General features: G+C 30.8%; 11 protein-coding genes across 17 annotated transcripts; 7 read left to right on the top strand and 4 right to left on the bottom strand.

Moving 5' to 3' along the window:
• Positions 1 to 13,805: 13,805 nt before the first annotated feature.
• LOC110624776 (protein Dr1 homolog) lies at positions 13,806 to 20,558 on the top strand. Of its 3 annotated transcripts, none has more exons than XM_021770102.2 (6): positions 13,806 to 14,108; positions 14,241 to 14,311; positions 15,440 to 15,529; positions 18,791 to 18,885; positions 19,854 to 19,922; positions 20,190 to 20,558. In XM_021770102.2, the coding sequence occupies exons 2-6, from the start codon at positions 14,257 to 14,259 to the stop codon at positions 20,349 to 20,351; spliced, it is 471 nt and encodes a 156-aa protein (XP_021625794.1). In that variant the 5' UTR covers positions 13,806 to 14,108; positions 14,241 to 14,256; the 3' UTR covers positions 20,352 to 20,558. The 3 variants fall into 3 exon arrangements, with proteins under 3 accessions (XP_021625794.1, XP_021625785.1, XP_021625801.1); XM_021770093.2 differs by having other exon boundaries at positions 13,808 to 14,108; positions 20,193 to 20,558; XM_021770109.2 differs by lacking the exon at positions 13,806 to 14,108 and adding an exon at positions 14,995 to 15,069.
• Positions 20,559 to 20,809: 251 nt separating this feature from the next.
• Positions 20,810 to 22,639, top strand: LOC110624764 (protein MIZU-KUSSEI 1). Its single transcript, XM_021770072.2, has 2 exons — positions 20,810 to 21,267; positions 21,378 to 22,639. The coding sequence occupies exon 2, from the start codon at positions 21,553 to 21,555 to the stop codon at positions 22,306 to 22,308; it is 756 nt and encodes a 251-aa protein (XP_021625764.1). The 5' UTR covers positions 20,810 to 21,267; positions 21,378 to 21,552; the 3' UTR covers positions 22,309 to 22,639.
• A 3,344-nt stretch (positions 22,640 to 25,983) lies between these two features.
• On the bottom strand, positions 25,984 to 30,127 carry LOC110621471 (kinesin-like protein KIN-8A). Its single transcript, XM_021765757.2, has 7 exons — positions 28,935 to 30,127; positions 28,246 to 28,519; positions 28,027 to 28,077; positions 27,845 to 27,937; positions 27,376 to 27,741; positions 26,438 to 27,109; positions 25,984 to 26,291 (listed from the first exon to the last, which is right to left on the bottom strand). The coding sequence occupies exons 1-7, from the start codon at positions 29,786 to 29,788 to the stop codon at positions 26,253 to 26,255; spliced, it is 2,349 nt and encodes a 782-aa protein (XP_021621449.1). The 5' UTR covers positions 29,789 to 30,127; the 3' UTR covers positions 25,984 to 26,252.
• A 6,893-nt stretch (positions 30,128 to 37,020) lies between these two features.
• LOC110624756 lies at positions 37,021 to 44,390 on the top strand. Its single transcript, XM_021770051.2, has 7 exons — positions 37,021 to 37,258; positions 37,602 to 37,815; positions 38,461 to 38,584; positions 38,693 to 39,033; positions 39,260 to 40,370; positions 42,873 to 43,066; positions 43,701 to 44,390. The coding sequence occupies exons 1-7, from the start codon at positions 37,176 to 37,178 to the stop codon at positions 43,782 to 43,784; spliced, it is 2,151 nt and encodes a 716-aa protein (XP_021625743.1). The 5' UTR covers positions 37,021 to 37,175; the 3' UTR covers positions 43,785 to 44,390.
• A 1,695-nt stretch (positions 44,391 to 46,085) lies between these two features.
• LOC110622549 (single-stranded DNA-binding protein, mitochondrial) lies at positions 46,086 to 49,939 on the top strand. The gene is made up of 4 exons (XM_021767136.2): positions 46,086 to 46,485; positions 46,785 to 47,011; positions 48,482 to 48,582; positions 49,630 to 49,939. Exons 1-4 carry the CDS (start codon positions 46,195 to 46,197, stop codon positions 49,710 to 49,712), a joined length of 702 nt encoding a protein of 233 aa, XP_021622828.1. The 5' UTR covers positions 46,086 to 46,194; the 3' UTR covers positions 49,713 to 49,939.
• Positions 49,940 to 52,240: 2,301 nt separating this feature from the next.
• Positions 52,241 to 55,060, top strand: LOC110622580. The gene is made up of 4 exons (XM_021767143.2): positions 52,241 to 52,618; positions 52,756 to 52,877; positions 54,248 to 54,409; positions 54,737 to 55,060. Exons 1-4 carry the CDS (start codon positions 52,388 to 52,390, stop codon positions 54,837 to 54,839), a joined length of 618 nt encoding a protein of 205 aa, XP_021622835.1. The 5' UTR covers positions 52,241 to 52,387; the 3' UTR covers positions 54,840 to 55,060.
• A 928-nt stretch (positions 55,061 to 55,988) lies between these two features.
• Positions 55,989 to 60,472, bottom strand: LOC110620076 (zinc finger SWIM domain-containing protein 8 homolog). 4 transcript variants are annotated; one of them, XM_021763763.2, is made up of 5 exons: positions 60,287 to 60,472; positions 59,664 to 59,741; positions 57,983 to 58,194; positions 57,138 to 57,216; positions 55,989 to 56,354 (listed from the first exon to the last, which is right to left on the bottom strand). In XM_021763763.2, the coding sequence occupies exons 2-5, from the start codon at positions 59,713 to 59,715 to the stop codon at positions 56,158 to 56,160; spliced, it is 540 nt and encodes a 179-aa protein (XP_021619455.1). In that variant the 5' UTR covers positions 59,716 to 59,741; positions 60,287 to 60,472; the 3' UTR covers positions 55,989 to 56,157. The 4 variants fall into 4 exon arrangements, with proteins under 4 accessions (XP_021619455.1, XP_021619381.1, XP_021619616.1 ...); XM_021763689.2 differs by having other exon boundaries at positions 59,664 to 59,726; positions 60,287 to 60,448; XM_021763924.2 differs by having other exon boundaries at positions 57,983 to 58,185; positions 60,287 to 60,444.
• A 150-nt stretch (positions 60,473 to 60,622) lies between these two features.
• Positions 60,623 to 61,419, top strand: LOC110619309 (oleosin G). Its single transcript, XM_021762662.2, has one exon. It carries the CDS (start codon positions 60,623 to 60,625, stop codon positions 61,223 to 61,225), a length of 603 nt encoding a protein of 200 aa, XP_021618354.1. The 3' UTR covers positions 61,226 to 61,419.
• A 3,501-nt stretch (positions 61,420 to 64,920) lies between these two features.
• Positions 64,921 to 65,687, bottom strand: LOC110626680. Its single transcript, XM_021772726.2, has one exon. It carries the CDS (start codon positions 65,637 to 65,639, stop codon positions 65,124 to 65,126), a length of 516 nt encoding a protein of 171 aa, XP_021628418.1. The 5' UTR covers positions 65,640 to 65,687; the 3' UTR covers positions 64,921 to 65,123.
• A 16,603-nt stretch (positions 65,688 to 82,290) lies between these two features.
• On the top strand, positions 82,291 to 93,867 carry LOC110625771 (suppressor of mec-8 and unc-52 protein homolog 1). Its single transcript, XM_021771406.2, has 16 exons — positions 82,291 to 82,451; positions 82,604 to 82,814; positions 83,479 to 83,631; positions 85,071 to 85,119; positions 86,812 to 86,895; positions 87,059 to 87,162; positions 88,124 to 88,210; positions 88,292 to 88,345; positions 88,956 to 89,051; positions 89,597 to 89,724; positions 89,976 to 90,102; positions 90,197 to 90,256; positions 90,418 to 90,525; positions 91,315 to 91,415; positions 92,172 to 92,223; positions 93,537 to 93,867. The coding sequence occupies exons 1-16, from the start codon at positions 82,426 to 82,428 to the stop codon at positions 93,633 to 93,635; spliced, it is 1,539 nt and encodes a 512-aa protein (XP_021627098.1). The 5' UTR covers positions 82,291 to 82,425; the 3' UTR covers positions 93,636 to 93,867.
• Positions 93,868 to 99,715: 5,848 nt separating this feature from the next.
• On the bottom strand, positions 99,716 to 110,843 carry LOC110624745 (general transcription factor IIE subunit 1). Of its 2 annotated transcripts, XM_021770030.2 has the most exons (11): positions 110,577 to 110,843; positions 110,356 to 110,478; positions 109,697 to 109,817; positions 108,698 to 108,826; positions 108,463 to 108,572; positions 108,128 to 108,311; positions 105,906 to 106,109; positions 103,610 to 103,660; positions 101,137 to 101,367; positions 100,772 to 100,976; positions 99,716 to 100,081 (listed from the first exon to the last, which is right to left on the bottom strand). In XM_021770030.2, exons 1-11 carry the CDS (start codon positions 110,597 to 110,599, stop codon positions 99,987 to 99,989), a joined length of 1,476 nt encoding a protein of 491 aa, XP_021625722.1. In that variant the 5' UTR covers positions 110,600 to 110,843; the 3' UTR covers positions 99,716 to 99,986. The 2 variants fall into 2 exon arrangements, with proteins under 2 accessions (XP_021625722.1, XP_021625729.1); XM_021770037.2 differs by lacking the exon at positions 103,610 to 103,660 and having other exon boundaries at positions 110,577 to 110,840.
• Between the last annotated feature and the right edge of the window lie 11,017 nt (positions 110,844 to 121,860).

Here is a 121,860-nt window from a genome sequence, read left to right as displayed (position 1 = left end):
CAATTAGTAAAATGTTATTAATTGAAATTTGAATAGAAAACTTACTATACTTTTGACAAATATATTATTTATTTATTTTAAAAAAAAATAAAAAATAGTTATAAAATTTTATTGATAAAAGATCGACAATGGTATGTTAAATGATCGATAAATAATTGATAATATATGTTTTCAACTAATATTTTTAAAATTAAATGATAAATTTTGACGTTATTTTTATTATTTTTTTATAGTATTTATTAATTGGATGTATACATTGAATAAGTGTAAAAATTTTCCTAAAGTTTGATGTTTAATGTATATGAAAATTTCAAATTCTTACAAAAAGGTTAAATTCCCATTTCTTAATCATATGAGCTTTGTTTTTACTTTTCTATGTGCATTATATTTTCTTTCATGCAAGCACAAAAGTGATAGTAAATTTTGAATTATTATTTTTATTTAAGTGAATCATTTGTTATATTAAATTAAAATTAAGTATTTACTTCGAATTAGTGTTTGAGTTATTATTTTTAAATAATTATATAAGAATTTTTTTTTGAAAGCAAAACTATTGATTGTATTAATAAAATTCCATTAAACAAAGAGAGATATCATTCCAAATAAAGAGACGATCATACCTGATAGATTCTATAGTCAAAGTATGAGCGGTTAGAGTAGCATTACGACAAACCCATCTAACAGAAATATTAGTTCTAGAGTCTAACAAAAATTTACAATCATTCAAAATCAAATTCCTGTATAAGATAATTTAACAAAAATGCTTTTTAAGTGTCTGTCTAAGTCTCTGGAGCATAAATCATTAAAGTCTTCCGAACAAAGTCATGGAAGAAAGTTTCTACGAGATAAAGTTCGAATAAGGTTCCAAAATTGACGTCGTCGTTGAGATTCCGAAAACGCATAATAACTAGTAGACTTTCATTGAACATTACATTCTGAAACAACCAAATCAATAAAATTTGAAAAAAAGACAACCATAAAAACAAATTCATGACTCTTCCACATTAACGAAAAGTCTTCTCTCAATCCTTGTCTATTGACTGAGAAGCAACCATCAAAATGTAAAAAATTACGAAAAAATTCTATACGAGAACTAAGAGTTTTTATTTCTATCAAAAATAAAATTTCCGACTTATAACTAAGAATTAAATCTTTCGATACATTAACTGTCCGAGGATTGCCGTCATAAATCTATCAAAGAGATCTGCATATTCTGAAAATTGATTGGATTGTATATGAAAAATATCTCCACTATACAAAAATTATAAGTGATAATCGGAATATCTCTAGAGCTCTTAATAGGGACAACAACGTCTTCTTCTTCATCGATAATTGATGTAGATCGCCTTTCATGGGAAGGAAAAAGAATAAATTAAGTTTAAGAAAGAGAAAAAGACAGGAGTATTGAGGCACAAAGAAATCACAGAAGGAAACTTGCATAATCTTTCTTGAATTATATAATTACGTAAGAATATTAAAATTAAAATTAATAATTTTAATTATAAGAATTTTAATATGTGATCAGTTTTTCTTCGACTGCTATTTAATTAGAAGCGAGCATTTAGTCAATTTGATTTAAAACTAAACTGAACCGAATAAATTGAAAATTGAAATTTTAGTATTTATAAAAATCAAATTGATTTCGGATAAAACGTAAATCAAATCAAATTGGTTTGATTCGATTTGATTGGTTAAATTTTTTAATAGACTTTTTATCTTTTATACCCATTTTTAATATTCTAAAATTTAATTAAAATATTTCAATTTTAATTATAATCTAATCTCTATATTATCAAAAATAATATATTGTTATTACTAATCGATTTGGCTTGATTTTTTTTATTTTTTATCAAAATTGAACCAAACTGAAATAATTCAAATTTTTAAAATTAAAAATTAAACCAAAAATAAAAAAATAAATTAAAATTTTAAATTAATTGGATTTGATCAATTTTTTAATTTAAAATAAATACTGCTGACTCCTATGTCTAACAACATTAAAATATTTTTTTCAAAAATATTATTTTTTATTTTTTAAATTAAATTTAGCCATTTAGCATGTAGTCATTTATTAATAAACACTCAATCCATCCCTAAAAACGGGCTTATTTTTATTTTCATATAAGTTAAAAAATATTTAAAATAATAAAAATTAATTGTCTTTCTTTAATACATTTTCTACTTATATTACACCATTAAAAATTAATCAGTTTTCTAGTAAATATATTTTGGACTTATTTAAGTTTGTAAACTAAGGTTAGTCACTACTAATTTTGCATCAATAAAATAATAAATTTTATAAGATTACATAAAAAATACAATAATTCAATTTGTAAAATTAATTTATAAGTAAAGTGCTTATAAATGAGGGCATTATAAGTTTTTCTCCGTAGTATCTTTGTGGTTCGATACTCTCGCATTTGCCTCTTCCTTAAATCTAACTTCTTCTTTTCCCTTCTCCATAAAAGACGATCTGCGTCAATTGACTATCGATGAAGAAAATGTTGTTATTCCTATTAAGAGATCCAGAGATATTCCGATCTGTCGCTTATGATTTCTGTATGGTGAAAATGTTTCTCACATACAATTTAATTAATTTTCAGAATATGCATTTTTTGCAGACTTTTTGGTAGATTTATGGCATCCTTTAGAAATGTATCTATTATGTAATTAGAGGCAAAAAAATATCTGTTTCGGTTTTTTAATAATGTTGATTTTGAAAATATAGTGAATGGGGTCTTTGGTTGTACAATCGATTCTTTCTTGTTTCGAAAGAAATACAAGTCAATAGATAATTATTGGAATGAGACATTTCGTTAATATGGAAGAGTAATATGTTCCGTGATTAGCTTTTCTTTAAATTTTATTGATTCGATTGTTTCGAAAAGTAATATTCAATAGAGGTTTACTAGTTATTACTGGATTCCGGAATTGCCAGTTTTCGAGTCTTATTCAAGTTTTATCTCGTAGAAATTCTCTTTTGTGGTTTTGTTCGGAAGACTTTAATGATTTATACTCGAGAGATAAGAAAAAAGGAGGAGTATTTTTGCCAAATTATCTGAACTGCTCACCGTCTCTCTGTTTGGAATGATATCCTATTTGTTTGATGAAATTTTATTAATATAATATATATAGTTTTGCTTTAAAAAAGAAAATGAGGGCATTAGGACTGGAAGGTGACCTATTTGCAACCGGCAGGTTGTTCATATTCCCAGCATTGGCAATGACAGATTTTTTTTAGAAGCAGAAGTCCTTGTTTTGTCCGTCGAGTAGGAAATCTCAGGGGAAACCTCTAGCTCCAGTTCTTTTCCCAATGATTCTAATAAGTCACCTGCTACCAAAGGATTATTGACAGTAAAGGCTTCAACATCATCATCAGAGAAAATAGCCTGTAAAATATGACAAATAGCATGCTTGGGTAACAAGATTTGATTCCATCCAATCTGCAATACAAGATACATCATATTTGGAAATTTGTTTCATTTGTATTTTAAGTATTTAAATATAATTAAATATTATTATTAATTTAATTAAATGTTGGGTAAAGATAAAGTGAAATATAACAGTGAGATTTTTATGGTAAGTAATGTTCCCAAATGTTTGTTATTAATGTTATTATTATATTTAGACAATAATTAAATCCGTAAGAATTAATTAAAATATAATTAGAATTGTAAAACTTAATTAAATTTAATTGAAATTCAATACTAATATCAAAGCCAATTTAGACTAGTGTAATAGACAATTATATTTATTATTAAATTAATTTAATTAAATTTTATGTGCTAAATAAAATTAATGTTCTTGAAAATTACTTGATCTGAAATAAAAATTTGTTTGAGCTTTTTTATCAAGAGTAACTTTTGTTCGAAATTAAATTAATTAAAAATAAAATTAAAAAAAAAAAAGAAAGATGATCTGCATCTCCTGGAAACGTCCGGCTACAGCCTGAGTCCGACGACGGGCGTTGGAGCGATGCACGTGTGCCGTGCGCAGCTGCAGCATCTGTGGTGGCTGAAATCACCGTCGGGCATCCTCCAGATCGCGGGGAAGATGGAACCACCGATGGCTGATGAACTGCGCGGCGAGCATCATTCTGCAGATGAACGATGTTGCGCTGTGGAGATCGAAGGCTGAGATTGTCTCGGTTCAAGATCTCCTCGCGAGTCGACGGCCACCGTCGAGGCACGCTGCCTCCTCCCGCACTTGCTACGCGATGGTGGACAGCGAAGCCTCGCATGGAGGCCAGGCCGTCGCACATTTGTGGTCCCATTTTTCTTCTTCTCGCGAGTCTGTCGCGGGAGAAGGCCACCTCGACGGTCGTGAATCTGTCGCGGAAGATGGCCTTGCCGGAAGGAGCGCAAGCGTTGCCAGGCCTCCGGCGACCTGTGCTGACGGCTGGGACTCGGGCGGGCGTGCGTGCGACGTGAGAGGGGTGGAGGCTAGGGCTTCTTCCCTGGGAAGAAGATGACTCTAGTCAAATTTCGATTTGGTCCCTGCAATTTTAAAACGTTTTCAAAATAGTTTTTTTAGCAGAAAGTAAATTTAAAAATTATTTTCGGCCTTTAAATTAAATGAATATTTAATTTAAAACATGTTTTAATTAATTTAGGCCATTTAATTATTTTAATAATAATTAAAATTAATTTTAGTGTATTTTATAATTTGATTAGAAGCAATGAATAAAACTATTTTATTCATTAAATTAATTTTAAAAATTAATAACATTAAATTTAATTTTATAATTTGCCGTTAAAATCTATTTTCTAATCATAGGTCTGAGTAAAATTTATTTTATTCATGAATTATTTTTTATTGACACTAAAATTAAAATATTAAATAATTTAACATTTAATTTTAACACATAAATTAATAATAAATATAAAATAAATTAATGGTTAATTTATATGTATTTAATATAATTTATTTACATGATAAATAATTATGGATAAGTTTTGAAAATTTTAATATAATTAGATGAATGATTTTTTTTTGATAATTTTTAAATAGATTATGTGTGTCCAGCTTTTTCTTATTGTTTTAGATCGTAAAATTTTATTGTCTAATATTTTTTAATATAATTCAAAATTTTTTATTTAAATTACATAAAAATTATGTAATTAAAATATGTAAATAGAATTATTTTTATAAATTAAAAAAAAATACGTGCATTCGACGGTGCATTGAAAGAGTCTTTTAACTTATGAAAATCAAAGAAGTGTTACCTATGTTTTAAACTATCAAATTTCTTTTATGGTTCAAAGAAAATTACTTTTAAAATTGTCTATAATTATTAGGGATATAAATTGATAGAATATATACGACAATTAAAGTATCTGAATCCAATTAAAAATTAATCTAAATTATCCGAATCCGTCCCAAATCTGATTATTATTATTTGAATAAATCTAAATCTGTTTAGATTTATATATTTTAATTAATAATTTATATAAAAAATATTTTTTATTAATAATTTTCATTTAAAAAATTTAATATTTTTAAAAAATATTTAAAATTTAATTTTTAAATAAAAATATATAAAAAATTATAAATATTATTATAAAATATTTTTTATATTAAATTAATTATTTATATAAAGGGTTCAAGTAGTGGTACCTATATATATAAAATTCGAATCCGATCCGAACTCGCAATGGTTATTATTTTTTTAAATTCGAACACATCCCAAACCCGATTATAATTATCCAAATCCGTCTTATTAGAGTTCAGTTTGATCGAATGCCCGAAAATATCCGATCTGTTGCCATCCATTAATCATCCAATTAGAATGACATGTTAGAGGTGTATGTTTATGTATGTATTTCTAATTAAAATTTTAAGTACATGTTAAGAATTGTTATAGTATAAAAGTAGAGTTTGGTTTTTATTAACTTGTTGGACAAACCCAATGTTAATTTCATCCGAATATGTTTAGTGCTATGAAATATTTGATATTTCTTAACAATGATTCTAATTAACTAAATTAATTTAATGTTATTAATTCCTATACTTAGGTATTTGATAACGGACGTATTTTTCACATTTACAACAATATGCAGGAATTAAATAGTAGTAGAAAATTGAGGAAAGGAGAAAATGACCTACGAGTGGCAAATGGAGCAAAGGGTTGCTGCATTGGCCGTAGAAACTTATCATTTGCCTTTATCTTCAAATTTAGTGTTAGAATTAAATAAATTGCTATTTTGTTCTAGTATTTAGCAAAAACATTATTTCAGTTTCATACTTAGCTTTGAATAATGGATTCCAATTTATTATTGAGAATAATATTTGCTCTTTTTAATAAAGACATTTATTATGAAACTAAAGTTTATATAATATTTTTTCTAAAAGGTCTATTTTCAATATAAATAACAAGAAGCTCGTAATGAATAATCAAACTTTTATCTTATCTTTGGCATTATAGACTTGGTCACATAAATGAAACAACAATCAGCAAGTTACATAAAGATGGATATCTTGATCCATCTTATTATGAATCTTATGAAACTTGTGAAGTTTGCTTAAATGGGTAAAGTGACCTAAACACCTTTTTAAAGAAAAGGTAAATGGTTACGGTAATTATTATGCCTTGTGGACTAATAACCACCCTGACCAAAGGTGAGCACTTATATTTTATTATATTCACTAATTACTATATTAGATATGGCTATATATATTTAATAAAATACAAATCTGAATAATTTGAAAAGTTGAAAGAATTCAAATTTGAAGTTGAAAAAAAGACTGACAAAAGTATTAAATCACTTAGATCTGATCAAACTTGATGAATACTTAAGTCATGAATTTTGTGATTATCTAACAGAGAATGAATTCTCTTACAATGGACTCCATCTGGAACACCATAATGCAATGAAGTTTCAGAAAGGATAAACCGTATGTTATTATATATGGTACAGTCCATTATGAGTCTTGCAGACCTACCTTTATCCCTTTGGGATATGCCTTGCAAAGAACGATATACCTTCTTAATAACGTTTCATCCAAATCTATTGATAAGATCCAAATGAGATTTGGACTAACAAAAACTATTCATATCACATATTAAGATTTGGAGATGAGATGCTTATGTGAAACGTTTGATATCTGATAATCTTGGAGCTAAGTCAGATAAATGCGATTTTGTGATGTATTCCAAACTATTGGATATTACTTCTATCATTCTATTGAGAAAAAATGTTTGTCTCAAAACATACTATCTTTCTAGAAAATAATTTATTTTGAAAGAAGCAGTGGGAGTCGGATAGAACTTGAAGAAGTTCAAGAACCACAAACAAATATTCAAGTGGAACCGAAACTAGAGACTGTAATGTCTTCTATGGAAACACAAAGTTTCATGCAGATGGAACATATGTTTTAATAAAATGATCAAACTGTTTGATTTTATTAACAATATGGAAGAACCTTATGTACAAGAAGGTTAGTGGGAGTGGAGTTGTATTTCTTATTTTATATGTAGATGACATATTAATAGGAAATGATATTCCATTACTATAATATGTAAAGATTTGGTTGTCTAATAATTTCGTCAAGAAGGATTTGGGAAAAGCTATTTATATTCTATGAATTAAGATTATAGAGATAGATATAAAAGGTTGCATAGTTTATCTAAATCCACTTACATTGACAAAATGCTAAAACGGTATAGTATGGAAGAATTCAAGAAATGATTCCTGACTTCACTTGAAGGGAATTTCCAATCAGATTTTGATGATAACAAGTCTCAATATGGTTACAATTTCACTCTAAATGGTGGAGCAATGAATTAGAAAGGTTCCAAACTAGAGATCACTGCAGATTCTATGACAAAAGTCAAGTACACTTCTGTGTCCTAGACAGCAAAGGAGACAGTTTTGAATCAAAAGTTCATTTCTAAACTTGGTGTTGTTGCTAAACATTGTTGATCTAGATATATTAAACTGTAATAACAATGAAGTCATTGCATAAGTAAGGGAACTCAAGTCTCATTAAAAATCTAAATATATACTTAGGCGATTCCAAATTATTAGAGAGATCATTAAAAGGAAATATATGGAGATAAAGCGAGTTCCACTAATAAGAGTCTTAAAATTTTTTTTTTACTAAGGCATTATTCTAGTAGAAACATAATTACTATATTTATACTTATGGGATAAGTCGTATGGATGATTGGTTTTAGTGCAAGTGGGAGATTGTTAGTAATATGCCCTATAGCCAATTTGTTAGTTATAGTTGGATATTATTGTTCGTATATTTTAAGTATTTAAATACAATTAAATAAATGCAGTTATTTACCTCTAGTGTTAATTTAATTGAATATCGAGTAAAAATAAAATCCATGAGATTATATTATTATGCAAAAGAAATTATAATATGCTTATAATTGTGAGATTCCTATTGTATTAAAGTAATGTCTCCAAATGTTCCTGATCGATATTCTTATTATCATAAAACTATTGAAACTAGTACATATTATGTTCTTTTTTTTTAGAAAAGCAACTGATCTCATAAGTTGAAATATGTGAGATATGTAGAACTAATATATAAGTGCTTATTTTATGAATAAATACACTGAACTGATCTGTCTTAGAAATCCATATGGAAAATAACTTGTGTCTATGGAGGATTACTCAAGTAATGGTTGTGTAAGTGATCATTTAACTTGAAATCAATAAATAATCTTATACATGAATTTTTATATTTTAATTCATCTTACATGTTGTTGGTTCATGAGTAATAAATGGGGATAAATTAAATATATTAAGAACTATATGAAGATATTTATGTGATTGAGATAAAATTCACCAGTCTAGATTAAATTAGAAAATATTCCACTTGTTCTGCTAGCATTGATTATAAAATCTTTGTGTAAGGTGGAATAAAATTAGCAAATGAGATGTGAAATTTCATTCAATAGGTCAATAACTATTAAATGAGAACTAATATTTTAAAATTATAACTTACTTATTAAAATTATGGACCATAGTTATAATTTACTTATTTAATTAGTTAAATAAATAAATAAAACTATTATAGTGAAATCTTAAAATTTTAGTATAAAAAAACCCTTTTATAAAAATACGAGATAACACTTGATAAAATCTCAATAAAAGATCCCCTCGAAGAGGTCTGTTTTATTTTTTAGAGGAACTACGGATTGAGCTATTCCATCTAATTGATCAAAACTGTTTCAGCCTTTTTAATAATCCTTAATTCTAGATAATTTGTTTTATTAAAAAAATTTTTCGAAAAAATCGACCTTGTTGCAATAAAAATAAATTTAAAAAAGTAAAAAAAATAATGTTTTTGATGATCTGAGATCCAATAGAATAGGGTTTTACAAGGGTTTATGTATTACGGAATAAGGCTTAAGTTTCCTGAGGAGGGGACTCCTCTTTTATACATTGTCTTGCTTGCTGGTGACGTGTAAAGGCCTCTCCAGGATTGGGCCACGCGTCTCTGCCATGCGGATTCGGAGGTACTAGGGTATCAGCCGCCTGCTCCATGCGTAACGGCCTCTGATTCTCCTCGTGCGTACGTTTAAGCGGATCTGCCAGGCTGTCTGGTGAATATTATTCTGGATCCTAGGTTGGGCCGAGAGTCGGGCCGGACGCTAGGCCTGAGAGGAGAGAGCATGCTTCGTGTGGGCTGGGTCGTTATGAGTGAAGAAGCTGGGCCGAGCCCGGTCTTGAAGGTTGAATGAGCCAGGCTTGTTGGGTATATCAGATAAGTGGGCCTCTATGTTATGGGCCTTTAGCTGTGGTTAAGCCCCTGGTCCGGGGTGAAAAAATCCAGCGGTCATCAATTGCCCCTTCACCTTCTCGGGAGTTATTGCTCCAACTGCCGAGGGGGTGAATATCAAGAACCATTATGGCCGCGTCTGTTCGTGTCTAGGTGTCTTTATAATACCCTTTCCTCTTTTTATCGTTGCGCAGTTTCTGAATCCTATATGCTCTTTCCTCTTTCGGGCTTTTCTTTACTTTTCGCGTTCTCTGCTATCTTTGCTTTCTTGTCATTCATTATCTGGACATGTCCTTTCTTTCCTTTCCCATGAATACCTTTTAAGGACTCTGACGGCATTAGTTGAGAATTCGGCTCCCCTGTCCTGCAAAATACAAACTTTCGGATATATATTAACATCACCTCCTTACCAGTCCCAGGCATTCTGTGGGAGCAAAGGGATTTTTTTTTCGAATTTGTCTGTTTGTTTCCTTCTTCCGACGGGATTTTTGTATTGCCCCAGGAATTTGCTTTAATCTCGCTTTTATCATCTCGACGGAAGATTATCCTAACTTATCTCTGTTTTGGGACCCTTTTGCAGTACCTGAGATGAAGATGAGTCAATTCAAAATTTTTGAGGATTGAAGGTTACCTCTAAGGAGTTTGAACGTTGTTTCGGAGATCCTTCTGGTAGGGCGGTCGATGGGTGGGACCATTCGGCAAGTTGCTGAAACTACTTCGTCCAGGACTTCTGGTCGACCTCCCCCCCTGTTATCTTCTTTTGATATAAATGGAAGTGGCGCAAATGCTCAGCTTATTGTTCCTTTTGATGTGAAGTACCAGTATTATTGCTCCCTTCGATGTGAAGTACCAGTATTATGTGAGACTGAGATCTGCTGCACTCAGTCAAGTCTCCAGCGATTTCTTCGAATGTGTACTTCGCGATCTCTTTGGGGCCATAGCCCGAAGACTTATGTTTTTCATGTGTGGTGCACGGCCGGCCTACAATATCTGAGCTTGTTCGAATGTACCGCACATCACATTCGGGTAACCGAACGTTTGCCTAGGGGGACAGTGAGAAATGCTTATGGGAATCAACTTGTTCAGTTCCCCTATAATAGTGGGACAGATCTTGGCCTTTTCTGAAAAACTCACATTCCGAGCTGCGAGAAGTCCTCCGAACTGAAGACTAGAATAGTAGGGTAGGTGATAATCGTAGATGATGAAGTATCCGGATATGTAAATCCTTTAAGGGTGGTCTTCCATTCTGTAATGTAGGCCTTTGTAACGTGTTGTAATGTACTTTTCCTTTAATGAAATGCTTGTTTTTCATACTTGAGCTTGTTCTTTTCTCTGTCATGGATGAAGCACTGATACTGTTCTTCTTCGTAGCTTTAGCCAACTAACTTTTGTTCCGTTTTTTCCGAGCTGAATCGACCGTATTTCGCGAACTTCTTCTTTTGGTCGATGGGCCGAGCCTCAGGCCTACTTAACCAATTTGACGGGCGGTTTACTCTTCCGAGCTTGACTAACCGACCCGTGAGCTCGGTCTTTTCTTGATGGATTGAGCTTTGAGCCTCCTTTAGCCGACCGAGCTCTCAAGTTATGTTTTCCGAGCTGGACTAATCCGACCTGTGAGCTCGGCCTTTTAATCCTTGAGTTAATTTCTGAGCTCTCAGCTCTGTATGATCCCGAGGTGCTCTTGGCGCCTCTTTCCGATCTCACAGCCTTTGTTTAACGATAAATCAAATCTTATAACTTTTTAAGTGATGAGCAAGTCTGACCTTTATCATGCTCCCATTTGCTTGTACTTTTGAGTCTTTTCATGACTTGCCCCTCTGTTTCCTCGGCATTTACCATAGGGATGGTAAAGTAGTAGGCTAAGTTGCTCTGACTGATGAGTTGGGCTTGTATTATGTGGATGGCGAATGGGCTTTTAAATGATGGGCTGTCATCGTGTATTTGGCCCTTGATAGATGTAGATAAGCCCAGCGATCATCCTTTTGCCCCTTTACCTTCTCGCCGGGTATTACCTAACCGTTGAGAGGGTAAACTTCGAGAACAATTAATGATCGCGCCGCTCCAAGACAAAACTGTTCAGATCAACGCTCTGCCTCATAATTGCCTTTCTGTTCGAATTCCTTCGGTCTTTTGAAGAACTAGCTCTTGTCTGCTCTCTGTCTTCCTGCAACTCCTTCTACAGTTTTTCATCCCATCGTGTTCTCAGGTACGCTTCCTTGTTCTTCCATGGCAAGTTCAAAGCTTCCTGATGTTTTTGACCTTGAGTCGCATATTACACCTTCCAACATAACTAAGCATATTTCCCGGAGGCTCTTAGATACTCCATTGTATCTTATTCGAGCGCCTCTTCCCAATGAGAGGATAGTTCTTCCTTACCCTCCCCCTCCTGGTTTGATCGATCCCCAAGAGAATCGCCGTATAGTGTTCTTTCTAAAGCAAAGGGAATTCGGTCTGCCATTTCCTTTTTCCCCTTTCTTTACTGAGGTCTTCGAATACTTCGGGGCAACTCCTCGGATGTTATCCCCAAACTCTATTTTGTTCATGTCTTGTTTTGAGTGTATCTGTCTGGGTTGGGGTTTTACACCCACGGCCTGTCTGTTTGTCACCTTTTTCCGCCTGGTTAGGGCGAAGCAAAACTTCTATTACTTTTCCCCCCGTAATGGGTTATCTCTTCTCACGGGTTATAAGGATTCTATAAAGGGCTGGGTAGAGAATTTCCTTGTGGCGGAGCTGAAATTAGGGTCCTGCCGATCATGGGAAGTAGATCTAACGTGGGGAGAGATTTTACCGGGCTGTAACGATTTGCCCCAATTGAGTTTTATTGAGCAGGTGGGGCTGCTTCGACTGACTTCCGTTGAGAGGAAGTATGATGTCGAAAAGTGTATGTTTGCTTCCAACCTTAGGGATATCCGTGACACGGGTATAGTGCTTTGTCCAGTTATTCTGTTTCTTCTTTGCTCGTAATATCAGAAAATATGCTGACTCTTTGTAACTTCTTGTTTTTTGCAGCTTCTGAGGTGAAAATGGATGGCATCAATTTCTCCAAGAACTTTGACCTATCTCGGGAGAATATGCATGCAATTTTTGACGCCTTTGGGGATGGGCGTTCGGTAACTGAGATTGCTGCGGAGCTGGCTCAAACTGCTTCCTTCAAGAAGGTCAGCCGACCTCCCGTCAAAGCTTCTTCTCGAGCTTCCAAGCCGAGCTCTCGCAGCACCAAGTCAGCTCGGCCATCTAGCCGCGGTGGGTCGAGCTCAACTTTGTCGCTTGCTGAAGGGTCTCTCCAGGATTGGGCCACGCGTCTCTGCCATGCGGTTTCGGAGGTACTAGGGTATCAGCCGCCTGCTCCATGCGTAACGGCCTCTGATTCTCCTCGTGCGTACGTTTAAGCGGATCTGCCAGGCTGTCTGGTAAATATTATTTTGGATCCTGGGTTAGGCCGAGAGTCGGGTCGGACGCTAGGCCTGAGAGGAGAGAGCATGCTTCGTGTGGGCTGGGTCGTTATGAGTGAAGAAGCTGGGCCGAGCCCGGTCTTGAAGGTTGAATGAGCCAGGCTTGTTGGGTATATCAGATAAGTGAGCCTCTATGTTATGGGCCTTTAGCTGTGGTTAAGCCCCTGGTCCGGGGTGAAAAAATCCAGCGGTCATCAGTTTTAATGGTCGAATATTTAAATTTATTGTCTTTAATATAAAAATAATGTAGTATTAATATTTAATTTAAAACTTTCAATAAATAATTTTTTTTATTGAACGCAAATCAAAGTATTATTTTAATAAGGCTAAAAAATTAAATAATTAATTTTAATAAAATACGATAACTTAATAATAATTATCCAAAATGATAACTTAGTCTTGAAGGAACAAGAAAAGCAGTGACTGGGCCAGGCCCACTTTCTATCTCTTTTTTTAATGCATAAAGAACGAAACGACAAGCGAATGGATATCGCAATGTCATGTGATAACGATGAATGAAACATAAATATCTACAAATTATATATAGAAACTAAATATCTAATAACCCAGAGTTAGTTAACGCGCCAATGAGTTCGTGTATCATACCCACCAATTAGCTCTATTGGTCCTAGTCCCACTAACCCGACTGAGAGAGTGCCCCGTACGCGAAGGAACTGTTTTTGGTGAGGACTGTACTGTGCCCTAATCGTCTGGGAGCGAGACCTGGCTTTCTTATCGTGAAGAAGAGGACGACGAAAATCAAAATCATGCCCTTCTCCGATAGATCCATATATCAACGATGCCTCTCCTCCTCCTCCTATCGTGCTTGATCTCTTCCGCCACACCTCCGATAGTGAGTCGGTTGGCTCGTTTTCTGCATCCGTAGATTCCCGTTATTGCTCCTCACGTTTTGACGCGGTGAGTGAACTCTCTCGGTATCTTTTTTTTTTTTTTTTTTTTGTTTCGGATCTATTCACTTTGGTTCATTTCGATTCAGTTACATATATGGTTATATTCATTTTTTTCTTGTTGATCTTTTTTATTGATTAGGTTTTGAATTTTGAAGATGGAACCGATGGATATTGTGGGTAAATCGAAAGAGGATGCGTCGCTTCCTAAAGGTAAACTTGTGTGAGTAAGTAGGTCATTTTTGCTGATTTTTTCCCCTTCATTATCCTAGGTTGTCAGTTTTGTGATTTTTATGATTTCTTTTAGGGTTGAAAATTCGAAATTTGAACTGCTAGTTGAGTTGCAGTGGTCTAAAATTTTTCTTTTTTTCTTTTTGCTTTGTATAATTGTAAATATTAATTATATTATGCTGATTGAATATAAGATATTTAATTTTAGAATGGTTTTTACTATGTATAAAGATGTTATAAACGTGCTTTCTCATTTATGGTGTGCAAAACAAGTCTGAGTTATATTCACTAAATGCTTTATGAATAGTGTTACTGAGATTTTTCACTGGGTAACTAAATGAATAGATTTTATATCAGGATTCTATAACTTTAGAAGCTTTTGCTCAGTAAGTCTAAGTTTGTATAATTTGAATAAAAATTGGCGATATTGAACTGGTGTAATTGCTTGACTTGACCTGTTCATTATAGCTATCATGTGAGGCTAGTCCTTTTTGGACAGACTTATTTGAATGACGATTATGGAATTTTCTTTTCAATGCTTGTACCTGTTGTTTTCTATTATGAATATTGTTATTGCTAGCTTAAGTAATTGTAGTGCTTGTAGTTGCTGATGCTAGTTCCCCTTTTTTCTAATGGCATAAAACCCAAACCTAACACTCTCTTAGTGGCAAGTTGTGGAAGAACATGATTAGGACGAGTCTGGAAGCATAAAATTGCATTTTGAAGTGGCAATGATTTAGGTGGGCTATTTTTCCTCTAGTGTTCTAAAAGGTTTATTTGTTTAGTAATAGAGTACATATAGTAGGTTGCCAACTTTTTTTATTTAGTTTGTAGCAGAATGAGAGGGTGCTTTGCATTTGCAATTATAATGTGGTTTTGGTGGATGCAAAGCATCTGCCTTGTTTTGGCACTTGTTAGTGCTGATTTAGCCTCTGTTCTATGAGGCCTAACATCTACACTGCAAAGATGCATGTATGTGCTTGCCCATGCATTAACATTGCTTCTTGTTGTAATGATTCATTGTGAACCAGGTTTCATGCCTGGAAAGTAGTGCTCCATATCTCATTTTTGTTGTTTGCTTTTCTGACAAACTAATAATTTTCTTTCCAGCAACTATGACAAAAATTATTAAAGAGATGTTACCCCCAGATGTTCGTGTTGCAAGAGATGCTCAAGATCTTTTGATAGAGTGTTGTGTAGGTGCGTTTTAAAATTTGTGCTTGTATCTAGCTTTAATTTTTACATCTCTAACATATATTTCTTGATTGTTATCATTTTTAAATGGGTTCATGGCTTCAAAATGTTCTTTTGATTAGTTACCTTTCCGATTTTCATTATGGGACCATTCATCTTTGTTCTCCTTCCGTATGTTTGGCAAGGCCATTGGTTCTATTATCGAGTGCCATTTTATTAAGTTCTTAGAAACCACTGAACTGCTGAGTAATGGATTATAGTGCCTGTAGGTATCCACAAGTTGAAGATTTTCACCTTCCTAATAGTAATGATCGAGGAAAAAATGCATGCATGAGTAATTTTCTACTAGTTTTTTTTTTTTTTATGTTAAATCTGTATGATAGCCTCCCTTTTCATGTGTGGCTGATTGAAGTCTATTGTCCTTAATACATTGGACATACATGCACAGCCCAAGAGAAAGAGTGACTAGCTACAAGTCCCAAGAGGTTGTCATCACAAAGCACAAACATTAAAATGTCATTGCATATTGCCATTATAACAAGTTGATATCTTTATTTTGAAAAACTTATTAAAAAATCCCTATTTTAATTTCACTAGATACTTTATTATTCCGTCTAACTTTTAAGAATATTTCAGCATACTCTGTTAGCCAAATTTCAATTAAATGACTATTTAGTCCCTATTAAAAAAAAGTATACTGGTATTGCCACTATTAATAAGTTGATCATTGTATTTTGAAAAACTCTTAATGTCCCTAAATTTCAATTGTTTTATATACTTTAGTTTTCCATACGTCTTTTAGTATGTTTCAGCATATTCTGTTGGCCAAATTTCAAATAAATGACTATTGAATCCTTAAATTTTGCCATTGTTATTTTCGTCGATCTATTATTAATAAATATATATAAACATCATTCTTCTATAAGAGTAGTTTGGTGGGGACCACTGTTGTTAAGGCGAAAGGCAACACTAAGGCGAGAGGTCCCTTATCGCCTTAGACGAGATGCAAGGCGACGCCTTTTCGAAAAAGGCGACAAAAGCCAAACTTTTTTAAATATATTTTAAATACACACATATATATATATACTTACAAACACATCAATGAACCCACATTCAAAGGAAAAAACGTATTCAAATGAAAAATATATATATTATGTACAACAATATAAGAGAATCGTAAACAAATTAAAACAAAATTGCAATAATTACAGAATTTAATCATCAAAATAGTAAACCTAATAATTTCAGAATTGCAGAAAATGTAATGTTTTGACTTTTAAGTAAGCCTAATAATTTCCCACAATTAAAATAGTAATTCAATCTTCATAGTTAAACCAAATAACTAACCAAAAATGAAATTATCAATAATTAAATAAAATTAAGAACATCAAATTAATCATCAAATCTACAACAAATGCAGAAATTTAAAACCAGTAATTAAACAATAAAATCACTAATAGTTGCAGAAATTAATAATTTTAATTGCAGAATTAATATTTGCATCAGAAATTAATAATTTTATTTCTTTAATTGCAGTTGCAGAAATCAAATCTACGACAAATGCAGAAATTTAAAACCAGCAATTAAACAATAAAATCACTAACTTAACTTATGTTACTTGAAGTTGAAGGAGAGGGAGGGAAAGGCTGCTCACTTCTGTTAGGGAAAGAAATGTTAGTAGTGACAGCAATGTAGAGAGGGAGAGAACAGAAGCAAAGAAAGAGGAGGAAGAGAGGAGAGAAAAAAATTGCAGGTTACTGCAGCCGGCTGAAGAGGGAGAAAGAGAAGAGAAGGAGAGAAAGGGAGAGGATAGGAGAGAGGAGAGACAAAAAAAATGACAGCATGATGCAGGCATGCAGCTGGCTGAATAGAAGAAGAGAAAGAGAGGGAGAGGAGAATCGGAGAGGAGAGGGAGACTGAGAAAGACATACCTGGTGTTAGAGAGGCTTTGTGGAAGGAGAGACTCGTTGGCTGCTGCTGGGTAATGTTAAAATAAAAGGTCTCTAGGATTTTTTTAACTTAAAACCATTTAAAACTTGAAATTTAAAAAAAAAAAGTAATTATACATTATTGGCGTGAGCGACGCCTCAGCTGCCTGATGCCCTTGCCTCCCCCTCCTTGAGGCACTCGCCTCAAGGGAGGAGCCTCGCCTGAGCCGGGCGAGGCGAGGAAGGGTCGCCTCGCCCAGTGCCTTATTAAGCCTTAACAACACTGGTGGGGACGGAATTGTTCCATGGAATCAAAACTTGGGGTTTTTTTAATGAGCTTCTAAAAGTATAGGGACCAAGTTGTTAATAATAGCATTACTTGGGGATTATTTCTTAATTCACCCTTGACACGCTCACACACTCGCTCAGGGTGAGACCAAGTGTAGGTAGATTGATAGATATTTTCATGAAGAAACACATTGATTTGGTTGATACATCTTTTATTTAAATTTTAAAAAATCGAAGAATCAAAATTGTTTTCTCCTTTTCCTTTTTGAGAAAAGGATCAAAATGCATGAGTCAAACATCAGGATTGTTTTCTTTTTGGTAAGTCAACCCTTTTATATTTGAATTATTTGCTAATGTTGCTTGCAACAGTATATGACACATCTTCATGCCCACAACGGAACAAAATACCTTTGAGGCATAAATTCTTCCTTTCCAAGGTCTTGAATTCAGAGACTGCTAAGTTTGTTATATTTTGAGTTATATATTGTAAAGATCACTTCTGCTTCTGGATATTGGATTTCAATAGGCACATTTCAGTCTTCTAAAGTAATAGAAATTGTCCTATTTCTGTCACAAAATCCATTGTCATCAATTAATGGAAACGAAATATGTGGCCTGAGCCCGTGCTCTCTATAAGCAACCTGGGGAAGTTCTTAGATCAGCCTACCAAAGATGATGCTGGCCCCCACCATTTCTTTTAAAGAAAGTGCAACAAATACAAGATACATTTTTATTCCCCCAATGCAAATGTGTAGATTGGGCTTTAATTTATTTCATTTGCAATAAGCTACTGCAGATAACTAGAGTTAGAGTCCATAAGAAAGCCAATTTAGCAACTTGTGCTAGTGCTTTAGATTTTATTTACTTAAAAATGTTGATTTGTTTGACATTGTACTGATTGTCTCATGGTAACTTATAGTTTTGTAATTGATATTTATTGTAAATCTTCAATGGCGTTTCTGCTTCCCTCAATCTTTTATTTTGTTGGTGGATTTTACAATAGATGTGAAAATTATGTTTTACTCGTAACTGACAAAAGTTTCTCTTGCAGAGTTTATAAACCTTGTGTCATCAGAGTCCAATGAAGTATGCAGTAGAGAGGAGAAACGGACAATTGCGCCTGAGCATGTGCTCAAAGCCTTAGAGGTTTTTACTAATATATTCTGCTTGCCTTCTTCTTCATCAAAAAAAAAGTGCCCTTCTCATTCTTTAATATGCTCCCTTCGCCTATGGTGTCCTTGTTATTTTTTTAAAAGTGCTTTATGCATACTTATTAATATTGTTAAATTTCCTATTATAATTTGTTGATTTTGTTTTTCTAGTATTTCGCTCATTATTAAGTTATGTTTTCTTTTCATTTAATTTTCATCTAATTAATGCACCATATTTTTCTTTCTAATCCCTATGATCCTTTTGCCACTAGTGTTAAGGTGCTGGAGCAATACAAAAGAACTTGAATTAAGTAGCTGGAGATATGCCTGTTTGGCTTTGAGTTTTTGGAGGGTTAGAAAAGTGCTTTTAAGAGAAAGCGTCATTTTAGATGTTGTTGAAAAAAGCAATTTAGAAAAAAATTGTTTTATTATTTTGGCGTTCTCATGACTAAACTATGTCAAAAATAATTATAAATCAATTTTTAATGTCTTCTAACTATTATTTTTATAAGTTTTTTTCTTAATTGCAGCTCTAATAGCAATGCCAAACAGGCCCTTTACAGGTTTAACATTTAGGTGAATTAATGGTTTTTCCCCTTAATTTTTTCCTTCTAGGCGAATACCGATCAATTACATAAGTAATTTGATCTTCTGTTATGTCCTCTAAAATGATTGGCAGTCTTTATCTTCCTGTTGTTTGCTTGTATACTGGCAATTTCTTTCCTCTTTTGACCTTTTGGATGATCATATGGGTATATTTAACTAATAGTCTCTTTTGAGATTTGATCCCAGAAAATTTTCCCTTTTTTTTACTCTTCTGAAGGGGTATTTTTTTTTTCTTTGGGGGGCTGTTAATTTCAAGATTTAGGATTTTTTGGTATCTATCGTGTGTGTTCTGTATTTTGATTCAATGATTAACCCATGTTATTTTCAAATTTAATCTGATTCCTTTCTGGTCTATAGGTTCTTGGGTTTGGTGAGTACATCGAGGAGGTTTATGCTGCATACGAGCAACACAAGCTTGAGACTATGGTAATTCACCATTTTCTTATGGTCCTATTCATCTTCAGAGAATATTTTGGGGACCAGAGCCTACAGAACTTGTGAAACTGATATAATCTTGGTCCAACCTTTGCTAGTATCGCATAAAGCATCTTGGGTTTATTTTCTTTTATGCTCTTAATTCTGTATCAAACCATAGTCCAGAAAACTAGCTTGACATTAGAAAAATTAACAATAGTGAGGGCATTGCGAAATATATTTTCCTGAAAATATTTTTTTTTACTGGATACCTTCCAGCAGGACTCTTTAAAAGGTGGTAAATGGAGCAATGGAGCAGAGATGACAGAGGAAGAAGCAGCAGCAGAGCAGCAAAGGATGTTTGCTGAGGCACGTGCAAGAATGAATGGAGGAGCTATTGCAACCAAGCAACCAGAGAGTGACCGAAGTTTAGAGAGCTAACCTTAGGGGCTTTTATTTTGTTAAAACCATAGGCAAGCATCCTTGACTCTTCATTTTGTGCGTCTAATCTCTCCCTCTCTCTTGATATAGTGTACAAAATGTCATTTGGCAAGTGCACTAGCCTACTTCGCTGTGCACTTGGAGTTGTATCTCAAACTTATTTATCATTTCTATAACCTAAATGTAATTAGTGCAAGTCCAAATCCACATCCATTTCAAAAATACAATTAAATTATAGTACTTTCACCATAGACATGTCATACCTACTTGTATCACTAAGCATAGGATATTTATGGCCAAATCATGTTGGTCACTTCTGACTTAACTTTACATCGTTTGAAAAGGAAATGTATTAGCTTGAAAGGACGAGGAGATAGTCAAGAGGGCATCACGCTTGATTCGAGCGTCTTGGGTCGCTTGAGATAAATGTAATAATGCATAGTTTAAACAGCAAGAAAAAAAAGCTAACCTCGATTTTTTTGTTCCAGAGCAAACCTTACTGTAAGGAAGTGCAATTGCCTCTTGAAGGATTCTGGAACGCTAATGACGTGTGGGACCCCATGGGTGAGATTATGTGTCAATTTTTGGTGAAGTCCAAATGGAAACCAACAAATGGCGGGGACATTGGTTTGTATGAACGGTCCCACAGGGAGTGAGGTGTCAGTAACAAGGTTGGTGAAATGTGGACTGATCGCCTAGGTTACTGCTTAGAACCCAACATCTGCCTGAAGCACGTTTACCCTGGAAGACGACGGGGGAGAGAAACATTGCCCTGTGAGGATGTTGGAGCCAGAATTGTGTTGGATTTTGTTTTTTTTTTTAATGGGATTTTGTATTAGACATTTTTTTTTCTGCTTTTGGATTCAGGTCAAAAGAGTCAGTCAAGCAAATCCCTCTCTCTCTACCCCACAAGAAAGTGAAATTTCACACTAATTGTCCCCTTTGATTCCTTTCTTTTTTACTTAAATCTCTCTCTCTCTCATTCCTAAATCAGTTTGGTGGGCCACTTTATGTTTCTTTTGTCAGGATTCTCTTACTCTACAACAAGGGCTAGAAACAAAGCATTACATAGAAGCCCCACATATCAATAAAAGATGAAAGGACTCAAAACTCAGGAATCTCCCTCATTTCCCACACCATCTATAAGGAGAAGCCATTCTCCTTAATCTTCCTTTCTCAAATTGAAATCAAACCATCACTCATGGCTAGAGCCTCTCAAGATTCCTCCTCTTCTAAGAGGCACTTCCACTGGACTAAAAAGATTGGAACTGAAAATGATGAAGTTCCAAGCTTCAAGTCCTCCTCAAACTCCACTGAGGAAGACAAAAAGGAAAATGCTAGGAGCCATGCTGCTTTGCTAACTCCAAAGAAGAAGCTTCCAGCTGTAGCAGTTGCTAGGCTTCGCTCTGTTCTTTCAGCCTTTGGTAAGAACCGATCTAATCTCCCACTGGGGCTTGGCCACAGAGTCGTCGGTACCCTTTTCGGCTACCGGCGAGGGCATGTTCATTTTGCTTTTCAAAGAGATCCCAATTCTCCTCCAGCTTTTCTCATAGAACTTGCAACACCAATTAGTGGATTGGTTCGAGAAATGGCATCTGGGTTGGTGAGAATTGCATTGGAGTGTGACAAGGAGAAAGAAGAGGAGAAAAATAAAGCAGTGAGATTGCTTGAAGAGCCAATGTGGAGGACTTATTGTAATGGGAAGAAATGTGGTTTTGCAACTAGAAGAGAATGTGGGGCTAAAGACTGGAAAGTTTTGAAAGCTGTGGAGCCAATTTCAATGGGAGCTGGTGTGTTGCCTGGAGTTATAGGTGACCTTGGAGCTGATGGTGAACTCATGTATATGAGAGCTAAGTTTGAGAGAATTGTTGGGTCTAGAGATTCTGAAGCTTTCTACATGATGAATCCTGACAGCAATGGTGCTCCTGAACTCAGTATCTATTTGCTTAGAGTCTAGAACTTTGAGTTACTTGCATATTCCTTTTCTATCTTTTTTCTTTAATTATCTATATAGATTTTGGAACAGGAAGCTAGCCATAGATGTTTAGCTCTTGAAGAACCATGAAAATGGAGAGCTCTGTTATGTTCCTTTTTTTTTTTTTTTCTTTTTACTTTTCTCCTTTTGAGAAAATGGTGGGTAAGTGGAGCTTTACTTGTATTTTGTTAGATGTAGGTGGAGGGGCAAATACAATAGAACATGATGGATAGGTGGGGTCATGAAGGTGTATATGTATAGCTTTTTTTTTTTGAGGCCAATGCAATCATGAATGTCTTCTCATTTTGTTTAATTTCTTTCTATATTTTCTATGCCACACTAATATCAATGTGGAAAAACTTTTTCCAACATGGGTGTGAGATTTTGGCATATGGGATTATCATCTTGGAATCATCTACTTATTTTTCTCAATCACACTTTATAATTAGGCCATCAAGAGCCAACATAATAATTACATGGGTAGTCTCTATCATGCTTATTTTCAGTAAAGAAAATCCAACAAATTGAACTTTATGTTATTCTTTCATCTCTTTTCCTTTTCTTTTTCAAATTATATTTTGTGTATTCAGACAACAATCACAGCTTTTGCAACTAAAGTAATGTTTTTGTTCTTTTCCCCCCTATAACTGCTGATGGGTAAGAAAATTGTCATTGGGGATTCATCCTCTCTCTCACTTAGGGGAAAATTGAGTTCATAATGATAATAGTTGAACTTTTTTTGATAATCTTTTTCTTCTTATTATGAAAAAAAATATTTTAAAAATAAGTAAATATGAATCTTAAATTTAAAACTTTATTACTTTCTACACCTTAAAGATGAAGATTAGCACTTTTGATCTTGCTGTTAGGGTTGGGATACTTGGGCAATCATATTTACTGGAATAAAAATTTTCAGAATTTGGTCCAAAAGTGTAAATATGTTCCAATGATTGCTTTATAGTGAAAAATTCTGTGTAGATTGATCCCAAGAATTTTTATTAAAGCCTAATCATAGAAGTCATCAAAAGCAAAATGTAAATTTATATAATAAAAAAAAAAAAAAGAGAAAATGCTGACAGCTGAATTAAGGCTTTGTCATTTTGTTGACTGCTTTTTTGCTTATTATTTGATTCTTCTGCTAAATCTTAAAGCTTCACTGTTAAGCTCTTCATAAACTTTAAATAACATTCTATTCCCTCAAAAAGAAAATTCTTTTCACATGGTTGTTTTAGCACTGTTCTTACTTATTATGGCTACCTCTGTCTCTCCAAGTTTTAGGGTTTTATTTAGTCATCTTCCTCTATCAAATGTGATGATTTGAGATCTAGAATTTATGTGTGTATGAGTAAACTTGGCTGGAATGATTCACACAGTGCCATCTATTTCTATTAAACAGAGTCGTACATACGAATGTATCTATCTTTTCTCTATCATTAGACGACCATTTAATTCTCCTGATACTCATGCCGATAGAATTGCGGCAAAATTAGACTTATTCCCTTACTTTCCATCTTATGAGTCCGGCCCTCAATTAATCCGGTCTGCTTGATTATGAATTAGATTTTGTGCTAATAAACCGACTTACATAATGAATTCTAATAGATTTTAGATCCAGTTCTCCTAAAAGAACTTTACAGTGGTTGGAACGTAAATAGTATCAAAATTTAAAAGTTTTTTTTAAAATAATATTTTTTTATAACCTTACGGATTTTTATAATTTTTTAATATTTTGAGAGGACTGAAAATTTTTTAAAGGTATTTAAAAATTTTAAAGTTTAATATGAAAAAAAAAAACTTGTGGATAAAGTGAAGAAAGGAAATGGAAATTTGAGATGGGGTGTGAGTTACAGCTGGGACACAAACAATCCGTTAAGATTAGCATTTACACAGAAACCGATGTTGTGTTGTGTTTTGAAATTGCATCATCATCTACTCATCATTCTTCAAAAGATTCAAAAGTTAAATTTGCCAATACATAAAAAAAAAAAAAAAAAAAAAAAAAGCAAAAGGGCGACACTGCTTTTATATCATCATCATTGCTCCACTCAATGCTAAAGCAGCCTAAAGCTGCCTCATTAATACTCTTTCTCTAAGCCCATCTACTTAGGTTTTCTATTTTCTCTTTGCTTTATAGGCTCTTTGCTATGGCCCATCATGCCCACTTTCAATTGGGAATAAAGAAAATAATTCTGGGTGGAAGTTGGAAATTTTAAAAAATAAATTTTTTTTCCTAAAAGAACACTCCATCTCCTTCTGTTATCACTGCTTGTCTGCTGAGTACATTAAATATGGAAATGGAAATAATGGATCAAAGTTGTATGTATCAGATTCAGAGTCCTTTGCAGAAAGGGAGAGCAGAAAAGTCTTGTTTGTTTTCGGAGAAAATGGTGTGGGAATGGACCAGAAATTGGATAAAGAAAAAGAAAATTTGCTTACCATTTTCAAAGATGCATAAGATATATATATATATTTTTAAGATAGAGAGGGAGCAGTCAAAACATTGAATTTTTTTTAAAATTTAATTCATTCGATCCATTAATTTCAATTGCAATATAACTATATTACAAAATAAACTTGAATGTTTTTTTATTTTCTTTTATTTTTAATATTAATTTTATTTAGATACTTCTTATTTTAAAATTTTATTTTTATTAATAAAATTAATTTAAATAATAAAATTATAATTTATTTTAAAAATTTAAATAATAATATTATCAATTATAAATTAATTAAAGACTATTATAAATAAATAAAAAATTTAAAGCATTATTAATAATTTTAATATTTTCATCTCTTTTCACTTTTATAATTAGTATAAAATAAAGATATATAAATATATGAATAATTATTATATTAAAAGAGATTATTTAATTAATATAATTTTCTTTACAATAAAATATATTATATCATTAAATTATAAATTAATAATTTTTTAAAATTATATTTCAATAAAATTTAATTAATTACATAAATAATGATTAGTTTAACTTAAATTAATTTAAAAAATAAATTTTACTTAATAATAAAATTTAAATTTAAAAGACAGGTTTTATTATAATAAAATAGAGCTTATTGTCATGTAAAAGACTTAAACCGTTAACAGAAGCATAGTTCCACTTAACTAACAATCTCTTCTTCGGCACTTTGCTAAGATTCGAGTCATAACCCCAACACCACACACCGGATCAAGCACTTACCACCATGTACCAGCGGCTCAATACAGGATGTTTAGTTTAGAGCAGGCTTGTTTTCTTATTATGCAGGAGAGGAGATGACATCTGAATTTTCTAGTTGATCCTCTTTGTTTGATTTTTTATTTTTTCCTTTGCCTTGTTTTCATGGTGTAGTAGAGTTAGTGGTGGTCTTCTTTTATTGTTGGTGGTGCTCTCAGTGGAGTTTTGGTGGAGCTTTCAATATCTTATGCTATTTTGAGATATTTCCTCTCTTATCTCAGAAGGGCTGGGTCTTTGTCTAAATTTTATGGGATTATGGTTTCTATACTTGGGCCCTTTAGTTCCTCCAATTACACAAAATGAAAACAACTTTGAATACCAGCTGAGTAGCTTCACTGATTTCTGCTGGAATTTTCAAGCTTCTGAACAGAAATCATCAAATTTCAGGAATAAATACTGTTTTTTTTTTTGAAGTATGTAGCAATGAATGGAAGAAAATCAATTTTTGGTAAAAAAATAATAATAATTTGCAATACAATTTCTTCTGTTAAGGCTTTGTTGATCACAACAAACAATTACAGGAAACTATGATCACCACCTATGAACCATAGCATTTCTTCAGAGTGGAACCACCAGCTCAAGCAGAAACCAGAAAACAACACCTGATAGAAACTTTTATTTCAATTCTTTCAATCACCACCTGTCGTTTAAATCTGTTTCTGTTCAGTTTCTGTCTTCTTGTGTAATGATCTCCTACTTCAGAGGGTCATGTACTTGACGAGAAAAACCTGGCTGCATCATGTAATTGATGGTCCAAATAAGAACATAAACCAGAAACATGGATGATAAACAAGCTGCATCAGTTTCAGAAAAATAACTTCATATGCATGTAAAATATATGAAAAAGAAATAAACAAGAGGAGAAGAAGGTTGCATACCTGAAGAAGCATGGAAGGAGCTGCAGAAGGTTCTGCAATTATATGACTTCTTGTTTTTCTTCCATTTAGTGTAGCCACAGATGGGCTATTAGCTGTTGTTATGTCCCAAAAGCTTCGTTTCTTCGCAGTTGGAACTGGCGACTTGAACCGCTGACTCGTACTCTTCAATTCACCAAGGTTTGATTCCTTTGCTCCCAAGTTACCCCTGCCAGGAACCACTCTCTTTGAAACTCCTCCTAATGGTTTGTCACTCTTTCTACTAAGCTCACGAATACGTTCATCTTTCTGTTTCATCTGCAATGCATGATCTTTCTTCATTCTCTCAATCTCTGCCTCTAATGTCTTCACAGTTTGCTGAAGCTCCTTAACTGTTTCATTTTCTCCCTTTTTCCTGGATTCTGGTGTGAAACAGTTTCTAGCTAGAAATGATGGCCTTGTTTTTCTTTTTTCATTTGGTTGTGCAGTGGGAGGAGTTAAGAGAGAGGAAATTGATGAAGGAGTTGGCGAGGCATTTGCAGCCAGTGATTGTGCTTGGAGGGTTAGCAGCTTTTGTTGCTGGCGAGCTAATTGTACTCTCAATTCACGATTCTCTTTTTGCACTTCAAGCAATAAACTGGCAAGATCAGTTTCAGATTCTGGCAGATGTTGTATTTCCACATTTGCTTCATAGGCCTGCAAATGAAGTGATATGTAAGAAAATTTCATTTTGCTCTCATTAGTCATAAGTGTTCTTCGCATCCAGGGCTAATCCAAAAATCCCATATGTGCTAAGAAAATGCCATTTTGCTCTCAATCTCATTAGTCATAAGTGTTCTTCACGTCCAGATGCATACACTCGGCTAATACAAAAATCCCATATATACTAAAATCGTGATAGGTTTCCTGAAAGAAGGGTTAGTTTATGAAAGTTCAAGAAGCAAAGAGGCTAAGAGAATGACCTTGGTTCGGATTTTCTTGGCTCGATCGGCCCAATGGAGTGTGTTTTGAGTTTCACCAAATGAGAGATTGCTTGGACTGATATTTGCAATCATTACAGTGTTGCAAGCTCCTCCTAATGAGTCTTTGAGAAGTTGAGTGAGCTTTGAGTTTCTGTATGGGATATGTTTCTTACCCTCAACAAGGGCATTAATACAGCTGCTTAATGCAAGAAGTGACCTATTTATATTGGCACCCTCAAGAGATCTAAGAGTTCTTTGATCAGTTGCTAAGGCTCTTTCTGAACCAGCAAGATCAATGAGTGAGAGCTTTCCTACTCTGTTGATCACATTCATTGAAGCATCCTTAACTTGGTATTCAACAACAACCTGAAAGGAACAGAATTAAAGAAGTTTAAAAGAAAAGAAAGGATTAAGGAAATTTTCTTCTATGAAATCATAGGAGGAAACAAAGAAAAATGGCAATGATAACCTGCAGAATAGCATGTGATCTTGAAGAGGTTTCGTTGGCTCGGGTTGGTTCGGTTGTTCGATTTTGGTTTCCTCTTTGAAGTAATGCCATTACCTGCCACAAAACAGATGAAGAAATCAACTCTTTTCCAATCAAATCCACTATAAACTTCAGAGGTATTGTTTATGGAAGTGGGAAGTTACTTCATCTGTAGAATAAGCTCTGTACTGTGTCAGGCCTGCTGCTACAATTCCCTGTTTCATTGGAAAAAAAAAATATCATTCATAATAGTCAAGTCTATAATATGAACACAGTCATAAACTTCAAAAACTACAGTATGCAATGTCAATCCACCAAAAGCAATAGAAATTTCATTTTTTGGCAAGCAAAGTAGAGGAATATATTGAATATAAAGGACAAACCTGCTTATCTTCTCTAAGCACTAGAGGCCTTCCAGGAGAGAGCAGATCTCTAACAGTTTCATTATAAACTTCAAGATATGAAAGATGAACCATATGGTTTCCATCATAGCTCCTCTGTCTAATCTTGGTGAAAAGATCCTTTATTGCCAAAACCATTACTCCAGGATTCTCCACTGTCCCAAGCATTGTATATGTTTTCCCTGCACCTGTGGCACCATAGCAAAATACTGATCCATTCCTTCCTTGCAACACTGCTTCCACAAGCTCTGCTGTCCTGAAAATTCACTTCAATTGGTCACCCTTTCTAGTTTTTTTGGTCTATTGATTGTCCATTGGACTTGTAAAATCATTTCATTTTCTTAGCAACCAAACACATTAGTAAATTTGAATCAAAACAAGCACGTAGTCCCATCTTTTATCCAAATAAATTCAACAGCATAATTAACAATAACTGAATCAAGTTTTAAAGAAAAATTAACTGGAATTGTACTTCAAGCATATGCAACCAAAGATTTCAGCTAACAACTAATCACCAAAATAATGGAGAATTCAAATGCATAGGCAGAGTAACATCCCCACAATTTCATGTACCAAGATAATTATAAACAAGCAATACCAAGCTCCATGAGCAAGAAGAATCAATCTCAATATTAATATGTATCAATCATATAGAAGCAATTGAAACTCACGTTGTAGAATAAACTTCCTGTTGAGAAGTTGAATCTGAAAACGAAGCATCAAAGGTGAAATGGCGTCCACAAAGCCTTTTAAGTCTAAGATAATCATTCTCATTAGCAAACTCAGTCAAATACACATCTTTTCTATTCACAATCTTCACACAGCAGCGCAAACCAGCCTCTCTTTCCTTCTTGAACATAGGCCTAAGCCTCACAAACACCAAAATGCGGCTTCCAGTAGCCTCATTTTTCTCTGAAACAGCCTCTAATTTTTCCATTTCTCTCACATTTTCTTTCCCAAGGAAACCTTTTGGTTCTGTTTGTGCCACTGAAACTCCCATCGACAGCCTCCTTGCCACCGTAGTTGAAACGTTAGCCTTTCTTGCACATGAAGAGAACCCAATAACACGATCAGGACCCATTACAAGATTCTCTTTAGCATCTTCCGCAGGTGGCTGTGGCAATACAAAGGTTCTTGTTACTGTAGAATTAAGCTTCTCATTATGTAATGTAGGCACCATAGGCATTGTATTCTCTCTCATTACATTTTCTTGCTTATAATCTTTTGTTTCTTTAAAAGCCTTCTCATTTTTCTTGCAAGAACTGAGGAGATCCACACTTGGATGTGTGGAAAAACGCTTCTCTTCAGGTTTGGGGGAGAGGTTCCTAAGAGCTGAAGAAGCTTTCTTTTGCTGCTCATATAAGAGAGTCAAAGCTCTCATCTTCTCTTTCAAGCCATGATGAGGGTTTCTCAATGGAACTCTCGCCTGGGTCTCTTCTTGATCTGAGCTAGGTCTTGTTCTTTGTTCTTTGTTTGGAACACTTTGCTCTTGGTTGTTGATTTGAGACCTGGTTGACACTGGCATTCTAAATTTTCTCGTTATCCAAGCATGCCCTGACGGTTTTTTCTCCAACCCGGTTTGAGTGACTGCTCAAAATGCACGAAAGTTATGAAATTTTCCCGGAAAGTTGGGGGATTGATATGATACAGACTTGAGTTGCAGCTAAAGGAGAAATGGAAAGAGAGGGAAGATCAAGACTGCAACTTTGAGTTAATTCGGGGGCGAATGTGAGCCATTGATTTGGAGGAAGATCGGACGGCTGGTGGTGAAGCGGGGAAGGTCAGATTTTGAAGTGAGATGCTATTGCCCCTCCATGTTTTACTTTGTGCACTCCCCTAAGATCCAATTCGTGAATGGAGAATCAACGTGGAGGGGAGTGGAAGCAGTTGAAAATGGAGTGCTACTAGTGTTAATTTTTGAAATGGGAAATTGTAGGAAGAATTTTTTTCTTTTTTTTTATAACGGTCAAAATGTTGTCAGGTCAGCCCCCAAACGGCTAAGTATTTAGAAGCTGTGGGGCCCATTTGCTAAAATTAATAATGTGAATAATTAAAGCAAAAATCTTTTGCAAAGTAAGCAAAAGCCAAAGGCAACGGGTAAATTGTTTAGTGGAGCTAAGGTACATCATTTCTCCATGAACCCTACGTGGACTTTTTGAAATATAGATCTATGAATTTTATTTTTAATTATTGAATTAAGTCGAATTAGATTATTTTATAAGTATTTATTTGATATTTTGATTTAAGGTTCACTGCTTTTAAAGGAAAACACCATTTTAAACCGTATTAAAAATATTTTTTTAAAATATTTTATTATTTTAATATTTTTATAATTAAAATTTATCAAATTTATTTTTAATATTTTTATAATTAAAATGAATGGTGATTGAACTCAAAATATGAGATGAAATAATGTGATTTTTTTTTTAATTATAAGTTTTAAATTTAAATTTTCAGTATAAAATACTTTTAAAAATTTGAAGGAAAGTGTTTCAGATTTCGAATATAGATTGATTTATGATGATTATCGGGCTTTTTACCTTTAGGGGTAAGGGCAGAATTTAAAAAAAGGTTCAGACCCAAAATCCATCAGGCCTTTTTCATAAATAAACCAGTTCACACGGAGCATCTCAACTCAGTAGTATGAAGTAGGTCGGACCAGGCACGCACGCACGTAGGCCGGTGACGTGACAAGAGGTAGAGAGGGCAAATCCAGTCACTTTGCAGCCCTGCTCATATGCGCGCCAGAATAAATTAAATGGCTGTCTGACAAGATACCGTCATTATAAAGAGGTAATAAGACGTTACTAGAGAACAAAATGAAAATAGATAAAAGAAATTCTCTCTATCTAAAATTATATAACCACCATAAATTCTATTCTATGATCTCAGAACATCATTTTATACGAAAGAAAATAATGGTATTTGAATTTTTGCTTTACTTTCACTTGAAAAAAATTTATGGTTTTAATTCATGAGGGAGGAGAATGATGACAAACATTAGCTTTATTGTATAAAACATAAAATTTGCCTTTCACTTTTTTTTTTTTTTTTCTCAAAAGAGGAAGAATCAAAGTTAATTAATTTGTTAATCTTTCAATTTTTAAATAATTTATTCAATCAAACCCTATTTTCAGTCAAACACAAAAGAAATGATGGTGTGATTTAATATGGATAAAACTAATATTATACCTTCATTTGATGATTATGTTGGGACCATCTTAATTAGCTTAATCCTTCATGATACAATTGAGAATAGGGGTGAGCATTCGATTCGGTTCGGTTCAAAATCGAACCGAACCGAATAAATTGAAAATCAAAATTTTAGTATTTATGAAAACTGAACCGAACTGATTTTGGTCAGAAACTGAATTGAACTGAACCGGTCTGATTCGGTTTGATTCAGTTCGATTTGATCAGTTTCGATTTTTAATATTTTTTTATTTTTTATACTTTATTTTTAATATTTTAAAATTTAATTAAAATATTTTAATCTTAATATAATTTAATTTCTCTATATTATTGAAAATAATATATTATTATCACTAATCGATTCGATTTGATTTTTTTTGATTTTTTTCTTATCAAAATCAAACCAAACCAAAATTTTTAAAATTAAAAATCGAATCAAACAGAATTAAATAAAAAACCGAACTAAATTTTAAAATTAATTCGATTCGATCGATTTTTTCGATTTTAACCGAATATGGATGGACCTAATTGAAAAGTATCAATTAATTGATCTTTGAATATTATTCAATGACCTACCTGATTTTTTTAGCACACTTAGGGATAATGATTTAATTAAAATAAAAAAATTTTGGTAATTATATAATATAATCAATTATATATAAAAAAATATAATATTAAATAAGTCGTGATTTAATAATACTCACAGATTTAGTCTGATGATAAATATATTTAGTAAATCTGTCAGTTCTCTTATTTTAATATTTTAATTTTCGATTTTTATTTAATAAAATAATTTTTAATAATAAAATATTATTTTTATAATATAAGATTAAAAAAGCAATTAGAATGAGTGGGGTATAATTATCCACGTTGGTGATGATTAAAGTTTATATAATAAAATAATTAATATGGCTTCTAAGGAAAGGCCAATGAAACACCCGAATTATTAAAATTCATTATGCATGCTTTTGAATTTTTGGAGTGGAGAATGTGTTATATCATCATGTTGCTTCTTCCTTGTTCATTCTCCCAAATGCTTTTTATTTCTCCAATTAATTAATTAATTTAATATATTTCATGCTAATTGGCTCAATAATGATTTACATTATTTATTTGATACATCTATCTTATTTTTTGATTTATTTCTTTTTATTTTATCCTCATCATAAAATTAATGATTTATTAGATTCGTTTAAGTTTTTATTTTGTTTTTATAAATTACAGTTATTTCGATTCGTTTTAATTTTAATAAAAAAATTAAAAAAATAAATTAATTAATAATAATAATATATTATTTTTGATAATATAGAGAGATTTTTAATTAAATTTTAAAATATTAAAAATAAAAAATCAATTAAAAAATTTAATTAATTAAATTAAATTAAATCAGATCGGTTCGATTCAAATTGATTTCTACTCAAAATTAATTCATATGTCATGATACTAAAATTATATCAAACTATATGAAGAATAATTATACACATGTGACCTAAGACATATGGTTTTCAGTTAGAGATAGTCACAAAGAGTATTTTAAAATATAATTTTTTATTTATTAAAAATATAAAATTATAGATGGTAAAGACTAAAATTTTAAAAATTTAAGAAAGTATGAATTGTTTGTTATTATCTGTCAAAATAAAAAAATATGATCGAATTAAATTAATTTAAAAATTCAGTTTAATTTTTTATTTATTTTAGTTCGATTCGCTTTTTAATTTTAAAAATTTTGATTATTTCAGTTTAATTCGATTTTGATTAAAAAAAATTTTAAAAAATCAAACTCAACCGATTAGTGTTAATAGTATATTATTTTTAATAATATAGAGAGATTATATCATATTAAAGTTGAAATATTCTAATTAAATTTTGAATATTAAAAATAAAGTGTAAAAAATAAAAAATATATTAAAAATTTAAATCGAATCGAATCAAATCCGTTCGATGCGATTTGATTTCTTATCAAAATCAGTTCGGTTTAATTTTTATAAATATCAAAATTTTAATTTTTAATTTATTTAGTTCGGTTCAATTTTAAATCGAATCGACTGAATGCTAACCTATTTTTTTAGTGTTTGGAAAAGTATATATCTAATATTATATATTTCAACGATTCTAATTATGAAAAGTTTTTATTTTCATGATATATATATATATGTTTATTTCTTTTTATTTTAATTACATCATAAAATTAAATAAAAAAATAGGAAAAGAGATGATTTTTCTAAATTTGAATTTAAATATATATTGAACGTAAATTATATTTATTATTCTTATTATTATTTAAATATAATATATTGATAATTTATAAAGATATATAAAAGCATATATTTTATTAATAAAATAAAATATCGAGAAATAAATTTAAAAATATGTAATTTTATCTAAATATAACTATACAAAGATCATAACTGAACAATGTTCTTAAGTAGAGTAATATTAGACACTGCCCTTTTTATTATGACATGAAATCAAGAGTTATAAAATATAATTATTAATAAATAGAAAATTTATTATTTAATTTTTATATTATAAAAAAATATTTTAATTAATTTTTTAATTTTAAAAAATATATTTAAATATCTTTAACAATTTAAAAAATGTATTAGTTGTGTATATTGTAATATTTTTTAATTTTTTACGGTATTTAATTGTTAAAATTAATGGAGAGATTAATTAGTAAATTTTTTAAAATATTAATAATATTTTAATATATAGTTTAAAACTATTAAATAATTTAAATTAATTAATTTGAATTAAATAAAAATAAGTTAAAAAATTATTTAAATTAATTAATTTGAATTAAATAATAATAAGTTTAAAATTTATTTAAATTAATTTTAATTTAAAAATTATTACTTTATAGTAAAAAAAATTTATTAATTGATTTTTAATTTTAAAAAATACATTAAAATATTTTTAATATTTTATAAAATCTACTAATTAGTTATTCTATTAGTTTTAACGGTAAGAAAAGTCTAAAATAATTATGATATATAGGAATTAATTAGTATACGTTTTAAAAATCTTAGAAACCAACTAATAAATTTTTTAAAATTATAAAAATTAAATAATAAAATAATTAATGATAAAATTAAAAAAAATAAATATCAAATATATTTTTAAAATCAATAAACTAGTTAATAATTTTTTTATATTATAAAAATTAAATAGTAATTTTTTAAAATTTTAATAAACGTTGTGTCAAATAATTACACTTTTTAAAATTCATAAGTTAAAACTTGGAGTATCGGTTAGCTTTTGTAAAGATCAAAGTTATATATTTAATTTTTTTTAAGAAGTATTGAAATTTCATTATAATTTTTTTAAAATAATTTTATATGTCAAAATTAATATATGCGTCATTTTATTTTTAAAATTCAATAATTTAATTTATTTATCTTGACTCGTTAAATTCTATATCCTTTCTAATATTTTATTAATTATTTAATACCTTTAAATACATAATATTTTTAAATAATAAAATTATATCAAAATTAACATATATATTTTAATTTTTTAAAATAATAATTTAGTTCCCATATTATAATTTTATTAAACCGAAAATATAATATTTTCATGGAGGAAATTTTTTATTTGATTGGGTAGAAAAAAAAACATACGTTCTTTAATTTTTAATATTATTTTTATTTTATTGATCTTGAAATTATATATTAATTTATCGTATTTAATAAAATAACTTAAAAATTATTTTATTAAAAGTAATATTTTTATTTATATTTTTAAATAATAAATAAATTTGAAGATAATTATATTATTACATAGGTTGAAGAATTTTATTTATTAACCAATCAATTCGTTGACAATAAGGTAAGTAAATGTATTATTATTTTTTAAAAATAATTTGTATTATAATAAAAAAATTTAATTGAAAAATTAGCATATAAATATATATAGTTCTTAATAAAAGATAAATATATAAAAATAAAAATTAACTAATATAAAAATAAATAGACATATGTATAACATTAACTCATAATTAATACAGTAAATCAATTTATTTTAAATTATATAATAAAATTTTCAATTTAAAATTAATCAAAATAAAATAATTAATTAAAGAAATAAATTTAATTAAATATAAAAAATAATTATTCAATATATATATATAATAACAAAAACAATAGATTCAACTTTAAAAATCAATGAGTTGATATTTCATTCTTTTATTAATTAAAATTTCTATTTATGTAACTTCATACAAGAAGTTTAATCATTTTAAATTTAAAATTAAACATTAAAAATATAAAAATTTTATATTTATTTTAAAAAATAAATATCTTTTAATATTTATTTTAGACAATAAATATTTAAAAAAATTATAAATAAAATGTAATTCAGCATTGTTTAGAAAATTTTCAGTGTAAGAAATGTTCAATTAGTATCATAATAATACATAATAATATTTCTTGTATTTTTTAATTTTTATTTTTTTATTTTTTTATATTAAAATAAAGAAGATATTAGATAATTCTAATATTTTTTTATATAAATTAAATAAAAATAATAAATAATATAAAATATATAAAGTTTTATTATTCTCCATTTCCTTCCCACATTTATATATATTATAAAACTAAATTTAATTTTTATTTTTTATTTTTTTATATAAATAAAAATAATAAAAATATAAAAAATATGGAAAATTCCATTATTCCCATTCTCTTTCCACATTTATATATATATTATAGATTATTATCATATACATATAGAGAAATTTAAATTTCTATTATTACGTGAGCGGTAACTTTCTAAACGACTTCTCTCCACGGCGACCAGTATTTGATTTAACTTGATTTAAATTGAAAAAATTGATCGAATCGAATTAATTTAAAAATTTAGTTTAGTTTTTTATTTATTTTGATTTGGTTTGATTTTTAATTTTAAAATTTTCAGTTATTTTAATTCAATTCGATTTTAATCAGAAAAAAATCGAAAAAACCGAATCAAACCGATTTAATAATAATAATATGTTATTTTCAATAATATAATAGAAAAATTAAATTATATTAAAATTAAAATATTTTAATTAAATTTTAAAATATTAAAAATAAAGTGTAAAAAATAAAAAATTTATTAAAAATTAAAATCGATCAAACTGAATCGAATCGAATTAGACCGGTTCGGTTTCTGATCAAAATCGATTCGATTCGATTTTTATAAATACTAAAATTTCTATTTTTAGTTTATTTGATTCGATTCGATTTTGAACCGAACAGACCGAATGCTCACCTCTATCAATAACGGTCTTTCCCAGTAAGCTAGGATTTCTTTAATCTTTGGACTGGACCTCTGTGTAGATGTTGGGCCTTTGTTATTGGGCCTCTTATGTTATTGCTTATTTTCTCTTTTAGGTCTAAAAGGCTCGGTTTGTAAACCATATTTTGTATTGGGTTTTAATGCGCTTTATTAATGAAAATCTAATATTTGACAAAAAAAAAAATCAATCTTATAATATAATATTATATAAAAACATAAATTATATGTATATAATGAGTATAAATATGGTGGATTGGAAGGAAGACTAGTTGATTAAAACTTTAATACCCGAATAAATCCGATCATCAATATCGGGCTAAATTCCGACCCGAATCCGCCCGCCATTCCCATCTTCATTGCCAGCGAGTAAAATTTTCCGAGGTTTCAAAGCTAAACACAATATTCTTGCGCGAAAAGAGATTGTTCTAGCGGAAAAGAAGATGGCAGATGATCCAGAGAAGAGATTTCACTCCATCATGGATAAGCTCTTTCACGCCCCTAAATCCCTTTCCAATCCCTCCAGGTATCTATTTCCACTTCTTTCTCTGCGCATTATTTGTTTGGTTACTGAGAAAAAAACGGAGGAATCACAAAAGAAACCTGGCTTAGGATTGTCAGCGTATCAGCTGATTATTTATCCCTTCTGTCTGAGATAATTATTATTTTCCACTTACTTTTCTATAGACTGTTAACTGATAGGTTTCTAGCAAACAAGCGGTATCCGCCGTTTGTTATATTTGTTGGTTCAATTTAGGTTTTATTCTCAATTTATTTCAGATCTTTGTGGTCGTTTCAACTGGTTTGTGCTTTTAGCTAAAGGTTCTGTTGAGTGTTGAATTTAGTTGGTATTTTATTTTGTTTGATAGTTCATCTGGAGTTGAGTTATCAAGGGGAAAAAAGAGACCCAATCCAGAGTCTGCATTGGCATTAGTGGAACCTAGAACAAGAGGGGATGTGGTTGGGTCATCTCAGCGTTCATTAGCTCCAGCCGATGCTCCGTTGTGCAGACCCTGGGACCGAGGAGATCTTATGAGGAGGATGGCCACTTTTAAGTCCATGACTTGGTTTGCTAAGCCCAAGGTCACCTTTTCAAATTTGCTACTTGTTCGTAGTATTTAGTGTTATTATAAGCTTCTATAGATTTGATGTTATTATTGACTGCTCAGTGCTTTTCTTGAAGTTTTAAGTTGCCTTTTATTTTTCTGCAAATAAACTAATTATTCTAGGATGCTAGCAAAACGAAGGATAGAATTAACCAATGACAAGCTGCTTATGCTGAAGTTTGCGAATGTGGATAGGGCGCTATATTTTTGCAAACAGGCTAGTAAAAAATAGGATGTGGATTCTGGTGCAAGAAACTAATGACATTAGTTAGAGGAAATGGGAGTGTATAGAGATTTACTGAATTCCTGAATGATTATGTTAACCTTATGGGATGCTGAATTGATCATTTTGAAAATGTTGAAACTATACTTTAACCAAGTGTCCATCAGGACCAATCTTCTAAGTCTGCCAATGGAAGTATATTGATGATAACTATTTGATATAGCTTTTTTCATTAACTGCTTATTTTTTTCCTTCCTTAAAAGTATAAGAGGCTTTAACTTATTGGAACATTTAATTGCTTCTTCCTTGTAAGAGTCATTTTCCAATTCCATTGCTCTCTCTACCACCCTAATGTTGCTGGGATCTCATCTATCTTACTAAATTTTCTATCATTATTAGGTGGTCAGTGCTGTAAATTGTGCCAGGAGGGGATGGATCAATTTGGATATGGATATTATAGGCTGTGAAGCATGTGGAGCTCGTCTTCTTTTTTCCACTCCATCATCTTGGACGCAGCAGCAAGGCATGTCATACTATTCTTTTGCTACAGTAGGCATTATAAATTGCTGTAAAAAAATGCAACTTCTCTTGCTGTTGGCATTTGATTTGAACTGTTTTCCCATGTTTTCAGTTGAGAAGGCAGCAATGGTTTTTAGCTTAAAGCTGGATAATGGACACAAATTATTATGTCCCTGGATTGATAATGCCTGTGATGAGAGATTGGCAGAGTTTCCTCCCACTCCTCCTCCAGTATTAGTTGATAAATTCAGAGAACGTTCTTCTGCTCTCTTACAACTTTTAGGCCTTCCAATGATTTCATCTTCTGCTTTGGAATACATGAAAAGCTCACAGCTGGAAGAATTTCTTAGACAGGCACCAACCTTGGATTGTGGCAATGGATCTATCAAAATATCCCAAGTAGAATATCCTGGAAATGAGTCTGAAGCTTATTCTGCTAACTTGTATTATCAGGTAGGTTCATTTGTATTTGTTTGTAACTATTGCACATATTTTTTCCTTATTATATCAGTTCTGATTCAGTATGTGGATTTTACAGTATATAACTTGATATGATCTCAGAAATTATTGGTACTAGTGATATTTTATTGTTCCATATGTCCTTTCTCAGCATATTGATGGTAGTTTTCCTTGTTTTGAAGTTCTTGGTGAGAGTAATGACAACTTTTAGTATTTACAGGCACAAAAGCTTATAAGTTTATGTGGCTGGGAACCACGTTTACTTCCTTATGTTGTTGACTGCAAGGCAAAACCAAAGAAGCGCATTAAGGATGCCAATACTTTGAATTCATCCCATATATTCACTAATGGGCAAAATACAAGCATCGGTTTTTATTCTGCCACCACCAATGAAAATGCGGAGGCGACTGAAGATTTTAATGCGCCTGGTGGGCTACAAGCTGATCCTCACTCCATTGTTTTAGATTGCAAACTTTGTGGAGCCAGTGTGGGATTATGGACTTTTTCTACAGTTCCGCGGCCAGTGGAGTTGTTTAGATTGGTTGGGTACACTGAAGTGAATAGTAGAAAAAATTATGGACAAGATTCAGAGAATGAAAGTCAAGTTAATGACAGACAAGTTATAAATTCTTCCTCTAATGGAGTATTATCTTCCATAGATAGACCATCAACTTTAAATTTTACAATTGCTGGGGGTCCACCACCAACAAAACAGAACTTCAAAGCAACAATTTCTTTGCCTGTTATTGGTCGGAATTTAAGGGCCAGGTTTTCTCATGACTCTGGTTTTAGAGATCATACATTTAATGACCTGGAACCTCAGTCTCGACCAGATAAGTATTTATGTATGGAAGAAAGTAGCATCACAGAAAATTTTGGCGAGCAAGTTTCTCTTCCAGAATCTGTGGGGATGTTAAAGAGCAAAACAACTGATCAGGGACAATGTAGTTCTGCAAGTGGAGATCAATCCTCTTGTTTGAACATTGAAAATGGTAAAAAAGGATCTGATCTTAGAAAGGACTCTGATAGTAATAGGGAATGCACAACAGAGAGCACAGCAGATGCAGCACAAGGTTTTGATCAAAGTAATAGGTTGCCTGAAAATGCACTAAATGTTGGGTCCCTAGATTCTCCAGCAGGAAGTTTGGGTAGTTCTCAAATTATAGTGTCTTCTATGTCAGGGCCTGGTGCTACTGTCACTGCTGGAAATGGGAATAGTACAAGGGACTCATTAGCTTTGGTTACTTCTGAAGGTGGCAATCAACAACAGGTCCCAGGAGCAGATGTTTTATGTGGCAAAGATGTTAATTTGAAGATAGACTTGACCAAAGGTAAAACTCATTCTTATATCCAAAACATGTCAAGCGCACAATAATATTATTGTTTCTGTGCTACTCAAACAATGGGTTTGAACTTACGTAGAACATTTGTAACTTTATGAGATATGCACTTTTTCTTTCTTGGTCAACTGTTCTACATGATATAATATTTTTATTCTTCTACATTGCTCTGTTGAGACAATCTAGCATTGCATTCTCTCTTGGGAAATGAGCTCCAAAATCGTTCTCAATTTTTAAAAACTATTATTTACATTGTGATTCTAGGCATGAATTAAAGATATGATTTTTTGTGATAGCCTTAGGAAATTATTTAGACTTAATAAACCTTCTTATCAAGTTTACCTGTAGTTACATACGTTATTCTTTTTGACACGTAATCACTTTCTCCATGCACCTAGCAGTATTAACCTTCATCATTGTTATTTCTCATCCAAATTCATTTTTATACTGAAATGTAGAATCAAATCCCATTATCCCAACTTTAACCTGTTCCTTGGCCAACTTCTCAATTATATTCTTCTGCATGCTTCTTAATGAACTAACTGAACCAAATTGCAGCAAAATGAAAGGATTTGGGCTTCTATTTTTCATTTTTTTCATCAATGATCTTAGACTGCACAAGTGGCTTTGCTTACTGCACTTAGTTTAAGAATTTACTTGCATAGATTTGTCCATTGAACCCATATTTCTTAATTCTTCATTCTTTGATTTATTTTATTTTACTTTCTGTCTCCCAAATATAGGGAAATTGACTATTTAGTCTTTGTGGTATGGCAAAACTCACTAGTTGGTCCTCTATTTTGAAAATGCATTAAAACATCCTTGACCTTTTAAAATGTCTATTAATTAGTCTTTCCATTGATTTTAGCAGTTAAATATTGCAAAAAAGTCTAAAATGCCCATGTAATCAAGGACTGATTAATAGATTTTTTAAAAATCTGAAGGACTGACTAATAAATTTTTCAAAACCATAGGGACTAAACAATAAAATACCTAACTGCTAAAATTAACGGAATGACCAATTAGTAGACTTTACAAAACGTTAGGGACATTTTAATGCATTTTTCAAAATAGAGGGACCAACTAGTGAGTTTTGTCATACTACAGAGATTAAATAGTAAATTTTCCTAAAATATATTGGAACCTAGTTTTTCAGATTAACATTTTTAGTAAAAATTTTGGACTTGGGTGGATGCTGTCTAATAGATGTCTTGTATGCATATGAAGAATACTGCCAAAGAAAATAAAAAGGTCTCAAAACAAGTTTTATGGGTAAGAATGAATTTCAAGATCTTATGGATTCCTAGACATTAAAGTGAATTTCAAAAACTCTAAGGAGAAAGATTGTGGAGTATGGTCTGTGAAATTGTACAACTAAGATTGTTGAAGGACTAGAAAAGTAGGTAAAAAAAGGCTTAAAAATTTCATCCATTGACTGGAAAAAGTAGTGACAGAGAAATCTCATTTCTTTAACAAGAATCAGCCATCTCTAAAATCTTTTGAAATAATTTCTGAATGGTAGGAAAACGTACTCAGATACAAGTGCTATTTTGTCCTTAAAAAAAAAAGAGAAACAAAAAGGAGTAAATTATGTGTAGTCTGGATATGGTATCTTTTTGTATCAGTGTTCTAAGATTAGAGTGATCATGGAACTCATCTTTTCACAAGTCCAATGGTTTGACATGGTTATATATAATAAGAAAAATTAAGATTAAATGGTCTTTAGGAAGAAAATAAATAATAATAATAATAATTAGAAAACCTAATTGGTCATAGGTCTGGTTTTGATAACATTACTTTATAGAGAGAATCACTATTAGGTCCCTAGATTTTTAGGAAATTCGCTAGTTCATCCCCATATTGCTTAAGCGGTTAAGCCAATTAAAAGGTTCTTTTTTATTTTTAAGTGTAACTAATTAGTCCTTCTGTTAATATGTATTGACATATTTTGTTAGACATTGGATAAATATTATAAACGCCCTTTTAGATTTAATCCTTGATTTGTAAACAAACTAGTATAAGGTCCTTTACATTCCACTATCATAAATTATTTAATCCTTTCACTATTGGAAATACTAGCTGAAGGACTAATTAGTTGTATTTTAAGATTTAGAGATTTTTTGATAGGGTTTACGAATTACAGTGATGAACTAGTGAATTTTCTAAGAACCTAGGGACTTGACAGTAATTCTCCCTACTCTTTTCATCAAGGATTCTTAAGTACTTGTTTGAATTAACTGCAATCATTAGCAGTCTCAAAACCATGGGAGAATGCACATCTCATGGGTTAAAATGTGAGATAGTGCTTCTGCTTAAAATTCGTATTGATAGTGGTTTGGCAAAAACAATGGAACCAAAATTTCTTGATTGTCTTAGACTATCATGTGTTTGCAGTCTTTGCTATTGATAGTGAAGTAATCTTCTATTTTGGTTTTCTTGAGAGTTTGTTGTCCATAATAATGATTTGTAGATCTTCTTCCTCTTATGTCTTAGGGAAGGAGCTAAAAGAAATATCAGATGAAGGAATGGAGTTTGATCCAATCAGGCAGCACAGACACTTTTGCCCCTGGATTGTATCAACAGAGAGTTGGGCAGCTGGTTGGAAGCAAACATTATCTGCTTTATTTCGTCTAAAGGATCTTTCTAGCCCTTCCACAAAATCTCCTTCGTCCACGTCCACAGTTAAGGTACAAGAAATTTAAGCATTTTTTTTTTTCCTTGAAGCATGAATGTGCTAGCAAAATAAGTGAGCGTGTGGTTTAGATGGGTAGTGGAGATACCAAATGCAATCTGGGTATTACATTTTGCACCATGATTTCCGACAAACCATGGATGATGTGCAATAAGAATTTAGAAAAGTGAAGAAATGCCACGCTAATGTAAGCTTATGTTGAGTTTGTGACACTTCAAGTTAAGTAGATCACAGCATTATTGCGTTAATCAGTAGTTCATGATGGTAATGTTGGCGATGAAGATGGGATTTTTAAATGAGTGACAATCTCCATTTTATATTTTCCATCCTACTTAAATCATATACTTGTATTCAGGGTCTATTTTGGTTGAACTCCTTCTATTCTCTTATGTTGAATCTGTGACACTTGAAGTTAAATAGATCAAAGCATTATCGTGGTAATCAGTAGTTGATGATGTAATGTTTGGTGGTGAAGATAGGATCTTTAAATGAGTGACCATCTCCATTTTATATTGTCCATCTTACGTAAAGAATACACTTGTAGCCAGGGTGTACTGTGGTTAAACTGCCTCAATTTCTACTCTTATCATATAATAGGGGATTCAACTTGCTTTTTTGGTCATTTGCAGGTGGATGATCCCATTACTTCAGTAAGAAAGCTCTTCATGTCTCCATCAGCAAAGAAAATGAAGCCGACTCGTGGGTCTAGCTGAAGCACAAGGTCCAGGCGTGCAGGTGATTAATTTTGCAGGATTCCAAAAATGTATTTACCCAAATGCTTATTTGACGGGACTGCGATTTCGTATATGGTAGATGCAGTGACTTCAGAAACTATGTAAGCAAGTGTTTTGATGTTGTATCATTAGGTTTCATATGGTCGCAGCCTTTCATATTTCTCAGTGCAAGTATTTTGTGAATTTGCCCTGTAACATTTCTAGGACAGGTTGTGTTCCAAATTACTGTTGTGAGATTTTGACAGGAATAGCAATACGATTTATTCACTTGAAATTGTACTCTGTTAATTAAGGAGAAAAAGGGGGAGACAGAGAAAATTTTCCAACAAGCATTTGGTGCTATTCCATCAAAGCAAGGACAATCTCCATTGTTAAAGCCTCTTTCTGGAACTAGCAGCGCTGGTATCTTCCCTTTTGGCAACTCTGCTCACTAGAAAAAGAAATAAGTTTATGTTTATTCACTCTGATTATGCAATGAATTCTTTAACAGAAGGTTCTATTTTTGTGAGAATTTCTATTTATACTGAACAATTTTATGCAAGAGAACTGCTAAAGATGTTGACTCAACTGAAGTTCACTTATTCACTTCTTTGCTAGTACTCCTTGAACCGCTAGATTAGACAATAGAGATTACGATCTATTCTCTATCTATTTATACATGAGAGATGAGAGATGATATCTAAATAGGAAGGAAAATTAAATCTGATTATACAATTTGTAAACTTAAGTAACTGATCCATCTATTAATATTTACTTTCTATATTAACAACTTGTTATATATAATCAATTCTGCCATAATAATAAATTTAAAATAATTAAAATAAATAAAAAATCAGAAGAAGAACAAAATTCGTGAATAATATTTCAAATGTTATCCTTTATGAGTAATCCAAGTGAACAGAATCTTAAGTCTCCTAATGTTACTTTTTATGGGTTACTCAAATAAATAGAACCTTAAGTCTCCAAAAATTACTCTTTGCAGGCAATCCAAATGAATAGTATTAAAAAAAGTCTTCTTCCAACACCCAAACGAACCGCAAATCTGACAAAGGAGCTGCAAAGCAACTTGCAACTTTGACATGGTGAGAGACAAATATTATATATATTTTTTAAAATTTAGAAACTAAATTATTAAAAAAAAAAATTCAAAATCATGATGGAATAATGAATTTTAATGAAGTAATTATTTTGTTAATAAAATAAAATTTTAAGAATTAAATTATTTTACATTTTATAATAATATTATATTAAATATTTTTATATTATATTAATATAAATAATTTAATTTAAATATTTATATTTTATTTCATACATCTATCGGTTGTAATATATTTTAAAAAATTATATAAAATTCATAAAAATAATTTATTATTTTAATAAAATTGAAAAAATATTTAATATAAATATAATAAAATATTTTGATATAAATTGAAAATTAATAAATTTAAAAATTAAGAATTGAAGTGATATTATGAAAAAAATATTTAATAAAAAATTGTTATAAATATCTTAATATAAATTAAAAATTAAAGAATTTAAGATTTAAAAATTTAAAAGTTTATATAATAAAAAATATTTAATATAAAACATTTATAAAATATATTGATATATAATGAAAGGGTTCAGAATTTACTTATCTTTTATGGATAACAGTAACAATTAAGAAAATAAATATTTTATTAATAAAATAAAATTTAAAAATAAAATTATTTATTATTTAAAAAGCATGATTAAATTGTAAATTTTATTAAATTTTAAGAATCATAATGTAAAGTACATATTGTAGATTTTTTTTTATTTTATTTAGCACTATACTTGTAAAGGGCTAGATTTTTTTTTAAAAAAATTTACTCACATTTAAAAAGTACTATAATCTCTATATTCATCTTGATTTGAAATTTTTTTTTTAGATTAGAATTTAAAAATTAATTTTTTTTGTTAATTTTTATTAGGCAGAAAGCCCATTGAGACGAGGAACTAACAGATGAAAAAAAGGAGGAGGAGGCTTTTCATAATAAAAAAAGACTTTTTAGGCATAGCTAACTGAAACTTATCAACGAAAAATTAGACAAGAGATTCTAATTTTGTTAATTTTATTGAAATATATAATATTATTATTCTAATCCGATCAGATTTCTTTAAGAAATATAATTTATGATTTAAAATATTAAGTGAAAAAATTAAAAATAAATTAAAATTTAAAATATTCTCCATATAAAAATTAGGCAAATTTTAATATATATTTAAAAAATAAGAAACTAACCAATAAATTTTATTCTCATGGTGTGATGAGGTCGCTAGGGTTTTGGGTTTATGGTTTCTCAATCTCTGTAGGGTTTAAGGTTTAAGGCCTAAAACGCAGAACCTCTGACTTTCTTTTTGGAAAGAAATGGCTAATTCAATTGCTACTCTCTCGCGAAGGCTCTCTCGTTCCCTTATCACTAACCCCAAATTCTCTCAGATTTCCATGCTCTTTTGCACCGATAACCTCTCCTCTCGAGACGACTCCGCCTTGGAAGACTCCGATCACAACTCGGATACTGATTCCGTGCCGAGTTCCATCTCACAATCATCATTATCCTCCTCATCAACCTTAGCAGCTGCTTCCCCCGGGTCGACTGATGAGCGAATGATCTATCAACGGCCTCTAGAGAATGGCCTCGATTTGGGGATTTACAGGGTGCTTCTACAATCCCTCCCAATGCTAAAAACGAAAACTGAAGATCTTTGTTTCTCATAGTTCTTATTTGGCTTTTTTTGTTTCATTATTACTATTATTATTCGGGGTTGTTTTCTTTTTTTTTCGGTGGGGGGGGGGGTAATTGATCTCTGGATCTATGAAGTTTTTGATGTAGTAACTTATTCCGCTTGTGTAATTTGAGTATGTGATTGTCACGATTTTTCAGGGGCTCAGATGTGCTACGATTAATCCTTGCTGCTTTTAGGGTTTTGATTGGTGGATTTTGTGCATGTTTCTAGGCAATATTGGTGGGGCAGGTGGGGCAGACTCCATTGCAGAAGAAGTTGAGAAGTGGGAGGATTGTGACAATGTTCTCGCTGGGGACAGGTGGGATTCGCAATAATAGGAGGCCATTACAGAATGAGGAGCCAAAGGAGTATGCAAATCGGTGTAATGTTCAGTGGCATCGGATTTCGGTTTACCCAGAAAGATTGGGGAGTCTAGTCATGAAGAATGTTGGACCGGGGTAAGTTTCCTTTTAGTAGAATTCTGTTTTAGATGCTTAACATTTCCATTCTCTGTTAGAGGATTGCTGAGTTACATATTCTGTAATGACAGAATCATTTGAATTATTAGGAATTTCCATAGACGTTGTATCTTCTGATACATATCATGCATATAAGTTAAAGTTGTAGCTTGAAACATATTATTATGCTTATATTGTTTACTAATAGAACCATTCTTATGGTTCAAATTGGAGTTTTCATTCCACCAGTACACCTGCTTATCTTGATCATCCATGGTGAATAATGGTGGACTTCGTAGCGTGGTGATTTAGTTCTGAGTCTATCATCCAGGTTTAGGTTTTTCATACGTGGACTTGTATAATGATTTTGAGCTCTTTGTAATTCTGTGCTCGGCATAGATTTCGATTGGTAATATTATAGAAGTCCTTAAATTTAGGATTATGAGAAAAATTACGCGTCCAAGTCTTTAAAGATTTAGGACTAAAATGTGAGTCCACAAATATTTGCTTATAAGGCTTTATTTATGGAGTCAATTAGAGAACCACTTCACAGATCTCCTGGCATTTTGCCCCCTTCAGATTATGCTATGTGGTGCAATCATATTGCTTTTGGGTGCAACACTGCAATGCTAATAGGATGTTTGGATTGATGTAAAGGAATCTAAGTATACAGCTAAAATATCTAAATTTCACACTTTGAATTCAATCATGTGAAAGAATTAAGTTCAATTAATTTTGTGGTGGAATTCACATGTTCAGATAATGTTTAAAATGATAAAAGTGAATTGAATGATATCAGTGTTGTAATAATTGGGTAAATGGAATGAATTTGAGATGCGACAGAGTTATACAGATTTTTTCCTTTCTTTCTTATTTTTTTTTAAATGATGGACAAATTTCTGTTTAATGCAAAATGATAATTTTGACTCAAGAATTGAATTCTATCACTTGAAGAGCTTTCCCAATATTAAAATAATGCAAGTAGGATGAATGGAGTTTTAGGTAATCTTTAGCCAACATAAGACAAATCTCTCCAGGAAGCATGTTAGCTTTTGTTCAAGTTTTTATTATAATGTGTACCTCTTAATGGTTTATGTAGAGTGCTTTTTTTTTTATCGGTTGGGTGGCGGGGTGGGGTTACTGAGATAGGCAGGTCTGTTTTAGACCATTTATGGGAAACAACTCTTTTTAAACATGGGAAATTTTTTCATTCACGTAAAACTTTTTTTCATAAAGTGTTATTCTCTTTTATTTGTTACCTTGTTTGCTTCTGAAAATTATTTTATTCCTAACATGAATTCTAGCCTTTTATTCTTTATACCACATTTTACTTAATTCTTGTTGTTAGTGGGAAATGATGTTCTTTCACTAATGATTATCACATTTTCTCAACCTTTTGCCATTGTTAACTTCTGTAAATAATATGCGAATCCTGATTTCGGTGGCAATATTTTAACTTTCTGCTTGTAGTTCAATTATTTATCTGGAGGGGAATCTGGAGACCAAAGTTTTCACTGATCCAATAACCGGTCTTGTTCGGCGCATAAGAGAGGTTGCCATTCGTCGAGATGGTATACTCATTACTTCTATATTTTTTTTCTATACCAATGTTACCTTGAGGAATGGAACTTAAGTGATGGATTGATGTTTGGAAAATGCAGACATCTTTGCATTATGATGGGCGTGCCACTTTCTTTTATATGCATGTAATAAATTTTCTATGCATTAGCATCTCTAAAATCAATTCTTTATATGTAATATTGTAAAAGATAGCAAAAACCTAAAGTTTTGATGGATGCTGCTTTTAGGCTATGGGCCTCTATCCTTCTATTCTTCTTAATACCTGCATTAATTTCGTAGATGGATGACAAATTCATTGATTCACCTCAAATTGTATTATACTCCTAAATTTTTGAAGTAATGCTCTATATTTTCTTGCTCTTGAGAACATTACCTGGCTCTTTCAAATCTTCTTTTGACATGCTTTTCATTTTTATGACTTCAAGACAATTTGGCAATGAACTGTGTATTTTGGCTGTCTGGTGACCTTGTAGCCTGTTGTTTTTGTGTATGGAATTTTGAAATCATTAATTTTGGAATCAAACATTATTAGGAACCAGTTGATCTCAGCCTTCGTTACATGATTCTTGCATATAAATAGCTTTAGCTCTGTTTGCGCTGGTGTGTGCATGACAGTGAGCTTGATTTCAAGTCAAAGTGATAAAATGCTCATTGAAGGCATGTTGGGAACACTTCGTAGACGTATTTACATGGAGTCATGCATAATACATTCTTACTTTGTGATAAATGCTTGTTGAAACATATTGTAGATAAAAGCAGAGGAAATGAAATTAGAAGTTATGGATTTGTTGTTTGACAAAGTTGGTGTGAGAAGCAACCAACTGCATAAGTTTGCTTGTCATTTGTCACTTAACGGGATTTTCAAATTCTGTATAGATCAAATCAAGTTCTGCTTTGCTAGTTTCTTGACCAAGATGTCCTCCATCATAGCTAGTCCAAAATTGCAAAATTTTCCTCTTCTACAGAGAGAGGAATCAATTTTTAGTTACTACTACAGCATAAGCTACTGAATTAACTTTGTTATGTGGACTTTCCAGGTCGGCTTGTGTTTTTGGGAAAAGGTGGTGATGACCAGCAAGCAGCAAGTGCAAATGAATTGAGAAGTGTTGGCTATTACTAGGAGAATAACTCGAAACGATTCGGGTATATGTATTGAATCTCTAATTATGGAGCAATTTTCGCATTTGTAATTATGTATTGATTCTGCTTCAAGCTAGCAGTAACAAAAGAGGCAGGTCTTGCTGCTTGTGAAAAACTTGGCCGAGTCTTTTATATGTCTAGTTTTAGCATTGTCTTTGTCATTCAACGTTATTTGTTTATGGATGGAAAATTAACTTTGATTTGCTATTTGCCTGTCTGTGACTTGTGAGCTTGATGGGGGAAGTACAAATGGTCTGGGAGCTGTTTTGGACAAGATACAGGAGTTTGATATGTCAATTTAAACAATAATTTGCATTGGCCTTTTTCTGAACTGAAACTCCATTATTAGATGAGGGTCAGAGAGCCTCGCTGATCAAGTCTCGTATAGCCGATTAAGCATGTACGGCAAGTGGTGAAAGTCAAGCTAACTAAAACTACAATTCTGCTTCCCAGAGGTAAACTGGATGATATGAGTCCTTTCTTTTGGAATCAGAGATCTCCAATTTGATAAAATTTTAATTTAAAGAGCTTTGTGACGGACGTAAAGATAAGAGACCAAGTAGTTTAATTTTGATGATACAAGAATTATTGTTATTTATAAAATTTTAGGAATAAATAATAAAGTTTTGCAAAATAATTTAGCTGAAAAAAGGTAGAAACGACAAGCAACAGATGGAAACAGCAGAAAAATCAGAAGTGACGACAGAAAATATCAAGTGTCGTCGTTAGAGAAAGTAAAATAATAGCATTATGTTAATTTTATTTATCAAATTATTAGGAGAGTACACGTGGCTTTTTTGCTTTGTCAGCTGATGACGCGCGTCACGTCCAGCGGTTAATTTTATAATTATCGAGCTGAGAATTTGACACTTGGCACTCCTCATGCATTTGGTTTTTTCTGCAATTGACCAACGTTATAGATCCTTTGAATTTTAGTTGGACTTTCTTTGAAAAGAAAGATAAATTACCGTCCTATCCCTGAATTTTAAGAAAATTTATTAATTTTTTTTATTAAATAATTACTCAATTAAAACAGTTATATACTTTATAAAATCTAATTGTTAGTTATTTTATTAAAAAAATATTAATCATTTTATATATTTATATTATTTATTTTTAATAATTTTAATTTTAATTATAATTTTAATATTTATATTTATTTTTTTTAACTAAAATTCAAATAAGATTAACACTTTTCTAACAAAAAGACCAAAATGTTCAATTTTATAAAGTGACATTATTCTAAAATATAGGGACTTGATTGTAATTTGGAAAAAAAATAATAAAAAAAAAAAGCCACGAGTGGACAAAGTGCATGGGTTGTTCTTTACTTCCCTAAAGGAATTTTTATTCCATTTATTTCATAAAAAATATTTTTCAGAAAATATTTTTCAGAAAATATTTTTCACATTTTCATAATTTTTAAAATACTTATAAAATTTAATAAATAAAAAAAATATTTCTGAAAAAAATTATGATTTTATTCAATAATTTTATTAATATCTTTATATATAAATATGATAATATTTTTTTAAAAAATTAAAATTAAATAATAAACAATAAATTATTATTTTAAAATATATTTTCTATAAAATATTTTTTAAATATAAATTATTTTTCAAAAATAAATGGTGATCTTTTACAAAGTTTTATTGAAAAAGACCTTTGTCCTGGTGCTGTCATTTTCAAAAATTAATTTTTTTTCTTTTGTATTTTCACAATTCAGATTCTTATATTATAAAATTATATGTTGTTTATTTTACTTCTTGACCATATAAGTTAATTAGAGAAAAAAAATCTTAAATTGTAAAGAAAAATCTGATTTTAACCTGAAAGTAAGTTAAATTGATAAAGAAAATCTAATCCATTTCAGTAAAATCAGATTAATTAATTCTAATTTGGAATAAGTTTTTCCAAATTTAGTAAATGCAGTTATGATTAGACTTTATCTGCTAATTTCAAATGAATTTTAAATTTCAATTTCAATTTATTTCTATCTAAAACCTTGTAAGAAATTTTTACATGCAGAGAGATCTTACTGGCTGAGCACACGTGTGTATTTAAGATAGGGAATAATTACTATTAAACCCTTAATTTTTTTTAAAAAAATTATAAACTCATTCTTATTTCATAATCATTTAATTTAATTTAAATATTTATATATTTTATGAAATTAAATTCTTTAATTCTTCAATAAAAACAACTGTTAATAATTTAATTTTAAAATTAAATAGTATAAATATTTAAAATTATATAAATTAAATAATATATATAATTAAATTTATAGAGATTAAATAATAAAATATTTAATTACTATATAAGAATTAATTAGTAATTTTTATTTTTAAAAATAAAGAAACATTTTAGTGAAGTGATTTTAGAATAGGAACGAAGGAGTTAATTTTATGAAAATATAGGGACTTATTAATAATTTACCATTAAGAAATTTTCCATGCAAGTCAAGGTATAAAGAAAGAGAGACAACTCATATGCCGAGTAATTAACATTTGCATGACTTGACAAAAACCAACCCAATAAAAAAGCTCTCACGCATAGAGAGACAGAGACAGAGACAGAGACACAGAGGCAATATGAATCCCTAGAGAGAGAGAGAGAGAGAGAGAGAGAGAGAGAGAGATCAAAGGTGAAAAAGGAATGGATGTGAGGAAAATAGTTGTTGTAGTGGAAGATTTAGAGATTGCAAGAACAGCTCTTCAATGGGCTCTTCATAATCTCCTTCGATTTGGGGATTTGATTACTCTTCTTCATGTGTTTTCTTCTCCTTCTAATTCGAAAACCAGGAAGAAGAAGACCAGGCTTCTTCGTCTCAAAGGCTTCCAATTGGCTCTCTCTTTCAAAGATTTATGTAACAACAGCTTCTTTAATGTAATCTTGTTATTACGTTAATTCTCTATTCTATTCTCTGTAAGAGAGCGAGAGCGAGAGCGAGAGCGAGAGAGAAGGGATTTGCAGTTTTTGATGATTTTGCTTGGTTACACAAGTCTTCCTCTCTTTCTGTGCAGACAAATATTGAGATTATTGTAAGAGAAGGAGATCAAGAAGGAGGGACAATTGCAGCTTTGGTGAGAGAGATGGGTGCTTTTGCTCTTGTTGTTGGACTCCATGATCAGAGCTTTCTTTACAAGTAAGTTTTCTTGTTTTCCTTTTTCTTATTACTTTTTTTTTTTAAATTTCCCATGTCAATTAATTCTATGCATTTCTGAAAATCCCAAAATTTTCACCCTCACCCTCTTAGAAGGGCTTAATTAGTAGTCACACATTAACCCATCTCTCATTTCAGTAAGTAATAGAGAGATTCCAACTTAAAGAAGGAATCTATTGATGTGAAAAAGTTGTAATGCTCATAAACAAACAAGTAATGATGAATAATTTCCAATACATGTGGTTAAGAAGTTGGTCAACAAGCCAAGGGTGTTTGGGTAATTTCACAACCAACTGCAATAGGAACAGGCCTTGTTCTTGTTCTTGTTCTGGTTGCCATAGTCCAAAACTTGAAGTGCATTGAAGAACTATTATTTGAACCTCTTATCCTGGAATCAGCTGTGAGAGTGAGGGCCAGTGTGGGTTAAGGCAGAGCACTGACCTGTGAGAGTGAAACATTAGCCATAAAGCACCATAGCAGCAGCATGTGCCCATGTCCATTGCAGCAAAAGAGCCAAAAAGCTTTTGGGATCCACATAGGAAATGCTAGAAGTTGTCAGTTTGATTAGTGAACAGTGACTGATCCTCTGATTCTTTTTACTCAAGAAAGAAGGTTCCCCCTTGTCTTCATCCAAACATGGCTTAATTTTTCCAGCGTTTGATTCTTCCCCTTTGGGCTAAATAATAATTTTTCAAGTGCTGATGATTGAAACAACACAAAAGGAAAACTAATAAGGTCAAACTCTTCATTTAATGGTTAATTTCATAATGAAAATTTACTATTTAGTCCCTGTACTATGAAGAAATTCATTAATTGATTCTTTGATTTTGAAAAATTTACTCGTTAATCTTTCCGTTAGTTTTAGCCATTAATTGTTTTAGTATTTAGTCTATGTGGTAGGAGAAAACTCATTGGTTGATCTCTTAGTTTTATAAAAATATCTACTTTCTTAGTCTTTATACAATATTTTATACTTTTAATGGAGTCTATTAATCAGTATTCTTTTTAAAACTTTTATAAATATTTTAATATATTTTTCAAAACGAAAAGACTGTATAATGAGTTTTTCTATACTATAAGGACTACATAGTAATTTTTCGAAAGGAAAACTACCCAGGTCTTCAATCTCCTCATATAATGTTTAATTTCATGATTATCAGATCATAAACCTTGAACTCAAGAATCCCACAAGTCTGCAAAGGCTGAGGAGTAAGAATCTCTCTGTTCACGAAGATAAGCTGACATTATTGCACATCCTAGGAACAGTGCTTTCTTGTAAATTGGTCTGTGTTTTATTATAAAATAGGCTAAGGAAAGAACTCAAAGCAGTGTTTTTTCCTCTTATTGTGTAGGTTGGCAATGGCCCACAACAATGTTGGAAACATTTTAAATTGCAAAGTGGTAGCCATCAAACAACCAGGTGCAATACAAGAAATAAGGACAAGGGCAACGCCAGTAGTAGTAGGCAGTTCAACCAACATGGACTTTTCACTCATCGAGATTGCTAGTTTAGAGTAAGAATTTCATCATTTTCTCTATGTTTTTTTCAATTCATTATGTACCTGCTTTCTATTCGTTAAAAGTTGTCCAACTTATATTCCAGTCCTCTATCACTGACCCGTGTGCATTCATGTTTGGGTTGTCTTAATGAAAAAATTGTCTTTCTTCTTTCTTTTTTCCAACAATGGATGACAAAGATAGAAGCCATTCAGACAGTCTACATAAATTGTCTTTGTTTTAGGCTAATTGTTTTCCTTTTAGAAGCTGTAGTATCAATCTTGTAATATTCAATCAAAATCAGCATAGCAGCCAAAACATCAAAGTTGAGATTGTTTTTGCAGAGTTCCTGATATTCCTGCTCCAAAAGTTGCATACAAAATCTGTCCAGACCCATATGCAGTAATTTGGAGATGGAGGAAGTCAAGGAGGAAGAGTGGCTCCTGAAAGGGTGCCCTGGTTTAATAACAATCTCAAATGCACAGTTTCAGGTTAATCATAGCTTTAGACCCTTCCCTTCAACAATTATTGGATATTTCATGGTTGAGCTGTGGTCTCTGGCTCTTTAGACTTGTCTCATTCAACACACCTCAATATACACATTAGTTGAATTTTTACACCAAATAGTTTTCTGCTTACAAATTTGTAAGTTTTGAATGATTTTTTTTTTTTTTAAATTATCAATTTAAAGCAATATTTGCATGACCTACTCCGCTTGTCCACTTTTGTCTCACTTTTTAAAAGATTATTTTCCATAATTATTTATTGAGATTATTTGTAAAGAAAAAAATTTATATTTAAGAATTATTTTCCATAATTATTTTCCATAATTCTTAAAAATTTATATTTAAGAATTATTTTATTATTTAAAATGAAACTTTAAAAATTATATTATAATTTATTATTAAAATATATAAATTTAATTTAATTGTTTTAGATATAATTAATTGAAGTTTTGATTTATTATTCAAAAATTAAAATATTAAATATAAATATAAATATAAATTATTTGTTTTTTTACTTAATAGTCTATATTTATTTTTTGATAAAATTAAAAAAATATTATTTTTTTATAAATAAATTACTATTAAATTTTTAAATTTTTATAATATAAAAATAATTAATTTATCACTATTTTAAAATCATGTTCCTAATCATCAACTGTATGTATTAATATTATTTAATTCTTATAATTTTAATTATATATATTATTTAATTTAAATATTAATATTATTTAATCATTAATCAATTAATACTTTATAAAATTAAGAAATTTAATTTACAAAATTAAAAAAAAAAACATTTTAATTGAATAATTTTAAAATAAAAATAAATTAATATTTTTTTTAAAAAATTTAATAACTTCACAGTAATTCTCTTTTTTTCAATTTTAAGGATAATAACTATTTTTATAATTATTAAAAATTAAACCCTCATTTCCTTTCCTCTCTTTTCAACCCCTTGATATTGAATAATTAATTAAAATAAACAATAACAGAATTAAAGAGATTTGTTAAATCATGGAGAAAAAGCCTTAAGTGGACAGAGATGTAAAAGGTAACAATGATCTCATGTTTAACAATGACGGATGAATAATGGTCCTGAAGTTTCAAGCAGCTTTATATTGCCAAGAGTGAGATTGCAACGTCTACCATACTTTATAATTAGCGAAGATGACAGACAATTATCTCCTTATCTCATTCAAGTCTACTATGAATCCAATCAAAAAGAATACAGTAGAATGTCAGAATCACATGTGGTTTTTCTATCTTCTCCTGCTATCCTGGTAGCCGCCATCATCAGTCTCTTTATCTTTTAAAAAGCCTAGAAATGCAAGAAAACCAAAAAGGAAGAATCCGCCTGACCAGTTTCCTCCCCCACCACCCCCACCTCCGCCGCCGCCATCATCACCAGGTGGCAGTCCAGGTCCACCATCATCAAGTTGTGGCGTCTTGGTAGGTTCTGAATGCAACCAATTATTGTTAGCCATATCGAACAGACATATATTTACATTAGAATTGGCTTATATAACATGACTATTCAACAATCATATTAAACTTACAACCGGAAAGAGGAGCGATTGTATTGTATATTTACAACTCAAAATGGAATTCTAAATTGAGAGGTCCACCAAACTTGCACTAATATAATAGAAAGAAGTCATCTTCCAACCTAATCCCAACTCATTAAAGGTTTAAGTACACTACTTGTCCAAAAGAGAGTGGCTTCTTTTGAGGATTTGGTTTAGAACTTGATACCATTAAATTTATCATGGAAAAGAGAAATTAGAAAAAAATGGAGGATAGATAGCTTTTTAATGGATATTGACCCTTAAGCACATCTATGCACAATTCAACCACAGAAAGTGCCCATAGCATATAGCACACATGTTCAAATTGAAAAATAGAAACTTATGCATGTTTGCTGCAGTGCCTTAAACAGATCCAGAAAATTTGTATGCTTAGCTAATTGCTATGACTTAATTCCAGTCCCAGATGGTTGGAACCAAAAAGCTATAGTTAGCGTCGAGTTGTCCATGCTACATGCAACTCGTCAGCTTAATTATACATAGGGCTATTATATCATCCAGGAACCTTTCCTAAAGTTGGCTTAACCACAAGACAGCCAATGCAGGAACTCCAGAAGGGGTAAATTTGGTAATGCCACACCAGTTGGTTATTATGCAAAGGCTACCATGCTACACAACACAATTTGTCAATTAAACTATATATACATGCAAATTACCTCGTACAGGAGCCTTGGTGATTGTTGGTGCCTCACGAGTTATGGTTTGAGTTTGCCCTGAAGCAGAGCATCTTGCACTCTGCATAAGACGGACAAGAGTTCAAACATTAGAACCAATGTTTACCAACACATTGAGATCCAAAGATCTTTAGGTCAGTTAAATGGATTATTCCTAAATATGCATATTGCTTTACATATGTATTCACTATTCATACATATATATTTTGCTTGCCTACTCATGGCTTTTCCAAAATAAGCAGGTTTTTTCCATTTATTATTATTATCATTATTATTTACAGTACCATGGCATTAGCACGCTTCTTTTCCAAACTAATAACATACGAGAAATACATGCATGATTGGCCAAAATACTTCAGAAATCAAATATCCAATGGGCTGAACTCCAGGCCAACTCTTCAATATGGTGGAAATCGTAAAATCCTTCAACGGTCGTTCAAACTTACACATCCCAACATAACAGATCAACGATATAGAAAAGGGAGGGAAAAAGAGTTGAAAGAAAGAAAAGAAAGCCAGAGCAAAATACAGAGAAAATGCAATACAAATATAAAAGCTTCTTGCTTTAGGAAGATCTCAAAGCAGGGTTTCGTGACATCATTCTTTCTTAAGACAGCAAAACACTTTACATAAAATGTCACATCTATTACTGGCTGCATATCTAACATTCTTAAACACTATTTTACATGCCAAAATGTCAATTATTTTCAAAGTTAATGAATGAAAACTACATATGCTCAAAGTATAACACACACACACAGAGAAATAAAACTACCTCAATTGGACCCTAAAAAAAGGGGTAAAGCAGCATAAATAAATAATATTACCATAGCAGCAGCACATATAATAGAAGCAGATTGCTTTCTATTACAATGTTTTGTTCCATAAATAGGACGTAACTGCTTCCCAAGTCCTACTGGACTTATCACAAGCTTGTTTAACCCACTTCGAGGATCATAAGGTCGAAGCTGAGTGGAAACACTGACAGGACTTATTTCCTTTTGACCCTTGCATCCGCTTCTAGTTTTAACTGCACAAACTAACATTTAAAATCAACAAACAGAAATTAATCTGTGAATCTAATGTCTGTACGCAGTGAATCCAGAAGTGGTTTTCCATCCCCATGATAAACATGTTGCAGATAAGCACCATACATGTTGATTGGGTGGGACTTCACCCATGACAACTATAATACAAAGTAACATCATAAGCCTCACTCAACCAAAAACTTAATTATCACACATATCAAAATATTTGTGGGTGGAACATTCCGAGGAAGATAAAGACTCTATAAGCCATTCAAACAGAAAGAATATCCAGTATTCAGATTCCAGGCAGTTACAGTTTTGAAAATATATAGTCCTCTCAGGTTTGTCTGATAAAAACTTCACATAAAATAATACACAAGCAACCAAGAGATGAAAACTGTGACCAACTAGCCATCTCGAATCTCCAGTTCCTACATTCATTATCTAGAAGAAAATATAACTATATAAATACACACACATATACATACATACATACGAACACACACACACATATATATGCTCTACAATCAAGCTTTATTGTTCCACAACTAGTACTAACCAGCACAAACATTTGTAGCTTATAATGCTCGTCCAACACAATAACAACCAAGTACGCATTGTTGTTCGAATAGTTCCAACAAATTGATTCGAATCTATGGGATGAATCTAAATGTACATGAATATTATGATTCTCAATTCGATTCTACTTCCTAGCGATTCAAATCCATAAGGTACATGAATTATGACCCAATCTGAATCAGGTGAATAATATGAACCAACTGAATTTTCACCTAATTCAATTAATTATTTATAGAGTTTGTTAGATCTAATATTTTTAAAATTTAAGATCTTATTCATTTTTTCTATAAAAAAGTGTATATAAAACCCTTCCTTGGCTATTTTTCTTCAACCAACCATTCTTTTCCCCCTCTCTCTTCTTTCATTTTCTTTTTTACTTTTAATCAATTTTTATGACAATTTATATTAAATTATTAATAATATTATAATCTACCATCTTTTTTTACTATTTGATTATTTGGTCAAATTTAATTGAGAGTTTCAATATATGTATAATGATAACAATTGCCTACAATTCTAAAATTCATAATTTGTAACATAAAGCTACATAACATAATATATTATTCTATTATGAATAATATTTCTAATTAGATAAATGATAATTCTATATTTATCAAAATGTTATTATGATACATTTTTCATTTATTTTTAGAATATTTATTATTTTTAATTGATTTTGAATTTTTTAGCAAGTCTTATGATTTGATTCAATTCTTGATTCTCGATTCGAATCTAAATTTGACAACTATGCAGGTACCTACTTAAATCCACTAAATGAGTGTGAAGCTACTAACAAATTTTTTAGCATCAAACCAGCTCATAAGTGTATCCTCTAAGGGAAATCTTAAGTCACCTCATATGAATTTTATATTTTCTGTGTGCTAAATTATAGGAAACATACCTGGTGCTGCTAGAGGTAAGGCTCCAACAGAACTTGAAGTAAATGCCAACATCTCAAAGGCACCTGAAGGTTTAGCAACTAGCATTATGAATGATATAATAAATAAATGTATCAGTAAAAGATGTTTTATTTACAGTAAAGACTAAGATAAGTTTAAATGTAAATTAACTGTCATGCCAAACAGTCACTAAGCAAATACCAACATAGTGAAAACCCATATTAGTAGTCAGATGTAAAAATAGCTTCCATTCTTGTTCTCTTTTTTCCAATTCTCTATCAATCATCTTCTGATTACAAACAACATAATAGGAAACTAATATTTGAGATAAACAACACCCTCAAATCCCCTAAGCAGTTGTGTCCTTAATAAAATAAAATCAAAACAAATCCCCTGAGCAATCCAGAACATAAACATATCTTATTAGGATGATAAGAAATAAGCCATCAATTAACAAATAACAATAAACAAACATCAACCAACAAGACAGACATTCGCGAATTACCCCAACTAAAATATCCACAAAATTAAACCCAGTTGCACCGATTGAATTCCTTTTCAGAACCCTAACCTGTAAAACGAAAACTAAATTCGTCGAGAACAAGAAATATCAAACTGAACGTACCTGATAGTTCTGAAGATCTTATAGCAAAAATGTTCACTCGTAGAGGAAGGTGGTTCGGGCTCCGGCCGCCTTATTGCTTCTCTTTTTTTTTTTTTTTTTTTTTTTTGAACAATGGCCGCCTTATTGCTCGGGTCGAGTCTAGAGCGTTACGCGTTCTCCGCTATAAAACCAATTAAAAAACATATTAATTAAAAAAATAATTTAAAATTAAATTTAATATATTTTACCTAAAAAATATCAAATTAATTTATTTATTTTTTCAGTAATATCTAGAAAAAATAAATCAGGACAAGAAATCTAAAAAAAGTCACTCTCTCTACACGTGTGTGCTGATGCATGAGTTCAACCCAACTCTCTTTGACATCTGTCCCCACCCCTTTTCTTCATCGATCCTATCTTCTTCTCAACCCTTTGCTCTCTCATTTCTCTCGCTTTCTTCCGAAGCTTCCTATCATGGCTGACCGTCCTACGACTCCTCAGCGACCTTCAAGATCCTTGGCTACAATCGATGGCTCTGCCTTTCTACGTAAACTCCAAGCTTATGCTCCCAACTCATCCCAACTCGTTGGTTTCTTGACTCTCCTCATATCTGGCTCAATTCTTCTCCTCCTTTCAGGTATCACTGTCACAGTTGCTGTTCTTGGTCTTATTTTTCTAACTCCTTTGATTATCGTTTCAAGCCCAATTTGGCTCCCCGTCGGAATCGTTCTCTTTCTTACGGTTGCTGGGTTTTTGTCGATTTGCGGGGTCGGAGTGGCGGTTGTGGGTGGATTGTCGTGGTTGTATAGGTATTATAGAGGGATGAATCCACCCGGTTCCGATCGGTTCGATTATGCTCGAAGCCGGATCTTTGATACGGCGAGCCATGTGAAGGATTATGCTAGAGAGTATGGTGGATACCTGCAGAGCAAGGTGAAGGATGCGGCTCCAGGAGCATGATGATGGGTCGGGTCGGGTCGGGTCTATAGTGGGTTTGTGTGTGTCTTCAAAAATGGGGTTGTTTGGACGTTTGCTTATTAATTAATCAAATTTGTTGTGTTTTTTATTTGTAAATAATCATGTATGCTTTATGGATATTCTTTGATGACGTTTCGTCGTTATTGGATTTGAGAATGTGATTAATTTTACCCGAACAGAGCTTAGTATCAAGGATGATTGTTTTTTACAAAACTATTCATTATTAATAAAATTTTATCAATTTATTTAATAAAAATATTAATTTTAAAATTTAATAAAAAATTTATAATCATTTAAAATTAAATTTCTATATAAAATAATTTAATAAAAATAATTTTTAAATATTTATTTAAATTTTATAAAAATATTTTTCATTATTTCTCGAGTATAAATAAAATTATGAAAAAGAATTTCTATGAGATAAATAAAATTTAAATAAGATTTTAAAATCTACGTCGTAATTACGATTTTAAAAATTATAATAACTAGTAAATTATAATAACTAGTAAATTTTTATTCAACATTACCTTCCGAAACAATCGAATCAATAAAATTTAAATAAAATTTTAAAATTTTTTTCGTCATTGCGATTTTGAAAATTATAATAACTAGTAAATCTTTATTCAACATTATCTTCCGAAACAATCGAATCAATAAAATTTAAAGAAAAATTAATCACATAAACAAACTTATATCTCTTTCATATTAATGAAAAACCTCCTTCCAATATTTTTCTATTAACTGATAAACAACCATCAAAATATAAAAAATTATAAAAAAATTTCATAGGAAAATTAAGAGTTTTTGTTTCCATCAAAAATAAAATATTTAGCTTGTAATTAAGAATCAAATCCTTCAATATAATAACTATCTGAAGATTACCGTCATAAATCTGAAAAAGAGATCTACATATTTTGAAAATTAATTGGATTGTATGTGAGAAACACTCTCACTATACCGAAATCATTAACAATATATTTTTTTTCATCAATAATCAATTGATACAGATCATCTTTCATGGAAAGGGAAAAGAAAGAAGTTAGATATAAAAAAGAAAAACAGACGAGAATATCAAATTACAAAGAAATAAAGAAAATTTAGTCTAAGAATGATTCTAAAATTAAATTTATTAATTATTTGAAACCCTTGATTCTGGTTCGTGGCAGCCCAAAATGGTTCCAGGCCTATTCGTTCCAATAAATTGTTGATCCAGTATGAGCCCAAATCGGGTCCAAATCGATTTCAATTGACCTTTTTTTTGTCTGCCTGATTTTTGTTTTTCCTCATTTTCGCTTCATGATTGTTGGTGCGAATTTACGTAAATAAGAAATTAAATTTAAAATTTAAAATAACTGGATAAAAGGGATTGCTGTAATTATTATTGTCATTTTTAAAAAAAGAAAAGAAAAGTAAAAAAAGCATTAGTGGATCTTGAACTAGGTTAGGTGAGGTGTGGAATGGAAGTAAACCAAACTAAGGTTGTAGGTTGACTTGGATTGTTGTAGGAGTTTACTTGGAATAAGATAGTCAAATTCAAACGCTTTGATTTTATATTTTGTTGAATTTCTTCTTCTGTCCTTATAGGGTCAAAGTTGAGTTTTACTTTGAATTGGTTGGCTACGTTCATCTTATAATTTATTTTATTTTTTTAATTATTAAAAAATTATTATCTACTTGGTACGTCATAGCATATAAATTAACCATTATAATTCTATTTAATTTTATTTTATTTTAAAAATTATTTAAAATATTTATTAGTATTTAATAATATATAATATTTTTATGATGAATATAATTGAAAAATTAATGAAATAAATTATTATTTTTAATAAAAAAATAAATAGAATAAAAATAATGAAATGAGGAGAATAATAAAATAATTTTTTTAATTTTTAATTTTATTCAAAAAATAAAATATATTAATAAATTTATGTGTAATTTTTCATAAAAATTCTTAAACAATGAAAAATAACTTTAAAAAATAATTAAAAAATAATTAAATTTTTTTCTCATAAATATAAGAAAATATAAAATAATGAGAAATTAGTTTATGTTGTGACGGTGCAACAAGAAAAGTACAAATTCAATAACACGAATAATAAATCAAAGCTAACATGATTAAAAAAATAATGCTAATATAGAAGGTGGGATATAAAGTTACTTAATGGAGAAAATATTTTTAATAAATATTTTTAAAGAAAATAACTTTTTCATTTGTAATGAGTAAATTATTTGTTAAATTCTGAGAATTTTATTAATATTATCAAACTTTTTTTTATATATAGAGATTTATTAGTCATTTTTATTTTTTACCAACCTATTCAAATAATAAAAAATAATTTTTTTATAAAATATTTTTCTTTAAAAAATTCACAAATAATTTTTTTTTAGCTTAGTAAATTTAAAAATTGACACCAATTCAATAAAACCACATATAAATTGGAAAATTTCCGCCCCAAAAGCTCAAAACTTAATTTTGACCTCTCAAAGTTATAGTCAATCGAATTAAGCTCAAAATATGAAGCGAGGTGCTGAGAAGGGCTTGCAATGGCCGTAGTTGCGGCTGGTTGGAGATTTTTTTTTACCAGAAATTAGAAATTAGGATAATCAGAATTTCATTTAAATCAAAGAAATTGGTAGAATTAAATTAATTTAAAATTTTAATTTTTTTATTTTATTTCAGTTAAATTTTTATTTCGATTCAGTTTTGATTGAAAAAATTAAAAAAATTTAATAAAATAATAATATATTATTTTTAATAATATATAATGATTTGAGATCCAAAACATAGGGTTTTACAAGAGTTTTTTAAGTTTGGAAAAATTTAGTCCGAGAGGAGAGTGTTTCTCTCATTTTATTTTTTTTCTTTATCTGTGAGGGACGTGTCATGGCCTTACTTTCATTGGGCCACCTATCTCTATCATACTAATACGGACGTATGAGAGTATCAGGTCTCTGTTCCATGCGTAACGGTCATTTAATTCTCCTCTGGCACACATGCGGATGGACCCACCAAACGGATGGGCTGGTCACCTTCCTTATTCCGGGCTGGGCTGAAAGATGAGATTAAGGCTGAGCCCAGAGGAGATTTGATCATTGGTCCGAAAAGGTTGGGTCGGCCTGATTGAGAAATCTAGGTGGAGCCCGATCTTAAGGCTGAGCGGGTTTGACCTGATTCATGCAGGAGACTTGAAGGCCTCCAAATAATGGGTTGTCATCATGGGTCTGGCCCCAACCGGGGTGGAGAAATCCAGCGGTCATCAATATAAAAATATTAAATTACATAAAAATTAAAATATTTTAATTAAATTTTAAAATATTAAAAATAAAATTTAAAAATTAAAAAATTTATTAAAAATTAAAATTGATCAAATCGAATTAAATTAAATCGAATCAAATCAATTTGATTTAGTGTAATTTTTTATTAAAATTAATTTAATTTAATTTTTATAAATATTAAAATTTTAATTTTTAATATTTAATTTTAAAATGAATCGAATAAATATTCATTTTATGAGAAATCAAACCATGAATTATTTTTTTATTCATTGGAGGCCTATCCACTAATCAAATATAAAAATGTTTATATTTGAAGAAATTTTATTATTATCATATTATAATTTATTAATATTAAAATATATTTATCTAATAATATATTTCTCGCTTCAAATTCCACGTTGATAAAATCGAATAATATTATTGATTAATCATCAAGAGTTGCTAAAGACAGTTTGATGTTGTGATTATATATGCACCTCCAGGATTCGTTTAAAGACTGTACTTATCAATTTACACAGCCAAACTCACTATGCCCACACCAGTACACGGTTAAAAACATTTTGAAAAAGAAAATCACAATTTGAATTTTATCAACTTTTTACTATTTCGTCAAGTACCCAGGCAAAGGACTGGCACGTGGAGATCGGAGAGGAATCTCGTTAAGCTGCTTCCCAGTACTATCATAATAAATTACACCCGAGAAATCCAACGGCTGACACTTATCCCCCATTAAGATCGTCTTTTGCCAGACTCCACCGTCTCCGAACTCCTCCGGCCCCACACCAACATCGTCGTCATCTTCGTCGACTCTTTTCTTGCCGTGAATAAACGAGATTGCCTTGTTGCTAATTTGAGTCAATAGTTGTTTAGGGCGGACCAGCGGCGATTTCGACGACAGTCGTTTTGGAGTTTTGTCGCCTTCATGGTGGTGGTGGTGGTTGGACTTGATAGCCGTGGTCTTGAGCCGAGTGGAGACTCTGGTTGCATGCTTGGAGCAAAGAGCCATGAAAGATGATATGGACACGAGAAAGCTCACAGTTAGCCGCTTAGGCGAGCCGGAGCCAGAGTCGGAGTCGGAGTCGGAGCCGGTGGGGCGATGGTGTGACGTTAATACCATGTTTGGTGGTTCTGTGATTTTGTTTCAGTAGAGAAATGGCGGGGACTAGAGAGGTTTTGTGAAATATATATAGGAGATTTGTGAGGGGGAAGGTGACCGGTAATAGCCGGTGGATAGAATTTGGTTTTGGCAGTTGACTTGCTTTTTTCTACCGTATTGTATTGGAATTTGCCTAATTTTCATTTTTTTTTTAAAAAATAAATATTTGGGTTTTTGCCTAATTTTCAAAGTGGGAAATTGGGACTTTATTGGTTCACTCTTTTGGAATATTATGGTATTTAATTGGTTCACTCTTTTGGAATATTATTTTATTTATTTATTGGTTAATTATATAGTTAATTTAATTTTTGTGTTGTATAAATATCTTGATTTTTCTTTATTTAATGATAAATTTAATTATGATATTAACTATTTATAATTTTACTCGAAAATATGAAATTTATAAATTAATTTAAAATATTTAAAAAAATTAATGGTAAAAAATAAATAATAATATGCATAAAACCCAAATATGAGAATGGAAGTTGACAACTACCAACGATGGTGACTAAAATTGCAGTACAAAGATATAAAGTTATCCTAGTGTCCATGACCACTACTAAGCTTTTAGTGGAAGTAGATCTTTATTTTTCGCGTAATTATCCATCTAAACAATAGTTAAAGGCAATTTTCGCTTATATCAGCTATTTTAATATTTAAATTAATAAATTAAAAAAATTAAGTGTAATAAAATATTTTAAATTTAATAATAATTATGTAAATATACGTATATTAATTTATGTGTTTATTGACTTTTATACAGTAAGATAGTGAAATCAGTTGTCAAACCTTTTAGAAATGCAATTAGCACCGATTAATAGATAAGAGATATGCTAATATAAATACAATAGAAATCTGTTAGATTGCATTATCTTATAAATTTTTATAGAATTTTATTCCGTAATTGAGAGAATGAATTCTAATGAGGAGCGGCCTAAATTTTCTTTTCTATTAATGGACTGAATATCATCTGACGATACCTTTACCTATGTAATTATGTTTTAATTGTCAAGTAATTATTTTCTTATATCACATATATAAATTCTATTATGTAATATTATTTATTTTAATAGTTATTAATTATTATAATTTAATTATTTTACTGAGTAATATTATTTATTTTAATAGCTATTAATTGTTATAATTTAATTATTTTAATAGTTGACGAAAATGGTGATTAATTAAAATTATGGAATATATTTTTTTTTATAATTTGTTCATTTAACCGTTAAATATTAAGATTTTCAATTAGATTAATATATTAAATACTAATTTTAAAGTGATTACTCAATGGGATCATAATAAAAATTAAAATAAAATTAATTAAAGTTTTGATAGAAAATCATTTTTAAAGTGGTGCTAGTATTTTAATGCAGACAAAAATATTATTATTAGTTTTTAAATAAAAATACTATTATTTAATGGCTAGAAGAGTAATTTTATAAAAAAACTACTCTTAACGCGTGATTAATCATTATTTAAAGAGTTATTTATTATTATATTAGCTAATAACTATTATGACTGCGATTATTTTTATATTAAAATTAAATAAAATTAAAATAATTTAAATTTTTAAAATTAAAAATTTAATTAAATTAAAATAAATAAAAAATTAAATTAAAATTTTAAATTAATTTAATTTAATTAATTTTTTTTATTTAAAACGAATACGAATCACCGAACATAGCTAAATTATATATTTATATATATATATGTATATATACATATTTCCTATCAATTCAAACTTCTAAAATGATATAATATCGATTATAATATGATTTTTTTAATTGTAATATTATAAAAAAAATTATAAACAAAAATAGTGATGATTCTGAGTTAACTAAATCAATGAGTAAAATATATATATATATATATATATATATATATATATATATAATTAATAATTTTAATATATGAATTTGCTCCGAATTCAATTCAAATTCATTTTAAGTTATTTTTACTCATAGTGAATGTGATTATCATTATTCAATTGTTATCCGAAGTCATTTAATTTTATATATTTATTTGTATATAAATTGATTTTTAATTAATAATTTATATCTTAACAATTTTAATATTTTGATGAAATATATAAATTATATATTAATTTACGTATAAAATTCTACATCTACAAATAATACTATCCAAAAATTATTGCATTTTATTTTTTATTTATATAAATAAATTTAGCAATAAATATTGCTTCATAACATCTAACTCAAATTCATGGGTGAAAATCGATTCAACTAAATTAACTTGAAAGTTTAATTTAATTTTTTATCCATTTCAATTTGATTTAATTTTTAATTTTAAAAATTTTAATTATTTTAATTTAGTTGAATTTTAATAAAAATTTAAAAAAATCGAACCGATTAATATTAATAATATATTATTTTTAATAATATAAAAAATAAAGTATTTTAATTAAATTTTATAATATTAAAAATAAAAATAAAGTTTAAAAATAAAAATTTATTAAAAATTAAAACCGATCAAATCGAATTAAATCGATCCAATTCAATTTGATTTTTAATTTTTAATTTATTTAATTTAATTTAATTTTAAATTAAATTAACCGAATAATCACCCAAATTATTATATCAATTTGAATATATTCTATTAGGATAGGATGGAAATCAGTATTAAAAAATAAAATTCTGTCGCCAAAAAATAAAATCAACATTTTGAACGTGTCAAACACTCTGGTGTGGCAATTACGTAATTTGACCATCGTGAATACTGATCCAAATTCCAGCTCCAACGATTTGCTTTTGATGATTTTCCAAATGCCAAGTCTTGTGACTTTCATTTGCGGTTTAGTGTCCCACCCCACTCATATGTTATTGTTCATTTGAAAATAATACCTTATTGGAAGAGCGAAAGCGAGAAAAAGCAAAAGCAAGAAAAAGCGAAAGCGAAAATAAGAATCTGAGGAATTTCAGGGTTGGGATTTCTCTAACCATCAGTGGAGAAATTCTGATTTTGACCATGGCACAGTGATTTATTTATTGTGATTTATATATGGTTTAGGGTTTTAATTTTTGTGATTTTCATTGATCTTTCTCTTTCAGTCGACAATTTTATCAAACATGTTCATAATTAGGTGGATCTTTGTTTGATTGCTTTGCTTTCTTCTTTTGTGATTATATTTTCATTTTACTTTATTGGCTTGCCTTTTGTTCTCAGAGTACATGGTGGCTGAGTGCAGGAAGCTGCGGTAGGAGGACGAAGCGATGGATTGTTCTAGAACAATCGTGATCTGAGTTGGGTATATTTGGGCTGGAATGTGAGCTTTTTGTTGTAATTTTTTACATATTAAAACTTCTATATATATAAATTTATTAATAAATTTTATTTTTAAATTAAAATGATTTTTTATTAATAAATAAAAATAAAATATAATAATACTTTAATAGAATAATTAATAAATTTTAAAAAATGCAATGATTTGGTTGTAATTTTTCAGTAAATAAATAGTAGTGTGGGCTGCTAGTGGAAGACTGAGCGTGGCCCCTCAAATGGTGGACTTCAACTGTAACTTTGAAACTCTGCGTTTCCCGTTTCCCGTTTCCCGTTTCCTTAGGATTCGAATGCTAAATATATCTGAATACATTTAAGAGATTGATTTTTATTTAAAAAAAAATTAATATTTTATAATTTTAATTCTCATCTTAATACCATCATTCGATTCTAATAATAATAATAATTAATTATTTTTATATTTTTGAATTATATCAAAACAAGAATATGAAAATTTAATAATTTAATATATATATATTAACTTTATTAAATTGAAAATTTTACCGTCTATTTTTTTAGTTATCTTTAAAATGAATAATTTGTAAATATATAATATTATTTAATCATTGTATTACATAAAAAATTAATATTTATATCTATAAATTTCTCAAAAATAAATAATTTAATTTTTATAATTTAATTTTATTAAATTAAAAAATAAAAGGAATTTTCTGTTTGGAATAATATTATTTTTATATTTTTGAATTATATCAAAACAAGAATATGAAAATTTAATAATTTAATATATATATATTAACTTTATTAAATTGAAAATTTTACCGTCTATTTTTTTTAGTTATCTTTAAAATGAATAATTTGTAAATATATAATATTATTTAATCATTGTATTACATAAAAAATTAATATTTATATCTATAAATTTCTCAAAAATAAATAATTTAATTTTTATAATTTAATTTTATTAAATTAAAAAATAAAAGGAATTTTCTGTTTGGAATAATCAAAATATAAAAATTAAATTATTGAGATTTAAAAATAGAGACATATATAACAATTTTAATATATCTCAGATATGTAAAAATATTATTATAAAATCTTATTCATGTGAAAGATGACTAACGTTTGGTGTTTCACCAAAATTTACCATTTTCCGAACAGATCGAGTATAGTATAGCAGATTTTCATTATATTTATAATCGCGAGATCTCTTATTCACCGGTCGATATCAGTTAGATTTTCAAAAAATTTGATAACTAACTTTATATTTTTACCGTATAAAAGCAAATATGTATAGAGTTTAAATTATGTATTCTTACACACTCATTCTTAGTTTAAAGCAATCTATTAGATACAATCTTTCTAGCGAGTTACTCACCTCACTTTTTTTTTTTTAAATATTGACCAATCGCAGTTCAATTTATTTATTTTAATTAATTATTATTATTATTATTAACTTTTTAATACAAATATTGTATTATAGCAGAATTAAACTATATAGACATCTTCCAAAAAATTAAAAACAATTGAATTTTTTTTGATGATTTTAAGATTTTACCAAATTTCAAGAATTAGATTGTGATTCATTCACTTTGTAATAAAATAATTTAAAAAATACATCATATGAATGAACAATTCCATGTGTTAATTATTATAAAAAAGAAAATAAGAGAAGATGGGTAATGTGTAAAATTGGTAATGGAGGATTCCAATGATTATCACCGACCCAAATTGCAATCCACTAATTTTGGTACAATGAATGATTTGTTAATTGTTAGATCAATTCAACCAAACGTGATGTTCTTATTGTTTCTGTGACTTGTAATCCAATTTCGATTTCATGTCTATCTAGGTAGGTTGCCCATGGATTTTTTTTTTTAAATAATTTTTTTTTGTAATTTCGACATAATTATAAGTTTTAGGGAGATTTACAATTTAGTCTATGAGTATTGCCATTATTAACAAGTCAGTCCCTATATTTTTAAAAATCTATTAAAATGTCCTTATATTTTCTCTCCGTCAACGAAATAGTCATTCCGTCTATTTTTGACGTTAAAAATATAGTAAAAGACAAAATTACCTCATTCTTTTCCTCCTTCTCCTCCTCCTCCTTTTTATTCTTCATCAATTCTTCCTCCTTTTTCTTCTTCATCTTCTTCTTCTTCATCTTCTTCTTCTTCTTCTTCTTCTTCTTCTTCTTCTTCTTCTTCTTCTTCATCATCATCTTATTATTCTTCTTCTTTTTGAAGGAGGAGGAGGAGGAAGAGGAGGGACTATTTCATTGACGGAAAGAAACGATAAAAATGTTTTAATAGATGTGAGAAAAGATAAGAACTATTTTGTTGATAAAAAGAAACGATAAAAATGTTTTAATAGATATGAGAAAAGATAAAAGACGTTTTAATATATTTCTGAAAATATAAAGAGGGACGATTTCGTTGACCGAAAAAAACGATAAGGAGAGACTATTTCGTAGATGGAAAGACACGATAAAGACGTTTTAATGAGAAAATCAAATTTATATTTTATAAAATTAAAATTTTTTTATTCATAGATAGATGTAGTTTTCACTTTATTGGGTATTTTTATGAGGATGAATTAAAAAATCAAATTTGTATTTTATAAAATTAAAATTTTTTAATTATGAAATGCTTCTCCACTATATACTATTTACTTTCTATAATTTTAAATTTATATTGTTTACTTTTATTTATTTTAAACATTTATACTATTTATTTTTTAATTAAAAATAAAATAAATTGATTAACATTTTATGTAATAAAAACTAAAGAATTATTTAAAAACAAAAAAAAATTTATAAATATATAAATTAAATAATAATAACTAAATGACTAAAAGTCAAATTTACTCTTTAAATATTTAAAAGAATTAAAAAATATTAAATTTTATATTTTAATTCAAATTTACTTTTAAGCTATCATTAAAATATTAGACAGCTATTTGTCATGAGTTTTAAGTGTGAGCTACACTGAGAGGAAAGGAGAGTTAGGTTTGAGTAAGGGCTTATTTCAGTTTGAAATTGGCGATTCATGATTTGTGGATCAAATCAGAACCAGTTTGAATTTTAATAGTTTGAAAATATTTTCATATTTCCATAAATATTAATAAGTTCATAAGTTTTTTTTTATACATTGCTACTTGAAAGGATGTAATATACTTCTATCAAAATTAATTTGTAAGGTTTAAATTTAATAAATTACCTGAAATAATTAAGTTATCTGCAATTACTAAAAGTTTTTTATAAAATTTATAAATTTTAGTTAAAATTTATAAATTTTAGTTAAAATTATATGATTTAATATAAAACATTATATAAATATATTCATGGAGGAAAAATCTGCTAGGAGAACTAAGTTTCATTAGTTAGCTTATACAGCTCAACAAGCCTGTTAGCTCCCTCATTCTGGATATAAACTTAACAACTCAGCAACTCATGCAATTTCTAATAGAGCATAGTGACAGTTATGTTCATGTTAAGAATCAGGTTTTGCTCATGGATCCACTCCCAAGTGTGAATAAGTCATACTCAACGGTGCTTAGAGTTAAAAAGCAAAGGTAAGTACAAAGTATAGTGGTTGAGTCAAGTGAATCCTTCACTGTTCTGATAGCAAAATCTCAAAACACACATAAAGACACCACTATTGGTCAAAGTACCTATGGAATGAAAAAAGATGGAAAGAAAGATGACAGGCACCATACCTTTTACAATTCAGATGGCCATACCAAAATGGCTTGCTTCAAGATTATTGGATATCCAGAGTGATATAAAGAATTGAGACAAAGAAAAACCAAACAATAAACAGAGGTTGCTAATGCTACAATTAGGGGTGAGCAGTATTTGGTTCAAACCGAAAAAACCGACCGAACTGAACTGATTTGAAAATTTGATTCGGTTTTTTATACATTTCGGTTCGGTTCAGTTTTTAATTTCAGAAATTTTGGTTATTTCGGTTCGGTTCGGTTTTGATCAGAAAAAAACCGAATCGAATCGATTAATGATAATAATATATTTTTTTAATAATATAGAGAAATTAAATCATATTAAGATTAAAATATTTTAATTAAATTTTAAAATATTAAAAATAAAGTGTAACAAATAAAAAAAGTATTAAAAATTGAAACCGATCAAACCGAACCGAATCGAACCGAATCAGACCGGTTCGGTTCGGTTCGGTTTCTGGCCAAAATCAGTTCGGTTCGGTTTTCATAAACACTAAAATTTCGGTTTTCGGTTTATTCGGTTCTGTTCAATTTTAAACCGAACCGACCGAATGCTCACCCCTAGCTGCAATTACAGAAATACCGCTGGACATCATAACAACAAATTAAGTCAAGAATGACGAGTGGAATACCAATTTCTCTGCCCTATTTCAACAGGAGATGAAAAAGATGATGAAAGGCAAAGCCCCTGCCATATCTGGCCCTACAGGTGAAAATGAGTTTGTTAACTTAGCAGACTTTGCTGGTAAGATTTATAACTTTTGCTTGTTTAGCATGGAAAATAGGAACAAAGAGGTTTGGATCATAAACACAAGAGCTACAATCACATGTGCCATTCACCCCAGCTGTTTGATAAAATTTCCCTTCTTACCAAACATAAACAATACAATTACTAGATGGATCCTCTAGAGTTGTCTCACATACAGGTTCAATTTCACTTACACCAGAACTTCAACTATATGGAGTGTTGTTAGTACCTATGTTCCAATGTGACCTCCTCTTTGTGAGCAAAGTAACACAAACATGTCAATTATCTGTTACATTTTATCATGACAGATGTGTTAAGCAGGACTTGCAGAATAACAAGACTGTTGCTGTTGGACAGGCTCAAGGAGGGTTATATTTTCTGCATAACCAAGGGTTTGCCTACAAGAATAAGACTAATTGCAATGCGTCACAAATAGTTGTACTTAAATCTATAAATAAAACTTGCCTTTGGCATTCCAGATTAGGACATGCCTCTTTTTTTCAAATTACACCACTTAACTGTACTTAAGCTTGACAAAGCTACTGAGCATATATGTATTGTTTGTAGTCTGTCAAAGCAACAAAGACTTTCTTTCCCTCTTAGCTCCATATCTACTATTGGTTTGTTTGAACTTGTCCATTTAGATGTATGGGGCCCTTACAACATTAAATCAATCTCTAGTGCAAGATATATGGTTACAATTATAGAGGATTTTAGTTGATACACATAGACTTAGACGGTTGAAAACAAGACACAAGTCTTTACAGTATTGCAACACTTTATTTCAATGATCCAGACTCAATTTGTAACACTTATTAAGAAGATTAGGACTGAAAATGGTAGTAAGTTTATAAATAAAGCAGTTGAGCATCTCCTTTAGTCAAAAGATATTTTACACCAAAGATCATGTATCTACACAGCCCAACAAAATGGGATTATAGAGAGAAAACATAAACATTTGCTACAAGTTGCTAGAGCCATTATGTTTAAAGCCTATTTCCCCAAATATTTTTGATCTGAATCATTACTTGCTGCAACAAATATTATCAACAGACTTTTCACCAAAATTTTGGATTGGAAATCACCCTTCTCAATCCTATTTGGAAGACAACCAGACTACACAAATTTCAGAGTTGTTGGTTGCTTATGCTTTGCCATTAATGTTCATCATTCCAAAACCAAATTTGATCAAAGAGCCTACCCATCAGTTTTATTGAGATACATGCCACAGTCAAAGGCTTACAAGCTCTATAATGTACACACAAAGTCATGTTTTGCTTCTCGAGATGTAATATTCCATGAGTCCTACTTTCCGTTTCAAAACTACACCTCTACTTCCACATTTTCTCTCCCTAAACCAATATATTACCCTATTGAGCCTTCAATTAATATTCCTATTCCCAACAATACTTAAAATTCTTTTCCTCCTATAATCTCACCATCAACTTCACAACTATCCTCCCCACCTACCCCCCTGTCCCTCAATCCAACCCCCAGCATCTACCAAGAAGAAGTACCAGACAAGTCTCCAAGCCTGCATGGTTGTAGGACTTTGTTGCTTTAGCAGTTCAAGAGCTTCATCCATCTAACAGTAACAATTACAAGGAACTTAATCAGTTACAACCAGGTATTTCTCACTTCATTATTCACCTTTGTAGCCAATGTATGCATCATTTGTAGCCAATGTATTCCTCACTTTGTTACTACCTATACATCCTTTGTAGCCAATGTATCTAAGATTAAAGAACCTAGTTCTTATTTTCATGCAAAACATGATCAAAATTAGATATCTGCTATGCATAATGAGTTATAGGCACTTGAATAAAATCAGACTTGGGACTTAACAGAGTTGCCTCCAAATAAAAGGCCCATAGGCTACAAATGAGTGTTTAAAATTAAGTACATGCTAAATGAAAAAATAGACAGATATAAAGCAAGACTTATTGCCAAAGGATACAACCAGATGCTGGGATTAGTTTATATCGACTCTTTCTCACCTGTTGCCAAATTAGTCATTCTCCTTGCCCTTTCAGCTGCCAAAGACTGGTCTCTTCATCAAATATACATCAATAATGCCTTCCTTCATGGCTTTATTAACGAAGAATTATATATGATCCCACCTGAAGGCTATGATAAAGCAAAATTTGGCTAAGTTTGTAAACTTAAGAAATCCATTTATGGGCTGAAACAAGCAAGTAGGCAATGGAATAAAGAATTCACTGTAAAAATTTTGTTGTTTGGGTTTGTGTAGTCTTGCCATGACCATTGCTTATTTGTTAAAGGGTCTAGAGATTTCTTTTTTACCTTACTTGTCTATGTGGACGACATTCTAATTACTGGTGCTTTTGAATAATCAATATCAGAAATTAAACAATTTTTACATGAATAGTTTACTATCAAGGACAGTATACAAAGTTCTTTCTTGGTTTGCAGATAGCCAAGTCTTCAAATGGCATATTTTTGTGCCAACAAAAATACATCCTTGATATCATTCGCAACTGGATTGAATAATACAAAGTCAATCTCATGTCTCATGCTTAAAGGATGCAAACTCCTACCTAGTGACAACAATCATTTGCCAGATCTAGAGGTGTATCGAACACTTGTAGGAAGGTTGCTCTATCAAATCCTCACTAGACTTGATATAACTTACTCTCTGTAGCAACTCAGCCAACATATGCAATCCCTCTGCTAGTCCCACCTCAATGCGGCTATTCATGTCCTGAAGTATCTAAAAGGATTATCCAACAAAGGCATCTTCTTCCCTACAAGCAGTACTCTTCAACTCTCAGCATATTGGAACGCTGACTGGGCCTCTTGTCTAGTGTCTAAGAAGTGTCTTTCTAGGATTGTCACTCATATATTGAAAATCCAAAAAGCAGGCCACAGTAAGCAGATCTACAGCTAAAGCCGAATACAAAAGTATGGCAACAACTATGTTACTAGCCTTAAGCACTACAAACGGTTCACCCATGGACCTAAGAAGAAGATTCAGTCAAATGGAGAGTAAAGAACAAGTCCAGCAACTAAATTGTGCTGCTGCTGTTATTATTTTCTTGTTAATATTTTTATTCTTTATTTATTTTGTTGAGTAGAAATAGGAGGATAATCCTCAAGATAGTTGATAATCCCTCCTTAATAGGAGATGTTTGTTTCTATTGCTGTATTTAAACAGCAGACATTTTTGAATAAGAGGAGGAGAAATTTAACCCAGTTTTTGAGTACTTAACTCAAGAGATTGTAGATTCTCTCTCAAGTCTACAAAATAGGTAGAAAAAAGGATAAAAACCCTTCTTCTTCCTCCCACCAACCTGACCAAAGACCCCTTACCCGTTCACAAACCAGGGCCTGTGACAACTTGGTATCAGAGCCAGGGTTAATGGGTGAAACCATTCAACAACAGCTGGATCGAATCCTTTCAATGTTCTTGGAAGAACAAGCAAACAACAAGAACCGGCAAGATGAGATGAACGCAAAATTAGAAGCCATTGCCCATGATGTTTCTAACTCTAATTCTGGACCAGATGTTGAGGCCAGCAGTCAAATTCGGCCTTCTAGAAACAAAGGCATTTCAGATACATCCGAAGGCTCATCAATCCTTCCAAAATTCAGTAAACTGGATTTTCCCAAATTCAGTGGCGAAGAGGATCCCTTAGCCTGGCTGCAACGATGTGAGCATTTTTTCAAACACCAGAACACGCCGGAAGAGGAAAAGGTTACTCTAGCTTCTTACCATCTAATGGGAAATGCTCAGTATTGGCTGAATGAGCTTTTCGACGAAAACCCAAATCCCACTTGGGAAGAGCTTAAATAACAGTGTAACCTTCGATTTGGACCTCCAGTCCCCAGTAATAAACTGGGAGAGTTAGCCAAATTGAAGCTGGTGGGTTCAGTGGCAGATTATCAGACCCAATTTGAGATTCTGGTTCCCCGAGCAGGAAAACTAACAAAAGACCAGAAGATACAACTTTACATCAGTGGCTTGAAAGACCACATTGGAGTGGAAGTGGAATTACATCAACCAACTGATCTGGCGACTGCTATGAGCATGTCACGGTTATATGAGAAAAGAACCCCATTACCATCGCGGTTTTCTAATCGTTCGGTGACGGCTCCTATAGAATCCAAGGGCAACAGAAGTATTCGGCGGTTGAGTCCAGCAGAGATGGAGGAACGGCGAAAGAAAAATCTTTGCTTTAACTGTGATGAACCCTTCTCTCGGGGTCATCAATGCAAAAGATTATTTTGGATTGAACTTGATGATTGTGAAAGTGACATGGACACCGGCGAAGAATCACCAGAAATCTCTTTGAATGCGATTACAGGAACCCACAATGCTCAAACTATGCGTGTGATGGCTGAATGGAATGGTAAATTTGTTCTCGTTCTCATAGATTCTGGTAGTACTCACAATTTCGTGGCTGCCAATATTGTTAAACAGGTGGATCCGAGGATTGAAAAGAAAGACGGACTTCGGGTTCGAGTTGCAAACGGCGAACAGATATTCAGTTCTGGTGTTTGTCGCAATTCAGAGTTACAGATGGAGGGCCACCCTTTTGGAATAGACCTTTTTGTCCTTCCTCTAAGCGGTATTGATGTGGTACTGGGAGTCAGCTGGTTAAAAACTCTGGGACCCATTCTTTGGGATTTTTTTATTATGCGAATGACTTTCTCTATTTCAGGCACCAATATCGAATTACAGGGAATCCAAAATCTCGCCATTAAACAACCCGTAAGCCTAAATTCAGTCTCTTCCTCCCCGAATGTCGAAACCCAATTACAACACCTTCTCACCGAATTCTCCGGCATCTTCAAAGAACCTAAAGCTCTTCCCCCAAGTTGCTTCTGTGATCACCGAATTCCTTTGGAACCGGGCACCAGACCAGTTGTGGTACGGCCGTACAGGTACCCTCATGGCCAGAAAGATGAGATCGAGAGACAGTGTGCTGAGATGTTGAAGACGAGAATTATTCGACCTAGCCAATCCCCTTTTTCATCACTTGTAATCCTTGTTCCCAAAGCAGACGGTTCATGGCGACTTTGTGTGGATTACCGGGAATTGAATGCTCATACAGTTAAAGATAAGTTCCCAATTCCTGTAATAGATGAATTATTTGAATTGAATTGGGAGGAGCAAGGTATTTCACAAAGTTGGATCTAGTTGCTGGCTATTATCAGGTTCGCATGTTTCTGCAAGATATCAAGAAAACAACATTCCGCACTCACCATGGGCACTTTGAATTCATGGTCATGCCTTTCAGCCTTACGAATGCACCATCCACTTTCCAGGCACTTATGAACGAGGTATTTCAGCCATACCTAAGGAAGTTTGTTCTTGTTTTTTTTGACGATATCCTTGTCTATAGCAGAACATGGATTGAGCATCTCCATCACCTTCGGATTGTTTTTGAGGTACTGCAAAATCAGCAGTTATTCTTAAAAAAATCCAAATGTGCCTTTGCCCAATCACAGATAGAATACTTGGGGCATGTGATTTCTTCTGAAGGTGTACATGCAGATCCATCAAAAATCCAGGCTATGCTCAGTTGCCACAGCCTACAACAGTTAGAGGACTTCGTGGTTTTTTGGGTTTGACAGGGTACTACCGCAAGTTTGTTCATAATTATGGACTTATTGCAGCTCCTCTTACAAACATGTTGCGACATAAATCATTTCAGTGGACAGACGAAGCAGTACACGCTTTCAACAAGCTTAAGGAATTGATGACTACCACCCCTGTATTGGCTCTTCCAGATTTTGCTCAACCCTTTATTGTGGAGTGTGATGTCTCAGATTCTGGTATAGGGGCTGTCCTCTTGCAAAATGGCAGACCTATAGCCTATTTCAGTCGAATGATGGCAGCCAGGCACCGCTCCCTTTCAGCTTATGAGAAAGAATTAATTGGGTTGGTTAAAGCCGTCAAACACTGGCATTCTTATCTATGGGGACGTGTCTTCCTTATTCGCACAGACCATTACAGTCTCAAATTTTTGTTAGAACAAAAACTATTATCTCCTATTCAACAGAAATGGCTCAGTAAACTCTTGAGTTTCTCTTTTACAATTGAGTTTCTCTTTTACAGTTGAGTACAGGGCTGGGAGTTTGAATACAGTGGCCGATGCTTTATCGCGACGAGAAGAAGATTCAGCTGCTCTCATGGCCATTTCAATGCCACAAGTTGGAATTTTTGAGGAAATCAGACGTGAACATCAAACTTCCTCAGAAATTCAGCAGCGGGTCTCTCTTGTCCAGCACAACTCTGCTGCAAATTCTTGGTGTCTAAAAGATGGGTTACTGCTCTTCAAAAACAAGGTTTTTTTGCCTTCCTCTTCTCCATCTATTCAAGCTATTATATATGCCATTCATAATCAGGGCCATGAGGGGTATCAAAAGACCTTGTTTCGAATTACAAGAGACTTTTACTGGAAGGGGATGAAGACCCATGTGCGTGATTTTGTCCGTGCTTGTGACATTTGTCAGCGTCACAAAACAGAAAACCTTTTACCTGCAGGGCTGCTACAACCATTATCAGTTCCCTCCCAAATTTGGTCGGATATTTCTTTGGATTTTATCGAAGGGCTGCCCATGTCCAAAGGGAAAAATGTTCTATTAGTTGTGGTGGATCGCTTCTCCAAGTTTGCTCATTTATTGCCCCTTTCGCATCCTTATACTGCTGTGAGTGTTGCCCGTCTGTTTTTTTATAATATTGTCAAGATACATGGGATTCCGGAGTCCATGGTTAGTGATCGTGATGTAACTTTTACTAGCTCTTTTTGGGCTGAATTGTTTCGTTTGTGTGGCACTAAACTTGCTTTTAGTTCTGCTTATCACCCACAAACGGATGGGCAGTCCGATGTGGTTAATAGAACAGTTGAAATGTATCTCCGATGCTTCACTAGTGCACATCCAACCAAATGGATGGACTGGATTTCTTGGGCACAGTATTGTTACAATACTAGTTACCACACATCATTTCATGCCACTCCCTTTGAGGTGGTTTTTGGTAGACAGCCGCCCCATTTACTATCTTATGCTCCTGGAAGTTCAATGATTGATGCAGTTGACCAAGCTCTCCAAACCAGAGATGAAGTTTTGGGTTCTATTCGGCAGCACCTACTTCGGGCACAAGCTAAAATGAAGGCCGTTTATGATAAAAAGCACCGTCCATTGGAATTTCAGGTTGGGGATATGGTCCTACTTCGCCTACAGCCCTATAGACAGGTTTCAATGGCCAATAGGCGTCATCAGAAGCTTTTGCCGAAATATTATGGCCCTTTTAAAATCATTAGGAACCATGGCTTACAAGTTGGATTTACCAACAGATGCTCGAATCCACCCTGTATTTCATGTGTCTACCTTAAAAGCTTATATTGCAGGGTTCTCTACTGATCGTCCTTCCCTTCCTCTCATTGAACCTGTGTCCGCAATGCCTCAGCCTCAAGCAGTTTTGGGTCATCGAACCAGAGCTGGGAAATCTGAAGTTTTAATTCATTGGCAGCATTCTTCACCAGCAGATGCTTCTTGGGAAACTAAAGTTGATTTGTCTCAACGATTTCCAGATTTCGCGATTGAGGACAATCGCAATGTCAGCAGAGGGAGTAATGTTACTAGCCTTAAGCACTACAAACGGTTCACCCATGGACCTAAGAAGAAGATTCAGTCAAATGGAGAGTAAAGAACAAGTCTAGCAATTAAATTGTGCTGCTGCTGTTATTATTTTCTTGTTAATATTTTTATTCTTTATTTATTTTGTTGAGTAGAAATAAGAGGATAATCCTCAAGATAGTTGATAATCCCTCCTTAATAGGAGATGTTTGTTTCTGTTGCTGTATTTAAACAGCAGGCATTTTTGAATAAGAGGAGGAGAAATTTAACCCAGTTTTTTAGTACTTAACTCAAGAGATTGTAGATTCTCTCTGAAGTCTACAAAATAGGTAGAAAAAAGGATAAAAACCCTTCTTCCTCTCACCAACCTGACCAAAGACCCCTTACCCGTTCACAAACCAGGGCCTGTGACAAACTATCTGCAAGCTGCAGTGGATTGCTTATGTTCTCCAAGTTCTGTTTCTTTACCAATTCTACTCAAGTGTGACAATCAAGCAGCACTCCATATTGCTGCTAACTCAATATTCCATGAAAATACAAAGCACTTAGATATTGATTGTCATGTTGTCAGAAATAAACTCATTGAATGATTTATCTCTACTGAGCATGTTGCTTCCAAATTATAACTGGCAGACTTGTACACAAAATCTCTCTCTACACATGTTTTTTCTTTTTTGCTCTCCAAGATGGGATTGGTTGATGTAAATATATTTATGGAGTGAAAATCTGTTAGGAGAACTGAAGTTTTATTGGCTAGCTTATAAAGCTGAATAAGTCAGTTAGCTCCCTCCTTCTATATATAAACTACGACATTCTTTCAGTGAGAATCATTATTCTCCTGCATTTTCAAGTTTATTAAACTTCTGTTATTCTTTTTAGCACATTAAATGAAAATATTTTATTTTAATATTACTTAATTTAATAATTTTTATTAGTATTCATAATAAAATTATGTATTTTTTTATTTCCGCCTAACATAAATGATTTTTTTATCTTTAAGTTTGTAAATTTTATGTAATTTGCTACTCCATGTAAAATAATGAACTTTTACAAAATTTAATTGTAGAAGGTGATAAATTTTATTAAATAATTAATTTTTTTGAAATCACTTGAAATTTTTATATATATAAACAGTAAACCAATTTGAAACTTTTTATTTAATTTCGCCATTAACAATTAATATATGATGTATAAAGTTTATGGGTTTTTAAGTGTAAATATATATTGTCTTAAAAAAAAATTACGCAAAGACCTAAGTGTGACGCCTCATCCAAACAGTGCCTTAATTTAACACCGACGTCATCCATCCAAATGGACGTTGTGAAAAATTGGAACCCTAAACCAGTTTCTCTCCTTAATCCGAGCGTGCTTTTTCGCTGCTTCTAAGAGCAAAGGATGACTTTAGAAATTGAAGCTCGAGAGTAAAGTTCCCTTCCAAATAATACTTCATTTGCACCTTGCATTCGCTCGGATTCGCTTCTCTCTTCTGCTTAATCACATTTCCCTCAATTTTTTTTTCTGGGATTCCTTTCTTTTCTTTTTTTGGTTGAATTCTGATAAATTGTACTCGCAGTGTGATCAAGATCGTGCTCCAGTTCTGCAAGGAGAATTCGTTGCACCAAACATTCCAGACATTGCAGAATGAGTGCCAAGTCTCTCTCAATACAGTGGATAGTATCGAGACGTTTGTTGCTGATATCAATAGTGGAAGATGGGATGCTATATTGCCTCAAGTGGCTCAGCTCAAGCTTCCCAGGAATAAATTGGAGGACTTGTATGAGCAGGTTCGTAGGTTTGTTTGTTTGAACTTTTTGGACATTACCCAGTTATGGTCTTGCCGGCTGAAGTCGTGGGTCTTTGTAGAAAAGGCCTTGGAGAAAATCTCTGCACTCCAGAATTTGTTGCTAATATCAATAGTGACTTTCTTTTGAAAGTGGAGCTTAAACCTGCAGCATACTGGTTACAAGCTAAAGCTTGTTTATGCTTTTGTATTTCTGTCATTGAAGGTTTATTATCATGCAATGCCATGATTTTGTTATTTTCCCTTTATATGAAAATTCTTCAAGGACCTATTTTCAAAATCTAATATAATTTAAAAGAAATTTCTGTTTGTAAATTTGAATACTTGTGCTAGTTTCGGCGCGAGTTTGCTATGTAATGTAGTCTAATTAAAACGTGGAAAATTTTTGAAAAAAAGGGAAGACATAGAAGCTATTGTAATCACTGTACTGATTATACCTCTAAGTTGTCCATGACAAACAGCTAACCTTACTCAAGCCTTTTCATGTGATCGACTGGAAGTTCTTCTCTTCCTTGGATCATGTGAGCCTGAGTCCAAGCTTACCTGTAGCAAGGCATCAAACCATTTGATGCATTTGTGTTGCTAAGTTTGAAGGACTTTGTTTCTATAGAGATTCTTCTAATTGCTTTCTTTTGTGATTGTTGCAGATTGTGCTGGAAATGATAGAACTTCGCGAGTTGGACACTGCACGTGCCATTTTAAGGCAAACTCAGGCAATGGGTGTCATGAAGCAAGAGCAACCTGAGAGATACTTGCGACTTGAGCATCTCCTAGTTAGAACTTATTTTGATCCAAATGAGGTTAAAATTTATCTTTCTTGCTATTTTGTGCTATGATTTGTTTTCTTCATTTTATTATGCGAATGCAAGTTTCTTCCTTTATGAACTTCTATCTTTTTGTATAGCTAGATATGGACATACCTTATATTGTGATAATCTTTGTAATGCCTCTTGGTGGGTAATACTTGATGTCCTTTATGGACATGATATGTGTTTTAGGATTGTATAAACATTGCATAAATGTATTCATGAATTTACTTTCCTATCCTATAGTTTTCTTGTGTTATTCCCAAGTGAGCGTTCATCTGAAAAGAATCAACTCTCTACTCATGCGATGTGAATTCTTGATTATCAATATCCTCTTGCATTATAGCTCTATAAGATTTTTTTATAATACCTGCATATATTTGTCTTCATTTAGAGTAGCATCAAGTAGGTATCGTGTGAAGGATTAAATTCAATGCCATTTGACAAGCAATGAGAGCCTACTTGATTGATAGGAATAGCCTATCTGGATATCTGGTTGACTGTCTCTAGAGTATGTTCAATATGGGCGGGAGGGATTAGGCTACCCTGCCATTTAGATACTACCGGGGTGGACTTGGGAAGACTGTGGATTGGGAGGCTTTTGCATGTGTTCCTAAAAGCAGGTGCAACTTAAGTTCTTGGACATGACATTATTGGACTGATAACAATTTCAAAATGAAATTCACTTATGTTTATTAGGTCTAGCTGAACTTGAGCTGGTGCAACTTGACAAGGTACCATACTGAGGTTCAAGGTTGATCCTTGAAACGAGGCTAATCATTTTAATTCAAATAACTAAATTCAATAATTATGAAGCTTGAAAAATAGTGCTACACTTTCATAATGTTATTATCTAGGTTTATATTTGTAAATTTTCCTTGATCATAAAAGACAATGATTTCTTACAAACTTGTCTATCTTTATCCAAAAATAGGAGTTATCCTTACTTTGGATTCTGATCAATGTTGAATAGTGAATATATTCAAGTAATTATATGTGATGTGAAATAGGCCTTTCCCCATTTCTGGTGAATAGTGGGTTTCCTACATGCTTTGGGGATTTTTTTTTTGGTGATTCATCTTAAGTGTTCATTTCATTGGAAAAAATAAAGATGGAAACCTAGTTTCTTTGATGATGTACCTATTTGTTGTGTTGTGGGAAATTTGTATCTACTTTAATAACGTTCCTTGTTGCACTTCTACTGATTTTAATCATAAACTACAGTCCACTTCTGATTCCTAATTCTTTGTCCTTTATTATTTTTGTTGAATCTAATATTTTCTATTCTAAGTTATGTCACTTTGAGGAAATGAATCAGTTGTGGTAAAGAATTTGTGAGGCTGGTTTATAGCTTTTTCAAGAGATGGATTTCTATTCTATCAATCAATGAGTATATTTTTCGGTAATATTGAAAAACTATTGCCAATGGACAGGCTTACCAGGATTCAACCAAGGAGAAACGTCGTGCACAAATTGCCCAAGGTTTTTACTCATTTATGTTCCTGTTATTGAATTAATTATAAAGGTCCTACACTTATTGTACATTGAATGTTCTTTTATTGACAATGAATTCCTTGGTATTTAAAGGTTCAATATGCTATTTTTTGCTCTTAATTGTTAGAAATAGAATTCCTTGTTATTTTTCTCATTATATACCTAAATAATTGAGTTGGTTCTCCCATCTTCTCCCTTATCTAGCTTCCGGAATTGAAATGCTTGAGGTGAGCATTGAGATTCCTAGATGTGGTAACTCTATAGAGTTATCATCATTGTGGTAGCATAATAGTGCATCAGTATTTTGATAATTGGTTGTTTTTTATTCCCAATTTTTTGCTCTTTACATTACAAGTTTGTGGTTGCTACATATCATTGCTGCAAGGGGCCAACACCTACAAGATCTGGCTATGGTATCCAAGCATGGCAGATAATTGAAACATTGTACATGAATGAATGGGAAATCTAGGTTGAAAAAGTTAAATTTTTAGACTGCATTCTGAGCATCACTCTTAGAGGTGTAGTAGGGGGAATATGATGATTTGATGGAATTAGACTTTACTGATTGGGAAATTATTGTGTGAGATTCTTTTCTTTTCTTTTTGATGATTTGAATTTTTGAACATTTTCAACGGAAATTTTATCTTTTATTTATATTTTTGTATGCTACCTATGTTGCACGGAAGTGAATGTTGGCCATCTGTGATATAAAACACCTACAAGATGAGTGTGGCAAAAATGCAAATGTTAAGATAGATGTTTGATAACATGATAATGGATAAGATTAACTCCATCATGATCATGTGTACACCTTGACAATAAAATGAGAGAATGCCGATTAAGATGGTTTAGTCATGTGCAACATAGAGCATCAAACACCTTGGTGTGAAAGGGTGATAAGTTAGTGTGAAAGGAGTTGGAAGGGAAAGGTGGGGGACCTAAAATCGCATGGAATGAAGTATCAAAAGATTTATAATTTTTAGATATGTATGTGGTTGGTTTTAAACAAAGTTAAATGACGAAAAAGGATTTTACTGATTCCAACTAGTTGTTATTTCATGTATTTGCTCCTCTTCCTCTCCTCCCCACCCACCCGCCCCAAATCCTCCTTCTCCTTCTTCTTTTCCCAATTGCCTCCTTTCTTTTCTTTACTTATGAGAGAAGGGAAAAATTATTTTTAGACGGATAGTTGCTCAACTTGTGAAGTTTCTTGGCGCACAGATCAGTTATTTAAATAGAAACACCTAAAAGGCTATAAAAAAGTCCCTATGTTGATAAAGAACGAGGCTTAATAAAGCCCAAAAAAAGCAGGATATAAACTTCAAAAAAATATGGTTCAAATGATTGACTTAAGCAGCCGTTCAGCCTAGTCCGTGGTCTTATGAGATGATTGTTGTTTTGCATTATTTCTTTGGTCATATGGTATGGTTGTTGTTTTGTATTATTTCTTACTGAATTCACAGCACTTGAAAGTTAAGAGTTGAGCTTTTTATCACTAGGAAGCAAATAAGGCACAATTGAGATTACAAGATATAAGCAGCAGGCAAATATACATAACAAAACATGTATTAGATATTTTCTATGGATGTACTCACACCCTGTTGCTATACAGACATTTTTTTATGCTTTTATTTTAGGTTTTCTGGTGAATGAGATTCTTTTGATCTTTTATGCATTCAGCTCTAGCTGCAGAAGTTAGTGTTGTTCCACCTTCTCGATTAATGGCTCTAATTGGCCAGGCTCTAAAGTGGCAGCAACACCAAGGTGAGATTCTGGACCTAACGATATTTGTATTTATTTTGGTGTGGAAGTTTATTTGAAACCAATTGAAGAAGCCTACTAGATGACATTTGTTTTTGCTTCTTAAAAATTCAATATTCTCTTTCTAACTATGTGTTTATGAAGCATTTTTGTTTTGGTCTTTCAGGGTTGCTTCCACCAGGAACACAATTTGACTTATTTAGAGGAACCGCTGCTATGAAACAGGATGTAGATGACATGTATCCAACTACTCTTGCGCACACTATAAAGGTTTGTGTTTAGATCTTTATAAGTAATCCATACCTAATTTCTATCTATTTTAAAATGTTTTAACTATCTCTAAGTGCCTGCAAGTTGAACTTGTAGAAATTCGTGCGTCACATATGGCAGATATGAAAGTTATTGTTCATTTGAGCTAGGGGTTACTGTCTTTGATTAAAGCGAATTATGTCATCTAGCTTTTCGCTAAGCCAGTTTATTCTCACTTACCTCTGTATTAACATTGCCCCTGATATCAGCCTAAAGAATTCCACCACTAAAGAGCAACTAAAGTACCCTTCTTTTAACATGAGCAAACTCTACTTCTTAAAAAAATCCTTGAAGTTTCCTGATAGCAAAGGTGGTAGCACAAAATTCCCAGCTACAATCAGTGTTGCATTCCTTAAAGCTTTAATTACCACTTCAAAGTGAGACCCAAAGACAAACTGATTTAGCCCCCATTTGTTTGGCCAGTTGGACATCTAGAAGAATGGCTTGAGTTGAGCTTCACCTGCTGCTCACCATTTGGTTTCTTTGTTCACTCTAAAAAGCTTAATTTTGATTGGTTGGGAGCCTTGCCCCAATCCTTAATTAGTATTTGTAATTTGGAAGCTCGATAGAGCCATGCAATGCATTATCAGCATTTAAAAAAAAAAGGGTTTGGACTTTGGATGTAATTTATCATTTATCAAACAATTATAAGTTTCTCTTCCTCAATGCTGCAGTGGTGTACCCAACCAATGATTCACTTCTTGTCATGTGCTTTATACATTCAAACAACTATTTACTCTTCCAAGCATATGTAAATTCCAAGAACAAGGATAGGTTAATCAAGAATTTTCAGATTAGACTTATGATTCCCTTTTGCATCTTTTTGTATACTTATTACTTAATTTTGCTTGAATTGCCTGTGTATTACTGAGACCTTAAATTGCATGCCCCTCGTATTATGATTGAATTTTTTATGCTACAGTTTGGATCAAAAAGTCATGCAGAATGTGCTCGGTTCTCACCGGATGGGCAGTTCCTTGTCTCATGCTCTGTTGACGGGTTCATTGAGGTAACTTCTTGGGAAGTTTCTTCTCCTAACAAAAATCGATGGATGAATTTTGTTGACTTTGTACTTCTTGGTCTTCACTAGGTCTGGGATTACCTAAGTGGAAAGCTCAAGAAAGATCTTCAGTACCAGGCTGATGTAAGTCCCACATTTTATTTCTTTTAATTTTAGTGTAGTTTTTAAACTTTAACTTTTACCTGAGGTAACAAACAAGGAAATCTTATTTGTTTCTTTTGATATAGGTTGAAACATTGAGTTTTAGTGCTCTCTCCAACATTGTCTAACCAATCCCATGCAATTATTGCGTATGATCCATTCATGGAATATAAATATGGAAAATAATCTTATATATTCATCATCACATCATAAATGCCAAAATAATATGCCTGCGCCCCTTTTGGTGATAATCTTCCAAGAAGAACCATTGTCCATGGCAGCATGGGAGTCGCGTGTCTTTACCATCAATAACATATTTGAGTCTTATCAATCTTCTGCTCATCTACTATACTTTTAACCACTCATCCAAATATGCATAATTGAATATTTGCTCACCCCTGAAGAAACCTTGTCTAATTTGATGATAGCTAAACCCATCTATTCACCATCACGACATCACCCAAAAAATAAAAGAAAAAATGGCTGATTTTTTTTTTTTTTTTACAAATACTGCAAATGTATCCCTAGTATGCTAGCTTTGCAGCAGTAGCCTCTGCTATCGTGCATTTACTGATGAATAAACTTTTTGCAGGAAACCTTTATGATGCATGATGATCCTGTCCTGTGTGTTGATTTTAGCCGAGATTCTGAGATGATTGCATCAGGTTCCCAAGATGGGAAGATCAAAGTGAGTTTATTTGTGTGCTTGGCTTAGGTTATGGTTGTGAAACTTCTTTGTTTTGAGTTCAATTTAAATGGCAACTGCCCTTTTCAATTATAAATATTGATCTTCTTTGAATTGTTAAATATATCCATGAGGGTTACTTCCAAGCTAATGGATGTATCATCTTCCAAAAATCTTGTCAAGTGTGAATTTTTGGGGCAAATATGCTTGTAATCAGTAACAAAATTATGAATTTTCTTGAATAATTGAGAAGAGCTAAAACATGGAGAATAGTTGGTGCTTAATGCTTGGAGATTTTTTTGGTTATGGTGCTTTACTGCAAAGATGAGTTGTGTGGACTATAAAAGGTGGCTTATGATTTGGGGAAAACATTTTGGCATCAGTTGTAGAAACAACATTGACCACAACAATCTGGACTTGCCATCTTGTGTTTTTCACATTTAGGTCGAATTTGCATCATTTTTGGTAAAATCTTGCAAAAAAAAAAGTATAAAACTTGGAATTTTGATATTTAAATGTGTATAGAACTTACTTTACATAATTTTTAGGTTTGGCGGATAAGGACTGGTCAATGCTTACGTCGTCTTGAACGTGCACATTCTCAAGGAGTCACTAGTGTTGTCTTCTCTCGTGATGGAAGCCAGCTTCTAAGTACATCCTTTGACAGCACAGCCAGGTTGGTTAATGAGGTTTCTTTTGTTGCTTTTTGTTCTTTGTTGTTGCAAATTACTTATAGTTCATATTTTGCACTGTCGATTACCATAAATTGGCACTTGGTTTGAATATTATACCTTTTAACTCTTTATCTTAACTTCCAGTGAGCTTTATTGAAGTTTCCAGTTTTGTTTATTTCTCATCTGTACAACAGTAAATTTTCTTTTCTTGTTTGGTATTGTGTTGGATAATCATTTGTTGTGTTTGATATAGAATACATGGCCTAAAATCTGGCAAGTTGTTAAAAGAATTCCGGGGTCATACATCCTATGTGAATGATGCCATCTTTACAAGTGATGGAACTCGTGTTATTACTGCATCCAGTGATTGTACAGTCAAGGTAAGTTGCATGTATTGGTATTTTAAGTCTTGGGCCCTATCATTAGGTGAAGTTTGTTGTGTTTGCATAACGGATTGTGTTTTGCCTTTGATAGGTTTGGGATGTGAAGAGTACAGAGTGTATACATACATTTAGGCCACCACCTCCGCTGAGGGTACTTTTCCTATTTGAATTTGCAATTCATATTAATTAGTTTTAGTTGCATTATCCTGTGCCATATCTGTCTTTGGGATGAAACATTTTACATGTCATTTTTGTTTCAATCTTCTTGTTGAGTTAGTTCATGCCTAATTGTTGCTTTCCTGGAACTCTTAGGGAGGTGATGCTTCTGTGAACTCTGTTCATCTTTTCCCAAAGAACACAGATCACATTGTTGTTTGTAATAAGACATCATCAGTATGCATCATGACACTTCAAGGACAGGTAGCTTCTCAACTCAAAAGAAATGAAATAACATGTTTTACCATGAGTAATACTGACACCCTCTCGGTTCTCTTCTATGACTCCCTTGACTCACAAATAATAGTATACAAAAAAATAAAAGTGATATGTTACATAGCTTTTATTTGTTTATGCTTTTTTGAACCACATGTTAGTCTGCCAGCTTCATTTTGATTATCATCCGTGAATTTACTGCAGCAGCTGTTTGCATGGTTACCTTATGGCTGTCATTGTCTGGATTTTTTTTTATTGTTGATTCTTGAACTTGGTTTCTTTTTGTTGCACTTAAAAAGAATAGACCAATCTAATCAGCATGGTACACTGCAAAGTAAAAACAAGAAGCAGGAATCACACATGAGTTATATTCTTGACTTGGGGATATTTGAATGCACAGATTGTCACACATTACGGCAATCATGCTGGATTAAATGTATTTACTGGAAAAATGAGTATTTGAAAGATAATGTACTGTTAGCTGAGCTAAAGTATAATGAAAAAAATAATTCTATTGACATATAATTACTCTTATATGACAAAGAAAATTATCTCAGCAAGGAAAAGAAAATAAACTTAAAAAATATGGTACATAATGTCATGGTTCATGACATTTTTCTATATTGAGTACTAGATCAATTGATGCAGTTTGTATATAAATTTTATTGAGGAAATTACTTGGTGAATATGAGTTTCCTTAAATTCAAGGAACTGCATTTGAGGCTAAAGAGGAATGGTTATTCTTTGATATTTTGATTTTAAATCATTATAATGCAGGTTGTGAAGAGTTTCTCATCTGGTAAACGAGAAGGTGGAGATTTTGTTGCAGCATGTTTGTCACCAAAAGGGGAATGGATTTATTGTGTTGGTGAAGACAGGTATTGCTTTCTAACTTCTGTATTTCTATAGCTTAGTCTTCTACCTTTTGGTACGAAATTTTATCCTCCATCTAATTCACTTTGATCTACAAGTAATTTGTCCTAATTTTGTTTGATTTCTGTGATCTTGTGTTTTAATAATTTGGGTATGAAGGTGCTAGACAACTATGCTGCTAAACATGATATATTTGTTTTGCTAAATATTTTTGTAATTGCCATTTTTCTTTTCTTGTTCCTTCTGGGTAAGAGTAGTTGCCATCTTTTCATGTTGCATTTGCTTGTTGAGCAAGAGCTAGAAAGAAATCAAAGTTGAAAGTTTCATGAATCTATGATGTAGATTGTAGGACCGGTCAGGATACAGGAGTGATTGAGGCTTTAAATAAACTAGCATGGTCCCCACAATGGACCCCCTTGACCATTGATGCATTTGATATATGGTTAGAGCAATTCGTGGTGTATGGAATTTTGTGATTCACATCAAACCAAAGCCAACAACTGTTTCACATTGGTAGTTATTGGTTTGAATAACCCTGGATGCCTTTATGACATTCAATTTACTGCCTTGTGCCAAGATCTCATTCTTGCCATCCTACTGTGATATTGAATTGCACTCACCAGTTGACATCATTGTTGAATTTTGCAATATTTTTTGTTGAAAAATCTCCTACAGTAAAACTGAACTGTTAACATTTTCTTCTTGTTTCCCAGCTTGGTACTGCTTTTGATTATATTACCTAATATATTCTGAAACTGCAGGAATATATACTGCTTCAGCCACCAATCTGGTAAACTAGAACATCTAATGAAGGTAAGTGAATTGGTAGAGGTTAAGATTGTTCAACGTGTTTGGATGGAACAATTTCGAATGAGAATAATTGGATAATATTTTAATTTAAATTGCTTGAAATAATTACATAAATGAATAAAGATGATTAAACATGTTGATGAGTTTCAAAACGTGAACTGGGTTTGAAATTTTTTTATTGATATTTTAATTGACATTCAAATAATGTTCTATCTACATCCATACACATAAACTACATTTGTATATCTAATCAATCAAAGAAAACTAGGTAATATCAAAGTCAGATCTCACCATTTTGAGTCCTTCCATTGAAACATAAGGTCAGAGTTTCAGTTGAACTCCAGAAGGCTAGGGAAGGAAGCTGAGCTACGTGTAGCAAACTAGCAATAGTTGTTTCAACTACAGGGGAAATGCTTAATGCTTTATGGGAAGTGATATGACCCCATGGGAATCACTTCTCATGGTCTTTAATCCTCAATAACTAGTCAATGGCTGTTGTGAAATTTCTTATGTATGCATATTCAATCTATTTTTTTTTTTAATAAGGTCATTAAGCATTTCTGTCAAAACTCCATATAAACAATTCACATAGATGTTTCACGTTTGGCATATGGGCAGAAAATACTGACATGAGCCTAAGATATTTTTTTATGGTGGTATACATAGTATAGTTTAATGTGGTATGATGATTCTCTAACCAATCTGAATTATTTAACTAAAGAAATCAAACCAACTCGAATTGAAATATAACCATTTGATATATAAAAATTAAAAAATATAATAACTAATTAAGCAAGAGAATAACACTTATTCAATTAACACTTTTAATAGTAAATAAAATATATGCATAAGGTTAGCAGACTCCAGGAAGAATAAACATATCTAATATACATGTTTTATTATAATTATCTGAAGCGAAATGGTTTAATATATTAACAGTACAACATCTCAAATTTCAAAGTGATTTGGAGTTAAATAAATTTTACTCTATATATTTCTCTAGTTTGTTTTTCTAATAAACAAAAAGCTGTTTGAAAAATGATCTTAAAAATTTACAAACAGAACTGAATTATTTAGTTCTTGCTTTTGATACATCTCAGTTGAGCTGTTTAAATTGGATGACTGTCGAAAGGGGTTTTTTTTTTTCCTCTCAAATGTCTATAGAAAGTTTGTGTATCCAACTCCAGGCCTTTAAATTGAGCCCTTAGAGTGGGTTATACAAAGTTGCAAGCAGAACCGTCTGCTTGTCCATTAGTGCATAATCTTGTGATTCTGCATACTTGTTTTGACCTTTTTTGTTTAATAACTCCTGGCAGGTTCATGAGAAGGATGTAATAGGTGTGACTCACCATCCCCACCGGAATCTCATTGCCACATACAGTGAAGATTGTACTATGAAATTATGGAAGCCTTGAATTGCCCTTGTGTTGATCCTTTTTACATTTTCACAAACAACTCTTTGCTTTACATCAAAAAATTTTCCCTTCCATAGGCTTCAAAACAGTTTTAAATTTTGCTTTCAATTTCCAATGTGTATGGTGAAGAGCTAAGTAGAAGACTGCATCTGTGATTCTTAACTAAAGGGAACTAGATCATTGTAGCCAACTAGCCATTGGAAATCTCAAATCCATTTTCTTGTGCACATAACTAATTAGGGATCATTTCGTCTTACACATCTCGCACTCATCAGGTTGAATTATGCAGAGAACTCAACCTACTGTTTCACTTTTGAGCTGCCTTTGCCCCTGGGGCTTATAGATAATGAAAAGTAGTTCATTTCCTAGGGAATGGCTATGAAGTATGAGCATGTGGTTTCAGTTCTGTTTTCAGTTTGGGGTTTACTTGGGAATTAGAACTACAGCGAAATTTGGTATGGTTTTCGATTGGTTCTTTGCTGTTTCAGTTTTGATATGATTCCCAGTTTTTCGTTTTGACTCGATTTGATACGGTTCCAGTTTTAGTTCTCAGTTGTTAAAACAAATTTATGTAATTTTTTTTTTATAATATTTCGATTCTTAATGTTTTGATATGGTTCTTCGGTTTCGTTCTAGATCCCGGGAGCCATGCATGCATAGTGGTCAGCAGTGAAAAAGGATTAGGATTAGGACATCTGTAATTGTTTTGAGCTGCCCTTTTTATGCCTTTAGCATGCAGTTTGTGAGCAACTGGTCATCGTTGCTTCCTTGCTATGGCTCTCCCATGTGGGAGAATTTTGCTGAATATGACATCTCAGACTGACCAATGCCCACCTTAATGCTCGAAATTTTCAATAGCAGTTTTCTGTTCTAATAGGAAATTGGCAATTGCAAGTCACTGTAAAAAAAATTGTTTTTATCTGGAATTTTCTTAGAATCGGGTCATGCTTGTCAGCTTCTTGCATTTTCATCATATGGCTATTTAACCCATTGGCTGGCTACAAGGTTCTGTCCCTTTTGAGTTTATTTTGATTCTTGAGTTTATTTTCCTTTTGAAAATATAAGTAAATAGTCATGATTTTTCTTTTAAGATTTAGACATCATTTAACTATTAAAATATAAGAAATAATTAAATTTTAAAAAATAAATTAAATAAGCATTTGGACCTTTTAACTTTTTGAAAATAGATTAAAAGAGATTGCTTTCAATCAAAATCATAAGTTTTTTAGGACAAATTCCTCATCAGTTGATCTACATATTTGTAACATTGTGGCAGTTAATCGTTATATTTTAGAGTAAAAAAAATTAAGGTTTTTTTTTTTTCCCTAATTGAGATTTATCTATTAAATTTGATCAAAATGAGACCAAATTAAATAAATTAAACCTCCGATTTCAATCTGTTGCATTTTAAAGTAATTTTTGGTTTCCATGACATGCCTTACCTTCGACAGTGAGCATTCGGTCGACCGAATGCTCACTCGATTCAGCTTAAAATTAGACAGTGAGCATTTTAATTTTAGTTCTGATTCCGTTTGATTTGATTTGAATAATTTAAATTTTTAATAAATTTTTTATTTTTTATATATTTTTTAATATTTTAAAATTTAATTAAAATATTTTAATTTTAATATGATTTAATTTTTTTATATTATTGAAAATAATATATTATTATTAATTTATTTTTTTAATTTCTTTTATTAAAATTAAATCATATTAAAATAATTAAAATTTTTTAAAATTAAAAATTAAATTAAATTAAAATAAATAAAAAATTAAAATAAAATTTTAAATTAATTCAATTCAAATCAATTTTTTTAATTTAAACCTTATCCGCCACACAGCTCCTGCTTCTTCTTCCGTCACTCTTAATTATTTACTAATAAACTATTTTAACTAATTATTATTATTTTGCATCATCAGAATCACCATCATGAATAATTAGATAACTTAAGAAAGAAAAGAATGAATTTTGATTTTTTATACTTCAGAAATTATTGAAAATAAATAAATAAATATTTAATTATTAAATTGCTGCTAGCTCAATAGCAGAGAAAATAATAAAATATGTATGAATTAATATTTTCCATTCTCTAAATTGACAAGTATAGAATCATTATCATACACCTAATTCCACTAGATTTTCCCCCCATTTTTTAAAAGAATAAATAGGATGATTACCCATTAATAGGTATAATACAAAAAGCTGTATAAAATAAAATTACAAAAAGAAGAAGAAAAAACAAAAACCTTAATGGTGCAAAGGGTTTGGACCGGTTGGAACAAGCCGGTTTTGAGCATCATAACGTGGATCAAAATCAGTTCCGGCCGCTGGCTGGGGTTGCACCGGCAAGTGCCAGTGATGAAGACGGTGTGAGTTGTTGAGAAATGGGGTGAAATCAAATTTATCAGACAACAATCTTCTGTTGCTCCTCAAAGGTTGAAGAAAAATAGATACATGATTAATATTTGAAAAGAAAGAAGAACATCCACAGAAGAAGAAGAAGAAGAAGAAGAAGAAGAAGAAGAGAATGGTACTAATAAAGAGTGAAAGAGATGGTGGGATTTTCATGGCTATAGCAGAAGAGGAAAGAGCAGAGGATGAAGATAAAAGGTTGCATGGAGAGAGAGAGAGAGCTTAAAAGTGGAAGAGGAAGCTGGGAGATAGCTAGAGGAGCATAAGAAATGGTGCAATGTGTTGAGATGGGAGTGTGGTATTTGTATGGGATTTTTTATTTAAGAAAATTTATTATTTAATCCTAAGATTTATTAGTGAATTTTTTTATTTTAAAAAATATATTAAAATATTATTAATTTTTAAAAACTTTATTAATTAATTTTTTATTAATTTTAAGGTTAAATATTAAAAAATAAATTAAAATATGTGATAAAAGACATTTTAAAAAATATAGGACCAAATAGTGATAAAAATATTTTAATATTTTTTACTATTTAATTTGTATAATATAAGAAAATATATTAGTTAATTTTTTAATTTTAAAAATATATTAAAATATTTTTAATATTTTAAAAAATTAATTAATTAATTTTTTTTAAAATATTTTAATATTTAATTTTTATAAATTTAAAAAAATTATTAATTAATCTCTTATATTTTTAAAAAATTTACTAAATAATTTTTTTTATCAAAATATTTTAAATTTTTTATAATATTTAACGATTAAAATTAAAAAATTAATTAAATTTTTTTTTAAAATGTTAATAATATTTTAATATATTTTTAAAATTAAGAAATTAACTAATAAATTTTTTATATTAGTAAATTTTATTTTTAAAATCAATAAATGAATAATTTTTTTTATATATAATATAAGAATTAAAGAGTAAATTTCATTGGAAAAGAGAGCGGAAAGAAGATGCAGGAGATGCGGAGAGAAAGCAGAATTGTGGAGCATTGAATCCTTAGTTCCAATAAATCTTACTTTGCGTTCAAGCAACTAACACCCATTAATACCACAAATTGTCAAAAACCCCCAATTCTATTACTTCTAAAATTACCAACCCTAATATATAAATTATATATATATATAGATTATTAATTTTTAAATATATTAAATTTTATTAAATATTAAGAGATATTTTAAAATATTTTTTAAAAAATAAAATAGTAAAAAAAATAAAAATTATAGGTATTTATTAAAATGCTAAATTTTAATATGCAAAGGATAAACTAGTGCAAGCATTTAAAGAGTCAACTTTTGTAATACCCAAATGCTTATACATAGGAATAGTCTTACCTTAGGAAGCTCTACGCGGTCGGTGTGAATCTACCAATGCTAATAAAAGCTAATTTGGAGAAATTTATTATTTAATTTTTATATTATAAAAAAAATTATTAATTTTAAAAAATATATTAAAATATTTTTAACATTTTAAAAAATTTATTAATTAATATTTTATTAATTTTAACTATTAAATATTATAAAAAATTTATAATATTTTAATATAAAGAGACTAATTAGTAATATTAAATAAAATTAAGATATTAACTAATAAATTTTTTTTAAAACTAAACAATAAAACATTTAATTGCTAAAATTAAAACTAATTAATATACTTTTAAAACGTTAGAGGTATTTTAATAAATGTTTTTAAATTGAGAGACTAATTAATAAATTTTTTTATATTATATAGGCTAAATAACTCGTTGAAATCTGACTTTTTTATTAATTTTTAGATCATAATAATTAATTTTTTTAAAAAAAAAAATCAATGTGACATAATTCATTTTTAAGTTCAATTCAGTCTGCTATTCATCTATCTTTAAGCAACAACTCATATATATGAATATCGCATATATTAAATATAAACTCAATTTAAATATAAAATTGAGTTTAATGTTAATTAAATTAAATATGTAAACCAAAATTTATGTAATTAAAATTGTAAATTTAAATATAAATATTTAATTTAATAGCTATTAAACATATGTTTCCTATTCATTTGGAACTATATGGAGTTAATGGGATGGGAATTGAATTGACTTTTAGCTTTAATAAAAGAGTTAAAGGGCAGCCAAAGCTTTTGAAAATTGACTTTTAGAAATGGAATTTGACTTTTAGCTTCAATAAAAGATTTAGTTTTTACAAGCACGATAGACTTACTATTTATCAAACAATAATATTATATTTTGAAATTTAGAAAATAAAATTTAGAGTACGAGAGTGAACTTAATTAGAGAAGATCACGTCTCTCTTCTTTATTCTTTTTTTTTTTAACGACACATAACCGCCATTCTACTATAGTATCATATGTTTTTATCGCTTAGGTCCGTACGTACGAACTCGCTAATATATCTCTTTTTGTCAGGCGGCCATATAATTCTTCTGATGCGTGTGTTGATAGAACTGCGAAATGACTGGACCTACTCTTTCATTTCTTATCACGTCATCGAATAGACTATTTTCTAGTAGATCTGCGCGTGTTGTTAGTTCGGTTTACTTCACATCACCAGATTGGAGCATGCGAAGTTGAACCGGGCTTTGAGCTTTTTTTTTTTTTTTTTTAGGATTTGACTTGACTCTAAAGTGTAAGAAATCCGAAAACAAATACCTCATGTTAATGAACGGCTCAATTTACCCCTATTCCACAAATATTCTTTTTCTCTCTTCCCACATAAATATATTTTTTTATTTTTTTCATAAATACACCGAAATCCTCTCTTTGGGTGAGTAAGTCCTTTTCCAATAACACATTTATTATTATTATTATTATTAGACAATTTCAAAAATTTCATCAAACACTCTAAATTCATTGCCACCCTCCACATGACTCCATAGATGAAGGGACAAAGATCCATCATGGGCGTGTGTACTGCTTACACCAGCTCCAAACTCCAAAGGCGCTCTCTCTAGAACTTCCCTTTACAACTCTCCATTTCTTCAGTATGCCAAAATCATACAATCCGAATTCAATTAAAACTCAAATTCGTTACAAATCGGATTCTCATATAATATAATTTTATATATTTTAATTATTTATTTATATGAAAATATCTCCATTAATAATTTTTATTTAAAAATCAATACTTCTAAAGAATATTGAAATGATCTAATTTCAAATCTGAATATATAATATTCAAATCCATTTAATATTAGATCTCGGGTACCCGACCGAGTATTATCCCTGTTTAGGAAGTGGAAAATGGACTTAGCATGTGGCTTCTGCAAGAGAAGACCATCAAAATGGATCACTACTACCAACCCCCAATTCCGTGGATAGCTGAGATGACCCACCATTCATCCATCAGCCGTGGGAACACGTTATTGTTAGCCGTCGGATAAAGAGGACGCATATCTATTAGTGGTGTAGTGTCAATGTGCGTAGACGCATATCTATTACTGGTGTAGTGTCAATGTGCGTAGTTGGCCATTACAAAAAATTACCAATTACCAAAATGATGCTAGAGAATAAGTGCAACACGCACCAAAAACACACTACTCATGAAGATTTAAGCAATAAGCACTAATAAAACACAACATTCTTTGATTTCAAATAAAAAAACCCATTTGGCCAGAAGAAACATTACACAACTCATGAACACAGTAGATCCATAGCCAAAATTTCAAAAAAAGTTAGCTTAATTATGGAGCAATTATGAGAGTTTCACCACACCAATGTGTATAAAAAAAGAAATGCAAAAAGTGCTAACAAGGGAAGAGAGAGAGTGACTTACAACACACAAGGCATTATCAACAGTAGTTCTTAATGGACAAAAACTTATAGAAGTGAATGTCTACATAGCGACACATCTAGATCAACTGTTGTGTTATCTTTCATATTGAATTTGAAGATCTTGTTCCTATGCACTGCCCTAGTTAGTTAATTTGACACTCAACCTTCTTCCCAATCTATATCGTCCTCCTCCTCTCCTGAAGCTTCTGCTTCAACATTCAAGTCATTGACCTTGTAACTTTCACCCGAATTGCCTGCAATACCATAAGGCAAAAACAAAGCACAATTATTGCTAAGATTTGGTAACAAAATTTAGTTTCTATGATATAAAAAAACTCACTAGTTAGTTTCTTAGTTTTTAAAAACTCATTAAAACATTCCTAATACATCCTGATGTATTAAAAAGTCTACTAAATTAGTCATTCGTTAATTTTAGGTATTAAGTATTTTATTATTCAGCCCTTTTAGCATGAAAAAATTCATTAATTGATTCCTCAAATTTATAAAATTATAAACTAATTAGTCCTTAACGGCTAAAATTAATGGAGTGATTAATTAGTAGTTTTTTAAAATCTCAGGACATTTTAATGTATTTTTCAAAATTAAGAGATTAACGAAGAATTTCCTATACCACAGGAACTAACGAGTGAGATTTCCTATACCACAAGAACTTTAGTAAGATTCCCTAAAAGGAAATAAGAGATTATAAAACAACAAAAATAAAAAATCATAATTAACTATTGGCCAAAGGGCACAATAAGATTTCTAAAAAGAACCAAGCCACCCAAATTGTCTCCTCTCCCCTTCCCTCCTTTTATTTTTCCCCCTTCTCTCTCCGCGCCAAATAGACACCATTTGATTCAAAATGAAGAACATAGAAAGAAAAAAAGGGAGCTATGGGACTAGTAAAGATCTCATTCCATGATATGTTTAACGAGTATTACCTCCAGTTGGGGCCTCTTCCCATTCAACATCATCTTCCCCTTCGTCCTCCTCGCGTTTGGATTTCATGCCCACCTGACGATTAGAAACAGATTCAGGGACAGCATTTGAGTTGGATACTTGCAACAGCTCTTGGTTCTTAGCAGCTTCTTCTAGTTCTTGTTGCTTCTTAAGCAAAGCAGCATAATAGGCTTTAACGTACTCATCCTGCCAAGAGAGTGAGCAGAAACTTTACTTTATAAAGATAAATAGAAGAGCAGAAACTAAGTCAACTGTATTCAGACAAGTAAAAGAGAAAAAGAGAGAGGACAAAGATACTATGAATGACAGATCAAAACAAGGCAAAAATTTATGTGATTCCTGAGACCTGTAAGCTTTTATTATCAACATCATCACTAGTGGACTTCTTCTCATGTGAGAATTCTGCTGCTGAAATGCCATCCATCTTAGACTCCTGTTTGACCTCTCCACGTTGCTCTTTCGTAAGATTCATTCCCTGCTTGATCATCCATGGCGGCAAAACTTTCAGGCCCGAACTTCCAGTTTGAGATTTGACATCCTCTTCCTTGCCTTCAATGCCAGAAAAGGCAACTTCAACCTGCCAAGATCAGTCCTGATCATAAATGATCCAATCTAAATGCAGATTGTTTCCAGTGTTTGGAACTAAGACCCAATAATATTATTGAGGGTATATGACACTAAAATAATAATTTCAAATGTTCATAACAATATTTTCCTTTTCCAGAAATTGACAGAAAAGATGATTGTCCGGAAAAAAAAATTGTGGAAAAAAAAAGGAACTCAGCAACTAGAGAAGACCCTCCAAAATACAAAGAGAAAGTAATAAGCATGTTAGATCATCACCACTTAAACCACTAAGCAAGCATGTTAGATCATCACCACTTAAACCATTGTTGCTTAATGTTGCAATATGTTCAGTTACCACAAAAGCCAAACTTTCATCAAGGTATGGTTGTCCGCATCATGCCATGTCATCCAACAATCACTACGAAACATAGGTAATTACCGAAGCAAACTCAAAATATTTTGGAACTAAGACATTTAAAATGGTAAGCAACTCAAAATTCAAAACATTCGCAAGGGTTCCAAGAATTATGGGAGATCTTATATGCCATTTCACAATTTCAGAGACAGACTGTGCTGGCATTCTAAGAGGAAATCTGGTAAGATTTTATTAACTTTCTTGTTGCCACATGATAAGAAAATAAAATCACAACTGCATGCACCACTTTCTTCTTCATTTTGGCTTCTAAACATTGTATCACTAGGTATTTATGCTATTCACTAATCATTTGAAATAAGCAATAAATGCAAACCCAACTAACTGGTGATGACATCTTTAGAGAGTAAAGAAAAGTCCATATGGAAAATAGCATTTTGGTTATTGCATCTTCAGAAGTTGCTTACCAAACGTCCCAAACGTTTTTATTAGCAGAGAAGAAAAAGAAAAGGAAAGTAAAAAAGTTCTCAGATAAAAAACAAAGTTTTCCAGAACAGAAAAATTGGAAAAGTAAAGTTTGGCCCTTTGCAGTAGATCCTGTCCGGTAACTTGCCATATCAGCATTGTGAAACATGCACAAATATAAGAGAGAAAAAAATATGAAAAAAGGGCTCCTTTTAAACCCAAATGGAACTATTTGGTGGTATTAGTCTATCTAGGGTGAGCTTTTGATCGGTTCGGTTCAAAACCGAACCAAATAAACCGAAAATCGAAATTTTGGTATTTATAAAAATCAAACCGAATCGATTTTGATCAGAAACCGAATCGAACCGATTTGAATTGGTTAGGTTTGATCGGTTTGAATTTTTAATAAATTTTTTATTTTTTACACTTTATTTTTAGTATTTTAAAATTTAATTGAAATATTTTAACCTTAAGTATGATCTAATATCTCTATATTATTAAAAATAATATACTATTATCACTAATCGGTTCGGTTCAGTTTTTTCGATTTTTTCTGATCAAAACCAAACCGAACCGAAATAACTGAAATATTTTAAATTAAAAACCGAACCGAATTAAATTTTCGAATCAATTTGGTTCGGTCGGTTTTTTCGGTTTAAATTGAATTCTGCTCACCCCCGAGTCTATCAATTAAGTGGAACTATATACAAGAATGCATCTTGTGGAGTTGGCCATAGCCATTTACCAAAAACTGAACATCCCATCTGAAAAACAAAAGGCCAAAACAGCACATAATGCCTATTGATACCATTTTGTGAATGAAAATGAACTTAATGTTTTGATACAAATACACTGGAACATAAAAAAAATGATGTGGCTAATATTTCTATTTAGCTTAACACAGCACACCAGTGGCAATGCGTTGAGTTCTCCAAAGGACAAGATACCGTGTAAAAAATTGATCTTCCTGTTACCTTCCAGTGCATCCCTCATGTATACTATAGTGAAGAATAATGACTTTTAGACTGGTATGACAGTTTCAGTACATTATCTAGTGGAATTACAATTGCATTCTATCAGGTGACACCAAAATCCAGATTCTGTAATGGATTGGACATTAATAATTCTCCCAAGGAATGTGACGCATATTTAGTACAGGTTAAGTATACGAGCTGCAAAAGTATTTCAACCCCAAGTAGTGAGTTTTTACAGCCCAACAGAATTACTTCAATCTAATGAACATGAACAAACTATAATAACACCAATTGCACAAGTTCTATCCAACAGCTCACCAAGTTCTAAATCAAGCAATCTACCTGACCGAAAGTATATTATTTAGGAATAGGACCATATAATGCAGATTAACAGCAAAAGCATTTAAGTTTTGGATCTCCTGTAACTGAATCCTACTTACTGTGCAGTCAGAAGTAGATGCAGAATCATATATTAAGAGGACGAATTTAACCTGCAGTCAGAAGAGATGCAGTCTCGTACAATGATTATAATTAATAAAATTTACGAATTACACTTTTACTAAACAATAATAAATGTTCATTATGTTTTTAATAAACCATATATACTATGAATTTTAAATAGTTAAGAAAAACTTTAAAAAGTATTCATATTACATTTAGGTAAGCATACTAATATTATATATCTAACTTTAAACATAAAAGTAAAAAGAAAAGGTACAAAGACATTATGATTCTAAAAAATGACAATATGAAACTTGAATCGCTCCTCTAAAATGTGGAATTTGAAATCTAAAAATAGTGCTTCAAAATATTTTTTTTCCTTTTGATTTCATATCCTTTTTTAAATTTTTTTTTGTCTAGAGTATTCTAAATAGATGTTACACTTTATAATATTTAATTGCTATTATTATTTTGTACATTTTTAAAATAATTTTTAGCATAATAATATATGAATCCATATATCATTGTCACTTTTATTTTTATTATTAATATTATAATTCTAGAATTAATATATTACAGTTAAAATATATAATTATTAATTAAAAAAATTGAAGGGGTTTAGAGGCGATTTGATATTTCCCTTATTATCAACTTGTTTCCAGAGACATTAGCCATAAGATGATACCAAGCGTTCCAGCAATTAAGACCAACATATTTGAGTCGTGAAACATAATGGGACTGGACGGACGTATGGTGCATCTTTTACTAAACAATAACCAATGTTCATTATGTTTTCATTAAACCATATATACTATGAATTTTAAATAGTTAAGAAAAACTTTAAAAAATATTCATATTACATTTAGGTAATCATACTAATTTTATATAAACATAAAAGTAAAAAAGAAAAGGTACAAAGACATTATGATAATAAAAAATGACAATGTGAAACTTGAATCACTCCTCTAAAATGTGGAATTTGAAATCTAAAAATAGTGCTTCAAAATATTTTTTTTTTCTTTTGATTTCATATCCTTTTTTAAATATTTTTTTGTCTAGAGTATTCTCAATAAATGTTACACTTTATAATATTTAATTACTATTATTATTTTGTTCATTTTTAAAATAATTTTTAGCATAATAATATATGAATCCATATATCATTATCACTTTTATTTTTATTATTAATATTACAATTCTAGAATTTATATATTACAGTTAAAATATTTAATTATTAATTTAAAAAATTGAAGGGGTTTAGAGGCCATTTGATATTTCCCTTATTATCAACTTGTTTCCAGAAACATTAGTCATAAGATGATACCAAGCGTTCCAGCAATTAAGACCAACATTTTTGAGTCGTGATACATAATGGGACTGGACGGATGTATGGTGCATGGGGGCAGGCTGCAGTCTTCAATGATATGCCAATTTGGATCATGGTATGTGAATTACACTTTTTTTGGGTCGTCTTGCTCTTTATTGCTTAAATTTTACACCTAGAATCATTTCACGACAATTTCTTACCTATAAATTATTTGAAGTGAAATAGATTTAGCAAACAATGAGGTAAAGTTAATAGTAATAATATTTTAAATTGGCAATTAAATCTGTATTGTAAATTCTTAATAATAAAGTCAAAATTTTTAAATTTATCACAATTATAGCTAGAGTAGTTAATAATCAATTATAATATAGTCACTAAAATTCTGTCGATAAAACCCTAATTTAAATTTTATATTTAAAAGTGAATATATTATACATTTATCATATATTAAAATATTTCATTAAATGTTTATATTCAATACATATGTAAACCATGTGCATATTTTTTTTTATAGCCAATTCTGTTAATATCAATAATGTTAAATAAAATAGAAATATCATATGTTTAATATCATACTTTTATTTATGTGTGTGTGTGTGTTTGTGGGAATAAGGGGAGATTTAGGACGGATAAAAAAGGATATAGTTGAAATAAAAAAATTTATTCTAAGGACTATTTCATTAAACATACAAAACTTGAACAACTATATTTTACTTTACCAATAACTTTTCCAAATTCTATTTAGTCATCTTGTTGCAATTGTGATCAATTGAAAAGATTTGTCTTTATTATCCAAGATTTAAAATTTTGGCAATAAATATGAATAAACACAAATATTTAGATTTTCTCATCTAATAGGTCACATGTTAGAGATTTGTAACTATGATTAAGATAATACTTTATGCACCCCTACCCACACCTCAAACATCTTGCATAAGTGAGAGAAATTGAGCCAAAAAAAATATTACCTTTGTCTCCCCAATAAATGTCATTGGCGTTCTACCATATCCTAGCCCTTGGGAAGATTTGGAAGGATCATTGGAACTCGAATCACCATTTACTGCGCGCCCAGCAACACTTGCTCGAGCTTCCCATGCTTGAAGGCTTCCAAATTCAGGAACAGCCAAATCTTTCACTCTATTAAGTTGATCCATTAATGGTTTAAGTTGTACCTGCAACCATTTGGCTTTGTCCACTGAGAAAGCAATAGCATATGAGAGTACTAAAAATAACTAATTATGAGCATCAGCAAGAGCTTGCATGTAATCTGAAGTGGAAGACAGGCATAATGAAACAAATAGTAAAATCTTTAATAATATATGATATAAGACAGACACTTTAGAGAACTTGAATATAGCATAATAACACTTTCTCAGGTGCACCCAAGAATGATTAAACAATTAACTTGGGAAAGAAGAAGAGTTTCTCATTGCATGAAAACACCCTTTATTTTTTTATCTTATACCCACTCTAAAAAGTAAAAACATAGATGTCATCAGGACAAGACGCAACCAATTTCAGTCATTTATTGTATTCACTAATCAAAATTAGCATAACTACAACACATACAAGTAACAAACATCAAATTAGGTATAGGAGAAATATACCCAAGAGAAGCATTGGGGAGGCAATGGGGCCAAACCCACCCCGCCCATCTTGTCCCCAGATATTTTATTGATTCCATCACGGTGTTAGGCTCCTGATTCATAGCCATTCCATTGCCACCATCCACCCCTCCCCTCTCCCCTTTTCCACAAACACCCAAGCCCTTGGCCATCTTAATAACGATTATATGGTTATATATTAATATAATGTAACCATTTGGGCATTATGAATTCTAACTCTTGGCAGTCTGTAACTATATTTTCCATTCTTAAGTTACGTGACTTTCATTAATGTTTAATCTTTGAAATTCTATGTATTTAGATTGCAAAACTATACACATATGTATAGTTGGATAGTGCGTGGAAACAATAATATTTTTATGCTCTAAAGCATAAACATTAAAATATCAATAAACAATAATATTTCCCCCTTAATACAATAATTATATCTTACATTAATAAAGTGGTCAAGGAAATATGACAATTATATTTCAGATGTAGAAAATTTTAATTTAATATTTTTTTTTTCAATTATTTAACGTGATTTTAGAGGAAATTACAACCCCTTAACATTGAGCAAAATTTACACTTGTATCTTTGCTTTTCTAAAAATTCATTAAACATTTCTTGACTTTTGGAAAAATATGCACTTCAATCTTTCCATTACATTTTTGTCCCTCGCCACCAAAGTAAATAACTTTTCAATCCCTCAACTTTAGATATAAAAATATTTTAGTGCCTACCTTTGAACTTTTGACAAACAGAGGTTTTCAAAACTCAGAAAATAATGTTGTTTGAAGTTAAATATTAGGTACAAAATATATACTATTTAACAAGACTAAAAAGTAACGAACTCAGAATTCAAGGACAATTTAATTCATTAAAAACTGGATATATCATAGAATGTCAAAGGGCATTTTTTAATTTACTAATTGCATTATTCAAAATGGTATGCATATTTCTTGTGAAGTTCTGTCATCTTGGTCTTTAGAGTATTAACTTCCTAATTCATGATGGAATAAGTATTTTTCAAATTATAATGATTTACTTTGTTTCTTATGTATTAGGAATCATTAAGAGAACTTGCAATTTTAAGTTTCTTTTATTGTATCATGCACTTTGTGAAAACTAGTAGCATGTCTTTTAGTGCTTAATTTTGTTTAGATGAAGTGTTTTGCCTTGCTCCCGTGAGGTAGAATGCTCAGATCTTTCACTAGAGAGGACAACCAACAAGTCACAACAATAAATAAAAGTCAAAATAACATCAAGATCTTGTGCAATAAACAAGCAAGAACTTTATGATAATTGATAAAAAAAAATGATATAACTTCAAAAAAGGTTCCTTATCACTATATATATTTTCTATTTCAGAGAAACTGACCAATAAGGTAAACTTAACCAGCTATTGGCACTCAATTACTTAGCTTATATTCCTACCATAGACAAGGTGTACATCATAGCTAATAGCATAAACTTCAAATAAAAAAATGTGCCTCTTAAGTTACAATTCAAATTGTTGTCAATCAATAAGAAATAAGCATTCTACTTAAGAAGATAAAATCATATAGCTGTAACGAAGAACAAACCTCCATTTTTTGAAGCATGTCCTTTAATTTTTCACGCCGTCGCCTCCTTGCATTATCATCTCCATCTCCTCCTTCTTGAGCAGCTAACTTGTCACTCTCTGCCACAAGTTCGCCATTGCAATTCTCACAGTGGAAGTACTCATCATCTGGAGAAACCAACCGCAGCGCATCCAAGGCATTGTACCTAAAATCAGGAATTATGCAAACTTCTAATATTATAAATTAAAACCATCAAGATAAAGACACAAAAAAAAAAAAAGAAAAAGAAAGAAAGAAGGAAAGAGGAAAGAAGTAGACAAACCGACAGAGAACAAAAGCAAAACATTAATAGATACCTTCTCCCACAGTTAGGGCATATATACTCTTGAACAGTATTCTTGTTTTCCAATTCATCCTTTAGCTTTTTCCTCAAGCGGTGCAATCTGTACCTAACAACATCATATATCTGGAATCCAAATAGATTTAGGCCTCTTCACAAATGCAGAAGCCAACTGAACATTTAGCAAAATATATAATATAGTCAATAGCAATCAAAATGAAGGATTTATGTCATAGAGAAAAGATGAAAACCTGTGCATAATCCAGACAACAGTAAGAGTGAGTGTGTAGCTTTATCTTTTCCTCCCCCTCTTTTGCATTCCGTTGACCTTCAGCAGTGGCAGCTACAGCAGCACTATATATCTTTGCTCCCTTAGCCGTCTGCAAAAAGTCAAAGGGCAATGATAACATATGGACAATCAAAGGAGATTACATTATCAAAGGAACTCATAGCATATCTAAGACTAGAGATGAAGCAGCATAAATATCCACCATGATAATCAGGAATGCAGAGGAGCTCAAAAAATTTGGGCCAGTAACAACCATTATAGGAGATTGTACAAGAAAGGGACAAGTGTAATACAGACACACACACACACATATGTATTTATGTATGTATATGCATATATATATATATATATATATATATATATATATATAAACATTCGTAGATGACATAAAGCAAGCATCTTATACAAGGAAATATTATGCATACCCTTAGCCTTCCTCTCTTCATTTTTTACCTCAAGCTCTAACAAGATAGTGAATACAACAAAAGAATCCTGATAAACTACAAAATGATTAAATCAAAGAAAAAGCGCAATGTTAATTTTATTCAAAATGATGCCACTCATTGAATACTTAGAACGGTAATGAAAAATTAAAAGTGGTATAAATTATATTAAAGAAAGTCTTAAGGATAAACAGTTAGATTGATACACATGTAGAGCAAGGGTTAAGTACGTTGGTGCATTGACCAGTGGTTTGGTGATCTCCCATGTTGGTTTGACTATTTAGATACAAGTGTAACAAATTGAAGAGACTAGATTCAGTGAGCTGAAAAATAAAATAAAATGCTTCCATGTTCCTGGTTCTATTAACTGACAATCCGTCATCAGACAATTCACACTAAATGCTTTTATGCGCACTCTCACAACTGATGTGGTATGAGCACTGGGAAATTATGCAAAACCAATAATAGCTGACAAGAAAATTTAATTCATGGAATAAATTAACAAGTAAAACTCTCACCTCTTTCCTATGATCTCGAGTAATTAGTTTTTCTTCCTCAAAAAACCGCAGGGTTCGACGAAGTTGCTTTGAGTGCAATTTCAAATCCTTTGCCAAATCTTCTTCCCTAACCCATTGTCGTCTGCAAATACAACATATATATAAAAAAAAAAAAAATTACAATTACAAATTACATACTAAGAATTTTGGGGCCCCCAACTCTACAAAATATATCAAAATAGAAAAACGATTTTAATGTCACCCACATATAGAGCATGCAGAAAACTACAAGAATTCAACATGAAAAAATTCTTAAAAGTGACCAAAAAGACAGTATAGATTGCAAAAAGAAGATTCGTTGCTAATTAGAGCATTGGGTCGAATCTAGCATGCCAATTTAACAAGAAGCCAATCACAACTTAGTCAAGCAAGCAAGCCCAACAGTGATCACTGGTTCCCAGTACGACGCCCAAATGAAATTCAAAATTCAAACTCCAAAATGCTAACTAAAATTTGGGTAAATGAATAATGGTTGCAACCCCGCGTCTTGTTTCACTCAGATAAACATTAAAAACGTTTCTTATTAGCCCATCAAAACAGATAGTTACTACTACTGGAAAAATGAAATATCAATCTTAAATTCTTTTAAAAAAATGAAAGTAAGCAAGTACAGCTCCAACCTAGTGAGAGCGTCAAGCACCACCACAGCAATTCCTCTGTTATCGCTCCTTCCCGTTTTAGGTTGATTATCTCCTTTCGTGGTTATATCATCATAAAAAGCTCGAGCAGCAAGCTTCACCAACCTGGTTCATAATCCAAAAGTAAGTAAAACAAAAAAGAGCAAGTAATCAGTTGGAGATTTGAAGAAACATCGATGAATTGAGGTCTAAAAGGAGTTTACCGATTGAACGGCTCCACGCTCATATTGTTGGTGTAGATATGCCAGCTTTTACTGGTTGAAAAGATTTGTGTTTCTCAAAGGAAGAAGTAGTGAGAGAGAGAGAGAAAGAGAGAGAGGTGAGTATGGCCTTCGCAGCACTGATTAGCTTTCGATGCTGGTAGATGTGTAGTGGCGGAGGGTCACCGGCGAGACTAAGAGGCAGGGAAACGGCTTTTTCTAGAAGCAGCTATGGCGTGTGAATAGTCCGCTTATTTGCATTTCTAGTCCATTAATTTATTAAGTTATTTTATTATTGCCCCTCAATTTGAACTTATCTATACCTGTATATTTATATTAAAGGTGAAACTAAAAGTACAATACTTGCCTATTTTTATTATTCTATCCTTTTTTAAAAAATTTAAATTTTTTTATACTTTAATTGACCAATTTCAATTTAATATTTACAATAATTAATTTATAATATAATAAATAATAATTTTTCAAATATAATTTAATTTAATCGTCTAATTTAATTCTGATAAAACTCAAATGAAATAATAACCTTATATAATTTTTAAAAATTTATATTACTAAAATTGATTTATTTAATAAAAAAATAAAAATTATTTTTAATAATACATCATCATATCTTACAATGAAGCTAAAGAGTTTGCGGATAATTCACAAAAAGCCAAAAAAAAATAGTAAAATTAACATTAATTTTAAAATTAAAAAAATAAAAATAATTATATAAAGTAAATAAAATTATAATTTTATTTAAATTATGATTATTTATATAATATAGTAATTTACTATTATCACATTTAAAAAAATTAAATTTAATAAATTATTATCTAATAATATTATAAGAATAATTCAGCACTCACAAATTTAGTCTAATGATAAATGGATCTGATTAAATTTGAGACCTTTTAAATTCTACTCTTATTTTTAATTTTTATTTTAAAAAAAATAATCTATAATAGTTTTTTTCTTATTGGTTGTTTCAAGGCTCAGCATGATGAAAATGTTTGTGGATGTTGCGTCCTATAATCATGCTATTGCTAGCTAAATAGGTTTCTTAGAAAAACTTACAATCTTGGCATTACTTTCTTGGGAATCTACTTTCTCAGGAAAGTGATTGTGAATAGGAATGTTGAATCCTGTCCTATTTGTTTTTGTTTCTATCAAGCATTTTGTTGGATATAACCATCCAATTTGATTCCCCCATTCCTGGTATTTGTAATTAGGCCCATTCATATTCTCATATTGCACTTCCTATAAGTGGACAAAGTATGAATATCACTACATTTGTCTCCAAGGGAAGATGTTATTACAAAATTTTATAGTAATCCGACATCTTTTTCCCTGGTAAGATTTATGCTTGTTCCGTAATATTAATTATTTTAATAATTAATAATTATTTTAGTAGTGATTAATCAACATGCGAATCAGTGATCTCAAAATGTCGAACACAGATGATTAGGTCTGTGCAATCCATCGGCCGGTTCGCTTCTAAATGAAATTAAATTAAAAAAATTAAAAATTAAAATTTAAAAATATTAAAAATCAAATCAAATCGATTATTAAAATATAATCGAATGGAATCAAATTGATAAAAATCAATTCGATTTAATTTAATTATATAAAACTGAAATTTATAAATTTAACACGTTTAGATTTGAGCTGCTAATTAAATTAGGAAAAAAAGAAGAAAAAAAATTAAGTTTGGACCATTGAAAAAACTAAAAATTAAATTTTAAAAATATTAGAAATCAAAATCAAATTGATTATTAAAATATAACTGAATTTAGTCAAATCGATAAAAATCGATTCAGTTTGATTCGATTATATCAAAACCATAATTTGTAAATTTAACGTATTTAAACTTGGATTGCTGATTGAATTTGGCAAAGAGATAAGAAAAGAGGTTGAATTTGAACCGCTGGTGGATTGCTGATTGAATTTGGCAAAGAAATAAGAAAAAAGGTTGAATTTAAATCGCTGGTAGAATTTGATAAGAGTTAGTATAACAATATATAATAAAATCAGTTAAATCAATTAGTCGATTATTTAATATATTTAAAATCAAATAAAAAGGTAAATAATTTAAAAAATATTAATAAAATTAAATTAAATATTTTAATTAATTTAATTATTAAATTAAAATCAATCGATTCGATTTAATTTTTCAACTGAAAAATACTCTCGTCAGAAGACGATGGAGCTGAGCCTGCTGCACCAAAAAGTAAATCTGCTCTTAAAACTTTTTACTGAAATTAAGAACAGGTTGCTGAACGAAAACATAGTTGGTCTTCTTTCATTATAAAGCTTGTTGCTGTTGGGTCAATAACTGTTTATAAAAATCAAAATTTGTTGCAGGTTGCGCTGAATAATTGCAAACGAACATGCGACATGGGCATGATCACTTAAGTGAAGCGTTTCATTGAATCTATGTTTGCCAATGATTGGTTCGTAAGAAAAAAATTTAAAAATTCTTACAAAATTAAGTATAATTTTTTTTTAAAAAATAAAGATTTTGTAAATTAAGAAAAAAATAAAATTTTAAATTTAAAACAGGAAATTTGGTGGAAAATATTTTTTATCAAATTTTTTTATTATTTAGTTGCTATATTAAAAAACAAAGAATATTAATAGATTTACAATATAAAGTTTAAAATACTGAATATATAATTTTATTTTATCAAGAAAATATTAAGTGCCTGAATATTAAAAACATAAAAATGTATTTATGAAAAAAAAATATTTATTTATTATTGAATGATAACTTAATAATTAAGGAATGTTTGGATGAGTTGTTTAACCATTTCTTTTATATCCAGATTAAAAAAAAAAAAAAAAAAAAACAAAAGAGAGAGAGAGAACTTTCATAAATTTTTACCCTTGAAATTCTTTCAAAATTTCAGCCTGCCCCTCTTTAAGCCTAGGGGTGAGCATTCGGTCGGTTCGGTTTAAAACCGAACCGAACCGAAAAAATCGAAAACTAAAATTTTAGTATTTATAAAAATCGAATCGAATTGATTTTGGTCAAAAAACGAATCGAACCGAACCGGTCTGATTCGATTTGATTCAATTCGGTTTGATCGATTTTGATTTTTAATAATTTTTTTATTTTTTACACTTTATTTTTAATATTTTAAAATTTAATTAAAATATTTTAATTTTAATATAATTTAATTTTTTTATATTATTAAAAAAATATCTTATTATTACTAATAAATTCGGTTCAATTTTTTTGATTTTTTTTTATTAAAATCGAACTGAACCGAAATAATCGAAATTTCTGAAATTAAAAATCGAATCGAACCAAAATATATAAAAAACCAAATTAAATTTTTAAATCGATTCAATTTGATCAATTTTTTCGATTTGAACTAAATACTGTCCACCCTATTTAAGCCTAATAGGTGACTGTCGGCATTCCTTTGCAAGAACAAGTTCAATAAACAACAGCAAAAAGGTTGTGGCCGATCTTTTTTACTTTTAATTTTCTTCTCTTTTAATTTATTTTTCACTTTTTCATTTATTTCCTTTTCAATTTTATTATGAAATAATATGTGGGAATTTAAAATATTTAAAAATTTTAATTAATAAAAATAAAAAAATAAATTATTTGCTAAACTGAAAAAAGTGAGTTTTCGTACGTAAATAATAAAATAGAATTAAAAGCAGTGAATAATATCTCTAAAAATGGTATAGTCAAGTTTTCCATTTTTGAAAGGTAAATCTTCATAGGCTGCAGATTTGCTATGAGCTATATCTGAAACCAAGGGAAAAAGTAAAAGTTTGAAAAAAAGACAGAGAAAGTTAGGTGTAAGGACAAGCAGAGATGTAATAAAATTAATAGCTTAGCTTACTGTTGATGAAGCGATGAAGTTAGGGTTTGAGACACAGTACCCTATATAGCTCCTTATTCCATGGAGTTTTCTACTCTGTTGCATGGATTTGGAGGATCTTTATCTTCTATTCTCCTCCGTCTGCTTTCTGGCTAAAATGTCGGCATCTTAAATTTATATGAAAATTATTAAATATAATAAAAGAGTTCAATTTTAATTTTAGAAACTAAATTAACCTATCCCTCGTTGGATTTAATTTAAAATTAAAATAAATTAAATAAATTAAAAATTAAAATTTTTATATTTATGAAAATTAAATTAAATTTATTTTAATTAAAAATTAAATCGAATCGAATCGATCTGATTTAATTTAATTTAATTTAATTTAATTTATCATAAATTTTTAATAAATTTTTTATTTTTTACACTTTATATTTTAAAATTTAATTAAAATATTTTAATTTTAATATCATTTAATCTCTATATTATTAAAAATAATATATTATTATCACTAATTTATTAGGTTTAATTTTTTAATTTTTTTTAATTAAAATCAAATCGAATTAAAATAACTAAAATTTTAAAATTAAAAATCAAATCGAACTACAATAAATAAAAAATCAAACTAAAATTTTTAAATTAATTCAGTCGGTTTGATTTTTTCAGTTTGAATTCAATATTATTCGTCCCTACAATTAATTATTGATTCAAGTATTTATTATAAAAAAAATAATATTATGTTAAATGAATTTTTATATTAAATTAAAATTCATTTAACTTTTAATAAAAATATAAAAGATTAATTAATTTTAAATTTTAAATTAAATTTATTGGACCTTAATGAAAATATAAAAATTTAATTAACCTTCTTTCCATTTTATTTTCTTTTATAAGGAGCTCATGAAGGAAATGAAAGAGTCAAAAAGTGACCTAAGCTACTACTGATTCTACTATCAGCCACAGCCACAGCCACAGCCACAGCCACAGCCACAGCCACAGCCACGGCCTTCCACCGTTTCACTTCAACTGTTACCAATGGTTCCCGAAACCGATCGGTCGGACCAGCCGGTTACTAGCCTAGAACAAACAAATTAAATTTCGAATCAATGATCGGATGTAGGTGTCCGAAAAACCTAATACATGGATTTGCACTCCGAGACACGCATAAAGCACGAAAGAGCAGCCCCCACAAGCAAAGTGTCGGTCACTGCACCATACCTAAAACCCAGAATCCACAATAACTACCTTTTCAACCGATTCGATCTGATCCGACTCGTCTCTCTCTTCTATTTCCTTGATGTGTGGATATCACTGTTTCCTCTGCTACGTACTCATGTCTTTGTCTTAATTTGCATTTATTTTATTACTTCCTCAGCTGTTTGTTTTGTCCTTTTCTTGCATGATAGTGGAGGTTTCTTTCACCTTTTGCCTCTATAAATTCTTAATCTCTTTGATGTATTCTTCCATGCTTTATTGGTCTCTTTGATCTAAAGAACCCATTTTTTCTTTCTCGTTTTTGTCTTCATTTTCCTCCATGGATATCAGAGTTTTCTAGATTTTTGAGGTTCTTTGCCATGTCTTTGTACAGACATTATCAATATCTTATCATCTATATGTAAGACTTGCCCTAGCTAGCTTCTTCTTCTTCTTCATGAGATCATTGTAGTATGGAAAACCTAACTAGCTAGATTGAAACTTTGAGCTAACCAGAAGGTTTTGTTCTTTGTCAATGGCTTTTCATGAGATCACTTTTGACTTTTTTTTTTCTTTATTGTTTCTTAGATTTCCTCCATGTGCATGCAGGGGCAAAGAAAACAATGAGGTAGCTCAAAGTAATCTAAATTCATTTGGGAGGAAGTTCTTACAAGTAAGTTTAAGGTTTTATTTTTTTTTTTAATAATGTTCAATTGTTTAGGATGAAAGAGATTTTTAAAAGTAATGCTTTTATTTGTTTTTTTTTAGTGCTCAAATTATATTATTAGAAATTAAATCTATTTAATAAATATATTTTATACATCTGATAAATTATATATTTTTTTGTAAAAGAATATGCATTCAATTAAATTTGGAGTTTTTCCATTTTTTTAAATATTTTTTGGATTTTTTCCATTTTTTTAAGAATTAGAATATCTTTTTTTTTAGAAGGAAAATGAAATATTTTTATAGTAATTTTTATACTTTTTTATTCAATGAAAAACTAAAACATTTAGATTAGAATATCTATTTAATTAACTTATTTAACAAAATTTGTAAAAAAAAAAAAAGGAAAAAAAAAAAGTTAAACCATAAAATTATTAGATTAGAATATCTATAACTCAAAAGGTTTATAAATTTTGGGCCTAGGCCCAACCCAATTGATAGAAAAGCCCACAGTTCCATAAAAGTTTGCGCGTGTAACACAATCGTTGTGCTAGAGAGTAAGACAAGGCCACACACAATCTGAAAATGAATTCAATTTAGCTGGGCCTGGGCTTTATAGATAATAGAAAGGCAATATTGGGCTTCAATATTTTGAATAAACATTTTTGTAATTAGTTGAAACTTGAAACCCTAAACTAATTTGGTAATTAAATTAAATTTAAAAAACAAGAGATTGCTATTCATCTCATAAAATTTTTATTTATAAAAATATATCAATGGATTAGAATATTAATTATTTTATTATTGTAAATTAACAATATCACAAACAATTGGATTCTCATTAATAGGCTCTTTAATTTGTTAATTTTATCAAATAATTCCAAGAATCCTATTTTATTTTTCTGCTTTATTAATTTTTAGACCATTCTTAAGCTTTCAATAGACAAAGAATACCTTAAATCTTTAGTTAGATTTTAACCTAATTGTTGATTTCCATGGAGAATAAAATGATATCAATTTCATAGCAGTAAGAAATTGAATGTTGGTTACTATATTTTAGGGTTTAGATGATAGAATTTTAATAGCAGTCGTAAAATTATTACCTTAACACTACTTAAATAATAGTTTATCAGTTAAAATTTTTTATTTTTTTACTATATATATAACAATGTATTTTAATAAAAATTTATTTTGTTTTTAATAAAATTTTTATTTTAATTAAATTTTTATATATCCGTAAAAAAATAAATAAATTATTATCTTATCTTATACTTATCTAGGTAAAAAATGAGATGGGTAAACTTTTTCTATGTATAGAGTTACTATACCTACAATGCTTATCTCTAGGAAATTTCAAGTTTTCAGATTTACTTAAGAAACAATCCTTCCCAATTGAAAAATATTTCTCACATAAACTAGGGAAAAGGTTCATAAAAAAAATTATGAAACTGTTAAAATCACTATAAGCTCATGAACTAGGGGAGTTATCTTGAGTTAACAAAAAATTACAAAAATTTTATTATCAAATGAGACGAAAAGACTAAAAAATACGAGAATTATACTATTTTGATCGTAGTTATTATTAATAATTTCATTGTGCAAAAAAGGAAGAAGACAATTGCTGCCTGTCAATTGTATACATTAGCATATCAATGGATAGAAGTTAAGTCAATAAAGACCTTGAGCTGTTGCTATCATTTCATATAATAATGTTGCTACTGAATTTATAACATGAACTTAATTATTGGACCTACAACAAAAGTTGTAGAAGTTGTTGATTCAGTTTTTTTTAGAAAAAAAAATTTTCTTTTTTAATTTTAATTACCAATCTATTCAAGGAATATGGACACTATAAGGATACCCTTTATGCTAGGAGAAAAAGATAAGGGTGTATCCCTTTTACATATGCAAGTAGGGCATTGTCCTTTGTTTTTGGGTACTAGAGGTTAAAATATCATAACTTCCCAAACTTCTCATCTTCTACTAAAAAATTTAGGGCATACATCTATTAACAAACTTCCTTAACCTCTAGTTTCAAATTTTTATTTGATCATTAAAAATTTAAATAAGGTCAGAAAGACTATTTTGTTGATAGAGTGAAAAGATAATGACATTTTAATATATTTTTAAAAATGTAGAGACTGACTTGTTAATAACGGTAATACCCATGAGCTAAATAGTAAATCTCCTTTAGTTTTAGCTGAACTGTTATAATTGATACAAAAGCCATTCTGGATGAAATTAGTGGACAACGAACAACAATACTCAAAGAGTTCTATACAATAAACAGCTAGCTCGAATCACTAAATAACTTAAATTAACTATTTTGAATTCTACACAATAAACAGTTAGTTCGAATCACTAAATAACTTAAATTAACTATTTTGAATTAAGTAAGAAATGAGTCTAAAAGTTATTTAATTTTAGTCGGCTATTTATTGATTTTTCATGTCTATGCTGATTTGTGTATATATAGGCTAACAATGAGCAAGTTTGCTTAAGTTGAAGGCTAAGGCTTGGTCATTATCCTGCATAAAGATAGCTTGAATAAACTACTCTGCTCAATTAGACTGTTTATGTTCTGAGATGTCATTGATCAAGCTGTTGCCCTTTTTCTCTCAGCTCTTCTAAGACTGATCAATCCCATTTTTAGTATGAAATAAGTTCTTACATGGAAAGAAAATCAAGATATTCAGAAGTTTTCAAGTATACATGTTTGTGCAGGGATGGACAATCCTGAACTTTAGACTTCTTCATTAGGTCATTCCAAACTTGCAACTTAGATTCATATTCAAACCCCCAATATTCTGAACTTTAATTTTTTTTTTTATGCACATTGACATTAATAGCTCTGTTGGGTATCTTATCCCTTATTGAAATAATATAAAAGGCGAAATATAAACGATTGGAATATTAAATTAGCTAGTTATTTTGATACGTAAAACAACTTAAATTGCTCTCAAATTAACAAGCTTACAATTAAACATCAACTTTTCTAAATTAATGAAACAATCTCAAATTAACAAGCTTACAATTAAACATCAACCTTTCTAAATTAATGAAACAATTTCTGGACAAGTTCTTTGAGGGTTGTGTTCCAATTATTACATTCTGCCTACATCTTGTCTGCTTCTTCAGTTCCTGCATATCTGTGTTCAAACTTCCCATGAATCATGTTAAACATGATGAGTGTTATCTGGTTCAAAGGAAAGAAATTAATCAAATTGAATTAATTTAAAATTTTAATTTAATTTTTTATTTTTTATTTTTTATTTTTATTTATAATTTTTAAAAATTTAATTATTTTAATTTAATTAAATTAAATCAAATCGATTAGTGATAATAATATATATTTTTTAATAATATAAAAAAATTAGATTATAATTAAAGTTAAAATATTTTATTAAATTTTAAAATATTAAAAGTAAAATAAAAAGTTTTATTAAAAATTTAAATCAATTAAACTGAATTAAATCCAATCGAATTAGAATAATTTTATTTGTTTTAATTTATAATTAAAATTAAATGAATTTAATTTTTATAAATATTAAAATTTTAATTTTTAATTAATTTAATTTAATTTTAAATTAAATTCATCCAATGCTAATGCATGAATTGATTTACAAGTGATGGGAGCATCCTTGTGATTCCCACTAGTGTTTGTAATATAAAATTCCTCTGAATGCACCTTTTCAATTACATGACATAATTAAGTTATTAATTAAACCTCGTGTCATTTCACAATCATAATTACTGTCAACAACAAAAAAAAAAAAAAAAAATTAAAAAGATAAATAGAGAATTAAATTAATAAATTAATTAATGGTCCACAATTATCTAGGACAGTCTCAAACACTAGTGTTTGTTAAATGTCTTTGTCTGATATATACTTGTTGTGGTCCTCCCAATAAGTTGGCATACAAGAATTAAGAATAGAAAGCAGAAGATAAAATAACAAGTGGCAGAGAATGGGAGGTCTAAGGACGACTGAGATGCCTACCACCCGTTCGATGATTTGTTAAGATATATGTGAAATTCACCAGTGATCAGGATTCGATTCCTCTCCCTTTCTTCTTACCGACAAAGGGAGAGTGAGATGAGAAGAGTGTTAGATTAGCAAAAGCAAAAGGAGAGAGAGTGGAGCAATAATTTTTCTAGCTCAAATAATGAGTTACATTGCATATAACCACATAAGAGAAGAGTCAGTCATTTCATTCTATCTATATCTTCTGCACAAAAGAGTCTCTCTTGTACTATATCCAGTGCCCCCTCTTTATCTATATCCTCTTTAGTTGGCCTGAGAAGTCATCCTTAATTTTTTGCTTTCCACTTCTAAAAATGGTCCAACCAACCACTCAATGACAAATAAAGTTGTCTTCTTCAATCTCCTTGTGGCAACTACAGTTTTGAATTGCTGCCATGACTTCCGCCATTAATGGTGCAACTCCAAGCTCTGCCCCACTTATTTTTTTAGGGTTTTCTGTCCTCCAGAATTATATACTTCATTTTCTCTCTCCCTCTATCTCTCTAGGGTTTGGGTTTTCTTTTCTTTCCAACAAATTTCCCTTCATTTCCCACATATGCTTGATGTTGACAGTATCAGTAAAATCAAAATGCGTTGTCGTTTTTAGTTCATCTAGGGTTTGCTAGTGGCTCGCTTTCTTTGTCCCCTTTTCTTCTTTTTAATTGGGTGGAAATCATTCTTTACCTTTGTGGGTTTTTCTTTTTATTGGCTAAAGATCTATACTTGTTATGTTCACAGAGTCATCATCCACTAAATCAGTGTTGTGTTAATTAGGGTTTATCATTTCAACTGTAGTTTTTTTGTTTTTATCACCTTGTCTTCTTCTCCAGTTTAAAAAACAGATGTTTCTAGTTTCTGATCTGAGCATCTAGGGTTCAAGCCCTTCTGATCCCTAACATTCTGGGAAAGAATCTGTAGATCTGCAAGAACAAAACCCACAGATCAACAGCAAACCTTTTATTTCTTTTAGAAAATCACCTGTACTCTAGGTTTTTTTTAAAAAAAATTGATTTTTAATAAGTGGGGCTAGAGATGGATGATTCTATGAGATGGGGTTCGTCGCTTTCAACATCTAGGGAATGGATTCTCTCGCTAAGGGCATACCGAAGAAGGTGTACCCTACTTAGTGAGAGGATGTAGGACCATTATGGGCAACAAAGATCTCAATCATGGTCTCAGTCCACAAGCCCTTCCTTCTTTGCTTTCTGTTTAGGTAGAATCCAAGCCTGCTTCAGGCTTGATGAGGAGTGAGTCAGTTCCAGTAGGACCAACTTGGGAAAATAATTTAAGAAAATTATATATATTGGGTAAAATAATGATTTTTTTTCCATTGATAATTAATCCGTCAAAATTACCAACGAATTTTAGTTTATTTGTTACGAACATATACTTTAAGAATTTATTAGTGTATTGAGAGAAAAATTTTGAGAAAAGAAAAAAAATTTAGAGAAATTAATAAAAAAATAATGAGAGAAAACTCAAAAAATGTGAGGAAAAAAGAGAGCAAATGTAAGAAAACTAGAGAAAATGGAAAAATAAGAAATAAAGAAAATAATGATGAGGT

Source organism: Manihot esculenta, chromosome 1 (assembly GCF_001659605.2).
Source record: "Manihot esculenta cultivar AM560-2 chromosome 1, M.esculenta_v8, whole genome shotgun sequence".
In the NCBI taxonomy this organism is placed as follows: domain Eukaryota; kingdom Viridiplantae; phylum Streptophyta; class Magnoliopsida; order Malpighiales; family Euphorbiaceae; genus Manihot; species Manihot esculenta.
This window is presented reverse-complemented; position numbering and strand designations above follow the sequence as displayed.

What these genes read in the sequence shown, in the direction of transcription:
- LOC110624776 (XM_021770102.2), top strand. Translation starts at nt 14,257, where the DNA reads ATGGAACCGATGGATATTGTGGGTAAATCGAAAGAGGATGCGTCGCTT. An exon ending in TTTGATAGAGTGTTGTGTAG is followed by an intron (nt 15,530 to 18,790) that starts GTGCGTTTTAAA and finishes TTTCTCTTGCAG; the next exon opens with AGTTTATAAACCTTGTGTCA. An exon ending in AACACAAGCTTGAGACTATG is followed by an intron (nt 19,923 to 20,189) that starts GTAATTCACCAT and finishes GATACCTTCCAG; the next exon opens with CAGGACTCTTTAAAAGGTGG.
- LOC110624764 (XM_021770072.2), top strand. Translation starts at nt 21,553, where the DNA reads ATGGCTAGAGCCTCTCAAGATTCCTCCTCTTCTAAGAGGCACTTCCAC.
- LOC110621471 (XM_021765757.2), bottom strand. Translation starts at nt 29,788, where the DNA reads ATGCCAGTGTCAACCAGGTCTCAAATCAACAACCAAGAGCAAAGTGTT. An exon ending in GAGCTTATTCTACAGATGAA is followed by an intron (nt 27,938 to 28,026) that starts GTAACTTCCCAC and finishes GTTTTGTGGCAG; the next exon opens with GTAATGGCATTACTTCAAAG. An exon ending in CTCCTTCCATGCTTCTTCAG is followed by an intron (nt 26,292 to 26,437) that starts GTATGCAACCTT and finishes TACATGATGCAG; the next exon opens with CCAGGTTTTTCTCGTCAAGT.
- LOC110624756 (XM_021770051.2), top strand. Translation starts at nt 37,176, where the DNA reads ATGGCAGATGATCCAGAGAAGAGATTTCACTCCATCATGGATAAGCTC. An exon ending in TCCCTTTCCAATCCCTCCAG is followed by an intron (nt 37,259 to 37,601) that starts GTATCTATTTCC and finishes TTTGTTTGATAG; the next exon opens with TTCATCTGGAGTTGAGTTAT. An exon ending in CTGCTAACTTGTATTATCAG is followed by an intron (nt 39,034 to 39,259) that starts GTAGGTTCATTT and finishes TAGTATTTACAG; the next exon opens with GCACAAAAGCTTATAAGTTT.
- LOC110622549 (XM_021767136.2), top strand. Translation starts at nt 46,195, where the DNA reads ATGGCTAATTCAATTGCTACTCTCTCGCGAAGGCTCTCTCGTTCCCTT. An exon ending in TCGATTTGGGGATTTACAGG is followed by an intron (nt 46,486 to 46,784) that starts GTGCTTCTACAA and finishes GCATGTTTCTAG; the next exon opens with GCAATATTGGTGGGGCAGGT. An exon ending in GGTTGCCATTCGTCGAGATG is followed by an intron (nt 48,583 to 49,629) that starts GTATACTCATTA and finishes TGGACTTTCCAG; the next exon opens with GTCGGCTTGTGTTTTTGGGA.
- LOC110622580 (XM_021767143.2), top strand. Translation starts at nt 52,388, where the DNA reads ATGGATGTGAGGAAAATAGTTGTTGTAGTGGAAGATTTAGAGATTGCA. An exon ending in GATCAGAGCTTTCTTTACAA is followed by an intron (nt 52,878 to 54,247) that starts GTAAGTTTTCTT and finishes CTTATTGTGTAG; the next exon opens with GTTGGCAATGGCCCACAACA. An exon ending in ATCGAGATTGCTAGTTTAGA is followed by an intron (nt 54,410 to 54,736) that starts GTAAGAATTTCA and finishes TTGTTTTTGCAG; the next exon opens with AGTTCCTGATATTCCTGCTC.
- LOC110620076 (XM_021763763.2), bottom strand. Translation starts at nt 59,715, where the DNA reads ATGTTGGCATTTACTTCAAGTTCTGTTGGAGCCTTACCTCTAGCAGCA. An exon ending in TTATATGTGCTGCTGCTATG is followed by an intron (nt 57,217 to 57,982) that starts GTAATATTATTT and finishes CGTCTTATGCAG; the next exon opens with AGTGCAAGATGCTCTGCTTC. An exon ending in CACCAAGGCTCCTGTACGAG is followed by an intron (nt 56,355 to 57,137) that starts GTAATTTGCATG and finishes GGTTGCATTCAG; the next exon opens with AACCTACCAAGACGCCACAA.
- LOC110619309 (XM_021762662.2), top strand. Translation starts at nt 60,623, where the DNA reads ATGAGTTCAACCCAACTCTCTTTGACATCTGTCCCCACCCCTTTTCTT.
- LOC110626680 (XM_021772726.2), bottom strand. Translation starts at nt 65,639, where the DNA reads ATGGTATTAACGTCACACCATCGCCCCACCGGCTCCGACTCCGACTCC.
- LOC110625771 (XM_021771406.2), top strand. Translation starts at nt 82,426, where the DNA reads ATGACTTTAGAAATTGAAGCTCGAGA. An exon ending in TTAGAAATTGAAGCTCGAGA is followed by an intron (nt 82,452 to 82,603) that starts GTAAAGTTCCCT and finishes TTGTACTCGCAG; the next exon opens with TGTGATCAAGATCGTGCTCC. An exon ending in CTTATTTTGATCCAAATGAG is followed by an intron (nt 83,632 to 85,070) that starts GTTAAAATTTAT and finishes GCCAATGGACAG; the next exon opens with GCTTACCAGGATTCAACCAA.
- LOC110624745 (XM_021770030.2), bottom strand. Translation starts at nt 110,599, where the DNA reads ATGAGCGTGGAGCCGTTCAATCG. An exon ending in CTCGAGATCATAGGAAAGAG is followed by an intron (nt 108,827 to 109,696) that starts GTGAGAGTTTTA and finishes GACTTTTTGCAG; the next exon opens with ACGGCTAAGGGAGCAAAGAT. An exon ending in CATTTATTGGGGAGACAAAG is followed by an intron (nt 103,661 to 105,905) that starts GTAATATTTTTT and finishes TTCTGACTGCAG; the next exon opens with GTTAAATTCGTCCTCTTAAT.